This window comes from Cetorhinus maximus, chromosome 17 (genome assembly GCF_964194155.1).
Source record: "Cetorhinus maximus chromosome 17, sCetMax3.hap1.1, whole genome shotgun sequence".
Lineage (NCBI taxonomy): Eukaryota > Metazoa > Chordata > Chondrichthyes > Lamniformes > Cetorhinidae > Cetorhinus > Cetorhinus maximus.
Genome location: NC_135895.1, coordinates 58,440,100 through 58,583,631, shown reverse-complemented (window position 1 = coordinate 58,583,631; position 143,532 = coordinate 58,440,100). Strand labels below are relative to the sequence as shown.

General features: G+C 42.9%; 1 protein-coding gene across 1 annotated transcript; it reads left to right on the top strand.

Annotated features, from left to right (window-relative positions):
- Nucleotides 1–71,709: 71,709 nt before the first annotated feature.
- LOC144692427 (biotin-dependent 3-methylcrotonyl-coenzyme A carboxylase beta1 subunit) lies at nt 71,710–141,197 on the top strand. Its single transcript, XM_078561261.1, has 13 exons — nt 71,710–71,856; nt 79,733–80,086; nt 83,136–83,332; nt 86,261–86,439; nt 93,751–93,831; nt 94,719–94,897; nt 97,961–98,153; nt 105,188–105,279; nt 125,791–125,947; nt 128,382–128,504; nt 130,605–130,747; nt 136,446–136,527; nt 139,319–141,197. Exons 1-13 carry the CDS (start codon nt 71,837–71,839, stop codon nt 139,400–139,402), a joined length of 1,884 nt encoding a protein of 627 aa, XP_078417387.1. The 5' UTR covers nt 71,710–71,836; the 3' UTR covers nt 139,403–141,197.
- Nucleotides 141,198–143,532: the final 2,335 nt, after the last annotated feature.

The window sequence follows — 143,532 nt, the reverse complement described above, 5'->3', positions numbered from 1 at the left end:
CTATAAAATGCACATTTGATGGCATTGCTTGAGGGTAGAGGGAGCAAGTTACCAATCCTCACAGTTGAATTACCTGCCCTCACGCAGTAAGGTGTCGCATGAGCATAGGGCAGTCACCTAGAGAAAAATTGCAAACATTTGAAATTAAGGCAGTACTTTCAGGAGAAGAGAGAAAAAAATGATAGAAACATCGCTTAAAAAAAACTCATTGTTTACCCTGCCTTTTAGCAGTACCCGTGACTGTTAGTAGAAGATAAATTATTTCAATCCCCGGACATTACTGCAGGAGTTCCCCAGGATAGTGTCCTAGGCCTGACCATCTTCAGCTGCTTCATCAATGACCTTCCTTGACCTTCCAATGACCATCATAAGGTCAGAAGTGGGGATGTTCGCTGATGATTGCACAATGTTCAGCATCATTCACAACTCCTCAGATACTGAAGCAGTACATGTCCAAATGCTGCAATGTCCAGGCTTGGGCTGTTAAGTAACATTTGTGCCACACAAGTGGCAGACAATGACTTTCTCCAACAAAAGAGAATCTAACCATCTCCCCTTGACATTCAATGGCATTACCATCACTGACTCCCCCACTATCAACGTCCTGAGGGGTTGTCATTGACCAGAAACTGAACTAGACCAGCCATATAACTCGCCACCTAACTCCCCAAAGCCTGTCCGCCATCTGCAAAGCACAAGTCAGGAGTGTGACTTATGGTCAGAATTCCAAAAAGAAAAGAAAGACTTGCATTTATAAAGTGTTATTGTATAATGTTTATCACAGCAACTGGCTATCCTAAAGCACTCTACTGTCAACAAAGTACTTTTTTAAAAGTGTAGTCACCATTTGTAATGTAGCCAATATGCAAACTCCCCCAAACAGTGATGTTAAACTGACCAAGTAATCTGTTTTTGTGATGTTGAGTAAGGAATAAATATTGACCAGGACACCAGGGGTAACTCTCCTACCATTCTTCCTGCTTTAAGGGTGACCAACCATCCTGGATTTTCTAGGACTGTCCCATAATTCAGCTTTTTGTCCCCTGTCCTGGGTCAGGCAATCCCAGGATGCATTTTGTCCTAGATTTCTTCTTTCCCTGCAGGGTGTGTGTCTGCACATGCGTTAGCTGCAGCAGGCTGATGGTTTGTATGCAGGACTGTCCAGCAGGTTTCCCCTGCCCCACTCCTACAGGTTCCTCAGCCCCATACCTCCACCCACACTCCCTTGGGTGTCTACCCCACACTCCCACAGCCTTGCCACAACCCCCAACTGTTCTCATGGTCTTCCCCACCTTGTTCCCATGGCCTCAGCAGATCCCCCCCCCACAACCCCCAACCCCCAGCTCCCACAGTATTGCTAACAACCCCCCCCTCCCCCACCATTATGAAGTGTACCTTTTTTTTCCGCCCGCAATTAGATACCCTGAGAGCCATGGGATCTTTTACATCCACTAGAGCAGGCAAATGGGGCCTCAGTTTAGCACCTCATCTGAATGACAGCACCTCCAATAGTGCAGTGCTCCCTCAATACTGCACTGGAGCATCAGGCTTGATTTTTGTGCCCAAGCGCTGAAGTGAGACTTGAACCCAGAACCTGGTGACACAGAGCCACTGAGCCATGGCTGACACATACCAGGGAAACATTTCCTGCTCCTCTACGAAATAGTGCCATGGAATCTCTTATGTCCACCTGAGAAGTCAGCAATGAGATATTAACCAGATCTGCTTTTTAGATCATTACCAATAATTATGGGTAGGATACCAAAAAGAAAAGAAAGACAGACTTGCATTTATATAGCACTTTTCACTACAACCTGACATCTCAAAACCCTTTACAACTAATGAAATACTTTGAAGTGGGGTCATTGCTGTAATGAAGGAAACACAGCAGCCAATTTGTGCTCAGCAAGCTCCCACAAACAGCAATGTGATAATAACCAACCAGTCAGGTTGATTGAGGGATAAATATTGGCCAGGACACCGGGGATAACTCTCCTACTCTTCTTTGAAATAGTGCCATGGGATCTTTTACATTCAACCAAGCAGTAGACGAGGTCTGTGTTAAATATCTCATCCAATGGAGCAACTCTGACTGAACAGTGCTGCCTCACTGGAGTGTCAGACTACAAACTGTGCTCAAATCCCTAGAATGGAAGTTGAACCTATGACTCTGAGGTGAGAGTCCTACCACTGGACCCAGATAACTGCTTATTCCTTAATTACTTTGTGACGATTTTAATTTACTACATGATGGCACCCATTTTGAAGATGCAGACTGAGAATTCTCATCATGTGAGTAAATTGTAAGAGTAAAGTACTGAGCCATATACACCAGAATAATTCAAGATTCACTTATTACTCTAATTGAGGTAACTCATCTTTGACAGGAGAACAGTGCGGTACAATTGGCATCAGTACACTTGAGCTAGAAAGGAGAAAATTCAAGTGGGGATACGTTCTTAATTTCTATCCAGTGACCTTTGCTGAAAAGTGAACGTGGGTGGATGTCTGCGAGTTGGGAGAACACAAGATCAGGCTCACCCACGACGTCCTCCACAGCTGGGCAATACTCACTGTATGAGATCACATATAAATAACTATGGCTACAAACAGACTACTGTCATATAAACATTGTTTCCCAGCATGATTCATCATCTTTAGGAATTGAGAAGAGAAAATTAGGAAAAGAGGATGTGAAATAAGCAGCATATTATTTTAGGCCAATATAATACAGCACAGCATACTATCCTTTACGGTCCTTTAACATGATGCCATACTGCAGGAGTTGTAAAGCTTCTGTCATCACATCTTTACTGATGATCACATGGAACCTAAAGGACTACACATAATGCTTACATCCAAGCTCTTCATGGAGCTCAGTTTCCTGATAACTAACTTTTTTTTAATTCATCATGGGATGTGGGCTTCACTGGCTGAGCCAGCATTTATTGCCCATCCCTAATTGCCCTTGAGAAGGTGGTAGTGAGCTGTCTTTTTGAACCGCTGCAGCCCATGTGATGTCAGTACACCCACAGCGCTGTTAGGAAGGGAGTTCCAGGATTTTGACTCAGTGATAGTGAAGGAACGGCAATATATTTCCAAGTCAGGATGGTGAATGACTTAGAGGGGAACTTCCAGTTGGTGGTGTTCCCATCTATCTGCTGCCCTTGTCCTTCTTGATGGTACTGGTCGTGGGTTTGGAAGATGTTGCTGAAGGAGTCTTGGTGAATGGTACACACTGCTGCTACCGTGCTTCGGTGATGGAGGGAGTGAATGTTTGTGGATGTGGTGCCAATCAAGCAGGCTGCTTTGTCCTGAACGGTGTCAAACTTCTTGAGTGTTGTGGGAGCTGCACTTGTCCAAGTAAGTGGGGAGTATTCCATCACACTCCTGACTTGTGCTTTGTAGATGATGGACAGGCTTTGGAGAGTCAGGAGGTGAGTTACTCCCTGCAGGATTCCTAGTCTCTGACCTGCTCTTGTAGCCACACAATTTATATGGCTAGTCCAGTTCAGTTTATGGTCAATGGTAACCCCCAGGATGTTGATAGTGGGGGATTCAGTGTTGGTAATGCCATTGAACATCAAGGGGTGATGGTTGGATTCTCTGTTGTTGGAGATGGTCATTGCCTGACACTTGTGTGACGCAAATGTTACTTGCCACTAGTCAGCCCAAGTCTGGATATTATACATGTCTTGCTGCATTTGAACATGGACTGCTTCAGTATCTGAGGAGTTGCGAATGGTGCTGAACATTGTGCAATCATCAGCGAACATCCCCACTTCTGACCTTATGATTGAAGGAAGGTCATTGATGAAGCAGCTAAAGATGATTGGGGCTAGGACACTACCCTGAGGAACTCCTGCAGTGATGTCCTGGAGCTGAGATGATTGACCTCCAACAACCACAACCATTTTCCTTTGCGCTAGGTATGACTCCAACCAGTGGAGAGTTTTCCCCCTGGTTCCCATTAACTCCAGTTTTGCTAGGGCTCCTTGATGCCACACTCAGTCAAATGCTGCCTTGATATCAAGGGCAGTCACTCTCTTCTCACCTCAGGAGTTCAGCTCTTTTGTCCATGTTTGAACCAGGGCTGTAATGAGGTCAGGAGCTGAATGGCCCTGGCGGAACCCAAACTGGGCATCAGTGAGCAGGTTATTGCAAAGCAAGTGCCGCTTGATAACACTGTTGATGATCCCTTCCATTACTTTACTGATGATCGAGAGTAGGCTGATGGGGCGGTAATTGGCTGGGTTGGATTTGTCCTGCTTTTTGTGTATGGGACATACTTGGGCAATTTTCCACATAGCTGGGTAGATGCCAGTGTTGTAGCTGTACTGGAACAGCTTGGTTAGAGGTGTTTGGTGATATTGGTGCTCTGATTTTGGATTTATCCACCAATGAAGTAACGCATTAAAACCAGCCCCATCCAAAACTCTGGGAACACAAAATCCAAATAAGAAAAAAAGCAAAAAATTAAATATAAGAACAAATAAAATTGTGTTGTATGGCTTCAAGGATCAGAGGTTGGATTTGCATGTGGCATTTTGATATCCAGCCATGCAGTATGTTATGGACAGGGGAGAGATGATGGGATGGTTCCCCCTTTTTCCATGTCTTGACTAACTGCAGCAAGATCTGTTTTAAAGAAGAAGTGGTTTAACCGCTTGAGTGCTGTGATTCTCAAGAACAGACACAAGACTAGGTTTCTCATAAGTTTAATAAAAAGAAAGTCCACACCCACTCATGCACGTACATAAGACACAGACACAGACAAGAGAAGGTTATTACAAAAGAGGTAGCATGCACTTAGGTTTTTGGTTAAGTCCAAAAAATCACTATTATTCTTGTCTTCTGAAATGGAAGCTGGAAATGTTGCAGGCTTGATGATTTCCTTTTGATTCACTGAAGAAAAGGGAGTTTGAAAGTTTTTGGTATTGAATTCACAGTGGCTTACACCTGGCAACAGTAGATTTCTAGCTTTGCTCTAGCCGAAGTTGTAGTCGAGCCCCTGTGGCCAAGATCTGGTGTGGTTCTGCAAATTTGTATGTAAAAGGCTAGCCCAACTTCTCTGCCTGGTAAGGCATTCTAAGTATGGTTCTTGCTTAGCTGGGCAGAATTGCTTCCCTCTGTGCTCTCCTTGTGTGCCAAACTAACTGACTGGAGGTTGCTCACAAGATGTGTATTGATAAATATTTTTATCATAAGCTGGTTTCTGTCAGGTGACCATAGTATTTGTGTTCCCATTGTTCACACAAATGGTTCCTGATGATATTAGCATTGACACACAATGGGGTTTGAATCTCGGCCATTTGAATCTCTGTGATGGAATGTTTTTTCCTCAGACTCATTCTGTGGAATTTCATTCTGCAGCTACTAAAATCTGTGTGGTCATTTTGCAGCAGTTTCTGTGGATATTTGGACAATAGTAGCTGAGTTCGCAAAGGAACGTTCTAATAGGTTGCTTACATTTTATTGTCCTGACCAGTCAAGCAGGCTATTTCCAGCCTTGGGCAGTTTCCTGTGTGTTAGCAGACAAGGAGTAAGGTCACCTGAAACCCCCCTTGACTCCATCTTGTTACAACACAGATTGTCCATCCTCCATGTTGTTTTAAAGAAAATAAAGTGTTCATTTTTCATACATCCACAGGTACACTTGCATGAGCATGACAAGTATAACACACTTTTCTGCATAAATGTGCTGCTGCAATGTAACAGACTGTTCAAGATCAATGGTTCACTGCATTTTGTATTGTTCCAGATCAGTGAGGCACAGCATACTGTTGACATACTGTTTTAGATCAAAAAGTAAAACTTTTTAATCTCAGCCCATAGTCAGTACTCATGGCCTATTTGACCACTGATGCCATCACAGCCAAGCTGATTATATCCTCATTTATCCCCATGAACACATTGCAATCATTGAATTGGAAGTAGGCCTTCCCTCCCTAGCCTGGAGGAGCTAAGACCAGTTGTGCCATCCCAGCTGGCTGAGATCAATTAATTCAGTAAAGATTGATGCTCAAATCTAGGACTTTTATCCTCTGTATGTCTTGGCACTACACCAGAGGTATCTGTATGCACTGGGTCATTGGGAGAGTATGATGGTACAATAAAGTATAACATGCCACATGGTACCTCAAATAATAGAAGCATAGATCAAAGACATGTGAATGGCAAAGAAAGCTTGAATTTATGCATTAATGATTATTCAGTAGTTAAATTATTAAAGGGGAGTAATACACTGACTTTGTTGTAATTTAAATATAAATAATATTTTTTTTTAGTACTACTGAACCTGCTATATTAAAATGCTGTAACCACTAACAACCCTAACTTCAATGGCAGTGACACAACATAAATTAAGTGATGCTGCTTTCTCTGGATGTGAACAACATTCACCAATAGTAAAAGGGGGCATCTGCCAGCAGTGTTGAAACTGTACAACTGTTACTGGGGGTAGCGTGGAGATGATGTGTAGTGATGAATTTCCCAATCATTCATGAAGTGCCTGAATTCTTCACTCGTGAACTGAGGGCCAATGTCACTCAACAGCAAAGAAGAATGTCAGGAATGCCATGATGATTGAAGTGTGCTTTCAGGTATTCTATGATCTCACTGACAGTTGTTGATGTCAACTTGTCTAACTTCCAGTAGTCTGAGTAGTAGTGACGAGATAGTCAATTCCAAAGAGAGTGAAGAGGTCCACTCCAAGCTTCATCCATGATCTGTCTAGGACGTCATGAGTCATGAGTGAATCTTTAGCTTGCTCAACTTAGTGTTCACTGCACTGGTCAATGTGATCCTTAATCTCATTGCTCAGCTTTGGACAGTAGAGCACTTCTCTTGCTTTCCTCAGACTGGACTCAATTCCTTGATGGCTTGCATGGATGCACTCCAGCATCTCTTTTCTCATCTCCTTAGGGATAATGATTCAATTCCTTTGTACAAGATGCCATCTAGGACAATCACTTCATCCCTGTATGCCCAATATTTTCTTATAGCAACAGGTGTGTCCTTGATGCTTTCAGGCCATTCTTTCATCACTACTTCTTGCAGCACTTGGAGAGTTGGATCTGGTTGCATTGATCGCTTGATTTGAGCAAGACACTTGCTTGTTAGATTCAATGTCTCTGCTGGTTTGATGAATTCTAGAGCATGGTGTACTGTTGTTTCTCATTGAATCTGGAAGATATCACACTCTCTACTCATGTCATCAACTTCCTTCAAAGGGAATGCATGTAGGCGAAATACATCTGCTTCCCTGCTTATACTTTACTTCCAAATGATATGTCTGCAAACAAAGTTACATCCTTTACAGATGTTTTGGAGCTGATAAAAGCTGTTTGAGAAAGATGCTTTAAAGTGGCTCATGATCAGGATCTGCCATCACTTTGTCTCTCCCAAACCGGTATTGATTAAAATGTCCACAAGCAAAGGCAATAGCCAGGCACTCTTTCTCAATCTGTGCGTAGTGCCATTCATTTTGCGTTAACGCTCTGGATGCAAATGCAACCCTCTTGTGCCACGAGGGTTGCTGCAAGCCCTGTTTCACTGGCATCACACTGCAGTACCTCAACACAGGCGTTGGCATCATTAGTTCTTTGGTGCGAGTAAAATCTGCTTCTTGTTCTGTGCCCCAATACCACTGAACATCCTCTGCAGTGAGCTTGTGTAGAAGTTGATCATGTTTCACAAGCATTTTAATCTCCTGGCTTTAGCAGGGTAGCTCTAAATTTTATGTTTCACTCTGCACTTACTTTCATTTGGTCCTTCTGTTCTTGATCGCGTTCATATATATGTTGATCATTAGCTCTATAGGGTAGTAGCTCAGGAAGACATGTTAGCATAGGATGTGCAAAGATGAGTGTAGCTGGAGGTTTTCCAGTAGTCAAGTGAAGAGTCGCTCCGCAATTATGAAGAAAGCGATACGACCCTTGCTTCCATGACTTGTTCTCAGCTGTAGTTCTTATGTTCTTTTTCAAGGTACGCATAAACCCCTTGACCTATCCATTAGCTCTTAGCCAACGGGCTGTGATTTTTTGATGAGTGAAGACCAGGTAGTTTGCAAACTTACTGAAATCATTGCTGTTGAATGGGGTTCTTTGTTATTTCTCACCATTTGAGGGATTCCAAGCACAGCAAAAATCTAATTAAGCTTTGGGATGACTGCTTATGTCAAAGTAACTATTTCCACATCTGGGAATTTCCTGTAATCATCAGTGACAACAAGTATGTGTTCACCAGTTGGCAAATCTGTGAAATCAATGCTAACTTCAATCCATGGTCCTGGAGATAGTGCAGACATCTTAGTGGATCACAAAGGTTTGACATTGTGGTTGCTTGACATGGCACACGCTGACTGATTTTATGCTCTACCATGTGGGCAATTCTTGGGAACCATACCTTTTCCCAAAAGAGTTGTTCGGTTTTGACAATTCCTTAGTGACCTTCATGTGTTATATCAACAGTATATTCCCTCAGTTAGTGTAGAATGATAATACAGTTGCTGCTCAACACGAGATCGTTTGTGGTTGCAACGGTGAGTTCAATTTGAACATTGTGAAGACATCGTAGCATGTGAGCGATTTTGTTTGTAAATGCTGTCTTGATCATGTCTTTCCAGTTTTGTAATTCCATACCTGTCATGCATGGTTGCCATGGCTCATCTTGTTCTGTTGTTGCTCTGATGTCAGTTAATTTAGTGGCTTTGGCACCAAATTTAGGCTTATGCAGTTAAAGTGTTGTTGGGCAATCTTATCCTTGTGACTAATAGGGCTGACTGGCAACAATGGATGTTGCGAAAGATAGTGTGCTGAATTGAATTTGCCTGGCTGATTCTCAACATGGAAGTCATATTCTTGTAGTTCATGTATCCAACACTCTATTCGAGTGGATGGTTTGCTATGTGGGTTGTTGAACAAGCTTACTAGGGGTCTATGATCTGTTATTACTTCAAACTCACTTCCATACAAGTTGAGATGAAAGTGTAAGATACCTCAGGTGATTAAAAGCGCTTCTCTCTCTGCTTGTGAATAACGTTTGTTAAGAAATGGGAACTTACCTGGTTCCAGGGAGAGGTTGCGTACTCCATTTTACGCAGGCCCAAGAGTTCTGGGCATGCGTGGAGCACAGCAGGCAGTGCATATTCCATTCTAGCTTTCTTTCGTTAAAGGGCTTGGCCGTCCGGACATCGGGAATGCACCTGCCGGGCACGAAAACAATGACCATGGGACCCAGGTCTGGCACCATAACTAGAGGAGTCTTAGGGAGAGAGAACCCAGTGGGGATAACCCAGGGAGAAGACCCAGAGAGCGAGACCACCAGTGAAGGAGGAACGAGGAGAAAGAAATCACCGGGGAGAGGAGCAAAAGAAGAAGCTCCAAAAAGCAAAAGTGCTGCTGTTGGCAGGCTCCAGGGCCCAGGAGAAGCCCCAGAGAGCTGAAAAGGCAGTGGAAGGTTGGTGACTCCATGCTGCGGGCCGTTGGGGCCAGGTAACCCTTTGGAGATGTTCTGCTTGATGTGGCTGAAGAGCTGGAGCAGTCCCTGTGAGTTAGTGTTGGAGTGCAGCTTCAGGGAGCCAGTGGAATGTAGTCTCAGGAGAAGAGATTAAACCATCAGGAGGTGAGCAGTCATTGAGGCAGTCCGAGTTGGACCCACTTTTGGAGGGAATTCAGAGGCTAGATCTTCAAAAGTGAAGACGCGAACTCCCTTGTGAGGGAGACAGAGTTTTAATGAGATTGTGTAACTTGCAGTAGACGCTGATACCTGGGCAGATTGCTGAGAAACCTGTGGGATCTATCTTGGTCGCATCTGCTATTTATTGTGTGTTCAACCACAATTTGCCCATTAATTCACATGTACCTAATGTTAATTCTGAAAGTTAGAGTATAAGATAGATATTGTAGATTGTTTTACTTTTCTGACTTTGTATAATAAAGTTTATTTTGCTTGTTTAAAATTGTGGAATCCTGTAGCTTTATTCTTTTCGTAAGTACCTGGGATCTCAAACTTTTGACTATAAACAAGAAGTTACTGGTCCCTAACCAGATCATAATGTGTTGCTTTACGGATGTTAGTGATCTCTATGCCATTGCAACAATTGATAGGTTGCTTGCCTTGTCGTTCTACATGAGAACTGCATCTAAGCCAACTGGGCTTGCATCCATGACTAGCTGAATGGTTTTCTCAGGGTCGAAAGAAATATTTGTGTAACTTACTGACAACCATCATTTGATCTGGTGTACAGTCTGTTTTAATGATGTAGTCCACTCCCACTTGGTGGTCTCTTTAGTCAGATTATGTAGCGGGGGCAGATAAGGTAGCAAGGTGAGGAATGAAGGACTACAGTACATGATGAGCCCTAACAGACCCTGGATTTCTTGCATGTTTGTAGGATCTGCAAGTTTACAATAGCTTCAACTTTCCATGGATCAGGCAATACTCCTTTATCGCTGAGCACATGACTGAATATTTCAATACTGCTTTCACTGAACAAGAACTTGTCTTTGTTCAATATGAGGTTACATTTTCTAAGACATTATAGGCATGCATGTAGGTGTGAATCGAGATCACTTTCAGTGCAACCATAGATGAGAATGTTATCATTGACAATCGGTGTGCCTTCAAGTGTATGAAATGCGGACTGAGTCAAGTGCTGAAATACCTCATCTGCTGAATTCACTCCAAAGTTGATCCTCTTATATTGAAAAAGATCTATGTGAATGGAGAATATTGTAAGATACTTAAATTTTTCTGCAAGCTCAATCTGATGATAACCTGCATTGAGGTCAAGTTTAGCAAAGTGTTTAGTATCATTTACTTTCTCTATGATATCATAGATTGTCAGTTTGAAGTGTTCTTCTCGTTGTAAGGTTTGGTTTGGCCATTGCATATCAACAGCAATTCTAACTTGGTTCTTGCTCTTGGGTTTCTTGACAACTTGTATGGGTGAGACGCAAGGGGTCAGCTCATCCCCAACTTTCTCATTAACGTCATGGTCAAGTAGGCACTGAAGTTCCTTCTTTCTCTGGTTTCTGACATGAAATTGTATTCATTGCAGTTAATGCATTGGGGCACATTAGGGTCCACATGCAGCTTGCATGCAACACCTTTCAGTTTGCTGATACCAGTGAAGCGGTCAGTACATAATTCAAGAATGTTGTTGGTATGCATAGGCATGATGTATATGACTGCAATCATGTGCAGATCTGTTGCTGTATATAAACTGATAAGTGTGTCAAATTCTCCAGCTATGACATAAAACATTGTTGTGAATATCTAGTTCATAATTCATATGTTTTAGAAAATAACTTTTAGTTTTAGGAATTAAAGTTTAACTGCAGAAAATGAGGGCATTTGGTTAAGAAACTGATAAACAACTCTGAAGTAAATGCAATTCAAACAAGCTTGGAGTTTATTACATTTAAAAGGTTGGGCCGTACTGACTTAGGAAGTTAATGGCTAGAAGGGTAGGATCATAAAATGGCAGGTAGGATTACATGGTTAAAGAACTGGATACAAGACATCTGGAGTTATTCCAGTAAGAGATATGTTATTCATGTGGTTTCCCAGAATTAAGAAAGGCTTTTGAATTGAAAGTTAGTTAATTTGCATTTCTACCCAGGAACACATTGTTGGTGCCACATTGCCATGGAAATGGGCGGAGCTTAGTGAGATTCTTTATTTTGAGTTATCTCTGTGTGTCAGTTAGTGTATAGCCAGCAGGCAAGACTGGTTGATGTTTGAAAAAGTAGCTAAGAGACTGTGTCAGCTTTGGTCTTATTAAGCTTGTAGCTCCTTGGAAGTTGGGAGAAAAAGCCAGATCTGCACCTGAAGTAGAGTAAATGCTAGATCTATTGTCCATGACACAACCTGTCATTGGGAGCTGGGATTTGGTATAAGACAAAGTTGATAGAGGGAAAAACAACTGAAGATTTGCTGAGCTGGAAGGAAGAAATCTCCAGGTATCCGCTCAATAAATGGCAGTTAACCTCGTTGCAGTTGGAGTTCTGGAAGTAATCAGCTTGGTTGCAATTTGAAACCATAGCAACAGGTTATTGGAAACCAAGGGTATTTTCTGAAGTTTCAAGCCACTGCATAAGAGTTGCAGGGAGGCCCATCCTTGAGGTGTGGAATCCAGAGTTGTGAGGTTTTAAAAGAAATTGGTGGGCTGCTTAGCCAAAAACTAATGGAAGGACTCCCACGAAATCTTGCACCCTGGAGAATAGCTGGAACACTGTAGAGAAATCAGAATAAATTCCAGGGAGCCATGATACACCTTTGGTTTGGTCCCAGAGAAGAAGTGAATTAAACTTCAATAACTTGCAAAATGTAAAAGGGAACTCTTGGGGGAAGTAAATAGTAGACCTGAGTTTATAGCATAAGTCTTTATAAGGTAAGGTGTTAGTTCAGTAGTGATTGTTTAGTTTAGTAGTGATTGTTCTCTTTATATATACATTAAAGTTTGTTTCATTAAAAAAATGAAATCTTGAGGCATAGTTCTATCGATAATTGTTGGGAGTTCAGATTTTTTCTTTAAATGTTAACAGTCCCTAACCGGATCACAACAACCAGGGTCTGGGAGAGGGAGGTACACAATGTAAAACACAAGGGTCCGGGTACTAGGGAGTTCCAGACTCGGTGTTGTAAACAGAGTTCTCATCGTCCAGCTCGAGCAGCCAGAGCTGCAGACTGTTCCAATTTTTTCAGTCTGACAGTTTCAATTCTTTTTTAAAGCCGATCTTGCAGGTCAATTTTTAAGATCATTCTGGAGGATGAGATGAGCTGGGTTAGATGACCTTTGTCATGCATAATTATTCTGCAAACAGAGGGTGGAATCATGGCTGGAGTTCTGTTTATTTTGTAGCTAATGGAAGGCTTTGTCGGGTCAAATTGCCAGGAGTGTATAATAGGCTCAATGAATCAGTAACCTGTTTTACACTGCATATGATTCTCAAGAGTCTTTTCCATTGACTTCAATCTTGTCCTATTTGTCTACTTACCTATTATCCCACTTTATCTTGGCGCTTTTATGTGTCTTGAGGTATTGAAATATGATGAATTTGTGTTGCATAGCAGCTATTGAAAATTTTTGTAGTGAGAAGCAGAAATCAGCAGAGTCCTTAGGCTTGCTGATCAAGGAAATACAGATACAATGGTGAACCATTCTCTCTTTGTCCTCTGGGCTCTTAAAAGTTGTATTTCACAGAGATACCTGAGGGCTCCAATGCTTCTCACTGACAGTGAAGGCCTATATTATTCAATCATTCTGCTTTGCTCCTCAGGAGTCATTTGATCTTTCTACCCTGTGAGATTACTGATAAAATAGAATCCAATTACAACCCTTGTTTGAAGTAATTATATTAAGTATCATGCACCCAGGCAGGAGAAAGCCTTCTACTTCTTCTACAGAATGGAAAAGATCTTGTACAGTTTAATTAGTCTTCACAAGCACAGGTCACCCCGAAGCACTATTTAGCCAATCACCTCCTCTTGAAGTCTAGTCACTGCAGTGAAACTGACAGTTATTTCCTTTAAAGCCAGTCAACCAAGAAGCTACCCAAAAATCTTTCCCACTCTCAGCAATGACAGATATTTTTTAAAAAATCGTTAGCTGTCAGCTAAATTGTCAGTTTCCAAGTGTGGGAACAGGAATGGGAAAGACAAAATTGCTCCTCCAATCACAGATTCTGTCTCTCTGATGCTGGATATATGCAAGTTCTTCTGTTCGTTCTTTGATTTCTTGAGTACTGCTGAAAAAGACATTTTGTCGAAGCTTTTCATCTTGTACTCATCAGGACAATCGCAAGAATACTGATGTTAGGGGAAGCAACAACTTTATACTCTAGGAGGAGAGAGTGCTGATTGGTTGGCAAGTGTGCTAAAATTTATGCTGACAACCAATTTAAGATTGTCAGTCAGCTCTCACAGTGCGGCAAATTTGCATGTACTGTAAGCTACATATATTAATACACAGGGCCCTATTCTTTGCAGATGGAAAAAGCATGCACACACATTGCGCCTGTTTCAGCTAAACAAAATAAGTGACAGCCCATTCATTGGTTCATTCCTCAGGGCAATGCCTTGACCTGGGACAAGTTGCCTGGTTTAAATTTCAAAAAATGCTTGGCTGTTAACTGTCAGTCACCATTAACTGTTGCATTCTCCATGGCAACACGTCTACCAGTCAGAATCCACTTGCCAACCAATCAGCACTCTCTTCTCATACTGTATAAAGTTGTTGCTTCCCTGACATTGGCATTCTTGCGATTGTTCTGATGAGTGCAAGACGAAAGGCTTCGACAAAATGTCTTTTTTCAGCAATACTCAAGTTCTGTACTACCAATCAACTCTTTGATATCTGTGATTTGTTTGCCAAGCTTGTTTTCCAGTGGTTCTGCATGGTGCTGTGTGTTCCTCTCTCCCTCATGCTGATTGGCATGCAAATGTTGTCTATCAATGCACTTCATTTTAGGTATGAAAAAAAATTAACAGGTTATAATGTACAAACAGATCTGCAGGCGTGAGTGTACTGCTGAGGGCTTTCTATTGAAGCTCCCATGTTATCTCCCCTTGAACTTGCTAAGACCCGTTGAATGCAATCTATTGGCTAAACCAATGAGACAAGACAAGACTGTGCATTCATTACTCAGGTTAGTCATTGCTCCAGCTCCTCCAATCATGGGTTCCCTCCCTCCCATGGGAGGGAATTTCCCTGCTCTTGCCTTCCAGAGAAAGAATCTATCATTGGAGGAGCAGCAAGGGCTTTAGAAGGGAACCAATGATTGGAGGAACTAGAGAAGTTATTCTCACCATTCCCGCTGGCCACCATGCAGGAGTCAGTAATGAGGCCAGAGCAGGCCCAGGGGAGTTGTCACTCAGCTTCATGCCAGGCCGGACCCGGCTGTCATCTGCATCTGCAGCACAAGCCACTCTCAGGGAACTGGAACTTTGCTTATAGTGATACTGAGTTACCTTGAGTGAAATGTGTGAACGCTGTGTCAGGGTGCCCAGGAAGGGAGGATGGAGCTTAGATAGCAGCAAGTGAATGGACCGCCCCCTCTCCTCCTCCCTCCCTTTCTCCCTTCTACAACTCTCCAGTCATGAAACAATGCAAGCTGCAGCATGGAGGTGGTCTTTCTTTTCTATACACAACAGGTAATTGAAATATATAAAACAAAATCTGAAAGCTTTTCTTGCAACGTGGGTTGCAAATATTAAATCTTTCCTCCAAAATATGAATTTACTGTTACCATGTACATTTGGTGCAATCTGCAGAACATGTTAATGAAAGCTTATAGGCAGTCATTGAAATTAGGAGTGGGGGGGAGAAGGGGGCCAGAAACAGGAGAAGCACCAGGGCACATGGTTTCTTTCCCTGGCCTTGGTAACAATTCAGTAACCATTCTAGTGTCTTTGAATGAGACTGGTGTTTCAAAAGTCCTGAGATCTTTTGGTGGTTTTTTACTGTTGTAAGGGAAAATTTTCATTTCCCTGACTTGCAGAGAGTGGGGCAATCCTGAAGTCTGTTGAACATATTGTCTTCCATGACATTGACAGATGCTCCTTTATCTATGACAGCACCTACATCCGAGCAGCCAATGATCACTGTCACTTATGGTTGGTTGCTGTGTCAAAAGAGAGCACAAAAATATATTCACGGTCATCTGGCTCTCAATTGGCTACACTCTCTTACTCTTTTGTTGTAATATGCATGCATGGCATACTTCTGTTGGTCTTAGTAGTTGATTTTGCTGTTGAGGAACAACCACGAGCAAAGTAGTTGGGTTTTCCACAAGCTTTACATTGTTTGCTAGTAGCAGGACACACTATCTGATGTGGGTAAATACTGCCAAGTTACAATTCTGTGAGACTTCTGTTGTTGCTTTGCAGGTGGGTCTTCTGGCACGTGAGCAATCAATAGTGTTCAAAGGAATTGAACTTGAAGTATGGTGGTTTACTGTTGGCCTGAACCTCAGTAGCTCTGGACTCTGAAAGCGATCTTGCTAACTCCAACCAGTCTAACAGCTTTCTGTCTTTCTCAAGTGCTTTTTGGCATGGTTGACTAGAGAGACAACCTTTGATTATCTGTGTTTTTGGGTTCCCATTCAACATGTTCAACATCACCGAGGTCACACTTGTTTGCTAGTTGTCTCAATTGCGTGCAATTTTGGTCAATTATCTTGTTTCATTCTTGCTTAATGCATTGGAAGTCAATTGTTTTGCATATTGTGTTTTTCTTGGCGTGAAATAGGTTGTTGGTGCAATGTTGCTGCATTGTCGTTATTTTGCTCAGGCGTAAGTGTCTCAAAAATATCTTCCAATGCTTCACCTCCGCAGTGAAAATGGCCTTTTTTCTTTGTCATCTGTGATTGCAAAACCTGCCATCACGCCTTCGAAATGTTGCAGCCACTTCTGCCAACATAGGAATGCAGATGATGGCTCCAAATGCACATCAAAAGGTAGTAGATTGAGCATAGACAATGCCATATTCTTCAGCATCACAATGATAGTGTGTGATCAAGGATTTAGGATTGCATTCCTTTCAAAGAAAACTTTTTTGTAATGATCCAAGATTATTATTTTTTTGATTGCTTGTTTTTTTTGGCGAGATCAGTGGGTGTGTTTATGTGTACACTATGTGTGTCTAATGCAGCCTCTCTTCAGCTTAAAGTGGTGTCTGCAGAAAGTAAACAAATACCTTCAAAAAGTTTCATATCTAAAAGTGATGTTTCCTATTTTTCACTATCCTCATTGCCTTCGTTACATTCTTGGGTAGAAACAGTAAAATTCAGCCATGTTCAGTAAGTAACAGAACTTCTGCACGTGCTGTTAAAACACGGATCCTTTTTAAAAAATTATATCTTCCTACTAGACTCCCTCTGCTGGTATATGTGTGTATGGTAGCCACAAGTGACAAATGCACATTACAATTTTCAATACACTACACCCACTTAACTATAGTTCCACAACCCTGGTACGGTTATAAATGTGGCTATAGGAATTTATAATATAAAAAGTTGACTGGACATACACAGAGATGCAAGATTTTTTAATAGACCATTCCAGTGGCTGAAGGCACTCTTCAGTGTATTACCATGCCAATGCAGACCTGAAGATCCCAGGTTCAAATCCTGGACTGCCAGCAACCAAGGAACCAGACCTCAGCAAGAATTAGCACCTTCAGTGAGGGAATGAAAAGAATGGGGAAACAAAACCATTTAAGAGTCGACTTGATTTTTCATAAAATAATATTAAAACCTAAGTGTAAAATAAGTTGAAGTTCTCAAATTACCGTATATGTATCTGCAACACCAAAAAGCAAATCAAAACTGCAGTATTTTAGTAATCTTAAATATATGTTTACTTTGTACTGCTTTCATTGCTTCTCCACGTGCGCTCACCAACTTTATCTTGGCAGCAGCATGAGCTCCCCAAAAAAACCCCACCTCTGAACATTGGCTAACTCCAACTTACCTGGAACTATTCCCATTGGCCTTGAAGTACTTTCCTTGAAGCTTACGAGGATCTGCAGTTTACTTTCACAACACCTGACACTGATTGGCCAGGCGCCAGGATCAGTTATGCATGCACACTCAGCTCATACTTTGTCCGCCAGCACACCTTGTGTGCTTTCCCTGATGCAGCCAAAGGCCAAATTAAAAGCCTCAAGGGACCGGATGTGACTTATAAGCCGTAGTCTGTCCAGGCCTGCGCTACACAGTAAAATAAACTGTTGCCCTCCTTGTCTAATCTCAAGCATGCGATTGAGTGCTGTAACAAGCTATTGGAGGGCTGTGGATCTGTATTACAACAAACATCAGGAGCTACAAGAGAGGAGAAAATTGGAAATTTTTTAAAAGAGTGAATATTGATACCACTGTATCAGCTGATGAGTTGGATGTGGCATGGGATTTGTGGACTTTAATTTAGTGAGCTAATGACTAAAACTATAGCAAAAAGAGTCTCCTGGGTACAACAGGATTATTTCTCCAGCAAAATACAGTAAAAAACTGATAACTACACACAAATTATGTGTGTAAAATCAATCCAAGTTATTTACAGCAATAAGGTGTCCAGGACTGATTAATGTCAAATGACCCTATTATCTCCATTCTGATTGGGGCTTGTGTTGGTACTATATATAGCCTTTCAAAAAAAAGCAAAAGAAAAATTACAGATCCATCTCACAGCTTTAGACATATGCTCAATGCCTTTGTTGTCTTTCAAACTATGGCATGCCTTTCAATTTCAAGATCTTAATGCATAACTTCCTCCATCTTAAATACAGCGTGCAAAAGGTTTGTGATGCAGGCTCATTTAAAATTAAATACATTATCAATTTTTAAATTTTACTGGAGGCAGCTTGGTTTGTACTTAGGCTGAGTGGTTGGCAGTTTGGCACCTGCCAAAGTCCAGCTCCATCAAAGGGTTCAGTTTAATCTGATTTCAGAACAACAATGTGATTAAAGTTAAATTAACTACACTGGGAAAGCTGCCAGATCAAGATATACCCAATGATGTTAAATGGCTCAGAATTTTTCATTTAAATTCAGTACTGAATTAGCATCATGCAAAACATATGCTGATTTAATAATCATGTTGTTAACTGTTATCATTTGATCGTCCTAGCCATTAAGAGACCGAATACCTTTCTCTGTTTTTAATGAAAAGAAATATTTGTTGCTGCCCTTTTAGCTGAGTTCTCGGATTATGCAGCAATTGTGTTTGTAAGTCATTAACAGAAAAAGACAGCACTTCAAAATGTTTAACACAACGCCACTGTGATGCTTTTAATTGGTGGTATAAGGCCATGCAGACCAGGAAAGTTCCATGTTTAATCTTTAATCTGTGCTGAGTTTCATGTTGTGGATGGTGTTGTGAATTGGATCTGGAGGAACTGAGCACCTTTGTGCACTGGGTGGGCTTTGAATGTAGGACAGTGACTATGAGATAAGTTTCCTGGGAGCAATAGTCTGTTGAAAATTCAAGCATCACTTTATCTTTCTTTTTTAGGTTAAAATTGTATCAAATGAAAAAAGTAAAATCACATGCATCATTTTTATTCTAAAGTTCTTGTACTGATTGTAGGTATAACCTTTCCTACTGTCTTTAGGAGTCACGTGATTAAACTGACGAATGAGCCCTAAGCATGGGTAATCTTGGGGGCGGAGCTTCGTAGTCGTGAACCTGGCTCAAGCACATAGCTTCTAAAACAGTTCTGTAGTAAAGTTACCTGTTTCAAATAAGATACCTGTCTGGTACGTTAAATTCAGTACATTTGGCGATGAGGATAAATAGCTCCGACGCTGCAGCTCACCCTGTGAATGTGAGTACATCAGTTCTTAAGGAAAGAAAGAAAAGTATACTCACCAATCAAGCCACTCTTCAGCAGAATCGACCATTATGACTCGTCCATGGAAGACTGGAGACAGTACATAGAGCGCCTTGGTTCTTACTTTGTGGCGAATGAAATAACAGTGGAGGAGAGGCAGAAAGCAATTCTTTTAAGTGTCTGTGGTAGCAAGACATATACCTCATCCGCAATCTGACGGCCATGAGCGCGCCCAATTCTAAATCTTTTAACAAATTGGTAGACCTTGTGAAGACACATTTTCAGTCGAAGCCATCGGTAATTATGCAGAGGTTTAAGTTTAACTCCAGAGTAAGGACCCCGGGAGAGTCCATCACAACTTATATAGTGAAGTTGAAGCAGTTGACTGAGCACTACAACTTCGGAGATACACTCAACGACATGTTGCGGGACTGGTTGGTTTGTGGTTTTCACGACGATGCCATTCAGCGCTGTTTACTTGCAAAAGTTAACAATGATTTGAAGCGCGCCATGGAAATAGTGCTAGTAATGGAGAGTGCTGAGAGGGACTCACAGGCTTTACAGAGTGTACAACATGGCGTTGTTTTTCAGTTGGGGCAGGAACCTACTGCTGGGCGTGGCGTGAAAACCAGAGAGACAGCAGCAAAGTGGGAGACAGTCTCTGCTGCTCTAAAAACAAAAAGGCTAGTGGAAGCATTACAGCAGCAATTCAGAAATTAATCTGTTACCGATGTGGGGTGTAACCATGTACCGTAAACCTGCAGATTTAAGGAGGCCGTATGCCGTTACTGCCACAAAAAAGGGCACATAAAAAAACAATGCAGAGCGAAGTCGAGACAGCCAATCCGATAGCAGACCAAAATGATTGACATGCACAATATGACAGAACCAGAAGCTGCTGATACTGATATCCATTCCCTCTATGGTGTAAAAGCAGTAAAAACCAAGCTGATAATCGTCACCCTTCAAGTGAATGGGAAGTCATGGAGGTAGACAGAGAAACCTCAACCACAGTGGTGGGAGAACACATATATAAATACCGAGGTGAAGGTTCCCAGCCACTGAATCTGGAGCAAACCACGGCTCAACTGAAGACATACACTGGAGAGTTAATACAGGTAAAAGGCATCGCCACAGTACCTGTGTCCTAAAAGCAACAGACAGCCCAGCTTCTAGTAATCATAGTCACAGGTGAAGGACCTAATCTTCTGGGCTGCAATTGGTTACAAACAAATAAGCTCAACTGGTCATAAGTATTTCAAGTGAGAACAGGAGGAATTCCTGGGCTGTTAAGGAAGTACGACAGTATATTTAGTGATGAATTGGGAAAGATAAAAGGCTTACAAGCAAAACTATATATAGAGTCAGAGGCCACACCCCAGTTCTGGAGAAGGTGGATGCAGAATTGTGCTGCTTAGAGAAGGTAGGCATAATCCAGCCAGTCCAATTTTCAGAATGGGCAGCACCCATCGTCCCTGTGATGAAACGAGATCCAACTATTCACATTTTCGGAGACTATAAATTAACTGTGAACAAGGCAGCTAAATTAGATGAATATCCTATCTCGAGGATAGGAGATCTGTTTGCTAAGCTAGCTGGAGGAAAATCCTACACCAAACTGGACATGAGCCATGCATACCAATAGCTAGAGCTGGACAGCATGTCTAGAGAGTATGTAACCATCAACACGCACAAGGGCCTGTATCAATATACACACCTACCCTTTGGTGTATCATCTGCATGTGCAATCTTCCAAAGGACCATGGAAAGATTACTGCAAGGACTTCCCCAAGTGGTAGTGTACCTGGATGATGTCCTAATCACAGGATCAACAGAAGCCGAACATTTGGCCAACCTAGAATAGGTTTTAAGAAGATTTTTGGAAGCTGGTATATGATTGAAGAAAGAGAAATGTACTTTCCAAGCAATCATAGTCACTTACTTGGGTCACCGAGTGGATGCCAAAGGGTTGCAGCTAGCAGAGGAGAAAGTCAGAGGCGCTCCCTCCTACCAGTGTCACCGAATTCAAGTGTTTTTTTGGGTATTATAAATTATTATAGTCGCTTCTTGCCAAACTTATCAACAGTGTTAGCACTCTACATTTATTATTGAAAAAGAACCATAGATAGTCATGGAAGGCGCAACAAGAAAAAGCCATCATAAAAGTCAAGAAGCTTCTATACTCATTGGGCAGAATTTTGGCCTCTTCGGGCACGGGCGGGCAGGAGCGGTCAGGAAGCCAGCCACCACCCGTGATCAGGGTCGGACTGCAATTTCACACTGGCGGACCAATTAAGGCCCGCCCAGCATGAAACGCGTGCTTCAGCATTGCCTGTGTGGGGAGAAGCGGGGCGAGAACACAAGTTCACACATGCGCGCGGATGCATGCAGGAAAAGTTCCCTGAGACACAGAGCTGCCTCAGGGAGATGAAGATATAAAAAATTTAAAATAAAACATTTTAAGATGTTAAAAAACATGTCCCCTCGGTGACCTTGTCACATGAGCAGGGACATGTGACTCTGTCACATGAGCAGAGACATGTTAGAAATTAATATGAAAAACTTTTTTCTAATGACGGATCAAAACCTCATCCCGTCTGTGGATGAGGGTTCACAATAAAATGCGAAGGTCGTTTGGCCTGTTCACCTGCCCGCCAACCATAAGGTTGGATGGGCAGCGAAAAATTTAATTCAATTAGATTGTAGGCCTTAATGGGCCTTAATAGGCCTTTTAATTGTTGGCTGGTGCACTGCCAACTCCCGCGCATGCCTGCCGACCAAAATATCGTGTAAGTGCGCGATGGCATCGGGACACTCACCTGACGTCATTTTATGCTTGTGCAGGTCGGGCACGCGCCCACCCAACGAGCTACAAATTATGCCCATCGTGTCTGCTAGTACATTATGACCCATCAAAAAAATTAATATTAACTTGTGATGCATCTCCTTACGGGGTGGGGGCTGTGTTGTCACACAGGATGGAAGATGTTTCCAAAAGGCCAATAGACTATATCTCCAGAACCCTCTCTGCAGCCGAGAAGGATTATTCACAACTTCACAACTTATCAGTAATATCTGAAGCAAAGAAAATCCATCAGTATCTGCATGGATGACATTTCACCATAGTGTCGGACCATAAACCACTAATGGGTTTATTTAGTGAGGATAAAGCTATTCTGCCAATAGCCTCAGCAAGAATTCAACATTGGGCTTTGATTTTATCAGCGTATGAGTGCACCTTCATGCACTGTCCTGGTGTGCATATTGCAAATGCAGGGGCACTCAGTCATCTTCCATTGCCAGATGGAATTTCAGAGATTCATGAGTACATGCTCCAGTGCTTGTGTTAATTTTCTTGGACTCTTCACCGGTCTGTGGGAAGCAAATAAGAAATTGGATAAAGAGGGATCCAATTTTGTCAAAAGTCTGAGATCAGGTATTGCATGGATGGTCGAATTTGCCAGTGTCTGAAGAGATAAGACCATTCCATGCCCATAAAACAGAGTTAAGTTGTCAAGATGGATTCTTGTTATGGGGATCAAGAGTCACCGTCCCTTTGCAAGGAGGAGAATTACTCTTGACAGAGCTTCACAGTGCACATCCAGGCATATCGAAGATGAAGATGCTTGCATGAAGCTATATCTAGTGGCCAGGCATAAACAGTGACATTGAAAGCATGATCAAGCACTATCCCCAGTGTCAGCAACAACAGAAGTTGCCTGTTTCAGCTCCACTGTATCCGTGCAAGTGGCCTAGGATTAGACTACATATAGACTGTCTGGGTCCATTTTTAGGTACCATGTTTTTATTGATCATCGCTGCGCATTCTAAGTGGATGGATGTGTATGAAGTTAGATCACAGACATCGTGTTCAACTATTGAAAAGTTGCGCCAGTGTTTTAGTGTACATGGCCTACCAGAAGTCATTGTTTTGGATAATGGCACTGTCTTCACTGGTATGGAATTTCAGAGATTCATGAGTTTAAATGGAATTAAGCATATCAAAACAGCACCATATCATTCTTCATCAAATGGTTTAGCTGAAAGAGCAGTGCCATCTCTCAAATCAGGAATGAAGAAGTTATCCAAAGATATTTTAGAAACTTGACTTTCATGTTTTCTTCTCAATTATCATACGACTCCTCATACAACTACAGGTTCAACACCGTCTGAATTACTGATGAAATGCCAACTTCGTACAAGGTTAAGTCTGGTGTTTCCAAACTTAGAGGGGAAGGCAGAGAAGAATCTGAGTAATCAGAAATTGAATCATGAAATTCATAGCAAAGCTTGAAGATTTACTGTGGGAGATACAGTTTTCGAGTGGAGTTTTGGAAATGGACCTAGTTGGGTTCCTGGTATAATTGTCTCTGAAACTAGATCCTTGCCATTCCAAGTGGAAGCGGAAGACTGGATTGTTCGAAAACATGTGGATCATCTAAGGAGCAGAGAGACATTCCAGCATCCAGCTATTCTGCCTGTAATTGATGTCGAACCTTTAATCCCTGAGGTGACAGATAAACTGAGAATAAACATACCTGATGTCTCTGTTGAATTACCTAATCCTGAACTGCCATTGCCAAAGGATATCCCTGATGCTGCAGTTCCTGATCATGTCGATCCAGTGGGAGAATCTCAAGTAGGAGAGCTACCCCAATCTAACTGAATTAGAAAACCACTTCAGAGATTTAATCTTTAATCACATGGCCTTTGTATATATGTATATGTTCTGGATTAAAATAGTCTTTGTAAATAGGAAATGTAAAAATACTAAAGGGGAGGAAGTGTGATTGTAGGTATAATCTTTCCTACTGCCTTTAGAGGTCACGTGATTGTACTGACGAATGAGCCCTAACTGCATGTAACCTTGGGGGGCAGAGCTTTCTACTCACAGACCTGGTTCAAGCATGTAACTTCCAAAAGAACTCTGTAATAAAGTTATCTGTTCCAAGTAAGAAACCTGTCTAGTACATCAAGTTCATTACAGTTTGTCCCTTTTTTAATCCAGTCATCATCTGGATTTCCCCTGCAAACTTTCATGTACTTAGGTTTCTTCCTTCAATAATAAGTGAAGGAATGTTAGTTATATCCAAAGCTTAAGTTACAAAATCAACCAAACTACCCGTGGTTCCACATCTATTCGGACGTTGGATGAAAATGAACTTGAACCACATAGTCAACTAGATTCACTGTTGTATTCAGAAATGAAGGAAGACCATTTGGGAAGAGTATGGAAAGCCAGCAGGCAACTATGTGTCATAAGCTCATAGTTGCGGGTGTTATTGTGCTGTCAGACATTAGGGGACGGTGTCAGATTTTTTGAAAGAACAGGAAATGCTAGTCAGAAAAAAACAAGGTTCATCCAGTTCACCTTCTACCATCCTGGTAGTCACATGATATGACAATAATGGAGTTTTTGACTAATCAGGGCAAGCCATCTCTGTTGATTAGTTTACAGGAGATCCAGACATGAGTCAAGGAAACCCTACTCCCCACCCTATGACCTCCCCGCCCCATGGTGGAATATTTTGGAAACCCTGCCTGTGAATTGGGCTTCATAGCGATGCTGGCGCTACAAGAAGTGACAAAGTCAGAAAGTGACACGAAATGTGCTTCTGGCCTCTTCTGCTGTGGCCTGCATGCTGGAAAAGGTGCTAGAGCAGGGGGTGTCTTGTGCACATGCCAGAAGCTTTCAACACGAACAGATCAGAACATTAAACAGCTGTTCCGGCTGGCTTAACAAACATTTTTGAAAGTTGGATTATGCAAGCCTGAATATATGTTCAATTCCACGAGGTACCCCCGACTAACACTATTTAAAGGGCCAGCCATTCAACGTTCAGGTGAGGTGCTTTGGCTTACTTCTGGAGTATTTTTTGGAGATGTTGTGGTGAGTTTCTGGATTTGGCAGGGAGTGTTTCTTAATCCTTACAGGGAGGGCTAAGGATTTTGTATCCACCCAGACAAAGGCTGCAAGAGCTATGGTGGCTGTATACTTGCAGTGCCTCTGGGTCTGCAACATGACAGACAACTGGAGCAGAGGCTGCAGAGAGAGGAGGAACTTCACAGAGGCAGGAGGAGGAGGACTCTCCACAGAAGATCCGACCCACCACAGATTTTCAGGGAGCACTTCTCCTAACCACAACCAGGAACAATGCCTGAGGCATCAGCATTTCACCAAGGAGATGGTCTCGAAACTTTGCCATCTCCATCAACAGAACCTGCAGGCACATACCAGGGCATAGGTGGCAGTGCCAGTGTCGCAGGTTTACCGTCATTCTAAACATCCACATGACTGGGTCATTCGAGGCATTGATGCGGGAGGAGCCAGCAGCATCAGGAATCCAGAGGCCACCTTGGGAGGAGGAGGAAGAGGAAAAGGCAGGGAGGAGACATCCAGGACCCCTTCACTCTGGATGGCTGTTCATGATAACCTACTCAGACTCCAGTTACCTTAGGAGATCCATTTTTCACAACCATTGCTCCACTATCTCCATCTTCCCATCCATCTGTGATGCCCCATCACAGAATCCTCTTGGACAAAATCCTGCAATAAAAGCCACTAACGAAGACTTTGCCATAACATCTTTGTCCAACAGTACATCCAATTGTACTTACAAAAATGAATTATTCGCCCTTGTGAATTCCCTTAATAAGTTCTGCAGGTGCCTTTGCCTGGCCTAGTCATCCAGCACTGAGCTACCCCAGCGGGGTAGCAGCATGGCTGGTAGTAGGCCACTGCTGCTGACTTTCACAGGGGAGACTGCAGATGGCCTTCCAGGGCAATCTCATGCAGCTCTTGCCATGGTGGTCCAGTGTCAGATTGCATCACCTCAGTCTTGGCTGGTTGGCTGGCACACAACAGCAAGGGCACTGGTGGAGTGGCAGTGGTAGGAGCATGAATGCTGTCGTCCTGAAAGCGCTGCACAGTGTCACTGCACAGTGTCACTGCACAGTGTCACTGCACAGTGTCACTGCACAGTGTCACTGCACTCCCCCAGGCTGCACCTTAGCAATCCTAGTAATTTGTTGGAGGAGAGATTGCAGGACTGCTGTAAGAGCTTTCATGCCCCTTCCAACACTGAGATCCGCAGCCACGATAGCAGCCTGCATGACAGCAAGCATGGATCTCATGGCCTCCACCTGAGCTTCCACTGCAGCATTCAGACTTTGGATAGCTTCTACCTGTGCTGCACTGGAAGCAGAGACAGCAGCCACTAGGCACTACATCACGGCTGGGTCCACAAGTGCTGTCATGGAGTTGGCCACCGCTTGTACACTAGAAAGGATGGGCTCCAAGCCCTGCACAAAAACCTGTCTGGACCTTGATAATGACAATGACAACAGGCTCTCTGGTAGGCCTGCCAATGCATCATGCATTTCGGTGTGCATGCTCATCAACGTCTCCTGTATGCCAGCCCATCAATGTCCACATCTGAGACCTCTATAGCAAAACTCACCTGGGACCTAGCCCTCTGGTGAGTTGGCACATGAATTATCCTTTTCCCCATGGCCTAGCTGCAGCCCACTCATGTCTAATGACTCACCACATGCAGATCCCAACTCTATACTACCCTGTAATGTTCACACCAGGCCAAAATCTGAGCTAGTGGCAGCGAATGCCAGCTCAAATGACAGCTCTTTTTTACCAGTGGTGCAGTGTTGCTCTTTCTCTTCCTCTTGAGGTTACTGTGGTTGGGCAGGTGCAATTTTGAGTTTCTAAAAGGAGAAAATCAGAAGGGGAGGGTTGGGTTGAGGAAAGGGGAGTGGATTGGAAAGGATGAGGCTCATGATCACACAACCTGTAGCTTGCACTTCCTGCCAGATAGCAGGATGAAGGTGAAGTGGGAGTTTAGAAGGGTGTAAGGCAAGACCATACGACCTTCAATGTTCTCAGTGATACTGGATGCAACAGGGTCTGTCGCATGATACCGAGCACCATCTCTACTGTAGGCATCAGAGGATGTAAGCGTGCCTGTCGCCCTCCAGTTCTGCTCTGTTCCCTGAGGTTGTGTGCATGCTTGTCCTGCAAGAGAGAGGGAAGAATGTCAGCGATTGTGTTGCAATGAGTTTGAGTAATGTGTCTGCTGTAACCGAATAGCTGGAGATATGTATAGACTGCAAGACATGGGCCTGAGACTGACACCATTGGAAGATTTGTGAGGGTGAGGCGGATCGTCTGAAGGTTGGGCCTGTGTCCTGACTGCTAGGGGCTTGCGATGGGTGAGTGATGGGGCTGTGGTGCATTGAGCAGTGTGAGATGTTCATGGTGCTGAGGGTAAGAGATATCATGTGAAGATGTGTTCACTGACCTTGGCCACCCGTTTGAAGTCATTGAACCTCTTGCAGACTGCTATCATGTCCTTGGGGCCAGACGCCAGAAGTTGACCCTCTTGTCACCTGCTGCCATTCTCTTCAGAGAGTACCTTTACGGTCTTCTGGCCCCCTATGGAAATATGGCCTCTCTTTTCCCATTGACCTCCATCACTAAGGCCTCACTGTTGCATCCATGAATCTGGGAGTGCTGTCTGCCTCTTCTCCAGTGCTCCATTTGTTTAGCTTTGAATTGTATCCAATTGCACTACTGATAATCAGCGGCAGCTTCCTTCTATTGAGTGCAGCTCCCCTTGATAGGGGCAGGCTGTTTTTAAGAGGTGCAGGCTCACTGGAACTTGCGTTAGCTGTGCATATTGCTGGGCCTCCATTGAGTGTTTAGCCAGCCAGCTGCACACGTCACACTCAGCTGAACTTGCTACAATATTTCAAATAAGGAGGCAACACAAAGTTTAAGTTCTGCAAGGATCAATTGGTTCCAGAACTTCTTACAGCTTTGGTCCAAAAATGGACTAAAGAGCTGAATTCAAAAGATGAGATAAGAGTGACTAACTTGGAAATCAAGGAAGCATTTGACCAAGTATAGCAACAAGGAGCCTTAATAAAACTGAAGTCAATGGGAATCGGGGAAAACTTTCTACTGGCTGGAATTATCCCTAGTACACAGGAAAATTATTGTGATTATTGGAGGCCAATCATCTTAGCCCCCCCGATTTGCTGAAGGAGTTCCTCAGGGTAGTGTCTGAAGCCCAGTCATCTTCTGCTGCTTCGTCAATAGGTCTATTATTAGGTCAGAAATAGGGATGTGCGTTGATGATTGCACAGTGTTCAGGCCCATTCACAACTCCTCAGATACTGAAGCAGTATGTGCCCACATGCAGCAAGGCTTGGACAATATTTAAGCTTAGGCTGATAAGCAGCAAGTAACATTTGTACCACATAAGTGCCAGGTAATGACCGTTAACAAAAAGAGAGTCTAACCATCCTGAGTCTCAACATCCTGAGGGTCACCATTGATCAGAAACTGAACTGTACTAGTTATATAAACACAGCAGTTACAAGAGGAGGTCAGAGACTGGGAAATCTGTGGTAAGTAACTCACTTCCTGACTCCCCAAAGCCTGCCCATTATCTACAGGGCACAAGTCAGGAGTGTGATGGAATGCTTCTCCACTTTCCTGGCTGAGAACAGTTCTAACAACATTCAAGAAGCTCAACATCACCTAGGGCAAAGCACCCTGCTTGATCAGCACCCCTTTCACCATCTTAAACGTTCACTTCCTCCATTACCAACATACAGTAGCAGTGTGTACCGCATACATGATGCACTGCAACAACTCACCAAGCTTCCTTCAACAGCACTTTCCACCACCTGCAAGTTTCCTTCCAAGCCATAAACCATCCAGACTTCGAACTATATCACCGTTCCTTCACTGTTCCTTCACTGTCGCTGTGTCAAAATCCTGGAACTTGCTCCCTGACAGCAATGTTGGTATACCTACACCACACACACCACAGTGGTTTAAGAAGGCAGCTCACCACCACATTTTCAAGGGCAATTAGGGATTTGAAACAAATGCTGGTCCTGTCAGTGTCGCACCCATCCCATGAAAGAATAAATAAAGAAATAAAAGTTCAAAGTTACCCTCACAGCCACTAGCAATGCTATTCTCACCCTGGTCTGAGGCTGCAGGCCTGGATGCACCAGTTGGCTGTTTTCAGTGCGTACCTCCTTGGTGAAGCCAAGATGTCTGACACACTGTCCTACGCTTAGGTTGAAGTAAGCAAATTGTTCCCTGAAGACTGTTTGTTTATGGTGTCTTGTTGAGAACCCTTCTCCCCCTCATCCTCCTCCATTTTTGAGCAGCTTGTCCACCTCTGTGGTGCCTCTACTCATTCTCATTGTTATGCTGCAGGCCAAGGGGGATACAAACTACTGCACCTGTGACTGGGAGCAAGTGATCCAAGCAGAATCCTCAGGGAGAACCAAGGGCTTCACCATTACCACGCCACTTCCTGTAGATTTCAATAACTTTAAACAACTGTACCAAACACTTCTACAAACTCAGCAACAGCCAAAAGAAATGAATCAGCAAGTAACCTCAGGGTAGTTAATTATCCCTATTAATAATGCTGGTGGAGACCGGGGGTTGGTGGTTGGGGGTGGGGTCCTTCCAGCTGCTGAACACATGTTCATCACGATCTGCCTGCTCTGTATACTTCCAACACACATTCCCTGTACCCACGCTAACAAACTCACTAACATGGCCAGCACTTACATACATACCACGGGGACCATTTTGGTACTGAAACTGCTCCCATAATGCTGATAATACGGGCACTACACAACCATATTTCATGGCCTTTGTCTTATGTTGTAGTTTGGTTTCAAACTGCAGTTGCTCTCAAGTAACTTGTCAAAGCTCTTCACCTACAGGTCTAGATAATGGCGAGGAGGTTCCTCAAAGCTGCTCACATATCACTGACGTTTTGGTGGAAAGCCAATTTATGCACAGCTTCCACCACTGCAATTCTGGTAAAGTTATAGTAACAGGCTAGAAGAAGCTCCAAGGAATTTCCAAGAGAATAAATATTTAACTGTTAGAGGAATCACAGCCAAGTTTGATCCTGTTCTTGCCTGATATCCACATATCAGCTCCTACAACAAGCACCACTATTATTACTTAATGCATTAAAGGAACTATATACATGCAGAGAAATGCGCCAAGGTGCTTAATTAGCAAGTGTGAGAAAGATGTGCGATGAACAAGGAGGAAGCTGGCTCTCTGCAAAAGCAATTCGCCTATTTCCGCTCTTTCATCTTTTCCCTGTAACCCTGCAACTTTTTTCTCTTCAATTCTCTTTTGAAAACCATGAGTGAGTCTGCCTCCACTACATTCTCAGGAAGTGCATTCCAGATCGTAATCAGTCACTGCATAAAAAATAAAAATTTCTTCATGCTGCCATTGCTTCTTTTGCCAATCACCTTAAATTGGTGTCCTCTGGTTCTTGATCCTTCCGCCAACTGGAACAGCTTCTCCCTTTCTACTCTGTCAAGACCCCTTAAGATTTTCAATACTTCTTTCAAATCTCCTCTTAATCTTCTCTAAGGAGAACAGTCCTAGCTTCTCCAATCTATCTACATAATTGAAGTTCCTTGTACCTTGTACCTGGAACCATTCTCCTAAATCTTTTCTGCACCCGCTCGAAAACCTTCACATCCTTCCTAAAGTATGGCACCCAGAACTGGACACAATACTCCAGTTGAAGCCAAGCCAGTGTTTTTACAGGTTTTCATAACTTGGTTGCTTTTGTACCTATGCCCCTACTTATAAAGCCCAGGATCTCTATACTTTATTAATCGCCTTCTCAATCTGCCCTGCCGCCTACAATGATTTGTGCACATATAACCCCAGGTCTCACTGCTCCTGCACCCCCTTTAGAATTGTACCCTTTACTTTATATTACTTCCCCTTGTTCTTCCTACCAAAATGAACCACTTCATAATTCTTTGCATTAAATTTCATCTGCCACTTTCCCTCATCAACATTGTCCTTATCAACCTGCTCCATTACCTTATCAAAAAACTCAAGCAAGTCGGTTAAATATGATTTTCCCTTAACAAATCCACGCTGGCTTTCCTTAATTAATCTACATTTGTCCAAGTGACTGTTAATTTTGTCCTGAATTAAAGTTGCTAAAAGTTTTCCTATTCCTATCACTGAGGTTAAACTGATTGGCCTATGGTTACTGAATTTATTCTTACACCCTTTCTTGAACAAGGGTGTAACATTTGTAATTCTCCAGTGCTCTTGCAGCACCTCTATATCCAAGTAAAATTGGAAGATTATGGCCAGTGCCTCCACAATTTCCATCCTTGCTTCATTCAGTATCCTTGGATGTCACTCATCTGGTCCAGGTAACTTACCAACTTTAAGTATAGCCAGCCTATCCAATGCCTTTTCTTTATCCCATTCAGTGTCTCAATTACCCCTCTTTTGCTATGACTTGGGTAGCATCTTCTTCCTTGGTAAAGAGAAATGCAAAGTACTCATTTAATACCTCAGCCATGTCGCCTGCCTCTGTGTTTAAATTCTCTTTCAGGTCACTAATCGACCACCCTCTTCCTTTTCCACACTTTTACTATTTATATGTCTATAGAAGACTTTCGGATTCCCTTTTATGTTTACTGCCAGTCTTTTCTCATACTCTCTCTTTGCTTCTCTAATTTGTTTTTTTACTTCCCCTCTGAGCCTTCTAAATTCAGTCTGGTTCTCAATTGTATTATCCACATTACATCTTTCATGTGCACACTTTTTCTGCTTCATCTTACTCTCTATCTCTTTAATCATCCAGGGAGCTCAGATTTTGTCTGCCCCACCTTATCCCCTCATGGGAATGTACCTTGACTGTACCTGAACTGTCTCCTTTTTAAAGGCAACCCATTGTTTTGATACAAATAAAATATTTTAAGTAATGAACACTTACAAGCGTCTTCACAAAGTTTAATGTTAAAAGGAATCAACATGTACCAGGAGAATGCTTCCTCCCCTTGGAAATTTGTTCAACTATTTATATATGATTTGCTCTGTAAATGTTGTAAACATCACTACAGAAAGAGGATAGCAGCAGTGATCTGCCCAAATCGGTAATGACTTTGTCATGCAAGAACTACAGTCAGTCCATGTTTATGTTTCCATTTTATTCAATTTCACCATAATTTTGGAACTCAACTTTCAAGTTAGTTATTGGGTTTAATCAGGTTTACCCTCAAATCTTAAGTATGACTAAACAAGGGAGCTGCTTCCAGCAGCAAAGTAACTAAATGAGGCCATTGAACGTCTGGAATGTGGCAATGCAACTAATAGTGATTGATGCTGACAGCGGTGCTTTCATGTGGCAATATCCCTTGGCACCAGCTGTGAGGAAAGTGGGGTGGGGGGGGGAGGCGGTGGGAGGGTGGGTGGGGGGTGGTGGTGGGAGGGTGGGTGGGGGCGGGGTTGGGCGGGTTGATGCAGGGGAGTGCTGTGTGAAAAAGAAGCTTGTATTTACAACATTCACTTTATTTTTTTCCGTTTTCCTGCTGTGTGTACATTAATTGTGTTTGGTATTTACAGGTTTGCTCAGGGGTCAATTTACTGATTTCCATGAAGCCCTTAGGGGCACATGGAATGAGTATCCACCACATGACCACATATAGATTTGTAGTGAGCAGAGATGGCTGTGGGCTTTAAGACTTGAAAAGAATTCAGCTTCTTATTACCATTCATTCATTATTTGCAGAATTTCCTTTCTTCCAATGGTAGATTATCATTAGTGCTTGTAAGAATTGGAGTTTAACTCTTTCTGGCTCCATAATAAATGGCTGGGAAAGACATTAGTGCATAATATGCAATATCAAAATCATAACTGTGAAATCTGAGAATTCCTAAATATTGTAAACTACTGCTGTAACTTGAAATCAGTTGGTAAAAGCAGCTGAAACTGAGCTACACAGAGCAGAAAGGTTTGGTACCTAATCAGTGTTGAGGCAGCTGATCTCAGAAAGGGGGGCAGAAGGGAGCAATACAGAGGGAGTCAACCCCCTAGTTCAGGGAGAAGAAAATCCTGCCAGGATTCTGGCTTCTGATCATTATCCAGTAACTACTGTTGATAGTTTGTGTGTTGGTGATCATCAGCAGAGGATATAGTCAGGCTAGGACTTGGGTGTGACATTCCAATGGTCTAACAACATGGCAATACTCACTGTTTAGGCTCAGTCATGAAGAATGACTATTTGGGCAAAGATTATTGGTGCTTATGGAAACAATACCCTAGCAAGAGTCACTTCAGGAAAACAGTAGTGAACACTGGACGAAAAGGAAGACAAATCACATTAATTATGTTGTTCCTTTGAATATGACCTTCTTCAGCCTATTCTAGTGGCTCAATAGTACCTTTTGAGAAGGTGCAGTCCTGGTTTTCCCCAGGGACCAGAGGGGAAGTGAGGAAACTAATAAGAAAAGCAATGACAGAGCATGAAAAGAGGCTGGCAGCGAACATAAAAGGGAATCCCAAGATCTTCTATAACATGTAAATAATAAAAGGGTGGTAAAAGAAAGAGTAGAAACAAAAAGGAGACTTGCATATAGAGGCTGGAGAAATAGCGCAGGTGTTGAATGAGCTCTTTGCATCTGTCTTTCTAAAGGAAGAGGATCCTACAAGGCTGAGGTGGGACAGGAGGTAACTGTTACACTAGAAGAACTTACAATTGAGAGGAAGGAGGTGCTGGAAAGGCCCTCTTTACTTAAAATAGATAAGGTGCCAGGACTGGATGAGATGCATCCAAGGGTACTTAGGGATGTGAGAGTGGAAATTGCAGAGGCACTAGTGATAATCTTCCAGTCTTCCTTAGACTCAGGGGAGCTGCCAGAGGCCTGGAGAATTGCAAATGTTACATCCTTGTTCGAAAAGAGGTGTGAGGATAAAGCTGGCAACTACAGACCAGTCAGTTTGACCTCAGTGATAGGGAAACTTGTGGAAACTATAATACAGGATAAAATCAATAGTCACTTAGACAAGTGCAGGATAATTAAGGCAAACCAGCATGGATTCATTAAGGGAAAATCATGTTTAACTAACTTGCTGGAATCTTTTGAGGAGGTAACAGAGAATGTTAAGGGGAACATTGTTGATGTGGTGTATATGGATTTTCAAAAGGCATTTGATACAATGCCACACAACAGACTTGTGAGCAAAATTCTAGGTCATGGAATAAAAGGGAAAGTAGGCACTTGGACAAGAAATTGGCTGAGTGATAGAAAACAGAGAGTAATGATAAGTGAAAAAAAAACCTGGAAAAACTCAGCAGGTCTGGCAGCATCTGCGGAGAGGAACACAGTTAATGTTTCGAGTCCGTATGATTCTTCAACAGAACTAAGTAAAAATAGAAAAGAGGTGAAATATAAGTAGTGATAAGTGGTTGTTTTTCAGATTGGAGGAAGGTTTGTAGTGGAGTTCCCCAGTGGTCAGTGTTGGGACCCTTGCTCTCCCTGATATATATTAATGACCTAGACTGTAGTGTGCAGGGCATGATTTCAAGATTTGCAGATGATACAAAGATTGGAAATGTTGTCACCTGCAATGGGGATAGTCATGAACTTCAAAAGGACATACACATGGTGGTGGATTTGGCAGACAAGTGGAAGTTCAATGCAGAGAGGTGTGAGGTGATTCATTTTGGCAGGAAAAATATGGTGAGACAGTATAAAATAGAGAGCCTCTAAAGGAAGTGCAGGAACAGACGAACCTCAGTGTGTACGTACACAGGTCATTGAAAATGGCAGGGCATGTTGGGAGAGCAATTAATAAAGCATATAGTATCTTAGGCTTTATTAATAGGGGCATTGAGTACAAGAGTAAGGAGGTCATGTTGAACTTGTATAAGACACTTAGTTGGGCCTCATCTGGAGTACTGCATCCAGTTCTGAGCGCCATACTTGAGGAAGGATGTGAAGGCATTGGAGACAGTGCAGAGGAGATTCACAAGAATGATTCCAGGGATAAAGAACTATAGCTATGAGGTTATGTTGAAGAGTCATACAGACTCAAAACGTTAACTGTGTTCCTCTCCGCAGATGCTGCCAGACTTGCTGAGTTTTTCCAGGTATTTTTATTTTTATTTTTATAGCTATGAGGATAGTTTGAAGGTTTGGGACTCTTTTCCTTGGAGAAAAGAAGGCTGAGAGGAGACTTGATAGAGATATTCAAGTTCCTGAGGGGTATGGACAAGGTAAATAGTGAGAAACTGTTCCCCCTCAAGAGCACATCAAGAACTAGAGGGCACAGATTCAAAATAATTGACAAAAGGAGTGAATGTGACATGAGGAAAAGTTATTTCACACAGAGGGTGGTTGGAGTCTGGAACAAACTTTCTGAAAGGGTGGTGGAGGTAAGTTCGATCGAGGTATTCAACAGGGAATTGGATTGCTACCTGAAAAGAGAGAATGTACAAGGTTACAGAGATAAGGCAAGGGAGAGGGACTAGGTGAAATGCTCTTTCAGAGAGTCAGTGCAGACCCGATGGGCCGAATAGCCTCCTTCTGCACTGTGAAGATACTGTGATAGATCAGAGTTAGCTGATCCTCACCATAGCTAGCTAAGAAATTATATTGACATCAGATATAAATGCTTTTGCTTCATTCCTATAAATGTCATATTACATAAGGACACATTAAAAACATTACACCTAACACATGTTTACTGTTCTCAAGTATTACTGCAAACCTCTCATTGGAATAAAGCATTAAGAGACAAAAGCAATCAGTTGAAATACATTAAACTGACATGGGAGTTGAAAGTCTGTAACTCCTAGCAAACATTCCTAAAGGCAAGAATTTTAACACGCAACTTGATGAACAATTGAACATTGATCTTACCCAGTATTTATTTAACAGCAATTAGACAATAAAAAGACACATTCGCACATTAGCAGCTGAATAATGCATTGTATTTTAAATGGTGTGCCACTCCTATATGTTAAGAACATACAATATATGAAATATATTGAACTAACAAATAGATTAGGCACTTGAACAATAACAACCAGTTTTACTGAACTGCAGGATAATGTTATCTTGTTTGCCCACCCCACACAGCTGCCTAAAGTTGCTGACTCATATAGCATTTTTGTCTTCCATATTCTTCATGCGAGCTTTGACAGGATATTTGACCATGGTTCACAATCAGTGACTATAAAGCAGGAGATAAAAACAAAAAACTGCGGATGCTGGAAATCCAAAACAAAAACAGAAACAGAAATACCTGGAAAAACTCAGCAGGTCTGGCAGCATCAGCGGAGAAGAGTACAGTTGACCTTTCGAGTCCTCATGACCCTTCAACAGAACGTTCTGTTGAAGGGTTATGAGGACTCGAAACGTCAACTGTATTCTTCTCCACCGATGCTGCCAGACCTGCTGAGTTTATCCAGGTATTTCTGTTTCTGTTTTTGTTTACTATAAAGCAGGAAACTTCCCTAGCCCTGAAGTATTGAAATCAATTTTGATTGCAGCACCTCGATAAGCAGCCAGCTGAGATCAGTTAACTTAGCAGTTAACAAGGAAGTGAATGTTGAATCTTTTCTGATCTGTGTGACGTAGCAGCACATTGAAGTTACCCACCAGGCCATCAGCAGAGTTACAGTCGCATCACATTAGTCACCTAGTCAGCCTTGTTAAAAATAATTCCCAACCTAGGCAGACTCAGTTCGGCCATTCAGGTTCCAATGATAAATGAGTCCATCACTATTTTAACATTTAGCATTTATTTAAAGAGACATACTAATCTTGTAAAACAATTGCCTTCCTATTTGTATAAAGGGTATTGTTGTGTTTTAAGCCTTGGAGATATGCAGAGATGATACACCAGATTCTAAAGAGAAGAGTCAACAGATACATATAATCAAACACTGAATATTTGAATACTACAGGCATAGTTTTGTATTGTTTATGATACAGGCATGTCCCTGTTCATTATTGGACTCATGAGTTTAAATACCATCATGGTAAATTGTGAAATCTAACCTAATAATGCTAGGAATTTGTGGGTTAGTGCTGGTTCACTCATTTACATCAGAGAAGGGAACCTGCCACACCTACCTCATCTGGTCTACATGTGACTCCTGTTTATTCTATGAGGTTGACTCTAAATGTCCTTAGATGTGGCCTAGCAAGCTGTAAATAATTACTGCAAAGATCAAAAATAAGCAAAAAATGGAGCATATCAACCAGAAACAACCCAGGCATTATATCAAGACAAGACATAGGCAATGTCAGCTCAGTCAATCTGCAAAGTCACCCTCTTTAACATCTGGGAACTTATGCCTAGGTTGGGAGAAGAGTTCCATAGATTAGTTAAGCAATAGCTTGATATAATTGCACTCACAAAATAGTATCTGCAACATCCCAAATTCTTTTATTACCATCCTTAGTTAAGCCATGCTTCTCTGTCTCTGTGGTCTCACTGCTCTTGGTCCTTGTGTTTCACTCTCATTGCTCCTCATTACTCTTCTGATTGATTGGATCCATCTGTGTGCACCATTGACACCTGGGGTCACTGGGCACTTCTGCAGGATCGCAGAATTAATATCTTTTGGCTCATGATTGACTCTTTACTTTTCTTTGACCTTTTAATTCCACTGGACAACACCCATGACTGTCTCAATTGATACTCTGCCCCTCAACTGGCTCCCAAATTCTACATCTTTGTATAATAGACTCTTCAACTGGTTATTGGTTTGTGATGTTGCAAGGGTGTGCTTTTTGAGGAAACAATTTCTATTTTTTCTTTTTCTGGCTGGATTTTAAAAAAACTGACACCGCTGTGCAGATAATGGGAAAACTGCCCGGACTGCTGTGTGAGGGACTAAGACCTCACCCTGTATTTTTTAAAAATAAAATATATAGTTATATAGTCATTGCTATCTCTAAAAATTTCAAATTGGATAAAGACTTAAGATGGCTGAGTCTATGTCTGACAGTGACCTTGAACAAAGGAAGCTACCTGGCAGTATTGGAGAAACTCACACCTTGTTATCCCTGAAGAGCTACTAATGACCCCCCTGTGGGCTGCACAGACCAAATTCAAAGAGACTTTTCTAAAGCTCATCTGAATTTCATAGACCAGGCTGGCCAACAGGAGTCTGCTCATCTGCTAAGACAAAGGGCCCCGTAACCTTCCTTTCAATTCTCAATGGTTGAGACATTCAACAGTCTCAGGGACCCAGATAAGGGATACACATCCTGTCGAAGACATTGTGGAGAGGTGGGAGTCATGTGACATAGACCTCTGGCCGGTGGAACCAGTAATTTCGCCTTGCTGGACTGAAAAGTCTCAGTCTGCTTTTTTTATCTGACTAGTAGTCTCACAGACAGGAGCTTTGGCCCAGGTTGGACACCTGGTCTCATCTACACTGCTTCCGCTGGAAATTCTGTACCGTCACCTACGAGACTGATTCATCTCTGCATGCCTATCTCATCGTGTAAATTCAACACCACCGGAAAAGTGAATTATACTGCATCTGTTTTCAACCTGCCGACCTATGTGAAGGAATACCTCACTGGACTTTGACTTTGATTCTGAACTCTGGAATCCACGTGAAACAATATTTCTTTTCTCTGTGGTTTCTGCAATGTAAATCTTTCTTTTCTCTATCCCTCTTTTCTCTATCTCTCTTTAATTCCATGAATGCAAAGGAGGCAATGTTGTGACCCACATCCCACTTTTTGAGTGTGTACAAATAAACTAACCTTTTGAGTTCATCCTATCCTGAGTTTGTTGTGGGGTTATTAATAGAAATTGGATCACTCCAAACCCAAGGGGTTGGGAAATATGCCACAGCTTATAAAGGGGGAAGCAGCTCAAAAGACCTTTCTGTTTACAGATGGGCAGTGAGAGGAGAAATTAGTGCTGTTTAAATTAACTCCCCTCCTGTCTGTAACAGAAATCGGGAGTTCAAATCCAGGATCACCCATTTGAATTTGACCAGAGTTCAAGTTAAGACATGAGCCAGATCTGATATAAAGAGTCAATTGGAAGCTGAGAGAAAAGCTTGGTGGCTGGAACAAATTTTAAAATACAGTAACTTACCACAGCAAATTCCTTTTCCCTAACACAAAGAAAATGACAACTTTTGATGCCCAGATGTGGGTCAAGCAAGAAAATTTGAATGGTGAAACATTTGCTGCCTTCAGCACAGAGCAACTGAAAGCTGCAGCTAGGGAGGTATAGTTAAAATTGCCCAATAAAGTGAAGAGAAGTGAACTGATCTAGTTGTTGGTAGAACATTTGGATCTCATATTACCGATAGAGCAGTTAGATGTAGAGCTCAACCATGACTCTGAATCTCCTCCCCAATTTGAGCTGGAAAATCTCAGAATACAATTAAAGTTTAAGGAGAAAGAGAAAGGGAAGTTCAGGTGAGAGAAAGTAAAGTAGAGGAGAGGGAAAGAGAGAGACAAAAAGGGAGAGAGAAGAATCCCATCTCCAAAAATTGGGAATGGGGCTAGCAGCTCAAAGGGAGAGAGAGAGCAGACAGCTGAAAGTTGCAAGGGAAAAATCTCTCTCCACCTGATGGCACACCATGTCTCCCTAACCCAGAACCACTCTCTGAGGCTCTCAAGTACGCTAGATTCATTCCCAAATTCAAAGAGAGTGACGTGGAGTAATTTTTTTGCCACTTTTGAGAAAGTAGCAGGACAGCTAAAATGGCCATCGGATACCTGGACATTTTAATTCAAGGGCAGCTATCAGTGAGAGCCCAAGAGATCTACTCCACGCTGACTCTTGATGTGTCCATGAATTATGAGCAGACCAAGGCTGCCACCCCAATTGCCTACGAGTTAGTCCTGGAGGCATATCGCCAGCAATTCCGGAACACTCATAAGAAACTCACATAAACCTACATTGAGTTTGGACAGCTGAAGCAAATCACATTCGACTGATAGGTAATGTCCCTAAGGATCCCACGCACCTATGAGGGGTTGCATGAGTTGGTATTGTTGGAGAGATTCAAAAATTGCTGACCCTCCAACCTGCGGATGCACTTAGAGAAACAGAGAATCCTCACAGCCAGGGATGTTGCCATCACATCAGACAGCTATGATCTCAGCCATAGGCCTGGACACTCAGGCAGACCTCTTCAAACTATTCCCATGAGCATTGGAAAGATAAGCAAAGTGATCTAGATAGGAAAGGCCTCCCCGCCAGTAAAGAAAGCACACAGGATGGTGTGAGAAGCTTCCCTGCAGCTTGAAAGGGGAACCTCTGGAGACCGGTGTGTTCTCATTGCAATAAAACAGGCCATTCCAGACCTGAGTGCTGGAGACTGCGAGGGAAGCCTATTGGTCTAATAGGACTCCACACAAGTAGCCCCCCAAAGGATGCCCCAATGGGCAGTGCAGCAGAGCAGGCAGAGACTCTCACTACCGAAGCTTACCCCTTGGAGGGCATGGCACTATGTGTGTCCAAGCTGGACAAACCCCAGAGAGCTTCCAGAGTTTTGTCCTTTCAGGAACAGTATCCCCCATACCCATCCCAGAATGTGAGCAAGTCCTGCTCCGGGACACAGGGGCAATTCAGCCCTTAATGTTGAAGGAAACCTAAACCCCCTCCCTGAAAGTCAAAGCCCTGATCAGTGGAGTGGTAGGAGGATCTGTGTTTGCACACCTCCATAAGATCCATCTAGAGTTGTTTCAGGCCTTATTGCAGTAGGAATTGTCCCTGAACTACCAGTAATAGGAATGGATTTCCTCCTTGGAAACGATTTGGCTAGGAGCAAGATGTTAATCAGTGAAAGAAAGAGCCAATGTCAGCCAGCAAAAAACTGCAGGCGAGCAGGAAGCTGGGGAAGGCCCAGAGGCCCAAAGGGGTGAAATAGCACCCATATCATTGAGTGAGGGCTGCTCAAATGTAGCAAGGCTGAAGCCCGGCCAGTAAAGTTAAAAGAGGAAACAGCCTCACCGCGTATCCCCCAATTAAATAGGGACCAAAGAGGTCCTGGAGCAGGGAAAGAAATTGTGAGGGAGTGCCTCATGTAGTCGAAGAGCCTGAAGGAAGGCAGCTATTAAACCAGGAAAGGCAAAAATTAAGGAATTGCCAGAAGTATGGCTGGCAGAAACCTTCTCTCCGCTATTAAATAGGGACAAAGTGAATTCCCAAACTAATGAGCAGATAGGGAATGAGATGCCTTCCTCAGTGGAAAAGCCACAAGGGAGTGCAGCCGGAGCTGTACCTCCACTTAAGGGCAGTGGTGTTCCAGGGTACATGGAACAAGTTAGGAGAGCAACCCTTCCTAATCCAGCAGCTTCATGGTGAATTTAAATGGGAACCAGGAAAGTTCCCAAATTGGTCCAGAAATTGAGAGGGTGATGCCTCACTTAGTTGAAAAGCCACCTAGCAGTACAGCAAGAGCTGACCATCCACCAGAGGGCAATTGTGTTCCAAAAGACACGAAGCCTACTGCCCAACTGACCAGCAGAGGGATCCCAGCCAGATTGGACCCCATGCTCACTCACTTTAATGCAGAATGGCGAGGCAACCTGACAGGGTTGCCTCTGCAGTTAAAATGACCCAGAACAACTCACCAGGCTACAGCACTGTACCCCTACCTGGTATGGATGCTGGAGACGACCCTTCCAGAAGGCACTCTTCCTATCATTTGGGTCCATAAAGGCTGGCCCAAGTTCAGGAGCAGACTGCCCGCTTGTTGCTGTGCCAACCTAAAATACCGAGCAACAGAAACTGGAACACCGCAGTTGTACTAGCGCCTGAGCTGGACACTGAACTGAAATCCTCGAAAGAGGCCAAAGTCCTACTAAAACACCTCAATCTCCTGACAATCAGCCTAACCACAGTCCCTGGGTTTGAACAGCTGAACACATAGGTTACCAAGGTGGACAGGGAGGAGCTAAGCAGGACAAGAGCAGCTTAGCCCTATGATCAAAGGGCCTAGCACTCACAGAATGAGATACCCAGCATTCCCCTGCAGATGGCCCAGAGCACTCATCCCTTTGAGTGCTAGCCACTCTGTAAAACACCCAGACCATTTTGGGGATTCTTACTCAGGAGTTGGACAGGCAGAGTTCTGAAACCAATGGCTTTGCTTATGCCTGATCCACAACAGAGGAATAGACTTCTCCATAAGGACAAATTTGAATCTTCCCAGGCCACCCAAATCTTCCACATCCCAGGACAGGACAATATTTTTGTTGATGCACTATCCCAGATTGAAACCTCAAAAAAGGAAAATGCAACAGGGAACTGCCATTGCCCCTGCTAGGTGTGTGTGTGACACGCTGATGGGAATGAGAAAATGAATGCTTACTTCCTACTCTTGCTTCATAAGACCACATATGTATTTTTAAAAATGAAATAGAATTCATTTTTTCCCTGAGGCTGCAAGGACTGTGAGGAACTAAGACATCACGCTGTATATTTTAAAAATAAAATATAAAGAGATATTCTATCTCTAAAAAATTCAAACTGGACAAAGAGCTAAGATGGCTGAATCTATGCCTGTCTGTGACCTCAAACAAAAGAAGCTACCCGGCACTATTGGAGAAATTGGCACCTTGTTATCCCTGAAGAGCCATTAAAGACATGCCTGTGGACTGCACAGACCAAATTGAAAGAGAGCTATACAAAGTTCATCTGCATTTCATAACCCAGGCTGGCCAACAGGAGTTTGCTAAGACAAAAGGCCTCACAACATTCCTTTCAATTCTCAATGGTTGAGACAATCAACAATCTTGGAGACCCAGATGAAGGACACACATCCCTTGTCAAAGGCAGTGTGGAGAGGTGGTAGTCATGTGATATGGACCTCTGGCTGGTGGAACCAGTAATTTTGCCTTTCTGGACTGCAAAGTCTCAGTCTGCTTTTTTTTACCATCTGACTAGCAGTCTAACAGACAAGGAGCTCTGGCCCAGGTCCCATCTACCTGGTCCCATTTACACTGCTTCTGCTGGAAATTCTGTACCATTATTTACAAGACTGATTCATCTCTACATGCCCATCTCATCATGTAAAGTCAACACCAACGGTAAAATGAAATATACAGCATCAGTTTTGAGCCCACTGACCTCCGTGAAGGAATGCCTTATTGGACTTTGATTCTGGACTCTGGAACCCATGAAACAATGGCATTTTACCCTTGGTGGGCACGCGCGTTTGGCGAGCCCGGCAGTGGCTGGGAAACGGACCCTCGATGACAATTGGCCCCCGACCGCGATTTCACACTGACTGGCCAATTAACAGCCAGCTAGCGTGGAACGTGCAGAAAAGCTCGGCACTGCCGGAGTGGGGGTGGGAAGAGGGCAAGTGATGACATCACCAGGGGCGCGGGTGAGCGCTGCAAGAGAGCTCCCTGAAGGCAGACAGCAGCCTCAGCGAGGTGCGGACCTGCAAATAAAAGCGTAAAAAGCAGAAAAAAAATATCCATGCATCATAATCAAGCACCTGAAAGCATACCTCATAAAAATGCTGTCCAAGGATATTTTTTTTTTTTATTCCATAGCGGAGATTTCATCCCGCCTTTGGGTGAGGTTTGATGAAAAATTTAAAGCCGCCCGGCCGATGTGCCGGTCTACGAACTGTAAGGTTGGACGGGCCATTAAAATTTGGAGACAATTATGCCATTAATGGGCTTAATTGCCCGTTTAATTGTCGGCGGGCACACTTCTGACTTTTGCACGCGCCCACCGAGCGAAAGAACGTGTGAAATAACATCATCTCACGTGAATTTACGCCCGATTGGGTCGGGCGCACACCCACCTGTAGGACGTAAAATTTTGTCCAATATTTCTTTTCTCTGTGGTTTCTGCACTGTAAATCTTCCTTTTCTCTATCCCTCTTTATGCAAAGGACGCAACATTGTGACCCTCCTCCCGCATTTTGAGTGTGTGCAAATAAACTATCCCTTTGTGTTCATCCTGTCTCGGGTTTGCTGTGAGGTTATTAATAGAATTTGGATCACTCCAAACCCAAGGGGTTGAGAAATATGGCACCGCTTCTAAAGGGGGTAGCAAATTAAAACGCCTTTTTGAGATCAGAAATTAGTGCTGTTTAAATTAACCCCCCTCCTGTCTGTAGCAGCTGAAATACACACAATTTTGCTTTCCACCAAGTGGGATGAAGATAGACACTCAACCCCCTGGAGAGCTTGAAAGACCTCATCCCCTATCGATTCACATTATCCTGAGACTTTTCAAATGTTTCTGAGATGAGATATCAAATTGCAATTACTTGTTAAGAAACAATACCTGCAGCAGACATGAACTAATAGAATTTCTCTGGAATATACACTGAGCAAGATACTTTAAGGACCCTTTACCAAGCAGGAGAGAGAGAACAAAAGACAATGCTGCACTGAACAGGCTGATTGAAGCTGTGTGCCCTCTCTGTCTCCCTCTCTCTTGGAAGCGCTGTAACCGTCCTGAGAAGAGAAACCAACTGTGAACCGCGATCTTTTCGGGAAAAAAAGTGGAAATCTGCTCCAAACACTGATCCAATTAACGGCCAGCCAGCGTGAAAGGCGCGCTGAAAAGCTCAGCGCTTCCGAGGTGAGAGTGGGAGGAGGGCAAGTGTGGAAGTTAGCACAGGCACAGGGGAGCATGGAAGGAAAGCTCTCTGAAGGCAGAGAGCTGCCTCAGGGAGCTGACGAATTTAAAATCAATAAGAACAGAATGTGAAATCCTGAAAATATGTCCATGCGTCAGAATGAGTCACCTCAATATGCGGATGCTGAAAATTCTGTCCAAACATTTTAATCTTTTTAAAATTAATCTCAGAAACCTCATCCTGACATCGGATGAGGTTTCCTCAAAAAGGCAAAGGTCGCCTGGCCAATTTGCCGCCAACTGTAACGTTGGACAGGCAGTGAAAAATCGCCATCAATTGCTACTTTAATGACCTTAATGGGTCTCTTAATTGTCGGTGGGCGCACTGCTGACTCTCGCGTGCGCCCGCTAACCGAAATATCGCGCGAGTGCACAATGACGTTTGGGACGCTCGCCTGATGTCATTGCTTGCTATTTCATGCTCGAGCGTGTAGGGCTTGCGCCCGCATGCCAAGCGAAAAATTCTACCCAATGGGTCTTTTACAGAATTGGAAAAGCACATCCTCTCTAAATTCACAAAAAAAAACCCTGTTACAGTCAAACCAGGAGTGGGAGAATAGGCGAGTAATTTCACCCCTCCTCATGAACAGTGGACATTTCATGCTGACTCCTAAATTGACTTTATCCTTGAAAGCCTAAGCCTTTAACTTTGGACTGTAGTCTCCTCCCTGTCCTCTGTTAAGGACCGTAACATGTCCTGCCTAATTTCCAACGTGTGAATACAACCAGAATTTCCTATGTGTCCATTTGCCTCGCCATTTTAACTGCCATTCAAGACTGAAGGCAACATTATATCTTGCTTTTTCTCAACCCTTCTCCAGTTTGTCCCTCCTCTTTCCTCCCCTTCCAGTCACCCAGCCATGCCAGCTCTTATTTATCCCTCTCAGGTGCTTTCTCCACCCTCCCAATCTCTATCTGAATCTATAAACTGCTCTGCCTTTCCACTCTTTTGCTATCATTCAAACCTTGAAACTCTGTTGCAAAATGTGTGATGACTCATTCCAGGGCTTTGGAGAGGAAAGGAAGGAGATAGGCTGATAATTTACAAAGACAGAAAGGTCAAGGATTTTTTTTTTAAATTAAGTGAGTAATGATGGTGGTGACATGTATCTCCACATTCAGTTGCTCCTGGCCAGCCTCCCATCTATTAATTTCTGTTTAAGACAATCCTTAAAACCTTTATCTAAGGTTTATTAAAAAATAAAATAAAAATGAAATTCCCATTCCAAACTAAGCTTTTGGTCATATGTCCTAATGTCTCCTTTTGTGATTTGGTGTCAAATTTCATTTGATAATGCTCCTATGATTCACCCTGGGATGTGTTACTAAGTTAAAGGAATAAGTTCTATAAATTTCAGCTCATGTGTGCAATGCTCAAATCCCACTCGTTCATTCCCTCTAACACCCAATAGGAATGCAGTAAATAATAAAAAGAAAAGGTCGTTGACAGGGCCCTCAACCGTGTCCGGCCCATATCCCGCGCATCCTCCCTCACGCCTTCTCCTCCTTCCCAGAAACATGATAGGGTCCCCCTTGTCCTCACTTATCACCCCACCAGCCTCCGCATTCAAAGGATCATCCTCCGCCATTTCCGCCAACTCCAGCATGATGCCACCACCAAACACATCTTCCCTTCACCCCCCTTGACGGCATTCCGTAGGGATCGTTCCCTCCAGGACACCCTGGTCCACTCCTCCATCACCCCCTACTCCTCAACCCCCACTTATGGCACCTCCCCATGCCCACGCAGAAGATGCAACATCTGCCCCTTCACTTCCTCTCTCCTCACCGTCCAAGGGCCCAAACACTCCTTTCAAGTGAAGCAGCATTTCACTTGCATTTCCCCTAACTTAGTCTACTGCATTCGTTGCTCCCAATGCGGTCTCCTCTACATTGGAGAGACCAAACGCAAACTGGGCGACCGTTTTGCGGAACACCTGCGGTCTGTCCGCAAGAAAGACCCAAACCTCCCTGTCGCTTGCCATTTTAACACTCCACCCTGTTCTCTTGCCCACATGTCTGTCCTTGGCTTGCTGCATTGTTCCAGTGAAGCCCAACGCAAACTGGAGGAACAGCACCTCATCTTCCGACTAGGCACTTTACAGCCTTCTGGGCTGAATATTGAATTCAACAACTTTAGATCTTAAACCCCCCTCCCCCCATCCCCACCCCGTTTCTTTTCCCCCCCCACCCGCCTTTTTTTTCAATAATTTATATAGATTCTTCTTTCCCCACCTATTTCCATTATTTTTAAATCTAAAACTAAAACCTTTAGTCTTTCCACCCCACCCCCACTAGAGCTGTACTTTGAATATCCTGTCTTGCATTCTTAATTAGCACTTTTCTCAGACAAAGACCACCACCTTCAACACCTCTTTGACCCTTTTGTCTCTGACATCTTTTGATTATCTGCTCACACCACACCCTCAATGTGTCTCTTCCCCCCCACCCACCTTAAACCAATTTATATTTCTCCCTTGTTGAAACTATGCTTCAGTTCTGCTGAAGGGCCATGAGGGCACGAAACGTTGACTGATTTCTTCTCCGCCGATGCTGCCAGACTTGCTGAGTTTTTCCAGGTAATTCTGTTTTTATTTTGTTTTGGATTTCCAGCATCCGCAGTAGCTTTTAGCTTTTTGTTTTTAAAAGAAAAGGTTTCATCATTTTGTGATTATGAAATGGCCAAACAGCTGGAACGGTTTTACAAACTGTTCCAAACACATGAAAATACCACAACCAGAAGATCCATATTAAACTGGTACAGCAGCAACCTGCATGCAGTAATCTGAGGAAAATAGGTGAAGTGGTTTTTAAATTGAGTTGGACTAGCATGGAAGTATACATAAGAATTCTTTAACGCAATACTTACAATTAAAGGAGCACTGCCATGATTGTTGAGTTTTAATACAAGTCACAGAAGGTGGGTGTGTCTGTTAATTTGATTTATTCAATGAATATTCTCTGCCTATTAACAAGCCTGAGAGTTCAATCTGTCCAATCTATGCTTGAAGTAGAAAACCAACAAATAAGAAAACATGAACAGGTATTTGCCACTCCAATTTTCTCCAAATGACAAGTCATGGCTAAAGTGCTACTAAGATGCATGAAAACATTGATAAGCACAAATTAAACTTTGACCTTCTGGTCTATATGGCTCAGTTCCACACCAAGTATTGCATTAATCACCTGACCTCGCAAGGAAAGATCTTTTTTCTCCCTTGCCCATTTCTCCTCTTTTCTTGAAGGCATTGACTCTTTGATGATGTCTGATTTTTGGTTGGCATTGGCCACCCTCCTTTATCTCAGCTGAATGACTGTTATTGATGTTAGTCTTGACACTCAGTGTCATTGGCATGTTACTAGACATTGAAGCCATCAGAACTGGCTGCAGTCCTATCTTCACCTGCCTTCAAACAAATACACTTTCATTAGGGGTTGCTGGTTAATGGGCAGTAATGTGAACACTGACTGATTCTTTGCTCCCTATCCCATGAATGCTGAGGCCATCTACGTTGAAGACTAAGCTTGAACATGCTCTGCTTTAACAATTAAAAAGTATGAACCACTAAAAATACAAAGAACTTGCATTTATATGATGTCTATCACATTCTCAGGATGTGTCAAAATTCATAGCCCATGAATTATTTTCAAGTGCTGTCACTGTTATTATGTAAGCAAAACCAGGAGTAATCTTTTAATTTGTTTCTTTTTAATTAATTCATGGGATGTGGGTGTCGCTGGCTAGGCCAGCATTTATTCCCCATCCCTCATTGCCTTGAGAAGCTAAAATGCCCTTGGGATGTGGATTGTCCTTGCCCATCTCTAATTGTATTGACAGTGAGAATTTTACAACTGACAGGCCTCTCAGACAGCATTAAGAGTCTACTATGTGGTCGAGAATTGGCATCAAATATAAGCCAAAAAGGACAAAGGTGGAAGCTCTTTTGTCCATATATGAACCAAAGTTATAATGAGGTCAGGAACTGAGTGGTCCTGGCAGAAGACAAACTGAACATCAGTGAACAGGTTATTGCTGTTAAGTGTCGCTTGATAGCACTATTGACAACTCCTTCCATAATTTTACTGATGATTTATAGAGATTGATAGGGTAGTATTTGGCTGAATTGGATTTGTCCTGCATGTTGTGGATAGGACATACCTGGGCAATTTTCCACATTGTCAGGAAAATGCCTGCATTGTAGCTGTACAGCTTGACTAAGGACGCAGCTAGTTCTGGAGCAGAAGCCTTCTGTATTACAGCTGCAATGTTGTCAGGGCCCATAGTTTTTGCTGTATCCACTGCCTTCAGCCACTTGTTAATATGAAGTGGAATGAATCAAATCGTCTGAACACTGGCATGTTGCAGACCCAGAGGCATTCCAACCACAGATCCCGTACCTCATGCAATGTTGGGTCATCATATTCTTTGATCCCCCTGAATATATGCAGCAGCTCACTAGAAAACCTCCAAAACCATGTCACAGCAGTTCCATTAACTTTACTACAGCAGGTGTACCTCACCTGCAACTTGGATGCCTCGCCCTTTAAATAACGCTAGTCAGGGGCCCTCATGTTACTGAACACATGATCAACTGACACTGATTAGTACAAGTCTTTAGTGCACATGTGCCAAACAAGTTTGTGAAGCTTGTGTAAAATCAGCAAGAACGGCTGATTGACATTATAAACAGACCTCTCCCAACCCTGCTGACAAAGGCATCACATGCTCCTGCTAGCATCTTGTCCAACATAGAGCACCACTTTATTGCTTCGGGTCTTTTGTAGCTCTGTTACTAGTGGCACAACACTACCAAAATCACACCTGGAGTCACCATTGATTATCCTGACCCTATTGTCACTTGACAATCAAGTTCATGTACATGCACATTCTGGAAGAGGACATCAGATTGCTGTGAAGAATGGGAGCCCTTTATAATTGTGCAGCGAGAATGACCACTTGGCTGAAGTGCCACAGTATGGCAGGCAGCCATGGAACTCCAGGAAGAGTTGATGTATCAAGGGAGCAAAAGGAGTAAAGTAAAATAATGACAGATTCTTATTGACACTTAGGCTGACAGTTTTCATAATTCACATACGCATATGGCTGGTTTTGGAGTTTTTTTTAACACACCTAATTCCATTCTGGATCTGTCTGACCGATTAGCAGACAGATGTAAATAATGAAAAAGCCACAATGTCTGCTTTTAGATAATGTGATTTAATCCAAATGTTGCAATACAGACACTCCTTCTATCTGTCATATAGCTCTGCTACAGTGTTTGAGTTCCTGCTGTAGTATGGTCATTGCTAATACACTTGATTACAAAATTTTAAGTTAGTAATCTTAGTGGTTTAGGAAATTATTTGCAAGTGAGCCTGTACTGACTCAGTGGATAAATGGAGCATCTGGTATGTTCCTGAGTCATACAGACCACAAAGGTCCTAGATTCTAACCCTGGGTTAGCTCAATTTCATAAATTTCAGCTTCAGCTAGAGATGTTTAAAATATCAGCTTGAGTTCCAGTTCCCAATTGCCATCCAATGACCTCTACTGGAAAGTTTGTGAAAATCAGGTAAGAAAAAGATCAGAGCTCACTGTCATACCTCCCCACCCCACACTCAAGTAAATTGCAAACATTTATGTCAGTAATTTCTATAGGGGTTCTCCCAATCTCCCAGAAACTGGCAAAAATAAGCGGAAATTGCAGAGATTCACTATAAGTAGCTGTTTACACTATGTCTCTGGGCCTTCCATTGATCTTCTGCTAAAGTTATAGGACAGAATTTTGCCGTCGGCGAGCAGGGGGCAGGGCCCGCTTGCTGACGCATAAAATGACGTGGGATGATGTCAGGTGGAACCCCCGATGTCATCCCGCCCCATTTAAATTTTCAGGAAGGCGGGGGCGCAACAAAATCAGCTGTGCGCCCGCTGACCTGTCAATGGCCAATTGAGGCCATTGACAGGATCATTGAAACAATTAAAGGACCTGCCCGTCCAACCTTAAGGTTGGTGGGCAGGCCAGGAGCCCCGGCAGCAAATAGAGAAAACATGAAACCTCATCCACTGGCAGGATGAGGTTTCATGCAGGGTTTTAAAATTTTTAATAAAGTTATTGTGTAAATTATGAACATGTCCCATCTCATGGGACATGTTAGGGAATTTTTTTTTCTTATTATTAATATTTTTCAAAGTGGAAGCAATCTCCCGGAGGCTGCACTTAGCCTCAGGGAGATGTGCGCTCTTTTGTGCGCATGCGCGAAAGAGCGCACTCTCGATTTAGGGAATTCCCCCCACCCGTACAAGGAGCGCATAGCACTTCCCACCAGACGTCACGCTGGGCGGACCTTAATTGGCCCGTCCAAGTAAAATGGCGGTGCTGCCTGCTTCGCTGGCCGGCATCGGCTCCCTGCCTGCCGGAGATTGGGTCGGGCCCGCCCACCCAACAGGCAGAAAATTCTGCCCATAGTGTGAGATCAGGAAAGCCCCCTGAAAGTTCTATCCCTTACTGTGCACACTCACTCATTGCATCGTCATCTGTTCCTCAGTTTGAGGATGCCGTCTACACAGGGTTGCAAGTTTCTGCCATGGGTCTTCATGTGACTAAACAGGCTAATTCTTGACCGCAGATCTTTGGGCACATGGAGCAGGACATCCCATGAGGCAGTGGGATCCAGAGTGCAGGATTTGCTTTCTTTCCTTCTCTGCTGCCGCTCTGCCTTATCATTAAGGCTTTGGGACCCAAAGCATGTTGCAGCTTTATGGACAAGTTGTTGCTGTTCTAAATGATTGGTAGCAAACTCCACCCTGGCCTTAATGTCAATTCTACCACACCTCAAGGAGAGCTCCAGAATGAAGTGATTTCTTTGTCCTCCCTTGGGACGTTGGCTATTTGAGAGATGGGAAAACAGGACTAGCAGGCAAGATGTTTTCTGGCCATCTGGACACAATGTCCAATCCATCATAGTTGATTTTGCGGGAGCTTTGTCTGAATGTTTGTAGAGTTGACTTCAAGAAGGACGCCAGTGTTTGTTCGACTGTCCTCCCATGAATCCAGAGAATATGGTGAAGGCATTGCTGACAGAATTTCTCTAGCATTCTTATGTATTGCTGAAAAACAGTCCAGGTCTCATTGCAGTACAGGATTATGTTGACGACAACTACTCTGGTCTTTTGTTGACTTGTGGAGGTATTTGTTGTCAAACACTTGCTGCCACAATTTGTAAAAGGCTGATCCAGTGTTGGATCTCCTCATCAATGGTGGCCTTTTGAGAGAGGGGGCTCCCAAGTTATGGGAAGTGCTCAACATATTCCAGAGATTCTCCTTCAACATATATGGGAGGTGAAATATTTGGCTGACCAGGCCTGGGTTGATATATGAGTTTTGTTTTGGCAACATTCAAGGACAGGCCAAATTTCTACAGAATTGAAGCCATCAGGAGTGGATTACTAATCTAGTGCAGAATGAGCAATGTCACTGCTGTCATCCGCAAACTATAGATCATGTATATTTACAGTGGTTAGTTTAGTTTTGGCACAGAGGCAACTGAGGTTAAAGAGTTTTCCATTGAGGTGCTATTTAATACTGACACCAGAGGGCAGTTTATCTTTGATGAAATGAATAGCCAGTGTTAGGTAGATTGTATGTAATATGGGGCCATCACACAGCCTTGCTTGATCCCAGTCTGGATTTTGAAGGTGTCTGTTTCAGATCTCCCATTCAAGACAGTTGCAGTCACATTGTTTTGAAGCAATTTCAGGATTGTAATGATGATTTTAATAACGGGTGTAATTCTTGGCCATCCAAATCTTTGGAGCACAATCCACAGAGCCTCGTGATTTGCTGAGTCAAATGCTTTGGTTAAGTCGATGAATGCAATGATGACTTCCTGGTGTTGTTCTTGATATTTTTCTTGGATTTGTCTGGCAACAAAGAGCATGTTGGAGATTCCTCCGGAACATCGAAAGCCACATTCTGTCTCTTGGCAGATTTCCTCAGCTACAGGAAGTAGGTGATTCCGGAAAATGTGTGTTAGGACTTTTCCTGCTTTGGAAAAGAGGGAAAAACCTTGATGGCTTCCACAGCATGATTTATCTCCCTTCTTGAAGATAGTTACAATTGTTGCATTCTTGAAGTTGGAGAGGGTTTGTTTTCCTCCCAAATCCGGAGGATGAGTGCATGGAATCCTGATGTCAGAATCAGCCCACTAGCTTTGAAGAGCTCAGCTGGAATACCATCCAGGCTCCAGGCTTTGATGTTTCTCTTCCGTTTGATAGTTTGTTGCAGCTCTCCCATCAATGGTGGTTCACTCATGGATTTTACCACAGGTGGGGGATAGCCTGGAAAGTATCAACTGCTGTTCACAGCTGAGGAGTTGTCGAAAATGTTCTTTGCAATGCTGATGGAACTGGGTACAAGTATTTTGGTCACCAGGATTGGTTCATCAAAAATGATGCTCAAATATGTGACCTTCTGGAACAAAAACAAGCAACCTTCATTGCCTGATAGAACAACCCAAGGTCACAGGTCAAGAAGACAGCATTCAAACCATTCAAAGCTGGTGCCCAAAGACAAATTGGAAAGATATAGGACAGGCAGCGGGAAGAGAAAGCCTGAGAGATCCAACAATATGCTGACTATCATCGCATGCGAAGATTTTTTGAAGCCAACAGGGCAACCTGTAGACCGAGGTCAAAAGGACAAAATCCCCTTCATTCACAGGGTGGAGTTCTTAAGGATGAAAATGCCAGACTCATACATATTAAATGGTTATTTGGGTGATTCCCAGGATGATAATTGGCACCCTTGGAACTATACCCCATTATGAGTCAGCAACTTCAGGAGTGGGGAAGAGAAAATATTGCAGGGGAAGAACTAGTTCTGGGAATTCAAAGTCTGCTGGGCCAATGCAGCTATATCAACAACCAGGCAACTAACAGAGCAAGCTATTCACTGAAAGCTGTCAGCTCTCATCTAAAGGAGTCGGTCCCACGTGCATGTCACTGGAGAAATGATGTCAGATTAATTACTTGTTCCATTACCCAACAAAAAATTGATATGTAGTTTCTGACAAATGCAAACAACTGATCAAGCTTGAAGTCAAGATTCATCAATATTGCATCATGCTTTTTGTGGTAATATGTTATCAATTTCTGCTGAAAGAATTTCATCGTTGAAGTACTCTGTACAGAAAGTATTTTAAGAGTCAGTTTAATATGTTGAAAAGCATCAAAAATGCAGAAAACTTTCACCTTCTAGATCCATACAGTAAAATACCGATGCTTAAATCAACCCTACTGCAAACGCTGACAGTGTCCTGATCTGTAGTTTCATTCTATGTTTGAGTTTTCAGTCAGACATACTAAAAGCTGGTAAATTACCTGTATGCCTGTTTAGATTTTCTTTCCCTTGGGAGATCTAGGTAGAGGTTGTAGATCAAAGAATGAAAAGAGTAGAGGTTCAGCTAAATCAAGGTAGATTATGTCAATCTAAGGTTTTGAAAATTTGTAGAAAAAAGCAATTAAGTTTGAGAGCTGTAAGGAGTCTCACAGTCTTAAGTCCTGAAAAAGAATGAGATTGAATTGGGAACTGGCAGAGATTGCTCCTGCAGGCCTCTGGAGCTGACCCCAATAGAATATGATGGCAACTGATTTACATAGAGTCAGAGGGTGCCTGCACCAGTATGGCAAAACGTTAGCTTCATCCCCTGCTCAATGCAGCTGGAAACACCAGTGACCACCTGTTACCTAGAAGGTTGTCCCTGGTCCCCCATTCCCCCAATGTTAGAGACACGATTAACAGCCCTCTTTCGCCCCTTTACAAAGCGGATGGATGCGAGCATTTTTTTCATTTTGTAATCTTTGATGTTCAGGCCTCTTCTGTGACCTGGTCACTCCTCACTGCATCCTTTTGGAAGCTGGTATACTTCATCTCACTATGAGCTGTCGCGCTCACGCAATACGAATGTCTTAACTATAAGAATAAGCTAATGAAGTATAAATGTGAAATAAACACTTTCCTGTAAAACAAAATGGAGTTGAAAGGCCAGGTGACCTTTCCAGTCCAATACACAAAGCTATAAGAGCATTGAGCTAGCATGTCTGAACAAGCCTTGACAAAATCATGAAAATGCACATGACTTTTCTGGACATATCTTTGACAAGTCATTAAAATGCAAATGACCCTTCATGTGGTTAGTGGCTGCACTTCTCCAACTAATTTTTAAAAATTGGATTCACAGTACTGTTGCAGACTCTTCGACTCCAAACTTGAAATCCAGAAAATGGGTATGAAAAGCTTTACTTTATCAAGGTGGAATGTGGATAACTGACACTCGAACTCCATTGTTTGACAATGGCCTAACCATCAGAAATTATGAAGACAATGGAAAAAGATGCTCTGGTCACATGATGAAACTGTTTCTGAGAAGGAATTTTAATAAGGCATATTTGATTTAGACAGAGACATCTATGCCAGCGAAGGAAAAAGACCCTGCCTAGGAAACACCAATAGGCAGAGATTCAAATTGGCCTTGAACTCTCCACCTGAGGAAACGGACCAGGGCTTCGCTATTAAACCTTGACTGGGGTGAAGTAAGAGAAATCTGCCCCTGCAAACATAAATCAACAGTGAATCCATCCTTCTAAAACTAGCAGATCATTTCTCTTCCATGAACAAAAATGGATTACAGGCCAGCATTGTTTTAAGTCTTCATCCAAGGGAAAAGCAAGTGTAACTTGAAATCATAATATCTAAACGCAAGCTACTTTTATAATTTCTAATCTTTTCTTGAGTGTGTGTGCATGTGTGTGTGTGTGTGTGTGCATGTGTGTATGTGTGTGTGTGTGTGCATGTGTGTGTGTGTCTTTAGAAGTGTGAGAGTGGGTGTGGTGGCATACATTCAGGTGTTAAACAATAAGCATTTGTCTTTCTTTTAAAACTTACGAGGAAACCTGTCATTTATCTGTTCCTTACAGTTACACAGTTACAGCACTCAACGGTTAAAACATTTTTTTAAAACATGCTGTCCTTGGTCAGTCGAGAAGTGAAAAGCATAGCCATCCCTATCATCTCTTCCCTGTCTGTAACAGCGTACTAATCTCAAGGCATATGCGAAGTTCCATATGAGCCACAGAAGTGTAAACTCCTAAAGTGGGGTATCCCTGCTCATGAAGTGACCCCCTTTACATCACTGTTACAGAAGACCAGCATATCAGATAGAACATTTGAATTTAAGTGGAACAAGATTTTAGTGAAGAAATTATAAAGTATTGATAAGTATTTCCAGCATAGAAACAGGCCATTCAACCCAACAGATCCATGCCGGAGATCATGCTTCACACACGCTTCCTCCCATCCATCTTAATTTAACCCAGGCTTGTCCAATTGGCAGCCCGTGGGCCACAGTCCAGCCAACGAAGTCGCTTTGTGTGGCCCTGGAGTCACTGTTCAAAATGCCGATCAGGCAGGTAAGTAAAAATTAAGATTTTGCAAGGAGCTGCTCCAACCAGTCACAGACTGTTCCTTTTCCATGTTTGAGAGAGGGAATGAGGGAGAGAAACAGTCGCTGATTGGAGGAACAGCAAATACCAGCAGTGGTGAGTGTGCTGAGGGCTGCTGGGGCCCAGGGGAGCAAAGGTGCCGCGGGCTTCTGGGAGTAGAGGGAAGGTGTGGCAGGCCTGGGGGTGGGGGAGAAGGTGCGGTAGGCCAGGGGGTGGAGAGAAGGTACGGTGGGGGTGGAGAGGGGAGAAGGAGTGGCGGGCCCAAGGGTGGGGAGGAGATGGTCTTGTTTTTGTTTCAATGATGCACACAGGCTGTCGACAATGTAGATGAGCTAACTTTATTGATAACATATTTTCCTAACATAAACAAATATCTTCAGTAACTGAATTCTATCAAGACAGGCTCCAACATATGCTATCTGACCTTCAATCCCCAGGTCAGGTGACCCCCTGCCTAGTACAGAGTACCGTATAGTATCTAATGCTGGAGTCCACTACCACAATCAACTATTATCATGGCATTTCCCTTTTTTTTAAAAAAAACAAACTTTCATACAACTCAAACACAAAATCTTTTATCTATTCTTTCTCACTTAGTTTTGATCAGTCTGTTTTGTCTTTTACTCATCTCTGTATCTCTGTGGTTTTTTCACAATTCTTCCACTGGATGTTCTGAATGGTGACAGAGGTGATTTTGAAGGTCAAGGGGCCTTCTCCAGCTCTGTGTCACTATCACCCCTTGGATTGTTTTCAGGACTCTCGGGCGCCGTCAGGCTATCTGTTGCTTCACTGGTGCATTCTGGTTTTTGATCTTCAGCGACACTTCCTGGTTCAGTGCAGAGCTGCATTTAATTTGTTTTCCATACAAAATTCTGGTTTCTCCTGTGCTGTTGTCCATTTGGAGTCTGCACTATGTAGGACCTTGGTTCTCCAGTGATTCCTGTGACAACAGCAGGATTCCAGATCCCCTCATGCTGAATCCTCACTGTCTCTCCCACATTCAGGTCAGGCAGAGGTCAGGTGCCTTGGTCAAAGTACTGTTTCTCCTTCTCGCAGTCTCAGTTTGAGCAGGTCCTGCATGCTGCAGCTCACTGGCTGTGGAAATAACAGTTGGGGCGCAGTTGGAAGCTTAGTTCTTAGTCTTCTCTCCATCAGAAGCTGTGCTGGAGATGATCCAATGCCCTCTAATGGAGTATTCCTGAAATCCAGCAGAGCCAGGTAGGGGTCTCTTCCAACCGCCTTTGCCTTCTTCAGCAGGTGTTTTAAGGTCTGTATGGTACGTTCCACCATTCTGTTGGATTGTGGATATTTGGGACTTGACATGTGTGGCAAAACCCCCAGTCCTGTGCAAATTTGTGAAACAAAGTGCATGAGAATTGTGGGCTGTTATCTGAGATGAGCACTTCAGGTATGTCGTGGCGAGCAAAAATTTAAATGATTTATTACAGTGATGCTCTTACCATCAATTCTCAGCAGCACAGACTCAAAAAACTTTGAGTAATAATCTACTGCTAGTAAGTACTCACTGTTGTCAAATGTGAACAAGTCCACTCCAATTTTCTGCCAGGGCCTCTCTGGAACGCTTTGTGGTTGAAGTGGTTCTTTTTGTTGTGATTTACTGTACTTTTGGCACATTGCACACCCATTCACCATTTCCCCGATTTGTGCTCCCATTCCAGGCTGATACATTACATCTTGAGCTCTTCTCCTGCATGTTTCCATGCCGAGGTGACTTTCATATATGTGCTGCAGCATTTCTTTCCTCAGCGTTGCAAGAATTATGATCTTTTCTCCCTTGAAAAGTATTCTTTCTGCTACATGAAGTTCCTCACAAAAGTTCCAGCACTCTTGTACAGCTGAAGGGGCCAGTTTGCACAATCTGCTGCAGTTTTCTCAGAGTGGTGTCATTCTTGGTTGCTTCCCTGATCTCATCCAGTTTGGTTATTGCTGCAGGCAAGTTCTTTGTCAGCATGTAAACCTGTGCTTTCGTTTCTTTATCCTCTTCCTCCGTGAAGGGTAGGTATACACATGACAGAGTGTCTGCGATGTACATTTCCTTGCCTGGTTTGAATTTAACTCTGACCTGGTACTTCTGTAAATGCATTGGTAATCTTTGGATTCTTGGTGGTACACTCTTGAATACCTCGATTGAACCTGCCTCCACCACACTTTCAGGCAGTGCATTCCAGACCTGAACCACTGCTGTGTGGAAAAGTTTTTTCTCACGCCACACTTGCTTCTTTTGAAAATCATTTTAAATCTGTGCCCTCTCGTTCTTGATCCTTTTACGAGTGGGGGCAGCTTCTCCATATCCCCCTCATGTCCAGCCCCCTCATGATTTTGAACATCTCTATCAAATCTCCTCTCAGCCTTCTTCTCTCCAGGGAGTCCCAATCCTTCCAATCTATATATACATCAGGAACAGCAAGGGTCCCAATACCGACCCCTGGGGAACTTCACTACAAACCTTCTAACAGCTCGAAAAATATCCATTGACCATTACTCTCTGCTTTCTATTTTTCAGCCAGTTTTGTATCCATGTTGCTACTGACCCTTTTATTCCATGAGCAATAACTTTTCTCACAAGTCAGTTGTGTGGTACTGTACCAAATGCCTTTTCACAGTCCATGTGCACCACATCAACAGCATTACCAATATTAAGTATAGCTTCCAAAGGCTTATGATCAGATTCTACTTCTACATCTTTTCCATAGATAAACTGATGGAAACGTTCTAGGCCAAATACAATTGCTAGCATTTGTTTTGCTATTTGGCCATACTGCTGCTGTGTTTCAGTCATTGCCTTTGAAGGGTATGCCACTGGTGCCTCATTTTGCAAGAGGACAGCTCTCAGGCCGGTCTTTGAAGCGTGCACTGAGATCTTGACCAGCACACTGATGCCTGGTCAGTGTTCTCTTCAGAATGGTCAAATCTTCCTGGTGACTTTGTTCCCAGTGCCATTGCACATCATTTTGTAGAAATTCTCTGAGAGGTGCTGTCAGATCTGACATATTCAGAATGAATTTCCCAAGATAGGTCACCATTCCCTAAAACCTCTCCAAGTCTCTTACATTCTGGAAGTGGCATTTTCACAACTGCTTTGATTTTACTCGAGTCCGTCTTCAGTCCCTCACTTGTTAGCACATGTCCCAAGTACTTGATTTCATGAAGACCTATTTTGCACTTTTCCTTCTTCAACTTGAGGTTCCTTTCTCTAGCTCTGGCCAGCACCTGCCTCAGCCTGTGGTTGTGTTCTTCTAGTGAGGCTCTCCAGACCAGCACATCGTCCATATAGGTTTCCACATCCTTTAACGCTTCAAACAGCTGCTTCACTGTTCTGTGGAACACCTCCGGAGCTGAATTAATACCAAAGGGTAAGTGTAAAACCAAGTATCGACTGTATAGTGTGTTGAAGGCACAGATATAGGAGCTGCGTTCATCCAGGTTGACCTGCCAGAAGCCTGAACTTGCATCCAAGACTGAACAGTATTTAGCAGTAGCTGGCTTACACGTGATCTCTTCTACTGTGGGCAGCTGGTAATGCTCTCTTTGTACTGCCTGGTTTAGGTCTCTGGGATCCAGACAGACTCACAGATTCCCATCTGATTTTTCTACAAGTACAATTGGATTAACCCACTTTGTCGGTTCTTCAATTTTCTTGATGATGTGAAGTTTCTCCATTCTGTCCAACTCTGCTTTCAGTTGGTTCTCACAGCATTACTGGTATTTTCCTGGGCAGGTGTATTTTGGGTGTCACAGTTTCATCAATCTTGATGGTGTGTTCTCCTTTTAGGCAATCTTGATACTCACTCAGGATGTCATCAGTGGTGACAGTCATTATTCTCTTGATTAACTTCAGATTTTCACAAGCTTTGATTCCAAGAATGGGTTTTGCATCAGTTTTGAACACTATGAATGGAAGTGCTTGAGACTGTTTTTTGTCGTTTGCTTTAAGAGTGCGCTTGCCTTCAACTGCAATTTTTTCACTTGTATAAGTAGACAGCTTCACTTTTGGTTTAGTTAGCTGTTTTTCTTTGCTTATCTTCCAATACAGCTTATGGGAATGACATTTGCTTGTGCACCTGTGTCAAGCTTGAAATTTACCATCATGTTGGCAATTGATAAATCAATCTTCCATTCATCTGCTTTGGAATTTGTTGTTTCTGCACCAACAAAAAGTTCTGTTTCAATGTCTGTGTCATCATCTGCAATCGTGTGCACTTTCTTCGATTTACACATCTTAGTGAAGTGATTTAGTTTATCACAGTTCTTACACTGCTTTCCGTAGGCTGGACAACTATGTGCTAAATGCTCTGTTCCACATCTGCTGCATTTAAATGTTTTAATAGCAGTTTAGTTCTTTTTACATTCAGATTGTCTATTTGTTCTTTCCCGGGGCTGTTTCTGTTTAACTGCATCCAACTGCTTGACCGTGTCTGGCTTATCATCTTCTGTCATCTATTTAATCTGGCATTTTGTTGTCTCTGTCATTCTGCAGATATTTATTGCTTTCTCTAGCATGAGCTCAACTTCTCTCAAAAGCAGTTCTCTCAGAGAGTTATTTGCGATTCCACTAATTAATCTATCTTGGATAAGTGATTCTTCAAGCTCTCCAAATTCACATGATTTATCTCGTTTTCTCAACTCAGTTATGTATTGACTAATGTTGTCACTGTCTTGTGTGCATGTAAAAAATCGGTATATTTCATACGTGATGTTTTTCTCAGGGTTGCAGTTTTTCCATTATTTCTTTCAAGTCATTTAGTTTCTCATCACTTTCAAACGTGAATGTATTATAGACTTTTAAGCTGCTTCCCCTGCTACCTGAAGAAAGATGGAAGACTGTACCTGAAGGTCTTTGTTATCACTGCCCATCGCTGTGAGGTACAGCTCGAATCACTGCTGGAATCTCCTCCGGTTTTCAGCAAGGTTTCTCTCCAAACTGAGCTCTGTCGGTGGTTTCAGAACCTCCATTGTTGCATCTAGTTTACTTCTGACACCATGTCTTGTTTTTTGTCTCAATGATGCACACAAGCTGTCGACGTAGTAGCTGAGCTAACTTTATTGATAACACATTTTCCTGACATAAACACATATCTTCAGTAACTGAATTCTATCAAGACAGACTTCAACATGTGCTATCTAACCTTCAAGCCCCAGGTCAGGTAACCCCCTATCTAGTACAAAGTACTGTATAGTATCTAATACTGGAGTCCACTACCACAATCAACTATTATCATGACAGCAGGCCCGGGGGAGAGGTACAAGGGGAGAATGTGTGGTGGGCCGGAGTGGATAGTGGGTGCAGGGAGAAGGTGTGGCGGGCCTGGGGTAAGGGAGAATGTGCCACAGGATCCAGGGAGGTGGAGAGGCTGTGGGACTTGGGGAGAAAAGGTGCCATGGTGAGAGCGTGAGTGAGTGTGTGTGTGGGAAAGAGTGAGTGAATGTGTGTGTGTGGCGGGGGGAGTGTGAGTTAGTATGAGTGTGTTTGTGGGAATGAGTGAGTATCTGTGTATGTGCGGAAGAGTGAGTGAGCGTGTGTGTGGGGGTGAGTGAGTGAGTGTGTGTGGGAGCGAGTGAGTGTTTGTGTGGGAGAGAGCGAGTGTGTGTGTGGGATAGAGTGAATGAGAGAGTGAGCGTGTGTGTTTGTGTGGAAGAGAGTGAGTGTTTGTGTGTGGGACAGAGAGAGTGAGTGTGTGTGTGTTTTGGGGGGACAGAGAGGACGAATGAATGTGTGTGGGAGTGAGTGTGCGTGAGAGACGGAGAGAGTGTAGGAGAGAGTGTGGATGTATGTGTGTGTGAGAGGGAGAGAGTGAGCATGTCTGGCTCACTCCCAGATTCAGGGTTCTCAGTCACCCTCACCCCCGCACACCAACACATACTCTCAACAACTCTCACATTGTGTGAGGGTGAGTGAGTAAACACTCAGACTGGGAGTGAGCGAGCCACATGCACTCTCAACCTCTTACAACCTAATGGTCATTTTTATTAATTACTATTTTTTTTAAATTATCAATTTATTGTTTTGACATTGCTTTATTTTTGGTCAGCAATTTGTTTCTTTTCTTCATACTCAACTTTATTTTGAAATTCATGTATCTTTAAAATCTGCTCATCAGCCCTTTTGCAGAATCACAGAATTTTAACAGCAAAGAAGGGGGCCATTCACCCCATGGTGTCTGCACCAGCTCTCCAAGTGAGCATTATGACCTAGTGCCACTGCCCTGCCTTTTCCTGATACCCCTGCACATTGTTTCTATTCAAATAATCAGCGAATGCCCTCTTGAAAGCCTCAATTTAACCTGCCTCCACCAAACTTCCAGGTAGTGCATTCCAGATCCGAACCACTGCTGTGTGAAAATTTTTATTCTCATGTCACATTTACTTCTTTAGCAAATCACTTTAAACCTGTGCCCCCTCGTTTTTGATCCTTTTACGAGCGGGAACAGCTTCTCCCTCTCTACTCTGTCCAGCCCCCTCATGATTTTGAACATCTCTTTCAAATCTCCTCTTAGCCTTCTTTTCTCCAAGAAGAACAGTCCCAATCTCTCCAATCTATCCTCATAGCTGAAGTTTCTCATCCCTGGAACCATTCTTGAGAGAGAAAAAAATTAAAATGTGATGCCCCTTATGTGCAAAAAGGCTGGATAAGCCTAACTTAACCTCTTTAATATATCCTTCTATTATTTTTTTCTCTCTCGTGCTTACATAACTTCTCCTTAAATGCCTCTATACTATTTGCTTCAAATCTCCTTGTGATGACTTATTGTTCTGGCCTTCTGCACAATTGGAAACATTTTCTCTTCAACTACCCTATCAAACCCTTTCATAATCTTAAAGATCTCTATTAGGTCACCCCTGTCTTCCCTTTTATAGTTGTCCCCCCGCAACCGACCCCTGCCCCCACTGACTGCTGACCCAATTGCTTCAATTCATGTTCTTCTCCCTTCGCGATTATTCCAGTTCCCAATCATTCCCTTTCTTGAGCACTTCTTAGTTGCCTTCTTCTTAGTTGCCTTCAGATATTTTTCAGATGGCTGCATCTATTGCAGTCATCTGATCTTCCATTCCTCTTCTCTGGTGACTGCCTGGAGATGCCTAGTAGATATCTGCAGCTTAGCAGCTCAATGATGGTGAGGCCCTAGGCCTAAAATCCAGTACACCTCAGGCCAATTCATTCAGGCACTGAAACTGAGCTATGAAAAATAGATGCACTCTAATTAGTGACTGCATAAAAATGTTTTCTGCAACATTAGTGCAATTTGCTAAAGCGGTGTCACAGTAGCAGCACATGTGACTAGTCAGCAGCTTTTATTGAGCAATACGGGTGTAAATATCTCGCCAAAACATTGGCGGGTGCATCTCATTTTCCAATGTTTTAAAAGAGGTGAAACTTTCTGCATGAAATTTCTAGACTAATACATTCATTGTTCTGCTAGGTTATTATAAAATTTGATATTTAACATCTGCCGTCAAGACTTTGCATGGTCCAGATGTGAAAACTCAGATATGATTGTTGCTGGTTACAACTACTGGTGTCACTGGATAGGAACCAGGTTTAATTTCTTAGTTCATTGACAATGAAGCTAATGCTAGTCTCCAAACCAGCTCCCAGTTGAAATTAGTTACTCAGAACTCTTGGAAATCAAACCTGGGACTTTACCTGCATTAAGTACACTTATTAATTTTTCTTTTATTTGTTCATGGGATGTGAGCATCAACATTTATCACTCATCCCCAATTGCCCTTGAGAAGGTGTGGTGGGCTGCAGTCTGTGTGATCTAGATACACTGAAAATGCTATTTAGTCAGGTGTTCCAGGATTCTGACCCAGCTATGCTGAAGAAATCAGGATAATGTGTGGCTCAGAGGGGAACTTGCAGCTGGTGCTGTTCTCATGCGTCTGCTGCCATTGCCTTTCTAGGCTGTAGAAGTCACGGGTTTGGAAGGTGAATTCAGCTATTAGGTGAACTCACGTAATGTCAAGATTAAAAGCCAAAACAGATTAATTTTAAATCTCAGATGATTCATTGGTAAATGAATGCAGTATAGTACTAAACTCATAAAGTCTAAGGAGTCCCAGTTTGGACTCTGCTGACCTCAATGTCCCCTGATTGTTATGCAGTGATTCCTATTGAAAGTGTGTGTGTTTTGATATCAGGTTGACACAGGATCAAGGACAGTGGTAAAAACAAGAAACTACTGCGGATGCTGGAAATGTTTTTGTTATCAAGGACAGTGGTGCAACTTCAATGGTTGAATGATCTGCACATACATGAAGCATCCAGTAAACCTATTGGAGGGTTGGCAACATCCATGAAGAGATACAGGGAGAAAACTGGATGAAGGAAATAAAAAAAGATTGCAGTGAATGTATTCAACTCGGTTCCTAATCTTGACAAATGGTGTTTCTTTTTTAAAAAAAATAAACAAACAGCACCCCCTAAAGGTCATACAGGCTTCTGTTAAAGCCACACATAAGAGTCAATTTTAAATTGCTAAAGTTGATTTTCGAGGGGCAGCGATCGCCTCAAAATGGGACAGGTAGACTGATCACCCCATTAATGATGATTATCAGCCCACTGCCACTTTTCTGTATGAAATTTCTAGACTAAAATACATATTTGCTTTGATTCTTCATTGTTCTGCTAGGTTATTATAACGTTTGATACTTAACATCTGCCATCAATACTCTGCTTGGTCCAGATGTGAAAACTCAGATATGCTTGTTGCTGGTTATAACTACTGGTGTACCACACAGGCAGAAACCCCCCTGCCAAACACTCCATGCAAACATAAAAAATTTCCTAATTATACTTTCTCACTAACATTCCTCAGTGTACTGCATATTTATCACAAGAAACAAACTCTTTCCCCTTCAATTTTCTACTTTATTTCCTTGAAGGGCTGGCACCTCTTAGGCTACAGTACCCGATCACTCATATGTGAGCCAAGACAGTGAATGATGGTAAACTATTCAACTGTGAATGTCATCATAGTTGAACCTGCTCATCTGGCATTCAGATTTTCCAGCAAGAGTCACTGGTTAATCTCCTTGGTTCATTGGCAGTGAGGCTAATGCTAGTCTCTGGGGTTGAGATGGTGTGGTTGTCATTTTCAGCTGGAAGGCTCCCTTTAACATGAAAATTGGGATCTTATATATTTCATTGCCATTTTAGGATAGGGCAGGTTGAAGGGTGTGCCGTGCTTTGTCAATCAATTTCATTGGTGATAAAGGGCCTTGAAAGGTTTGGTTTAAATTTTTTGGTGGGGTTGAGGAATGAACAGTCATGTTGCTCAGGCCTCACTGCAGTCTTGGCCTTCTTCTTTTGCAATCTTGAACCACACTAACATCCCCCCAACCCCCCCTCCTGGATTGCTTGCGGCTGCATAAAGCTGTGCATAGACCCTCAGTACGCAAACCGTGTCCTGCTATTACCACATTCTGCTTTCTGGCCTTAATGTCACCATCAGCACCTCCTTTAGCCAGTACCATTAACACCCCTTTGTCCTTTTGTTTATGACATCTTTGTCAATCTCTCCTTTGCCTTCTCCTATCGCTGGCCTTCTATCCAGCTTCACCTCCTCCGCCCCCCCTTAAACAGTATAAATTTCATCATATTTTTACTTCTCTTTAGCTCTGAAGAAGAGCCATACAGACTTGAAACGTTAACTCTATCTTTCTCTCCACAGATGCTGTTAGACCTGCTGAGCTTTTCCAGCATTTTCTGTTTTTGTTTCAGATTTCCAGCAGCATTTTGCTTTTATGTCAGATCAGTGGCTTCTGTGCCACAATATTGGACTGGCCTCTGCCCCCTAAACAGGCGGGCTGCTCACACACTTTGCCCAAAAGCTAAAATCAACTCAAAGGGTAGAATTTTCAACTTCTGTGTAAAATAGACAGTCTTGGATTGGCCATCAGTTATACATCCGCTCCAGTTTTCCTTTCTCTTCGAAGGGTGAAAGTTAGGTTTTGTAAATATTATAGAACATCAAGTTAAAAACTTACTGAATTATTATTATACAAAATCTTCATCAATTGTAAAGTTTCAGTTCCAGATCGCAGACTTTGACCGATTTTATGGCAGAAACACAAATAATGCAATCATTTATTAGAGAAAGGCCCAAAGGACCTATCATGTATGTAAAGATACTCACTTTATTTGACATTTTTTAATAGGCGAGTAATTGTTTGATAAACTTGCCACTTTATTCATCTGGCTAGTTTGACAGCTCTGCAGCTGGGAGTAAAGGTTCAACGCCTCCTCCCTGGCTGCTGCCTTTGTGACGTATTGCTAGCTTCTAGAAAGCACTGTAAACCACTTGGGGACGATCTTTTTCTCCATATTTCTAAGACATCTCAGTCTTTGCTCAGTCAACTGTAAATGACATCTAAACTGAACAAAATTTACATCCAGAGTCAACACTGATCATTTCTGCAGGCCATGAAAAACCTTTCAAGGAATGACCCCAGGAACCTAACCTTCACCGGATTTGGGACAGTAGACGGGCAAATTCCCAGCTGTCTGCTGCATACTAATATCCAGCATAGAGATTCCATATGTGCAGACGGTAACAGTCAGCGATGACATGAAGTTTGGCTGCATCTACATGCATTCATGCTATTGTGCTAACCTATAGGATAATAGCACAGAGGGCAACCCTCCTTGCAAACATCATTTGTATCATCACTGTGAACTCTGCAACCATCAAAGAGGCTGGGTGCTTGACTTCACTTGTTTGTAGATTTAACTTTGCACTTAGTGGTTTCTTTTCCTTCATCTTGCTCTCTTCCTTACAGCTTTATTTCCTTCTTTGTGACACCCCTTTTAATTGTCCCAATCCCTTTAAATTTGACATTAAAAATTTTTTTTCCCTCTAGATTCATCTGAGTGGTGAATAATTATGCATATTAGATTAGTCTAGAATATTTGGTGCTACTTACATTTGGAGATTCAAGTGGTCTTAAAGCAACTAAATTAGAACTAATTTAAACCTGAAGACAAAAATCACCCCCATTGCATATACCTACAGTTTAAGAATAACTGCCTATTTTCATGTAACATGGTCAATTTTGAGCTGTGTTTTTATGCATTTTGGGGGGATATATCAGCTTGTGCTAATTCAAGGTTATCATGCATTTGTAGTGCTCACATACTACAATTTCCCTACAAAATTGATTACACTCCAAAAAAGCACTATATTGGCAGTAAAGCACTTTGTGACACTGAGGTCATCAAAAGCACTGGACAAATGGAAATATATTCTTAAACTAACACAGCATTGAATATAATTAAATCTGTGGCATACCTGGTGTTTGGCTCAGTACCAGTGAATCATTGGTAATCTTTATTTTAAAACTAAAATGCTTGACTATCACACCCAATGAGTAATACTTAATAATAAGCAAAAATTTGCAAATGCTGGAAGCCCAAAGCAAAAACAGAAAATGCTGCAATTAGCTAGCACCTGGGGAAAGAACAGACCTATTAACATTTCAGAAATACACCCTGTTGCTTTCTTGATCCTTTCATACATCTGTCTAGAATCCCCAGATTCAGCAGCAGATTGTATGCTGTTGCAGAGTTTCAACCAGCATTGATTGGCACAGTGCCATACGGTCTGTTGAGACTCGATTCTAGCAGCTCTGAGGACATCTAGATTTTGTTGGCTGGGTTTGTAGTTCACAAGGGCTCTCCTTTTCAGTCCAAACCAACCAACTGTCTCCATTTCAGTCCAAACCAACCAGCATTTCTCTGATCTCTTTTCCCATTCACAATGAGTGCAGAGTTATATAGATGATGTTGCACAGATGAGCACAATTTAGCCTTAGGCGTTATTGTCCAAAACAACATGATCAAGGATATTGAGGAATTCTTGGGTCTTTTCTGGGTCAGTGGTACATCAAGTGTTGATCCAAGGACAATCTTTCTTCTTGGAGTGGTATAGTTTCCTTGGCTGAAGCCTGACCTTCCTACACACCAAGGAGTGGTCAATGTCACAGTCAGCACTGTGGTAGCTATGAATGATGAAGACACTAATGAGCTCCATGTGTACCAGGCTAGTGTTCTCAGCACCCTTCTTTACACTAGCGAGGCATGGACAAATTATGCAAGCCAAGAAAAGCTGCTGAACAGCTTCCACCTCTACTGCCTCAGACAAATATTGGGCTTCTCATAGCAAGACAGAGTGCCGAATATGGAAGTACACCAACATGCACGCATCCCCAGCATTTTGCCCTCAAGTCAGCAGTGACTGTGTTGGCTGGGTCACGTGAACCAAATCGATGATGGTCGCATCCACAAAGATATGTTCTATGGCAAACTTGCTATTGGCATGAGACCTCAGGTCACCCACATCTGCAATAGAAGGACGTCTGCAAGTGAGACTTCAAGTTGACCAGGATCAGAGTCGATGCATGGGGAGTCCTCGCTGCTGACCGGAGTACCTGGAGACAAGAGTCAGGAAGGGCATGGAAAAAGCAGAGAACAAAAGAAATGACGGAAAAGAGAGCCTGCCAGAAAGAAAAAAACATCAATCGACCTCAGACCAATGCTATTCATCTGTGCCAGCTGCAGGAGGGACAGCCACTCACAAATCGGCCTGAACAGACACAACAGACAATGTTCAATAAAGAACTGACAAGATGGTTGAGCCTAGGACACTACCCTGAGAAACCTCTGAGTACAGCAAAGGGCCCTGACAACATCCTGGCTGAAGTACTAAAGACTTGCATTCCAGAACTAACTCCAACCAGCTCCAACACTGGCATCTACCTGACAAAGTGGAAAATCGCACAGGTATGTCTTATCGACAAAAAGCAGGACAAATGTAATCTGGACAATTATTTCCCCATCAGTCTACTTTCATTCATCAGCAAAGTAATGGAAGATGTCACTTTCAGTGCTATCAAGTGACACTTGCTCATGAATAACCTGCTCCCTAATGCTTGGTTTTGGTGCCATCATGCTCAGCTGCAAACATCATAACAGCTTTGGTCCAAATATAGACAAAAGAGCTGAATTCGAGAGGTGAGGTGAGAGTGACACCCTTGTCACCATGGCAGCATTTGACCAAGTGGGGCATCAATGGCCTGCAGTAAAATTGAGGTCAATGGTAATCAGGAGAAAAACTCTCCACTAGTTGGAGCCATGCCCAGCACAAAGGATGTGGTTGTTGGAGGTCAATCATCTCAACCCCAGAACATTATTGAAGAAGTTTCTCAGGGTAGTGTCCTCGGCTCCACGATCTTCAGCTGCTTTGAACATACAAAATAGGAGCAGAAGTAGGCCATTTGGCCCCTCAAGCCTGCTCCGCCATTCAATAAAATCATAGCTGATGTTTGTGTTTCAAGTTCCACATTCCCATCTACCCCTGATAAACTTTGATTCCCTTGCCTAACAAGAATCTATTTACCTCTGTACTCAGTGCACTCAGGTATTTATTGATATTATGTGGAGTGACTTAAATTGGTTGAACACTGTGATGGTGGCGACCTCAGGAGGAGGCTGAGATGGATCACCCACTCTGTACATCTGACTGAAGATGGTTGCAAATGCCTTGCCTTTTGCACTGATGTGCTAGGCTCCACCATAATTGAGGATGGGGATATTAATGGAGCATCCTCAATCCCTTAGGTGTTTACAGTAATTGTCAACTGCTGGATGTGGCAGGGCTGCAGATGTATAACTCAAGACATTTAAGAGACACAAGGAATTTTTTTTTGGGGGAGGTTGTAAGGGATGTTAAGGATGGTTTAAAATGGGAGCAGGGTCTCACGGACCATCAGTTTGTTCCTGTTCTGACAATTTGTCTGGTCTCTGCACAGATGCTGAGACTTTACATATCATTAGTGTATCAATTGTTTTATTCGTTCATGGGGTGAGGGTGTCGTCTGGCTCAAAAGGCGGCGGAAGCGGGGTCGTTGAATATTTTTAAGGCAGAGGTAGATTGATTCCCTTGCCTAACAAGAATCTAAGATTTTTGGGGGTAGATGGGAATGTGGAACTCAAAACACAGATCAGTCATGATTTTATTGAATGGCGGAGCAGGCTTGAGGGGCCAAATGGCCTACTTATACTCCTATTTCATATATTCAAAGCAGATGTATGTATATTCAGAGCCTCGGACACCACCCTGAAAAACTTTAACAATGTTCTGGGGTTGAGATGATTGACCTCCAACAACCCATGGCTCTAACTAGTGGAGAGTTTTCTCCCGATTACCATGACTTCAATTTTCAACATGGTTGACTCTTAGAGTCACATGTAGGCCAGACCAGGTAAGGATGGCAGATTTCCTTCCCTAAAGGATATTAGTGAACCAGTTGGGTTTTTACAACAATCGGCAATGGTTTCATGATCATCAGACTTTTCAAATTCCACCATCTTCCCTGGTGGGATTTGAACCCATAGCATTACCCTCAGTCTCTAGATTACTAGTCCAGTGACAATACCCCTATTCCGCCAGCTCCCCTTTATGTACAACAGAGACATCCACCGGGAATGACCAGCGGAAGGAGGCCCCCCGCCCCCCGGGTCGGGGTCCCGCTCTGGGCCGGGGAGGAGCCCCCGGGTCGGGGTCCCGCTCTGGGCCGGGGAGGAGCCCCCGGGTCGGGGTCCCGCTCTGGGCCGGGGAGGAGCCCCCTGGTCGGGGTCCCGCTCTGGGCCGGGGAGGAGCCCCCGGATCGGGGTCCCGCTCTGGGCCGGGGAGGAGCCCCCGGGTCCGGGCCGTGCTCTGGGCCGGGGAGGAGCCCCCGGTTCGGGGTCCCGCTCTGGGCCGGGGAGGAGCCCCCGGGTCGGGGTCCCGCTCTGGGCCGGGGAGGAGCCCCCGGGTCGGGGTCCCGCTCTGGGCCGGGGAGGAGCCCCCGGGTCGGGGTCCCGCTCTGGGCCGGGGAGGAGCCCCCGGGTCGGGGTCCCGCTCTGGGCCGGGGAGGAGCCCCCGGGTCGGGGTCCCGCTCTGGGCCGGGGAGGAGCCCCCGGGTCGGGGTCCCGCTCTGGGCCGGGGAGGAGCCCCCGGGTCGGGGTCCCGCTCTGGGCCGGGGAGGAGCCCCCGGGTCGGGGTCCCGCTCTGGGCCGGGGAGGAGCCCCCGGGTCCGGGCTGTGCTCTGGGCCGGGGAGGGGTCCCGCTCCGGGCCGGGGAGGAACCCCCGGGTCGGGGTCCCGCACTGCCGGGGAGGAGCCCCCAGGTCCGGGCTGTGCTCTGGGCCGGGGAGGGGTCCCGCTCCGGGGAGGAGCCCCCGGGTCGGGGTCCCGCACTGCCGGGGAGGAGCCCCCGGGTCCGGGCCGTGCTCTGGGCCGGGGAGGAACCGCCGGGGAGGAACCCCCGGGTCGGGGTCCCGCTCTGGGCCAGGGAGGAGCCCCCGGGTCGGGGTCCCGCTCTGGGCCGGGGAGGAGCCCCCGGGTCGGGGTCCCGCTCTGGGCCGGGGAGGAGCCCCCGGGTCCGACTTCCGGCTACACTCTGGCTGCTCCGGTTAGACTTCCGGCGGGAGGAGTGGCGGAAATCTGGCGGAGAAATGTACCGGGAATTGGCAGCGTAAGTGGCGGACGGAGGGACGGGCGTTGAGTAAGCGGGTGCCCGGGTTGAAGCGCGGTCTCTCTGGTCCTGCGGCTGAGTTTTCGCTAGGCTCCAGAGGCCTCGGGCCTGAGTAATTGTGTCTCGGAGATTGAGCTCCCACTGAGCAGACTGGCGGATTGTAAACACCTCCAGCCAAGGCTGATTTTACAACAGCCCAGAATCTCTCACACAAATATTACTTACTTTAATTGGATTTTATTTTGAAACCTCACTATTTCATTTTTTCTACTTTTTCATCATTGCCTCTCCCAACTGGTTGACAGCATAATCTGGGCGTTAAAATCTGCTTTGTGAAGTGAAGGAATTGTCTGTCAGATTGGGCCTTTCCTTAGAAATCGGAATTGTTCTGGAGGTTTAAGTTTTTTTCTCCACTTGTTCATCTGTATTAGACATACTATACAACATACATTTACTTCGGTGATTATAGAATGATGCAGCATAGAAGGAGACTATATATTCAGCTCATAGTGTTTGTGCTGACTTTTTAGTGGAGCTATCCAATTAATCAAATTCCCTGCTCCCTCCCCAAAGCCCTGATTTTCCTTTCAAATATTTATCCAGTTTGAATGTTATTATTCAATTTACTCGCATCACCCTTTCAGGCAGTGGATCCCTGATCACAACAACTCACTGCAAGAAAAAAATCCCTTCTGGTTTTAGTCAGTCTCTAAACTGTGTCCTTTTTGTTACCAACTCTTCTGCCACTGGAAACAGTTTCTTCTTATTTAGTCTTTCAAAACCATTCATGGCTTTGAATATCTCTGTCAATTCTCCTCTTAACAACCCCAGCCTTACCCAGTTTTTCCACTTAACCAAAGTCTCTTATTCCTCGCACCACTCCAGTTTACCTCTTCTGCAACTTTTCCCAGGCCTTGACATCTTTCCTGAAGTGTGGTGCCCAGAATTAAACTCAATACTCCAACTGAGACCTAACAAAAACATTTAGTATAACTTCCTTAGTTTTACATTCTATTCTTCAATTAAAGCCAAGGGTTTCATTTTTGAACAGCCTTCTTAACTTGTCCCGTCACATTCCAGGATTTGTGTACCTATAACCCCAGGTCCCTGTTCCTGCATTCCCTTTAAGATCATACTCTTCAGTTCATATTGTCTCCTCATTCTTTCTACTAAAATGTAACATTTCACAGTTCACTATGTTAAATTTCACCTGCAGCGTGTTTGCTCATTTTACTCATCTTTATGTCTTCCTGAAGTCTGTTACTAACCTTCTTGTTTTCTACATTTCTGAGTTTTGTATCACCAAATTTTGAAATTACACCCTGTATATCCAAGTCCAGGACATTAATATATATGAAAAAGAGCAGTCATCCTAATATTGATCCTTGTGAAACACTTATGAATACCACCATTCATCACTACTCCCTGCTTTCTAACCCTTAACCAATTTTATATCCATGCTGCCACAGTCCCTTTAATGCCGTGGGCTTTAATTTTGCCAATAATTCCATTGCATGATACTTTGTCAAATGCTTACTGAATGTCCATAAATGCAAGAGTGATGGCGTAGTGGTATTGCTTGACTAGTTTGGACGAGTAATCCAGAGACCCCAGGGTTCGAATCCCGCCATGGCAGATGGTGGAATTCGAACTCAATAAAAAAAATCTGGAATTAAAAGTCTAATGATGACCATGAAACCGTTGCCGATTGTTGTAAAAACCCATCTGGTTCACTGATGTTCTTTAGGGAAGGAAATCTGCCGTCCTTACCTGGTCTGGCCTACATGTGACTCTGAAATGGCCCAGCAAGCCATTCAGTTGTATCAAACCACTACAAAGTCTCAAAAAAGGAATGAAACTGGACAACATTGACCTAGGCACCGAAAACGACAACGGCAAACTCAGCCCTGTCGACCCTGCAAATTCCTCCTTACCAACATCTGGGGGCTAGTCCCACCTTTACATTGAGAGTACCCTCCATTGTGTTGTGTGGCACTATCACCGTGCTAAATGGCATAGATTTTGAACAGGTCTCAAGATTCAAGACTGGGAATCCATGAGGCGCTGTGGGCCATCAGCAGCAGCAGAATTGTACTCAAACACAGTCTGTAACCTCATGGCCCAGCATATCCCCCACTCTACCGTTACCATCACGCCAGAGGATGAACTCTGGTTCAATGAAAAGTGCAGGAGGACATGCCAGGAGCAGCACCAGGCATAGCTAAAAATGAGGTGTCAACCTGGTGAAGCTACAACACAAGTCTACTTGCGTACCAAACAGCATAAGCAGCAAGTGATCGAACTAAGCGATCCCACAACCAATGGATCAGATCTAAGCTCTGCAGCCTTGCCACATTCAGTTGTGAATGGTGATGGACAATTAAACAACTCACTGGGGGAGGAGGCTCCACAAATATCCCCATCCTCAATGATGGGGGAGCCCAGCATATCAGTGCAAAAGATAAGTCTGAAGCATTGGCTACAATCTTCAGCCAGAAGTGCCGAGTGGACGATCCATCTCTGCTTCCTCCAAAGGACCCCAGCATCACAGATGCCAGTCTTCAGCCAAGTCGATTCACTCCACGTGATATCAAGAAACTGCTGAAGGCACTGGATACTGCAAAGGCTATGGGCCCTGACAACATACCAGCAATAGTACTGAAGACTTGTGCTCCAGAACTTGCCGTGTCCCTAGCCATGCTGTTCCAGTACAGCTACAACACTGGCATTGACCCGGCTATATGGAAAATTGCCCAGGTATGTCCTGCACACAAAAAGCAGAACAAATCCAACCCGGCCAATTACTGACCCATCAGTCTACTCTCGGTCATCAGTAAAGTAATGGAAGGGGTCACCAACAGTGCTATCAAGCGACACTTGCTTAGAAATAATCTGCTCACTGATGCCCAGTTTGGGTTCCACCAGGGCCACTGCTGCTGACCTCATTACAGCCTTGGTTCAAACATGGACAAAGGAGCTGAACTCCCGAGGTGAGGTGAGAGTGACTACCCTTGACATCAAGGCCGCATTTGACCGAGTGTGGCATCAAGGAGCCCTAGCAAAACTGGAGTCAATGGGAATCGGTGAAAACTCTCCACTGGTTGGAGTCATACAGCACAAAGGAAGATGGTTGTGGTTGTCGGAGGTCAGTCATCACAACTCCAGGACATCACTGCAGGGATCCCTCAGGGTAGTGTCCTTGGCCCAACCATCTTCAGCTGCTTCATCAATAACCTTCCTTCCATCATAAGGTCAGAAGTGGGGATGTTTGCTGATGATTGCACAATGTTCAGCACCATTTGTGACTCCTCAGATACTGAAGTAGTCCATGTCCAAACGTAGCAAGACCTGAACAATATCCAGGCTTGGGCTGACAAGTGGCAAGTAACATTCATGCCACACAAGTGCCAGGCAATGACCATCTCCAACAAGCGAGAATCTAACCATTGCTCCTTGACATTTAATGAGATTTCCATCACTGAATCTCCCACTATTAACATCCTGAGGGTTACCATTGACCATAAACTGAACTGGATTAGCCATATAAATACTGTAACTACAAGAGCAGGTCAGAGGCTAGGAATCGTGCGATGAGTAACTCACCTCCTGACTTCCCAAAGCCTGTTCACCATCTGCAAGGCACAAATCAGGAGTGTGATGGAATACTTCCCACTTGCTTGGATGAGTGCAGCTCCCACAGCACTCAAGAAGCTTACACTGTTCAGAACAAAGCAGCCTGCTTGATTGGCACCACACCCACAAACATTGACTCCCCCCATCACCAACGCACAGTAGCAGCAGTGTGTACTATCTACAAGATGCACTGCAGGAATTCAGCAAGGCTCGTTAGACAGCACCTTCCAAACCCACGACCACTACCATCTAGAAGGACAAGAGCAGCAGATAAATGGGAACACCACCACCTGGAAGTTCCCCTCCAAGTCACTCACCATCCTGACTTGGAAATATATCACCGTTCCTTTACTGTCGCTGGGTCAAAATCCTGGGACCCCCTCCCTAACAGCCCTGTGGGTATACCTACACCACATGGGCTGCAGCGTTTCAAGAAGGCAGCTCACCACCATGTTCTCAAGGGCAACTAGGGATGGGCAATAAATGCTGGCCCAGCCACCAAAGCCCACATCCCGTGAATGAATAAAAAAAGTAACTTCAAATAACAATCAAGTTAGCCAAACACAATTTGTCTTTAACAAATTCTTCCTGACTTTCATTTATTCGCTTCCGCTTTTCCAAATGACAGTTTATTTTCTCCCAGAATATTATTTCTAAAAGTTTCCCCACCACTTATGTTAGACTAGTTGGCCTGTAGTTGGTGGGTTCATCCGTCTCCCCCTTTTTTTAAAAAAAATTGTATCATTTGCAAGCCTTCAGTAACTGCGGCACCACCCCCATATCCAAGGAGGAGTGGAAGATTGCAGCCAGGGCCTCTGCAGTTTCCACCCTCACTTCCTTCAGTAATTTAGAATGCATCCCATCCTGATGAGTGAGTTTTCTACTTTGAGTACTGCCATCCTTTTACAGACAGTCTCTTTATTTTTATCCTATCCTATATTGCTGCTGCCTTCTTTCCTTTTACACTGCCTCTTGTAGTGAAAACAGATACAAAGTTTACATTTAGTACCTCTGTCTGTTCCACAAGAAGATCTCCTTTTGGACCCTAATTGGTTCCACCCTGCCTTTAACTACCCGTTTTACTATTTATATATTTACTATTTTTGTGATGATTCTGTTGGTTTAATGCAAATCTTTACTATTACACAGGAAGACAAAAATGTGTTATTTTCTCCACCTACATTTTGGGAAAGGAAAGTGACCGGAAAAGCTGTTTGTTACATTGATGTCACATGCAATTGGTGATGTTTGCACTTTACAAAGGTCTCACATGTACAGTGTTTATAAGGAGAGAATGAAAAACAGACTTAATTGTGGGAGTGTGACTGGAAAGATGTTTTATACGCGCGCACACACACACACACACACACACAGGTTAGGCTAGGTAGCTGCTTACTGTTAACCTGATTGTTTTTTAAACTTTCCTATAAGATTTTCTTGTGATTGGATGGTTAAATCAGTTCGTAGTTGAGCCATACAGATAAGGAAGGTGCTGGTTTGAGCAACAGTGAGTCAGTTGATCTCAGCCAGAATGCTAGCTCATTACTACAATTGATTGTAGTAACTCTGGATTTGGAAGTGGAAAATTGCCAGAATTCCTGCTCTCGGTTGCCTTACAGTGAGTACTGCTCAGAAAGTAGATGTGTGATGGGATATGCTGCCTCCAAAATAGCTTTAAACACTCACCTTCTAGACTGACACATGAAGACTGCTTGGTTGCTTGGGTGAGTTTAGAAGGGTGACAGTCACTAATCCTAGAATGAGTCAGTGCCTTCAGGAGAGGGAGAAAAGAAGGGAGAAAGCTAGCAGAAAAAAAATTAAGTAGTGAGAAAAAGGATTCTAGAATTATTCTGTGCAGCCAAAGAAGAACTAAAGAATTATGTGTGTGTGTGTATTATATACTATGATATGGTATGTGTGCTCTGCCTGAAAGCAGGTCCTTGGCTCATTGTCTGCCGATGCTTCATCCTGAGCTGATTTCTTGGCAGTTTTAGTGGTGGTTTGCCAATGCCTTCCACTTTCAGGGACAGGATGACCAACTCTCATAAAATATAGTAAGGGACACCTTGACCAGGGCTCAACGAAAGGGGAGGGGAAGGACATTGGTGCTGATGACCATAAGACTGGGGGCTGAGTGGTGATCATAACTCCCTCGGTTTCTGACGGCCTTAGTGCACATGCTCACAAAAGAAACAGAGGCAAGGCAAGAGGAGACTCTCAGTCTTGGTCTTGGTCACTCTACTCAGGGGCAAGGAGGCAGGTCCCAAGTCTACCTCAGCCAGAACAGGAATCAAACCCTCACTGTTGGTGTTTTCTGAACCACATGCTAGCCGCTAGCCAACTGAGCCAACCAGACCTGAAAATAACGTTCAAACATTTTGTATCACAATCACTGTATCCCTAACTGCTGGTTTTGTGACTAGCAGCAATTGGGATGTCACAAAAATCTGCAACATTTTAAATAATGGAAATAAGATAACTTCTCCACTCATTGTTTCTATAGGTTAATTCTCTGTGTAGTGGGAAAGGGAAAAAATTGATGCCTGAAAAACATGTTACTACTTGAGCCGTATGAGAACCAGAGCCAATGCTTTGTATACAAATCTCCTCTGCTACTGACATAAAAAAACATTATCTTCATCAGTTATATTATTGAGGTTTTTCAGAAATATAATTTTCATTTTGTGAAAATTAGGTTTTCTTTGAATTTACCCCAATTACAGGAAAAAAGTAACTGGAATGCCACAAATTTGAAGTCTCATTTTATAGTTAATTATACTTTTTGGAGATGTCTGTTTTGCTCATTAAGGAGAAGGATATTAGAGCTGGAAAATAAAACAACTTTCCATTTTTGTCTCCTGTATTGAGAATTTCCTGATTGGGTATAGTCATAGGCTAGTACAGAGAAAAGCTCCCTCTATCCTGCCTCAGTAAACTAGAATAAATTGATGTGGTCACTGTAGGATTATCACAGGCACGCTCTTTTTAAATGCGTTGATCGTATCTCTACACTTGCAACCAGAACTGTAGTTCTCCCACTGTGCCTTAGTATAGCCTCAGAAGTTCACCAGCATAGACTCAGTGGGCTTTTAGCCTCCTTCTATGCCTTAATGACTCCATGTGGGACACATTATTTTTCACACTAACCATCTTAATGATCTCCCCCTTGCTATTTACTCCAACTTAATGTTAATTTTACACTTTTGGGCCACCCCAGCTCTGAATTGGGTAAAAGTAATAAGACTTATTTAAGATAGGACCATTAGAGCTAGCAAAGGTGCTTTTATCCCCGGAGCTTGGGCAAGATTTAAAGACAAACTTTAATTAAAAAATCATGCATTCCTAATTTCTTTTAATTGTTAATTTGTGCATCCAGTAGTTAAGCATTTACAGTGAAGTAATAACCCCAGTCTAAACTTCCGATAAACTAGCAGCTGATTCCTGAGCAATTAATACACTCACTCACTCTTCCAGAGCTGCTTTATCCAATTCACGGTTGTAGGGAGTCAGAGCCTATCCCGACAGGCAATGGGTGCTTAGCGGCATACACCCAGGATAGGGCACCATTCCATCATAGGGCACACGCACTAAGGGATAATTTAACCATAGCCAATACGTCTTTGAATGGTGGGAAGAAACCAGAGCACCCAGCAGAAACCCACACGGACACGGGGAGAACATGCAAACTCCAAATAAACAGATCAGAATCGAACCCAGGTCCCTGGAGCTATGAGGCAGCAGCACTAACCACTGCGCCACCATGCTGACAGCAATTAATACATTTCAGTGCAAAATTTTCAATGCTAAGCATTACAGCAGTGAAACAAATCTCAAAAGGAAGAATACTAGCAGGTGTTGGCAGCAATCAATTAGAACCTTTAGCAGAGAAGGTTTTTTTAAAAATTATTTTAGAAAGTACTTTTCTGATGGTGAAAAATAATGTTCAATGTTGTTTATTCTGTGTCAACTTCTTACTGTCTAGAATCTCACAGTTTCTCACTGAGTGAGAAGGCATAAATCATCCTTTCAGCAGCAGATGCAAAATGGTGAGGCCGGGTGACTAGCAGTGAAACAAAAGAAAACACAAAAATGAAAAGTCTATAAAAAGACATTAGAAGCATTAATTGTAACAGATTATGTTTGTTTATAAATACAATGATTTATCATTTTAATTTCTTGAACAGTTACTTTTACAATTGAAAATAGAAGCATTGGTTATTAAAACTTATCTACTTGTCAGTAGGTCCAAATGGGTTGCTGGTCGACTGGGTTTTGGAGCTAGGCTAAACCCCAGCTTCAGATTCCAAGAATATCTGGAGAGACAGCAAAAACCGTGCACCTACAACAAAAGAAAACAGCCCAATTGTGTTCATACTCTGAGAACATTATGGACAGACCACGACTGTCTCAAGAGACGAATTTTTGGGAGGACAACTCCATGGAAGAACGTACCTCGCTTACCTCTCTGTTTAATGTGCAACAGTTTGGTAAGAACTTACCTCACAAAATCATATCCGGTTTTAAATGGAAATCTTCAGCCAATTCACCAACATGTTTTTGAATCTAATTTACTCAACAGTATGGTCTATGGTAAGAGGTAAGGTTGTGTTTTGTTAAACATGGGTTTTATTGAAAATATCAAAAAATGGGCTGTGGGTGAATATACCATGATATTGAACCATTAAGACCCCAAGATCCCAGGGTTGTACATTGAACAGTGCCAAATTGGTAGACTTCAAGAAAAGCACCAATGGCCTCACTACATTTGGTTTTACATTTCTTGGTGAGAGAAACTCCTGATCTTTAACCATTTATCCCTTCTAGGAGTGAGTGAGGTAATGAAGCTTTGCAGTGCTGATCTTATAGTCAAGTATATTATTTAATCTTACACATGATCATTTGTATAAAGTTTGGCAGTGCCTGTGCAATTTTACCTCAAATTTAGACTTTGGTCCTTCTAGTTTTCTCAGTTTAGACAAAATTAGTCACTGCCTGTAGGAGAAGCATAGAGAAAATGAATTGACAAGGGAGGAATTGGTTTATTTGATTATAAATCAATAATAAATTGATCCTTTATCAGAGAATATCAAATTTTACCTTTGTTATTTTGGGAAGTACCTTTCTAAATGATAAAACATATGCTTAATTTTCAATAATAATTAGTCGATCTCCTATAGCACTGTACATGGTAAGTTAGATAATGTGGTCTCTGATGTCTTTAAGTTGCTTTTGTCCCAGTCTCCTCTTTGCTTTTCTGCTTTTATCTTGTCTGCCTCTTTCTCCATTGCTTCTTTTTGCTTTAATCTTCTCTTTGCTCTTGCCTCTGTCAGGTGGAAGATGTGTGGAATTGTATGGTGTGGTGCTGAAATGGGCCGCCAGTGGTTGCAGGACCACAATATGTACTGGAGTTTGCGGGGAAAATATGACGCTCACTTCCTCTCCCCTTCCCAATTACTCATGCTCCTCCCATCCTTCACTCCAACTCTCCCTGCCAATTCACCTCCCCATTACGTATTACATTCTACTACCTCCTACTGCTATCAGCACCCCAACCTTTCCCCTTTAAACTACCCACCTAATCCCCTTATCTTCCTCTCTTTCTCAAATGTCGCTCACATTATCCACACCACTTAATTCAATTCCCTCACTCAGACTCACACATATGCTATTGTGCTTTCTCCCGTTGTCAGCCCCATCTCATCTCTGTCTTACAGGTATCACGGTTAGCATTGACATTCACTAACTGTCAGCATAACACAGGTGCTTTAGTTGTCTTCAAAATTCAATTGATTTTTTTTTCAATTTAAGTATTGAAAATGGAGAAAAATTTACTTCCTCAAAGCTTATACACTTTTTAAGCTTTACAGAACACAAGACAAAAGCAATGACAGGCACATTATTAGAATGCTGTTATTTTTTTCACCTACAGATAAATGTAACCTCTTTTTTTCAAACAAAATTTTAAAATTTGTCCTTTTTTGGACATATGGCGCTAAAAGAGCTAAAAAAAAAAGTATTTCAGTAGTAGAGTTCACTGAGCAGCATTGATTCGTCCTGTGAAATTCAGTACACTCTACATATTCAGATGCACAATCCTGATTCAATTAATAGATTTCAGTGCAAAAATATTAAATCTAAGCTCATACTTTGGGAGAGGCCATGAACATCATGTAAAAACTAGAATAAAAGCATTTAAAGATACCAAAAGCATTATGTTGTGAAATCTGTACTTTTTTAGGTTTGTCATTTTGTTCAAACACTTATGCTAATCCCTTATATATTTCAATTACTGAATTACTGGTGAATGCAAGAAGATTGCACAACTCACCAAGGCTCCTTAAGCAGCACCTTCCAAACCATCTCCGCTACCATCTAGAAGGACGAGGGCAGCAGATATGTTTGACCACGAGCATCTGAAAGTTCCCCTCCAAGCCACTCACCATCCTGACTTGGAAATATATCGCCGTTCCTTCACTGTTGCTGGGTCAAAATCCTGGAACTCCCTCCCTAAGAGCACTGTGGGCGTACCTACACCACATGGACTGCAGTGGTTCGAGAAGGCAGCTCGCCACCGCCTCCTGAAGAGCAATTGGGGATGGGCAATAAATGCTGGCCTAGCCAGCGATGCTCACATTCCATAAATGAATTTTAAAAAACAAGCAGACAATAATATACTCTTACCATAAAACGGCAGCAATTGTGTCACACAATATGACATCCTTAACATTTAAAATATCTTTTCTGATACCACCTACAGAAATAACAGGCAAATCATAAACTTATATTAAATTTAGAATGGATCTATTATAAAACTAGTAGATATTTTAGATATACTTTGGCTCAGTCAGTCAAAAGTTTAATAAGATCAGGAGTGTTATGGAAGGTACTATTACCAGCAACACTGAAGAAACTACCTCCTAAAGTTGGTTTTAAAATTTAATAATATTTTTATTGCATGTAATCTAGTTTTAAAAGTTTCTGTGAACATGCAAAGAATAATAATTTAATTTTAGTTGTTTATTTGTCCATTGGGACCATTAGAGGCCTCCAGCCAAACAGCATATTGTTACTGAAACTATTCCATACTGTTCAGATAGTATCCTCTGCATATTACTGAGGTAGGCTGGCATTGGACCACATTCTTACTAGCATTGGGAGGGGGGGGGGTGGTGTGGTGGCGGTGGGGGGGAAGGAAGGAAAAAAAGGGAGCTTACGATGTGAGGATGTCATGATATTCATGATGCTCTTTTTGACCATTTCTGCTCTTATGCAGCATATAAGACCCACTTGGGTCTTTATGTTGCTTTGGCCTGCCAGCAGAAGGGTATGCATTTAATTGTCATTGTCGTCTTAGTTTCATCATCCAAACAAGTTTCATTCTTCTCATATTCTTCTTCACCTCCGATATAAAAGGAAATCTTCTTCTGCCTCTGTCATTTGCCAGTTCAAATGTTTAATTTAATTCCAAATAAAAAAATCATTAACAATGTGAGCTACTGGGTGAAATGCTTCAGATAGCCATTATCATTTCTCAAAAAGCATGACATGAGTATCTGTAACGTTTACTTGAATTTTCCTCTTGCAACAGGCGTCCAGTCTGAAATTTTGTCTGAATCCCTGTATCTTTAATATGTTTCTTGAAATAGGTATTTGGAGCTGATGGAGCAGGTAACAAAGGGTGGAGGTGAAAAAGCAATTCTGAGGCACACCCAGAGGAATAAAAAACTGCTGGTCCGTGAGCGTTTGCAGTTGCTTCTGGACAATGAGGAGATCCTGGAACTGTCTCCCTTTGCTGGTCTGGGATTGCCATATGGAGATATTCCTGCTGCAGGCTGCTTAACTGGTATAATATACAGGTTTATTTTATTTCAAAAGATAATGTAAAAAAAAAGATTAGGCTGAAATTCACTTCTCTTGGAAGCCATTTTGTCCTGGGATCTTAAAACAACATTGGCTTCTCCACCAGAAATGGTATCAAACCATAACCAAGCATCTACAGCAATGGCTTCTCTTTCTGCCCTTGCACCATAAACTCTCACAAAGATCTATTCTGAGTCCCTTCTTCCTCATGTACATCCTGCACCCTGTCGACATCATCAACATGGGGTCAAGTTTTGCACGTACGCTGCTGACAACCAGCTTTTCCTTTTCATCACTCCTGTCAACCCCTTCAAAGTTGCTTAGCTATCAGATCCTTTCTCCAGCATCCAATCCTGGATAAGCCATAAGTTCCCCCAGTTAAACATTGGGAAGATAGATGTTATGGTCTCCGCCCTTCACCACAAGCTCTGCAATCTCGCCACCGATTCCACCCCACCCCCACGCCATCTCTTGTGATTTTATATTGGTTCATGGTCCCCAACACCTCAAAGTTAAAATTCTCATTTTTAATTAATTTCATGGTCTCACCTCTCCCTATCTCTATAATCATTTTCAGCCCGAATCCCTCTGAAAACTCTTGAGTTCTTCCAGCGCTTGCCTATTGTGCATTTCCCCTTTCTCTTACCCCTCATTGGCGAATCCTCAATCTTATACTCTTTAAAATCCCCACCTCTTTGATCAAGTTTTTGTCATTCATCCTAGTATCTTCTCCTTTTGACTTGGCACTATTTGTTTTCTGATTATTCTCCACGAAGAACCTTGGACCTTTTCTATGTTAATGGCACTATATAAATTTAAGTTGTTGTTATTTTGAGTCACACGATTCAGTTATAGAGAATAATAAAGAGGAACACTTTCATTTCCCCCTACCCATTTTTGTTTAATAGTGATTTTTTAGTTCCGGCCTGACGAGGTTATTGAGCCTTCATGGTGTGAGGGAATTGAATCATTTCTGGGTTTATGATTGCAGTTCACAGGGGTTAACTCCTTGCATAATAGACAATCTCAGTGCCACCTTCAAACCAGTAAAAATAAAAAAAACTTATTTTTCTATAGTGACTTTCGCAACCTCTTTGTAATCTAAAGTGCAATGTTGTAATGTTGAAACGTGGCAGCCACACTGCGAGCTCCCACAAACAACAATGTAATAAATGACCAGATGGTCCGTTTTTAGTTATGTTGGTTGAGGGATAAAAACTAGCCAGGACACCGGGGAGAAATCCACTGTTTTTTCGAAATAGAGCTATGGAATTATTTACATCCACCTGAGAGGGCAGATGGGGCCTCGGTTTTACATCCCATCCTAAAGATAACTATCAATCTGTTGCTGAATAAAATAAATAAATAGAAAAAAACAGCTAACCAGATGATATTATTTAAACAGAAAATAATTAAATATTGTTGGGCCAAATCAAAGAATATTATATTTGTAATCCTTTGTAACTGTTGATATTTGAAAAACGTTAGTGATGTGTCTTTTCCAGTGGTTTAATGGGAATTGTTTACTGTATTCAGTTTTACAGACCAAGAAGACCCATCCCCCTGTTCAGTTCCTGGCCTGTGCTGAGCTAACCAATCTTAGGCAGGCCATGATAAAGATAAGAACACAAATAGGGGCAGGAGCAGGCCTTATAGCCCCATGAGGTTGCTTCACCTTTCAATAACTCTTCCCTGTCCTTTTCACCATCCCTTAATGCCCAAAAATGTGTCAGTGCTACAGTTGATCTTTGCACTTTCAGAATAAAGAGAGGAAAAATTCTTCAGTTTGCTATCCAGTGATCTTTGCTGGCAAGTGTGTATCAATGAACAAAAGACAATGATACTTTCTTATGGTTCTGAGACTCCCTAATTAGATAGAGATTTAGTGAAAGATAGTAAGAGTAATGCATTTATTTTATAATGCTGAAAATGAAATGGAATTTTGAAGATCTGAATGTCAAAGTAAGGTTGAGACAATTCAAACCAGATCAACAAACAATTAAAAAAACAGCAATTTTTGGTGTAGCCACAAACCATTCAGTATTGGCGATATCAGCACAAGATATATGTTTTGATAAAGCACCAGACATTTACAAAATAAACAATATTGTAGATTGTAGGCAATATTTTAGATTCTTGAACATCAGAAACACATGAAAAAAAGAAATGAGTAAGTGAATGAGCTGGACTGAACTAACATATCAGCTGCTTCCGGGATCAAAGTGCAAAGTCTGGCAATTTAAAGAGGAGAAGCTCCTGAGTGTCCTTGCTGAGCTATGAACAATCAATATCTATCAGAGTCGTCATGAGAGCAACTGTTGTGCCCTGTGTGAAACGATAAGTAGGCTTCACTCTTTAAAATAAAAATGTTCTTGCTGTTTAGTCTGTGAAGCTCAAACCAAAAAATGCTGCCCTTTTACTAAGACATGTACTACATGTACAGACAAGATCGATGATTGTAACAAAATGATTCACTGTGATTGTTGAACTGAACTTTCTTAATTCTGAGCTCTGCAGTAGTGAGATCAAACATGAACATAAATTGGAGGACTTTTATTTCTCAATTTTCTGATCTGAAGGTGCCGTTTCATGGTAAATGCAGCTGGTAGCTCATCTAAAGGAATATTGCACATTGTGTGAACCTGATAGTGGGCAGCAGCAAACTATTGGACGAGATTAGGCCTTTATTCACATTCACACACTTGCATTTGTACTGGGGTCACTGGTTAACAAACAGCTCTGGGTGTGTGGCTAATTTTATTTTCTCTTTGTTTAGCCCTTTGTTAGGGTCTAATTATTGCAAATTGATTTTAGAATTAATCTAGGGGATAATTTAGAATAATGAATGTGATTTAACCTCACCACCTAATTATGGATTATTTGTTATCTTTACACTATCTACTTCATCTAGGAATAGGGAAAGTCAATGGAGTTTGGTGCGTATTCATTGCTAATGATGCAACAATCAAAGGAGGGACAGCTTACCCAATTACAGTGAAGAAGCAGCTGAGAGCTCAGAACATTGCAATTCAAAATGGACTGCCTTGCATATACTTGGTGGATAGTGGGGGAGCATTTTTACCACTTCAGGTAATAGTAGTGCGCTTCACGGATAGCACATTGTCAGGAACCTTTACAAGGCAGTAATAAGATTAATATGATACCTCATGTACTTTACTGAAGTCACCAAATACTTATTAATTCTTTGTAAAGCACTCTGAAGAACTACCTTTTTGTGACAGGTTGCAGTCTCTTGCTTTAGGTCACTGCACCATAGAGTGCTAGGATGTGATTCTGCATCCACAAGTCTCAAATGACAGTTAACAAATGGACACCAGACAATTCTCCACAGTTAACCATAGTGTCAATGTTGGTGAAAAAGTGAGTGCATTCTGCAGAGAAAAGGTACCTTTGCAGAACTGATTAAAATTACAGATAATCAAGTCTGAGCAGAGTACTTACACTTGCTAGTGGAAGTAGCTTTGCTCCTAATGATATTCCCTTGCTTTTCCTCAATAGCAGCATGAGAAAAGGGAACCGTGTTGAATTCTAGCAATGTTGTTCATCCTTTGAGGCAAAGATGACCATGTCCATCATCTGGATGTTTGGTAACGTTCTGTGGATACATAGGTGTCTGCTTTGGCTGATCTGAACCTGGAAGGTTCTGCTGCAAATAGGACAAGATACCTGAGATGATTAGGTTTTGTAGCAGCTACTGGCTCGGGATTTCCTCTCCATGCATTTTCTCTCTGCCTCTGATAAGTGCTTGCTTTCGAAGGAGGCAATTTGGTTGCGCCAGGTGCAGCTTTCCTGGGCTACCTTCTCCCAGAACCCGAAGTCAATATCAAAACTCTTAAGTAAAGCCTTCAGTGTATCGTTGTAGTGCTTTCTTTGATCACCATGAGAGCGCACTCCAGACTCAAGCTGTCCATAGCAGATTCGCTTTGGTAAATAAATGTCAGGCATTCTGACTACATGACTAGCCCAACTCAGTTGTGACTGTCTCAATATGGTGTGGATGCTTGACATGCCAGCTAAGGTGAGCACCTTAGTGTCTGGCATTTGTCCTGCCAGCTGATCTTCAGGAGTTTCTGAAGGCAGCTCAAGTGAAAGTGGTTGAGCTTTTTGGCATGATACTGATATAGAGTCCAAGTGTTGCATGCATAGAGCAGAGTAGGCAGGGCTTTTGCTCTAAAGACTTTCAGATTGGTAGGTAGACTTACTCCTTTTTGTTCCCAGACTGATGTTTGAAGTCTGCTGAAGGCTACGTTTGCTTTGGCAATTCTTGCATATCTCATCATCGATATAGATAGCTCAAGAGAGTGTGCTGCTGAGATAAATGAACATATCTGCTGCTGACAGGTTCAGGTCATGGATTGAAAACTCGAGATAGGGTTTTCCTGGAGCAGATTGGCACATTACTTCATTTTGCTTTGCGCTGATCATAAGGCCGAAGTTGTCACATGCATTGGAGAACAAGTCCATGCTACACTGCAACTCCAGCTCTGATCTGGCAGCTAGTGCACAGTTATCGGCAAACATGAAATTGTGAATTATGCCCTCTGAGACCTTGGTCTTAGCCCGGAGTCATCTTAGATTGAGCAGCTTCCTGTCCATTCGATATCCATGGACAAAAGAGCTGAACTCACAAGGTGAGGTGAGACTGACTGCCCTTGACATCAAGGAAGCATTTGACCAAAAGTGGCATCAAGGAATCCCAGCAAAACTGGAATCAATGGAAATTTGCGGGAAAGCTCTCCACTGGTTGGAGTCATACCTAGCACAAAGGAAGATGGTTGTGGTTGTGGAGATCAATCATCTCAGTCTCAGAGCATCGCTGCAGGAGTTCTTCAGGGTAGTGCATTAGGCTCAACCATCTTCAACTGCTTCATCAATAATCTAATGACAGAGGAGAGGCAAACCGAACTTCTTTATCGTGTTACAATCTGTCTATAAGCAGAGGCATTTTTGAATTATTTTTAAAGTAGGCTGTGGCATGTTTTCCCAAACCCTCAGTTTGTGTGGTCTAATTTAATAATCACTCACAGCAAACTATCTTTATGATTAACTCAGAAGGTTAGTTTATTTCACATTCAAACCCAGGCAGGGGAGGATGTTCGCAACCTCACACATACGCACACACACATGCACACATATACATGTACAGTAAGGGTGATAGAAAAGAGAGAGTTTTTACAAGTATGGATAACAACAGCAAAGAACCACAAAAATGATTATTAATTCAGGTGATTTCCAAAGTCCAGAAAGTTAAAATCCAGAGGGTGTTTCCTTCATGATGGAATTTAGTTCAGTTGAAGACAGCAACATGAAATTCCTTAAAATTAATGATGATGGGGCTTCTATGCTTAGACTGCTTGGCAGGTGATGCTTAGAGACTTTTAAAGTCAAACAGACTTCAAGCAGTTGAAAGAAGGTGCCGGCTGCTTAGTCAGCCAGGAGATCTGCTGGAGTTCTTTCCGATCGGTGTTAAATCATCAGAGTGAGCTGTGAGGCTAGAAATGTAATATTAAAATGATCCAAAAAGCTAGAAACATGTCACGTGCTATGGCCCATTAATGAGTTAATTGTAGCCTTACAAGCAGTTTCTGTGCTTCTGGCCAAAATCCATTATTTCCGTTAGGAGCAAAATGGTGGCTGTTAACACTTCCTCAGGTATAACGAGTTTCAATGATTCTGTCTTTGTTATTGCTTAGTTAGTCGTCTCATTTTGTGATTATAATATGGCCTTACAATGAGGTGTGAGATTTCACAGGGATGAGAGTGGAACTCTTTTATTCTTGTAATCTCTGTTGGAAGCTTCCAGAACAGATGGCCAATAGAAGCCATCTTGTGGTTCAGCAAAAGTCCATTTTAAAATAGCAAAAAAGAACAAACTTTTGATATACACAGTTTTGATTTCTTTTCATGTCTTGTTGACATGGCAATATCCTTCCCTTCATCATAAAGTCAGAAGTAGAGATGTTCGCTGATGATTGCACAATATTCAGCATCATTCACGACTCCTCAGATACTGAAGCAGTCTGTGTCCATATGCAGCAGGACCTGCACAGCATTAAGGCTTGTGCTGATGAGGGGCAAGTAACATTTGTGCCACACAAGTGACAGGCAATGACCGTCTCCAACAAGAGAGAATCTAACCTTAACATCTCCCCTTAACATTCACTGGCTTTACCATCGCTGAATGCCCCACTATCAACATTCTGAGAGTTACCATTGACCAGAAACTGAACTGGACCAGCCATATAAATACTGTGGCTACAAGAGCCGGCCAGAGGTTGGGAATACCCTGGCGAGTAACTCATCTCCTGACGCCCCAAAGCCTGTCCAGCATCTACAAGGCACAAGTCAGGAGTACGATGAAATACTCTCTGCCATCTGGATGAATGCAGCTACAACATCCAAGACAAAGTCTGCTTGATTGGTACCCCATTCACCACATTAAACATTCACTTCCTCCACCACCAACGCACAATGGCAGCAGTGTGTACCATCTACAAGATGCACTGCAGCAACTCACCAAGGCTCCTTCAACAGCACTTTCCAACCCTGCGACCTCTACCATCAAGAAGGACAGATGGGAACATCACTGCCTGCAAGATCACCTCCAAGACACGCACCACCTGTCATGGAACTATATTGCCAGTCCTTCACTGTCGCTGGGTCAAAATCCTGGAACTACCTCCCTAACAGCACTCTGGATGTATCTACAACACATGGACTGCAGTGGATCAAGAAGGCTGCTCGCTACCACCTTCTCAAGGGTAGTTAGGGATAGGCAATAAATGTTGGCCTAGTTGGCGATGCTCATATCCCATGAAAGAATAAATTTTAAAAATCTGATTTCAATGTGCATGGAAGGTAACGAAGAACATGGTGGAGAAAAACATGTTGAAGAGGGTTGGCGGTACCACGCAGCCCTGCTTAACTCCATCAGTGACTGGGAATGGGTCAGAAAGCTCACCATCATCTAGGGCATGCACGAGTTAGCCATCATGGAATTGTTGAATCATTGGGATGAATTTCTCCATTACCTTCCAGGAGGCCATCACAGCTGACTATCAAAAACCTTGGTCAGGTCTACAAACATGGTGTGGAGGTCCATGGATTGTTCTTGTCATTTGTCCAGGAGCTATCTAACTGTAAACATCATGGGAAGAATTTTACATCCCGCAGGCGGGCTTGCGCCCAACCCAATCGCACTTGTGCGATATTTCGCTCGGCGGGCACACACAAAAGTCAGAAGTGCACCTACGGACAATTAAGCAGATAATTAAGCTCATTAACGGTGCAATTTTCTATGATTTTCTTTTGTGGCCCGTCCAACCTTACACTTGGCGGATGGGCAAATTGGCCAGGCTACCTTTACACTTTTCATGAAACCTTATTCAAGGACGGGATGAAATCTCCGTTAGAAAATAAAATTAAAATAAATATTTGGGGACAGCATTTTTATGAGATATGCTTTCAGGTGCTTGATTGTGATGCATGGACATTTTTTTGCAGGTTTTAAGAGCTTTATTTCATTATTTGTAGGTCTGCAGCTCCCTGAGGCTGCTGTCTGCCTTCAGGGGTCTCTCTCGCAGCGCTCACCTGCGCCCGCGGTGACATCATCACCCGCCCTCTACCCGCCCCCACCCCGGCAGCGCTGAGCTTTTCAGCACGCGTTTCACGCTGGCTGGCCATTAATTGGCCAGCCAGCGTGAAATGGCGGTCAGGGGTCCATTTCCCAGCCACTCCTAGGCCCGCCAATCGCGCGCACCTGACGACTGAAGAATTCAGGCCTATATATTTTCTGAAACCACACTGACTCTTTGGGAGCACATCCTGGTTGAGACCTTGCAATAAATGCTTCAGAAAGATTCTGGCAAAGATTTTGCCAGTGATGGAGAGGAGATTCCTCAATGATTACCACAAGATTGGTGAGTCCCTTTCCACTTCTACAGGTGGACAATGGAGGCATGTTTGTATTTTTGCTGGATGGTTCCTTGCTCCCACAAAGACTGACAGAGTTCAGTGAGCTTCTTGACCAGGCATTGGCCTCCAGGCTTGTGGACCTGAGCTAGGATAGCATCATCTGCTGGAGCTTTGCTGCTGGTCAGGAGTTTGATAGCTTTCATCGTTTCTAACAGCCTGGGAGGGTCATCAAGAGAACAGTTGATGTCAACCTGTGGCAGCCTGTTGATTACTTCTTAATTGATGGGTGAAGGCCAATTAAGGATGGGGTTAAAGTGCTGTCTGTCCATCTACCTGGAATTTGGGATTTTTCTGTGAACAGTGTTGACCCGTCGGCACTGAGGATCAGTGGTGAACCAGTAAACTGGGGCCAGTAGACATATTTCAGGGCATTGTCAGATCTCTTCCAGTCTTTGTGATCAGCATATGACTGAAGTTCACCTGCTTTCTGATTCAGCCAAGTGTCTTGCATTTCTCTGAGCTTGCATTGGACAGTCCTGCGTATGTTTCAATAGACATCGTGCTTGCATAGTGATGACTTGTCACTGAGGTAATTCCTGGTATCTTCTGGGTCACCTCATTGGTTCGAACCTTGAGGCATTGAGATGCTTGTGGACCTCCATGCCCTGGGGGCGTCTGGGGGGATGGATCTTGATGTTTAGCTTTGAAATGATAAGATCGTGGTCAGTCCAACAGTGCTACACATTGCTTTCGTTACATGCACATCCTGCCTGTCCGTCTGCCTAGTGATGACATAGTCGCTTCGGTATTAATGCGTAGGATAGGGGGGTGCATCTTGTTGCGATTAGGTAGGCAGAATACTGTGTTAGTGATTAAGAGTTCATGCTCAGCACACATCATCAGCGAGAGGAGACCATTGCTGTTGTAACTACCAACCCAATTTTTTTCCCATTGACCCTTTCCCAAGCCAGGTGATCTGCACTTACCCTTGCGTTGAAATCACCAAGAATGATAAATTTGTCTGACTTTGGTACAGCAGTCAAGGAGTGGAGGTATTCATAGAATTTATCCTTGACTTTACCAGGGTTGGCCATGGCAGGGCAAACGCACTAATGAGAGTTGCTTGCCTGCTGTCATGGCGTTTAAGCACCATTAGATGATCATTAATACTATTGGGAAGGTAAGTCAACTTGCTGACGAGATGGCTCATGACAGTAAAGCCTTTGTCAGCTTCATGGCATTCTTCTTTTCCATGGCCACACCAAAAGAATGTGTAACCTGCCCCAGTTTCTTTCAGCTAACCCTCCTCAGGTAGGCCAGTCTCATTGATGGCAGTGACCTGAATATTGTACCTGGCCAGCTCTACCAACAAGAGCAGTTCTTCTTTCAGGTCTGTTAACCTGATTGTGTTGGTGGTATCTCCACCAGCTGCTGTCTGCTGACTGGTAGCTGAAGCAGACAATGTGGCGATTGGCAGAAGAAATGGGTGCCTTGTTACACACATTTTCCTGCCTGACTCAAGTTTTAGTCAGGCCTTTAAATGGGCATTCAACAATCTTACCCAAAACCTACAGTGGAGTGTATAATATACAAATAAGGATCATGATTGCTGTTTTCATGGAGGAATGGACAGAGCGAGCAAAAGCATCCTATTTCACTTTCTGCAGGTGTTGACGAGGCTTAATGTGGCCCTTGAAGGGACCGCTGGAGGGAGGTCCAAAAATGCATGATTTTCTAAGATTTTTGCAGTGCCAGGAGAATCCAACCTGTTCTTACCTACCCCTCCTCAGGATCCACTTTGATTCACAGGACTTGCCTTCCAACCAACTCAATGCAGAAGCTGACCAAATTTCCAAGGTCCACCTTTTCTAGTCCCTTCCTTATACTGGGGATGTGAGTAGTGTGGTCCTGAAACGGCTGCTCAGTTGCTCAGGAGACTGAATATTTCTACTTCTGCTCCATTCCAGTGAAAAACGACCCTAGATTGGTCTCATCCTCACAATCTGCTAGAATCAGTCTTTGCATGTCAGGGTAGACAAATTCCTAAATTGCCAAGAGTAGGAAACCCGACGGCTATCATCATCTGGTTTGGGCCACCCATCAAAGCGATTTACTGGGGTGTGGCCACTGTCACATGCTAACAGCTACTTGGGGCCACAGGTGAGAACTGGGTGAAGATGAGGACCAATACAGGATGAGCCCCTCCAAAGAGTGCGGCAAGCCTGGTTGTGCGAGGTGCTGCCCGTCCCTCACACCCCTTCCATCCCATTTGAACAATACCCCAGAGCTGGGTGAAGCCCAGAACAGCATGCCTGTTGGGACCATAGTTGAATCAGATGACAAATAGTCTTTGGGTTGCTATTGTTCTGGAGTGTCTTTATAATGCATTGAGAGTGTGATAACATTTTATTCAAACTGCGTTGGAGCATGTATATACTCAAAAGATTGTACCTGTGCCTCTTTCAGGGAGAGATATTTCCTGATAAGAACCATGGAGGTAGAATGTTCTACAATGAAGCGGTGATGTCTGCGTTGGGCATCCCTCAGGTAACTGATTTTTCACCCTGTTCTTCTTTACAGAAGGTTGGTCCCTTGCTGATCTATGATTTATGGATCGCTGATTGATTGGTGGGGGCAGAAGGACAGCAGTGGTGTTCCTTTGAGATCGGGTATCAGGAAGCTTTCTTTAAAATAGGTGCTTGGGGATCCCTTGAAATTAGGGGGAGGCTGGAGTTGGACAAACCCAAGCACCCGTTGAGGGACCTGGGGACCCTGTGCACTTCATCTCTTCGTAGTCTAAAAGAAGTTTAAGCAGAAGGAAAATTTCTTATACTTACCATGGCCTCTTCTGGCCAATTGGCTTTTCCCACTATGGGTCTTCTGCCGAGCAGCAAGCAGTACATAGCTCCCCCGGCTTGATATTAATATTACATTGCAGCACTGATGATGCCTTTAGGCAACTACTTTTGTATATTAAATAGGCACCTCCAGCTGCTTTTAGCAGGAACGTTGTTGATGGGCTACATCGCTGCGATTAATGTTACAGTGACTGAGAACGGGCCAGGATCCAGATTTTCAAGATTTTAACCTGTTGCCTGACACTTCACTTCCTGATCGGAGGGAGTTAAAGTTGAGGCTATTGGCGTGAACTTGGTCCTTGGCAGTTGTGCAAAGCAGATGATAACAATTTACTAGCCCATTTTATAATCTCTCCAATTTTCCTTCCCATTCTATGATAACTTTAGTGGTAGCTTTGCCAAATCACTAACACCATAAATCAGTTTCACCCCCTGTTTCTTCAGGGAATCATGGAAGAAAACATTCAAAAAATAAATAAAAGGGGAAAAGCTGAGAAGTATTATTTACTGTATTAGGTGTTTACTGAATGCATTGAGCTCAGTGCTGAAATTTCAGTGTCTCAATGTATCATATAGGTGGCAGTTGTGTGTGGTTCATGCACAGCTGGTGGGGCGTACATCCCAACAATGGCAGAAGAAACGGTGATGGTGGACAGGATTGGGACAATATTCCTTGCTGGACCCCCACTTGTTAAAGCAGCAACAGGGGAAGATGTTAGCCCTGAAGAACTGGGAGGTGCAACTCTACATGCAAAGTAAGTACTGGAAATGTATTTTATCACGATGGGATGGGATGAGATTATTTATTCTAATTCGCATCCAAATTGAATAATTATTTGAGTCTGCAGGCATTCTTGAAGATTTAGTTTGATAGCTCTAATTGTTGATTCAAGTGTTTACTATACACCAATTTCCAAATATTAGTTTTTTGTCAGAATCATAAGATCATAAGAAATAGGAGCAATTGTAGGCTATTCAGCCCATCAAGCTTACCTGCCCCCTTATAAATCAAAAATCTATCTAACTCAACCTTGGATATATTCGATTACCCAGCCTCCAGTGTTCTCTGTGGAAGAGATTTCCAGTTCCTCCTTAGCACCATCTTAAATGGGCAAAAATATGGCAGATGGCGTATAATGTAGAAAAACGTGAGATTGCCCACTTTAACAGGAAGAGTAGAAAAGCGGAATATTATTTAAATGGAGAGAGCCTGCAGAATGTTGCAGCACAGAGGGATCTGGATGTCCTTGTACACAAATCACAAAAAGTTAGCATGCACGTACAGCAAGTAATTAGGAAGGCAAATGGAAAGTTGACCTTTATTGCAAGGGGAATAGAGTTTGAAAGTAGGGAAGTCTTCCTGCAGCTGTACAGGGCAGGACACACCTAGAGGCCAGTGTGTAGTTTTGGTCTTAAAGAGGGATAGATATACTTGCATTGGAAGCAGTTCAGAGAAGGTTCACTAGAAGGCCAGTGATAGGTGGGGGCAAAGGAGAGATTGACAAAGATGTCATGAACAAAAGGGCAAAGGAAGTACTAATGGTAGTGGCAAGGGTAAAAAAAGGTGCTGATAGTGGCAAAGGTAAGAAAGCAGAATGTGATAATAACAGAACAAGGGTAAGCACTCTGAAAAGAACAACGTGAACAAGTAACGGATGATGACCCTTTTGGGGGTGGGATGAGGGAAGGAGGCGGTGGTGGGGAATAAAGGATTGAGAATGGGATAAAAAGGGGATAAAACAATGAATAAAAATAAATAAATGATTTTAAAAATAAAAATGTTGGTGTTAGGAAAAATAATGAAACCCTTACTCAAAGATATAATAGAAACTGAAAATATAATAACTAATAGTCAGAATATATTTAAAAAAGGAAGGTCATGTTTGACCAACCTTACTGAATTCTTTGAAGAAGTAACACAAAGTGCAGATAAGTATGATGTTGCACAAAAAACCTTCAATAAGGTACCACACAGTAGACACATGACAACTAAGGTCAGAACACATGGTGGTGGGGACAAGTAGCAGAATGGATAGCAAGCTGGCTACAAAACCAGAAAATAGAGAGTAGAAGTTAAAGGATAGAAGTAGAGATGTTTCCACTTGTGAGGGAGATCAGAACTAGGGACCATGGCCCAGATCTTCAAATCTCCGGATAGTCAGAGACCACACGTAACCCAGAAGATGCGCAACGGGACCCCATGGAAGTCCTGACATACTGACTCCAAGGGCATTGCCTGGGAAGTTTGAACTTCCAATGGGCAGTTCCCCTGCTCCCTGGGGCCCTCCGATAAATGTCTCCAACTCTGAGTTAGAATCAGAGGCATCAGACAGTTCCGACTTACTTACCTTTATAGTTACCCAGGAAATGTTAGACAGAAAAATCCTAGTCTAACACCTGGGTAACTGCAGAATTGACCTCCCCAACCACAAACTGACCCCGACTTGATCCCACCCCAACCACCCCCCACAAACTGACCTGTCAAGCCCCCACCACCAGACTCCCCTCCTCTAACTTCCCTCCCCGACATCCCCCTCTGACCTGACCCAACCCAACCATCGACTCCCCAACACCCCAACCCGACATGACTAGCCCCCACCACCTTACTCAACCCTCCAACCTAACCTGACTAGCCCCCACCACCTAACCCCGCTCCCTCCTATCCGACCTGACTAGCGCCCCCCACCTAACCACGCTCCCTCCCATCCAACCTGACTAGCCCCAACCTGACCTGACTACCCCCCCCACCTGATTTCCCCCCCGACCTGACCTGACTAGCCCCTGACCTGACAACCCCTCTCGACTCGACCCACCTGCGACCTTACCCACCCACCACCCTATCCACCTACTACCTCACCCAGCTGCCACCCTGCCCACCTGCTGCCCTATCCACATGCCATACTGCCAACCTAGCCACCTGCTACTTTTCCACCCTACCGACCTACCATGCTTCCCAGCTCCCACCCTACCCAGCTGCCACCTTCCCCATTGCCCACGTACCTCACCCCCTATACCCTTACCCACTCTACCCCTACACATTAACCTTCTCTGTAGCTTTTCAAAAAGCTTTGGGACATTTAAACATACTTAACAGAATAAGGCAGCTCGTGCCGTAAGAAGGGGACCAGGCATGTCTTCCCCCAATGCGCCAGCGCTACAGTGAAGCTCTTTGAGGAACTGTATGCTCTGCATTTCTGGAGAAGCTGGGATCGGAAGTCCCGGCCAGAAATGCAAAGCTCCAGCATGGTGGAGAAAAGTAGGAGTGGAGTGGCAATCCAACAGTGATTCAGGCCCATATATGTAAGATAGTCACCAATAAACTCAAAAGAGAATTCAGGGGAAACATCTTTACCCAGTGAATGTTTAGAATGTGGAACTCGCCACGACAAGGAGTATTAGCGGCGACTAATATAGATGCATTTAAGGCGAAGCTAGATACACATTTCAGGAAGGAAGGAATAAAAAGGATATGTTGATGGAGTTAGGCATGGAAGAGTGGGCAAAGCGCATGTGGAACACAAACACTGACAGGGACCTATTGGGCTGGAAATAGTATATACTACATAATACCATGTGTTTATTTTTTGTACCTCCTTCCCATTCGTTCAAAATCACTTCTAAGAATGCAAGAAATGCTTTCTCAGTTTTTTCAGCGTTTTCTCTGTTCTTGTTTAAACTTTTAAAGGACCAAGCATCTCCTCACCACCCTTTGCAGTGCAGGTACTTTGGATTCAAGTATTCTCTTTTCCCCCCTCCACCCCTGACATTCTGATTTTTAAACAGCATATTTTAAGTCTGCTGATTTTTCTGTTTTTCAGGGTTAGCGGATGCATTGATCATTTTGCAGCTACGGAGGAAGAAGCGTATGAATGTGTCAGGAATATCATAGCCACTTTAAATTTTGATCTTCCACCACACAAGATAACTGACTTTGAAGAGCCTCTCTACGCAACTGAAGAACTGAATGGTCTTGCCCCAAAGGATTATGCACATACCTTAAATATCAAACTGGTTAGTTTTAAAATACCTGTAACCTCCAATTGCTTAGTCACATAAGTCTTCGAAACTCAGTGGAAGAGGGGAGTGTCTCCCCCTTCTATCACAGCTATACTGCATTACATAATGTCTGCTGAGACGCAAGCACCAGAGAATCCTGGTATGGAGGTAATTGAACTAGGCTGGATTAGCAGTTGGAACATTTCAATTGGCCTTGGGCTAGGAAGTGGAAAAATCAGCTCACGTTCCTGCTCCTGAATATTATTTAGTGACCTGCTGATGACAAGTATGTGTGCAACTGGCTGGTGGAACAGAACTGGGCATGATAGCAATCCTCTCTGCAGTGAAGTAGCCTGTTGACATGAGAGAGGATTTCCATAGGGTTTGTCCAGCTGTAACTTCAGCAAGAGAGTGGCAGAAATCCCTGAAAAATGGAGGAGCAATGGGATAACACTGTGGAAGCTCACCCCTTTGTTGTCTTTTACTCAAAAAGGCTACCATTGTCTAAAAAACAGTAACTTAGCAGGAATCACCAACTTTAGGAGGGGAGGGAGGCGATAACAAAAAAATCTTCTATCAGCTTGGGAAAACTGTACAATAAGATAAATTAATTGTTTGGTGTTTGGATTTTTTTTAAAAATATTCCAATAATGTCTTCACTGCAAATGAGCGCAGTTCATCACTTTCCCTAGCTGTTGCCTTCACTTGACTTATGGATTTTAAAAATAAACTGGAAACATATGCAGAAAAACAGTATCAATAGGGTGAGTTGCAAAGCCTTCCTATGAGGGATCACTTTAATAGTCAACCTGTTTGAAAGAATTAAGATTAACCTTAATACCATCTTCTTTCATTTGTTGCTTCTTCACAACTGGAGAAAAACCAGTAAACTATGCTTCATTTTTACCACAACTGGTGGGGGGGGGCGGAGCAAGGTAGTAAAGAAAGACAAGCAAAGGGAAGAGAAAAGTGACTTGCATTTGTAAATTGCCTTTTACAGCCTCAAGAGATCCCAAAGCACTTGCAGCCAATGAAGTACCTTTTGAGATGTGCAGTCACTGCTGCAATGTAGGATATACTCATTAATCATGGTTACCAACAGTTCACATTCAGAGGGAACAATCAGAAGCAACCTGTTTACATTTATGCTGTTTTTGTAGTGACTGGAAGACAAACTGATTTCATCATTTTAATATCCTTTTGCTCATCATCGTGTTTGCAGACAGGTAGTGAGGCTTATGCTCAAGACCAAAAACTGTGACAAGGGGGTACGAATCCATGTCCTACCTGTATCATGTCTGGTATCCATTCTTCTTGCTCACCTTCAACAAGCGACTCGTCCCCCATTGCACATAGGAGTTGAGGAGCAGGACTTTGAGTAGCAATGGCGGGTTTGAATCAGTTGATCACTGAGCATAGCTAACTGGCGACCAGGCTTCCTGGGGAGATAGGCTGCTTCTACATTGCTTGATGTAGTCATAGACTTGCTGTAGTCATTGACACTCTTTTACTGCATGAGTCCTGTTTCTTTGGTCAACCGTTAATGTTAAGCAAGTTGGTGGAGATTCTTACCATACTCTTACCATACATTAGAGTAAAAAAGCAAGAAGCTTTTTTACTCTACTTATGTACATGTCTTATGTCATTTAGTGTTCCTCCATGTTGACTGTTTCTACTTCTGATACATTGCTCCTTAGAATGAGGCATAATGGCCCAGATCTTCTGAACAGTGTCGGGGAGGGTATGTCCGATGCTCACTGCAATTTGATCTGCCCGCTTACCATTTTGCGCTAGAGGTTTTGCACTTTAGGATGCCGGCTCCAGCAGGGATGCAGGAGCGAGCAGAGTCGGGCGTCCAATTGTCAAGCGTAATTCCAGAGCAGCCACACCATCTTCTCATCATGAACTGAAGACATGCCCCTTAATGTCTGTTTTTAGTCCATTAACTTACATTGTTTAAGTGGAGCTGTCAACCCCAGAACTGCACAACCTCCCCCCACTGATTGTGCTAACATCCCGCACCCCACCCCCGACAATGCCCAAACCCATGCTTCATCCACACAACAGTATTCACCACCCCCTTCTCCTCTGACAGGTGTTCGCCTCCCGCCACCCCTCGACTGTTCAAAACCCACACCCAACTCCCCGACAATGCTGACTGTTTTGACATTGACTGGACAGGAGCCAGGGATTCTGGAATATGAGTCAGGAAAGGGGCGGCAGGAGGGGGTGAATACTGTCTGTGGGGGAGGAGGTGAGTACTGTCAGGGAGCTGGAGGTGAACATGAATACTGTACGAAGGTGGGTGAACATTGCCTGGGGAGGGGAGAGGTTGATCATTGCCTGGTGGGGGTGGTGAACGTTGCTGGGACGGGGGCTGAATGTTGCTGGGAAAGAGGTGAGCTTGCCAGGAGGGAAGGGCAAACATTGCCGGGGTTGGGGGGATGGTGGGTGAACATTGCTGGGATGGGCAGGGGGGAGTGAACATTCCTGGAACTTCCTGCATAAGTACCATGGATGTGCCCATGTCAGGACTTCCTCAGGGTCCCGACACGTATCAATGACATTTGAGTCGGAGGCCTCTCCTCATGTCGGAAAATTTGGGACATTATTACACATTAAGGAACCTAAAGCAGGTGGTAATATTTTGCTTCTAACCAAAATGCAAACAGTCCCCAATGAGAATAGCAGCTTCTGCACAATGCTCAAACTTAAATTTATAAACAGAATCCCAGGGCTTTAACTCTATTGCTGGACCTACCATTAACTGAACTCACCTACACCATGGACGATGTTACAGTCAGTCAGCTTACAGTCCTAATATTGTAATGTACAGCTGGAAGGAAAACAAAGTACTTGTGGAGAAAGTTAGTTTAATCATCAATTTGGGTACAAGAATGAGGCAGATGGAAAATCCTGTCAAATGTGTAGAGCTGACAAAAAGTGAGTATGCAGTATCAGGCAGGTTGAGGAGTGTCGGAGTGAGGGATTGAATTGGTACAGGAAAACTGAGAAGCGAAACTACCAGTTTTGGCGTCAATACCTTCAATTTCTAGACAATGTCGGGAAATATTTACAAAAGCAAATAGAATATTTGGTATATAAATTCACCTATATAAATGGCTGCCAAATACAAAAAAGTGAAAAAGAACTCTTTTGAAATGTTTTTCTCAGATTGCTAGAGGCAGGAATGCTGGGAAAATTGGAAGAAAAAGCCACCGGGCTGATACCGCGATGTACTTCTGCCCCTTCTGTCTTTCTCAGGGTGTCTTGTCAACTTGTGCAATGGTGGCAGGAAGACTGTTAAAGTATTTAAGAAGGCAATTGAGAGAAATTTTGTGCCTGCTAGGGCTATTTGCCAACAGTGGACAGCTCATACGTAGCACCTGGAATAGGGCAGCTTAGAGGAGGCGAGTGCACATTGGGATGTCATTGAGGTCTGCAACTGACATGCATTCAGTACTACAGTAGGGGGAGCAGCATGGCTGAGGTCAGCCATAGGCAGAGCTTTGTAATGATAGGAGCAGGTCATTTAGGCTAATATTAATGATAGTGGTGATTGTTAGAAAATTGCTGGCAGTTCCTGTACAAGACTTTCACAACTCAATGAGGCAACAGATCTCCCCATCTCCCTTCCATTTTCTTCACAAGTAGCACTTCAAAGTCACCATGGGCTGCATCTTCCGGTCGGTGAGCAGGGGGCTGGGCTGCGCGCCTGCTGACCTGTCAACGGCCTATTAAGACCATTAAAAAAGTAATTGAAATAATTAATGGACCTGCCCATCCAACCTTAAGGTTGGCGGGCAGGCCAGGAGCCCTAGCGGGCTTCTGAAAAAACATGAAACCTCATCCACAGGTGGGATGAGGTTTCATGAGGGATTTAAAAATTTCAGAATATTTTAAAATAAAAGTTATGGACATGTCCCAACTCATGACAGTGTCACATGGCAGCGAAATTTTTTTCTCATCTTTATTTAATGTTTCAAACCTGAGCCGATCTCCCTGAGGCAGCACTTTGCCTCAGGGAGATCTGTGCGTTCTTCCGCGTGCATGTGTGAAAGAGCACATTCCTAGCTCAGGGAATCCTCCCCCGCCCCAAGGTGAGCGCATAGCGCTTCCTGGCAAATGTCACGTAAAATGTCGATGCACCCCCAACTGGGGGCGCCAATCGGAAACCTGCCCGCCCACACCCACTCCCACACATCCCCCCCGGACGGGGGAAAAACGTTGCCCCATTTCTCTGTGCAGCTACTGTGAAGGCTGCCAGTGGCCCATTAAATCCTGCATGCTCAATCGTGATCCCGAGTCGTTTTCCCGCCTGGCTTCCCTAATTGGACGGTGATCCTGGAGGCGAGTTCCTAAGTGGAAGCCTTCCAGAAATTTTAACCAGAAGGTCTACTACTTGTGTTTGTGTTCCCAGATCGAAAATCTCGCCTTTCATCCAAAAGTTAAAGTGGCAAGATTATGCCCAGTAGGTCTACTAGATAAAGCCAAGTCTCTTGTATAGACAGAACAAGAGAGGCAGTGGGAGGGTCACGGGAAGGAGGTGCCCAATCTGCAGTCCCAAGCCCTGACAATCTGACTCTCAAAGTTGAATCGACTCAGAATAGTTTAGTATCTTACCTAGTGCTCATTCTTTGTGTGCGCCTAGAAATTGAGTGTTAGTAGGCTTTTTGACCAAGGAATTCATCATAGCTGAGGTTGACCTCATCTGCATCTGATGTTCACAAATACACACTTTATCCAGCAGGGGTCAGTAATTTCTTTTTAAGAACAGTGATAGGGCTTTATGGCTATTAAATTTATCTCTTGTTGATTGTCAGAACAGCTATTGTGTTGCAGAAAATTTCACATTCACTTTCCTGTAATAAACCGTATCACACCATCACTAACGTTAATGGTGCCATCAAGCTCCTAATATTTTTTACATGGTAGTTAAAAAATGTTTTGATGAAGGCAGCAAATCAAACAGTATGGGGGAATTTTTGTAAGAAAGTGGGTGGGTTTTAACTCCAGAAACGGAAAATGCAGACACAACATGCAGAGGCCTGTGGACAAACCAAGCAGGTAGGCCGGAAAGATGGATGCCAGTTGCAAAGGCAGGGAATTCACAGAAACAGTGATCCACATTATTCTTGTGGAGGCCAGAGGAGGACAAATGTTTCTCCTGGCCCCAGAAAAATAATTATTTACTTTCAATTTTCTCTGCCTAGTGCAAATGGACAGAGTGTGTACAGTGCACATTCCGCCCAGCTGTCCCTCTAAATTTCTTTGAGGCAATAAGTTTGTCACAGGGCCCCAATTTACTGAGTTGCTGTAAGCTGGTTACTATATTTCATGAGGCATTTTCTTTAGTCCTGTTTCAGTTCCCTGAAAGGTTTTTTTTCATGTTTTTGTAATGTTAGCACTCCAGAATGATTAGAGGGATTCAGGAGGGTACCTGGGCTTTCCAGTAAGGTGCCAGTAAATATGCCCACAGAGCAGGAACAGGACAATGAGTAGTGAACAGCAATTTTAACTCCTCTATTGCCCTGGTTTCACCAAGTGTGTCAAGTTAAAATCACTTTCTGTGTTTATTTTCTGCACTTTCTCTTTAACAGATCATTAATTTTCTAATAACTTATGGAGTTTTTTTGTTACCCAATTTCAGAGACAGATAGAAAGCTGTAGGAGATGTTTGAAATCAGCTGCACTCACGAGCCTATCATTGCTCCACTTATTTCTGTACCTATCTGGAATGGTTATTGTGCAATGGATTTTACTTTTCCTTTGTGTTGCACAGCTACACATCATATGCCAGTTAAGATGGCAAGTAGCTAATCTGTACTTCGTCTGTGTATCTTAGAAATCTATAAGATATGACTAGATGTTATGATTGAGTTTTGCTGTTGTGATTTTATATCGTAAATTGCAGAGCAGTACATATTAGTCCTCCAGCATGATTTGGGGGCATCATTGCTTGCCATTCAATCATTGCAAATTATACAGTTAAAGATTGAGCTAGTGGTGCTGGTTATTACACTTAATGAAGCATTTCTTCAGTTCCATTTGTACAAGTTTATTTTTTCATATTTTGCACTGCTTGGCACACTAGAATGATTAGAGACAGTCATAGGCTGATGTTTCTATGGTTACAGAAATCACACACTAACTTTATCCATACTTACTACTATAAACCTTCAGTCACTAATTATTTTTGGAGTGACTTGATTAGCATACTTTTTTGGGCCTCTTCTTGGGAGTGGTGGTAAATTTCTTTATTGTTTCAAATGATTCTTGTTCATTTTGTACCCATGTTTTGCAGTCAGTGGTTGTGGATTAGATTTTCTATGTCTCAGTTATTTTCCTTTCCATTCTCTGTGCCCATAAAAACTAGCAATCATGCTGTGACATGGCCCCACAGACATGCAAGCCTTCTAGTGTCTTCTACAAATAGTCATCTTTCATAAGTGAATCCAGATGGTTCATGTTAGAGCGCTATTTGGTCATGGAGAATATCACAACCAAATTGAATCATTTGTCCACATGACAAAGATCATTGGCTAATGGCCAGGAGCAGAACTTAACAGCTGCCTTATAGAGATTAACTAACTGTGCAACTGAATGTAGATTTTCTTGTTTTAAATAGCAAAGGAATAGACTAGGCTGTTTAACTACTCAGACAATCTGAGAAGCATGTGTCACAATATTCTGCTCCAGATGCACAATTTGATTTTTAAGACCTTCTGCAAACTTTTACTATGCTGGTATTCTAATGTACCAGAACTAAATATTACACCTTGAAGCAGTGTGGCCATTCTGTTTTTTTTAACTCGTAGAGATTTTTAAAAAATTATAGATTGACAATTGCTGAAATTTTGGCAATTAAGTATTGCCTCCACTTTTGATATGCTTCCTGCACCTTAAAGATAATGAAGACAATAAAAAAGCTTAATTTTCCATTATTAATTTTGATCAGTTAAAGCCTAGCTCATTGTACTATCAACTTAGCCATCCTGTGTCTTTCAAGAATTAACCCTTACATCTTAAAAATATTTAATATTTTACAGGTTCTGAGTCGTTTGACAGATGGAAGTAGATTCCTGGAGTTTAAAGCTTTGTATGGGACCACACTGGTAACTGGCTTTGCTCAGATTAAAAGGTGAGAAATAATAAGTTTCATAAATTCTGAACTTTTTAAGAAGAATCTAACTAAATAAGTTTACTTATATACTAATCAATGACATTGAAACTTGATAAACGCTGTGGGCGGAATTTTCCGTGCCCGCTGGTGTCGGGCGTGTTCGGCGGCATGAGCGGGCAGTATGGTGAGAAGGCCAAAAATTGGTTTCACAACGTCATGAAACCAGTTTGCAATCATCTGCCCGTCAATGGCGGGCCACGTATCCCGACTTCAGGAACCTCAGTGTAATACATCTGAATATTATAAGGCCAGCGCACTGGAATTATCCCCCTGCTCTGGATCACCGCCCACGTTGACGGAAAAACATGCCTGTGCAGAACACGTCTTGACAAGTGTGACGTGCAGAATTCGGGACTTACCCATCACAGACGTCTGAGGAGCAGAAGATGCTGTGGCCCAACAGCAATGTCCATGGCTTGCTGGGTGGAGTCTCATGGACATGGCTCTGCTGCAAAGCAGCTCATGGGAAGTTGGAAAGTCACGGTTGAGGGTCTGCTCACGAATGGGTGATAGTCAAGGAGGTGGAGAGGAAGGTCCAGTTGTATTTGGAAGATGTACCGGAAGGGGGGAGGTGCGTGGGTGAGGAAGGTCTAGAATCAACTGGGAAAGGAAGAGGTGTCATGAGGGGTGAGGTTGGGAGAGGAGGAACGAAGGTGTCAGGGAGGGATTGAGGTTGGGGGGGGAGGGACAACAGGAGGAGCAGGGGGTAATGGAGGAGAAGATGGCAGCTGTGGAGGTAGGTGTAAGGGAAGGAATTCGGAGGGTGCAAGGCGTGCGGAGAGTGGAAAGAGTCCAGGGGTGGGAGTCCAGGGAAGGAAGGAGCCTGGGGGTGGAAGCAGATCAGAGAGGGGAGGGAGTAAGGGTGGGTTAAGAAGCAAGGGTGGAGGAAGGAGTTGGGAAAAAGGAAGGAGTAAGGGTGGAGGAAGAAGTAAGGGTGTCTGGGTGACTGAAGGAATCAGGAAGGGGGAAGGGCTAAGGGGATGTCAGGGTTGGGGGTGGGGGGAGGTGGGGTGGCAGGAGGGAGGGATCCGGAGTGGGGAAGGAGTTCCTAGGGGGAAGGTTTCCAGAGTGGGACTGTCCAGGTCAACATGCAAGGGAGGGCTCTGATGAGTCCATGACTGCCTCCTTGGGTGCGAACTGAGAGTGGGTGTAGTACGAGGGAATGGTGAGAATGACCGAGGGCCGAGTGAGGCAGTAGGCTGGGAGGGTGAGGATTCATCGGTAGGAGTGATGATGAGGACAGTTGGTGGGGACTTGGAGGCAGCCATGGACTCTGGGAGTACAAAGGAGGAGGCCAGGGAGTTTAATGCGGATGGGGGTGGGATTTTCAGGAAGGAAGGGAACATGCACATTCACCTGGACATCCCTGAAAGAAAAGGGTTGTGGCTGGTAAGTCACGGAGGGGAGGTGGCAGGTGATGCCGGCGGGGGTGGGGGGAGGGGGGTGGTGTCGACGGTGATGGCGGAAAGGAAATGGGTGACTGGGGGAGGGGAAACGACGGGGGAGCAGAAGAAAAACTGTCGCACTACCATGCTGGCTAAATCAAAAGTTAAACGAGAGTCGTGGTGGGCGAGATCAGGTGCTGCATGGAAGTGTGATCAGTGGGTGGGCGGAGATGCAGGTCAGCTCAGATGGTCAACTGAAAACGAATCCCAGCAGGCAGCATTGAAAATGCTAAGGACATTTGAGATGAGTGTGATGGAGGAAGGATCCGCATGCCTGGGAGAATGCTTGCATGAGGCTCTGAAAGGCCCTACCACACACACACTGCTCCCTCCAGAATCACTCATGGGCCAGCTGCATACAGCTGAACTGCTAGTGGCAGGGGGATGCAGTAAGAGGATTTGCAAAGCCTGTCAATGAAGCTGAAAGATACTATTACACATTATTCAGTGAAAGTGAATACATTTCCAGATTGTAAAGTGACAAAATGTGTTCACTCATGCAACCAACTGTGATCTGAAGTTCTTAACTTTTAAATGCCTTAGACTTCCAGTTGCTGCCCTGAAATCCTGAACAGGGGTGGAGACAGCCTCTGCAATGGTTGGCCCTGTTGCCTTTGGTGTGGGTCCTCTGGAGAACCAAGGCCTTAGGCGCCCCGGTGTGCTTTGGCTGTCCTCCTGTGGGCCAGCTGCTCCCTCTGCGATGACAGAGGACCAGGTTGAGGGGGGTCACAGGCAAAGAGGGCTCAGAGGGAGTGGACAGCCTCTGAGATTCCTGAATGGATGACCCAGGGGTGTCCAGCTGCTGCTCCTCCTCGCCTTTGGGTGCCCAAGAACCCCAGCCTCCTTGAGGGAAAGGAGCATCTGGGGTGACATCAAGGGGCCCCGTTTCCTTCTCGCGTCGCCATTGCAGGAACTCACCCATGGTTACTGCCATGGAGTGCAGGTCTGCACATATCTTCGCGTCCTGCTGGACCGGAGTCTCCATGACATCCACCATCCTCCTCATGGAGACCTCCATATGTGCACATGTGGGTACCACTTCATCAGAGAGCAGGTGGATGCACTCCTCTGATTCTCATGCCACTCTACTGAGGGCTTCCAGCAGCTCTGCATGATGTTCTCCTGCCTTCTGCTGACTCTGCAGGATGGGTTGGAAGGCCAAATCCAGAGGTTCGTCATTTGACTTAGACCTCACAGATGCCCCTTCCCCAGCAGTCCCCCGAGTGCCCGGGAGCTCGAATGAACGTGCCTCCTCCTGCTGCGGACACGTGTCCGTGGGGTGATCACCAGATTTAGGTCCCACCGAGGTGTGTGCCTCTGCGCTGGTGGAAACTATGAGTAAGCGCTGTCTTCTAGTGGCTGAATCGAGAGCAAAATTGGTGGACAGCGAGGAGCTGAATGTCTACTCGTGTTCTCAGCTGCAATGGTGGTTTCTCCACAATTGGTCCATGTGCCTATAATGAAATTTGCTTTCTGTCTCCCTCGGCTGGCAATTATGAGATTGGGAACTCAGCTGCATCTCTCTACCTCTTAGCACAAGACTCTTATCTGTTACCATATACAGATGTTAGTTTACTCAACTTATTTTCATGAATTCCTGCTTTAATTTTTCTAATGCCGACATTTTTTATAAATAGGAGCATGGAGTACAAAAGCAAGGAAGTTATAATAAAGTGTGTAAAACATTGGGTCGGCCTCAACTGGATTATTGGGTCCAGTTCTGGGCACCCGCTCTCTAAGAAGGATGTGAAGGCATAACAGAGGTTTCAGAAAAGATTCATGAGAATGGTTCAAGGAATGAGGAACTTCAGTTATGTGGTTAGAATGGAGAAGCTGGGGCTGCTTCCTTGGAGATAAGAAGATTAAGAAAAGATTTGATAGAGATATTCAAAATCATGAGAGGCCTGCACTGCTTTTTTAGGGAGAAATTGTTCCTTTTGGTGGAAGGATTGAGAACCTGAGGACACCGATTGAAGGTGATGGACAAAAGAAGCAACAGCGACATGAGGAAAAATAATTTTATGCAGTGAGAGTGGTTAGAATCTGGATTGCACTGCCTGAGAGTATGGTGGAGGTAGATGCAGTTAAGACCTTCAAAAAAGATAGGCAGGTTGGCAGAGGGGGTAGGGTTGCTTTGTTAGTAAGAAATGAAATTAAGTCGATAGCAAGAAACGATGTAGGGTCAGATGATGTAGAATCTGTGTGGGTAGAGTTGAGGAATCACAAAGGTTAAAAAAACCATAATGGGAGTTATGTACAGGCCTCCGAACAGTAGTCAGGATGTGGGGCACAAGATACACCAGGAGATAGAAAAGGCGTGTAAGAAAGGCAAGGTTACAGTGATCATGGGGGATTTCAAAATGCAGGTAGACTGGGAAAATCAGGTTGGTAGTGGATCCCAAGAAAAGGAATTTGTGGAATGTCTACGAGATGGCTTTTTGGAGCAGCTTGTGGTGGAGCCCACTAGGGAACAGGCAATTCTAGATTTAGTGATGTGTAATGAGGCAGATTTGATAAGGGAGCGTAAGGTGAAGGAACCCTTAGGAGGAAGTGACCATAATATGATAGAATTTACCCTGCAATTTGAAAGGAAAAAGCTGGAATCAGATGTAACGGTATTACAGTTGAATAAAGGCAACTACAGAGGCATGAGGGAGGAGCTGGCCAGAATTGACTGAGAGATGAGCCTAGCAGGAAAGACAGTGGAACAGCAATGGCAGGAGTTTCTGGGAGTAATTTGGGAGACACAGCAAAAATTCATCCCTAGGAAGAAGAAGCATACTAAAGGGAGGACGAGGCAACCACAGCTGACAAGGGAAGTCAGGGACAGCATAAAAGCTAAAGAGAAAGCATACAATGCGGCGAAGAGCAGTGGGAAACCAGGGGATTGGGAAGCCTACAAAGACCAACAGAGGACAACTAAAAAAGAAATAAGGAGGGAGAAGATTAAATATGAGGGTAAACTAGCCAGTAATATAAAAGAAGATTGCAAGAGTTTTTTTAGATATATAAAGGGTAAGAGAGAGGCAAAAGTGGACATTGGGCCACTGGAAAATGACGCTGGAGAAGTAAGGGAAATGACGCTGGGAACAAAGAAATGGCGGAGGAACTGAATAGGTACTTTGCATCAGTCTTTACGGTGGAAGACACGAGTAACATCCCCAAAGTTCAAGAGAGTCGGGGGCAGAGGTGAGTATGGTGGCCATTACCAAGGAGAAGGTGCTAGGAAAACTGAAAGGTCTGAAGGTGGATAAATCACCTGGACCAGATGGATTACACCCCAGAGTTCCGAAGGAGATAGCTGAAGGGATAGTGGAGGCGTTAGTGGTGATCTTTCAGGAATCACTCGAGTCAGGGAGGGTCCCAGAGGACTGGAAAATCGCTAATGTAACCCCCCTGTTTAAGAAGGGAGTGAGGCAAAAGACGGTAAATTACAGGCCGATTAGCCTGATCTCGGTCGTTGGTAAGATTTTAGAGTCCATTATTAAGGATGAGATTTCAGAATACTTGGAAATGCATGGTAAAATCGGGCAAAGTCAGCATTGTTTCATCAAGGGGAGGTCATGCCTGACAAATCTGTTAGAATTCTTTGAGGAAGTAACGAGTAGGTTAGACAAAGGAGAGCCAATGGATGTTATCTACTTGGACTTCCAGAAGGCCTTTGACAAGGTGCCGCACAGTAGGCTGCTCAGTAAGATAAGAGCCCATGGTGTTAGAGGCAAGGTACTAGCATGGATAGAAGATTGGCTGTCTGGCAGGAGGCAGAGAGTGGGGATAAGGGGGTCCTTCTCAGGATGGCGGCCAGTGACTAGTGAAGTTCCGCAGGGGTCAGTGTTGGGACCACAACTTTTCACTTTATACATTAATGATCTAGATGAAGGAACTGAGGGCATTCTAGCTAAGTTTGCAGATGATACAAAGATAAGTGGAGGGACAGGTAGTATTGAGGAGGCGGGGAGGCTGCAGAAGGATTTGGACAGGTTAGGAGAATGGGCATAGAAGTGGCAGATGGAATACAACGTAGGGAAGTGTGAGGTCATGCACTTTGGTAGGAAGAATAGAGGCATAGACTATTTTCTAAATGGGGAGAGAATTCAGAAATCTGGAGTGCAAAGGGACTTGGAAGTCCTAGTCCAGGATTCTCTTATGGTTAACTTGCAGGTTGAGTCAGTAGTTAGGAAGGCAAATGCAATGTTGGTGTTTATTTCGAGAGAGCAGGGATGTGCTTCTGAGGCTTTATAAGGCTCTGGTCAGACCACATTTAGAATATTATGAGCAATTTTGGGCCCCGTATCTCAGGAAGGATGTGCTGGCCCTGGAGAGGGTCCAGAGGAGGTTCACGAGAACGATCCCAGGAATGAAAGGCTTAACATATGAGGAACGTTTGAGGACTCTGGGTCTATACTCGATGGAGTTTAGAAGGATGAGGGGGGATCTGATTGAAACTTACAGAATACTGAAAGGCCTGGATAGAGTGGATGTGGGGAAGATGTTTCCATTAGTAGGAGAGACTAGGACCCGAGGGCACAGCCTCAGAGTAAAGGGAAGACCTTTTAGAACAGAGATGAGGAGAAACTTCTTTAGCCAGAGAATGGTGAATCTATGGAATTCATTGTCACAGAAGGCTGTGGAGGCCAGGTCATTGAGTGTATTTAAGACTGATTCTAAGAAAGATTCTAGTTTAGCCCATGATTGTCATTATGGTTTTCAGCATCAGCATTCCACTGGAAATCCCTGTTGCCTATGTCATGCACCACTGCAGTGAAACTCTTTAATGATTTACTGCATCATCTGTCATTGCCTTGGACATCCCCAAAGCTTTTGACCATCAGTGAGGCACCATCAAATAGGCTGACACAAAGCTATGTTCATGTTTATCTACCTTCAATCGTCACTACTGAGTGCACCACTGGTGTATTTGCTGTGGCCTTCTGCTGGACAGTGCAGGCATCCACCTGAATCAGGCAGGAGCCTCATTACCGTATGCAACTCAGGGTCCAAAAACGTACCTGTGCAATTTAGAGGGACAACTGGGCAGGGCATACACCATGAGCATGTGCCATGCAGGCTCTGCTCAGGCGAACCAGGTGGGGAAGAGGAAGAAAATGATGTCCAAAAAATGTAAGTAAGTTGTTGTTGTGGGGGCAGGAGGCACCATAGTGGCACAAGAATAATGTGGGTGATTGCCCCCTCGGTATCGCTTCCCTCCATGATCAATCACACCTGACCTACCGTACTGCCACCTGGCTCAGTCTCTGGCCTGTCTGATGTTGTGCTAGCTCGGAGCTAACAAGGTGTGATGGGGCATCTACTTGGAGGCTGTAGTTCACTGTTGGCATTGTAGTGAGTCCTGACCCTCAAAATGGACTGGGCCTTTTGTTGGTAGGATCGGGTGAGTGTTCTGCCTGCTTATTGGAGTTAAAATCTACATCATTGTTTCTTCATGTCTTTTGCAAGTATAAGCTATGACTATCACATCTTATCTTTAATTGCTTCTGTTATAGTCTCTCTTCACCTGTTGATATTCTTGATCTCATTACCTTCTCTGTGCTCAGCTGGAGGAAGCATATACAATGCAGCAAGCATGAGCCAATGTTTCCTTCAGTGCCAAGCATGTAGTTTCCATCCACAACTTGAATATTATTGCCATACCTGCAACGCTCTTACGCTCTCTCTCACTCTTTTTGACAGGATGAGGATGCAAAAAAATGTTGTGGAAAAATTGTCTCTCTCCACCTCCTGCTTTCTTTTGCAGTTGTTCTTGTCTTTCTCTTTTCTATCAATATTACTATAGTCACTGCTCCTTTGAACATTCCTATCTTGCTTCTGTAAGTTCATAACACACCATGCAATACTTCCTGCTTCCTTCTATCCCACTGCGTTGAATTTGCGACTCGTTACACAGACTCATACTGCTACTCATCCTTTTCCCCCAGGATTTCAAAACTGGAACTCCTGAAATTCTTATTTCTCTTTTCAATTCTCAGTGTTTTAAAACTCAAATTTGGTCCTAGTCTTTATTTTCTGTTTGCCTTGTCTTTTTTTATGCTTTTCAACCTGCAGTATAAGTCCTGGCCCTTAACCTTGATTTGACAATAAATTATGGATTATGTAATAGTTAGGATTATGTGTTCCATACGAAGAAAATGTATCCTAAGGCAATGGACCTTTGCTAATCAGCAGAGGATCTAACCAGCAGAATTAAGTGCCAAACTCTATGAACCTTATATAATTAGTTTAAACTGATTATGGTTTCTGGTTGCAAAAAAGGACAGATTGAAACAAATCTAAAGTAGATTAATAGGATTATGCCCAAACAATATGTTTCTTCTAATGTTGCAATATCTTTTCATCGTGGTGTCTTTTAACAGCAAAGTGAAGCATGTACAATGCTTGCTTTGGGAAAAACAAATTGAGCTGATGTAATTTTTAACATTGCCGTTACCTAATTCAAATTAATTTCCAGTGATTAATGTCATTCACATCTTTATGGAGAGTATTCCTTAAAAGGTATTGATGGTATAATTAATAACCATAAACTGTCACAATTTTTAAATATTTGTCACGAAAAGTATTTTTCCCACAAGCAAATTTGTCCTCTCCCTTAAGGTGTTGACTTCTTGCTATGGGATGGTTTCACAGGTGCCCTTTTAACACCATTATTCACATGTGACTCTTGGCAGATCATTCTGTCATGGGGAGGTGGGGAGTAGTGGTACCACAGCTGAGTCAAATCCTGTCTTCAGGCACTGGCCACATTTTCCCATGTTTATGTGGAATCAATGTCTACTGATCAGGAGTAGAAGCACCAGCTAGTTTCCTCCTCCTTAACTTCTTGTTGTACACCTACTACTGTGCAGTCTAGATCGTATAATTCAGAACAGGCTGAGGATCAAGCCTGAGACCACCCTTACCTATATGGACCAGCAAGCAGTGATGTCTGATTTGTAATTTTATTCTTTTTATCGTAGCGTTTTTTATGTGCAAGTTGCTAATTATACAATTTTATTGTTACTGTACTGATGAGAACATACAATATCCCTTGCCTCCTCATATAAGAAGGATGCATTATGCTCAAAAACTAGCACAACGATTTTGCTACTTTCTTCCATGCTCCCCTGACAATGCTGAATCTTGCTGGAGCACAGTCCAATAACTGTTCTCAAGTACCTAACCATGTGTGAGATAGTGAGTATCTGGAGGCTATTCCATTGGAGAGGGCATTACAGGAGAATCTGTTTACACCTTCACTCTGCATCATTATACACTCACTTTTCAGCTTGAGTCATTGTATAGCTGCCAGGAGAGGGGTCCCTGGTTCATTTTGCACTTCCCGAGTTCTGAAGCACCAAGGTAATTACAATGGCCATGCTGCCACTCCATATGAGGGGATCAATTGCCTGTGAAGCACTTAAGGATGGCCTTAAGTGAAAGCCACTACATAAATGCAAGTTTTTTCTTTACAAATGCAAGATATTACATTTGGCAAGCATATAACAATACAATGAGGGGAAAAAAAGCAAATGTTTAGTGAACTGAGATTTTAGTACTAAAGATTTCAATATCAGTGGGATATCCTCAGTCTATATATTGGAGGGAACTATGGAATCAGCATGTATTTGCAATGCATCCTACCCAGAATAAACAGAGTCCCCAGAGAGGTACAAAATATATTCCCATATTTAAAAGTCAAATTTACGTATAAATATGTGAAGAGGCCAAATAATCTTTGACAAATTCAAATTTAAAGGGTGATTTTCAGGTGTATGAAAATGTGGTAAACAAAATGAGAAGGATAGTAACAGTCTTAAAGTGTGCATAAACTGATAGGTAAATGGGCAGACAAATGGCAGATGCAGTTTAATGCAGCAGTGATGATAAATTTCCGTTTGGTGGATTTCCGATTTTTCAAATATGGAATTCCACCCTTGGAAATGATTTTCCGACTTCTGCCTCTGCATGGTTCTTGGTGCATTCATCCTTATCTCATCACAGCTCCAGCCCAGACCCAAACCCCAACTGCCACTACTCAGATTCGCGCCAGTCCAGACCCATCTGCCGCCATTCATCCCACCAGGAGGGTGAGCTCTGCCACTGGCTGCTTGGTGGATCCATGGAATTCGCTAGGCCCAGTGTGGGGGGAGGAGGGAAGAGCGGAACCTGAATCTCCACAGAGTTCACCAGGCCCAGGAGGTGGGGAGCAGCAAAGCCCAAAGTCTCCACAGGATTTGACAGTCCTGGGGGCAATGGGGATGGGAGGGAGCATTGGAACCAAATCTTCATGGAATTTGGCAGGCTCAGACGTGGGGTGGCGGGGATGAGAGGGGACAGCGGAGCTCATGTCTCCATGAAGTTCGGCAGGCGTGGGCACCAGAGCCCTAGTCTCTGCAGGGTTGAATTGACTACAATTTTCGGTCACAGTGGCCAGGCAAAATATATGTTACCTTCCAACAAATAGAAATCAACTGTAAAAGCTTCAAGGAAAACATGATCCCAGAGCCAATGCTTGTCGCAAAGATTTTATCCTTACAGGCCCAGACCTAACTGGAGAGTTTATCATCGGCATAACAGGATCAGTTCTGATGGCAAATACTTTACATTTAACAATAACAGATTTTCTCTTTTTTGAAGAATACACATCATTTTATTTAGAAGACTTTTTGAAGGGTGTCGATTGTCAGTGAAGGATAGGGCCAAGTAGCAAAATAGGAGAGAAGATCAGCAGCTGCTAAGCGTATGATAAGGGAAGGTTTGCAAAGGATACTGTTATGACCACGTGAGGAGGGATAAAAATGACTCCGCAATTCTACGGTATGACCATAACAGGGTTTTTTTTTTGTGAATTTAGAGAGGATGTGCTTTGCTAATACTGCAGGAGTTCCAATATGTACATTTTCAGATTATGAAGAATTATCCAGATAAGTTTCCTGAGTTTATAATAAGAGCAAGATAAAGTTTATTGACATTACTTCCCAAATTAAAATAATTGGTAAATTATGACCATCATTCATACATCACACACATTCCATGGGCCCACACACATACTAGTACAGATGGTAGAATAAGAGGATAGGCTTAAAGATTTTTTTACAGTTTGTGAAGAAGATAAACAAAGGAATATACAATTAACTGTTCTTTGGTTGATCTCAATGCAATGATTCCACGTTGCTGCCATTTTGTTTAGTTGCCTTCCTCGATGTAGTTGTATGGAGCAGATTTGCACGCTTTATTCCCAAAAGATCTCAGTTTGCAATAGATTTCTCAGGATGGTTACTTTGAAATTCCTGGCACAATAGTTTAGAGAGAGAAAAACAGCTTTTTTGCAATCTTTCAGTACAGCATTCTGATGTCTGATCTCCCTGACTTGGTAAACAGTTCTTAAAGTCCTGCTGGCTGTATATTCCAGAGGAATTCTGCTGAAATCATTGTTTTTTTAGAACAGGTAATTGCATTTTGATGTCTTATCTCAGAAACTTTTGAAACCTGCCAAATTCCATGAAGAGTTTCAGGATAGTGTGAAAACCAACAGGAGATGGAGTCTTTCACACTCCCCAGGGGGTATTGGGTGTCTCCTCCCTTTTCATCCAACTTGGGTGGCATGCAAGTTGTATATTGTGGCTTGCTGGCAGTCCTCCATTGTCTTAATAGGATTACAGTTTATTGGTTTTTAAAATTCAGCCAGAAAAAGAATTAGAAAGTATATTTTTTTCTTTTTTTTAAAATAAAGCACATTCTCATAACAACATAAAGTGGGCTTTCCCCATTTTGTACTCCCCAGGATTGTGAACCCTCCAGGAATTGAAGGTGAATCTTCAGGAATGCTGCCAGTAAAGCCAGGAGCATAATTGTAGGAGCATTGTTTTTAGTTTTCATTTGCTTTGCTTATTAGTTATGAAAAAATTGGGATGGGAGAATGGTGCGGTGAAAGCTGTTTGACCGACAATCAATCGGATTGATGGAGAATCATTTCATTTTCCAATTCGGCATGAGAAGACGGTGCACATGATGATGGGTGGCTCGGTATAGCTGCAAGACTATTGGAAAGGCCAGGCAGCTGAGTGAGTGGGTGGGTGGGTGCGGGGGGAGGTTGGGAAGAGGTGCTGCTGAGTGAGTCATTGAGCAGGGAGAAGGGATTTGAGAAGAGGGGCTGCTAGGGTGTGGACATTGCTGGCAAGACCAGTATTTATTGCCCATCACTAATTGCTCTTAAGAAGGTGGTGTGAGTTAAAATGGGGTTAGATTGGAAAATAGCTTGTGAAGCACTGCTGTCACCCTTTGCTTCACTTCGCATGTATGTAATCCAACAAGGTCATTTTCAGTTGTTAATATGGACTTCATCCTGTATTCCATACCCTAACTGCATTCAATGCTGAAATGCAGTGGTCACTTTGGTGATTTGATACAAATGCATTGATCCACAATCTTGACAGTAATGGAAGATAAAGGGAAAACTGAAGTTTCTACCCACTTGAAGTCTAATAATTCCACCCATTTGAAGTGGCCTAAAAGCACTTGCATTTCATACATGTCATAAAAGTGCTATAATTACGTGATTCCTTGTCACAAAAAATTTCAGACCTTTTTTGTCTTCGGTCACTCTCATCACTGAATGCAGAGAAGTGTGAAGTGATACATTTTGGAAGAATGAGGAGCGGCAATATAAAGGCATTTCTTCACTCAGAGGGTAGTGAATCTTTGGAATTCTCTACCCCAGAGGGCTGTGGAAGCTCAATCATTGAGCATGTTCAATAGATTTCTGGATACTAATGAGAACAGGGGATATGGGGATAGCCCAGGAAAGGGGCATTGAGATAGATGATCAGCCATGATCTAATTGAATGGTGGAGCAGGTTTGATGGGCCAAATGGCCTATTCCTGTGCCTATCTTCCTATGTTTCTATGGTACAATGTTAACAAGGATGCAGGAAGAGAGAGATCTGAAATGTGCAAATCTTTGAAGGTAGCAAGACAAGTTCAGAAGGCTGAAGATAGAGTATAAAAGCAATTTGGCTGCTGTGTTACATTGTAACATTAACTACACATCAAAAAAAGTTCTTAATTGGCTATAGAGCACTTTGGGACATCCCGATGCCGTGAAATCTTTATTACACCCTTTGTAAGTCACATTTTGGGCCTCAGCTGGAGAACTGTATGCAATTCTAAGCACCACACTTTGAGAAGAATGTTAAGTCTGTGGAGAAGAGATTTACTAGAATAGTGCCAGGAATGTAGTACTGCAATTACATGGGGAGACTAGGGAAGCTCTTTAGAGCAGGTTTTGGGAAATTTAATAGAGGTGTTCAAAATCATAGAAGGTTTTGCTAGAGTAAATAAACAGAAACTGTAACCTGTGTCAGAAAGGTCGGTAACCCCAGGACAAAGATTTAAGGTTATTGGCAAAAGAACCAGAGGAATTTTTTCTTTACGCAACAGTTTGTTGTACTCTGGATGCACAACTGTAAGAGTGGTGGAAGCAGATTCAATAAGAACTTTCAAAAGGGAATTGGATAAATACTTGAACGGGAAAGATTTGCAGGGCAATGGGGAAAGGGCATAGGAGTGGTACTAATTGGATATTTATTTCAAAGAGCAGGCACAAGCAAGTTGGGCCAGATGACCTTCTTCTATGTTGTATCATTCTATAAGGCCACAATATAAGGATTAAGAAAGCTGATATTTCAATTCGATCTTGCAACCGGTGCTCCAAAAGTCAGCTATTGGGCTTCACCTCAGTTTATGTCACTCTTTAAATTTTGACAGAACACACTGTTTTTGAAAGCATATCATTCAAAAATGCAATAATACAAGCACCATGTTTTGTATAGATGTAACAGCCCTGGAATTATTTTGTGGGTGAAAATTTTACAGTGTAGAACAGCCACTTATTGCAGTTAAATCTGTATTTTCTGACTGAAGCTTTGTTTAATCACTTTGGAATTCTTTGTATTAGTAGACATGTAAATACAATGGTGTTGCTTTGTTGAGTAATACTGAGCTTTTTGCATAACCATTTTGCTGACTGGATTAAGATTAATGTGACTACTATAATCAAAGTAAAGAGTTATATCATTTTCAGTAAAGATTATTTAGCACTATTGAAGTGTCAGCCTTGGCTCAGTGATATCACTCTCACTACTGGATCAGAAGGTCGTGGATTCAAGCCACATTCCAGAGACTTGAGCACTTAATGTAGGCTGACACTTCAATGCAGTGCTCGAGGCACTGTCAGAAGTGCAGTTTTTTGGATGAGATGATAAACCAGGGTCATAGCTGCCATTTCAGTTGGATGGAAAAGATCCTGTGACACCATTTGAAGAAAAGCAGGGGAGTTCTTCTGGAGTCCTGAACAATATTTATTTATCCTCAACCAACATCATTAAAACAATTTATCTGGTGTCTAATTGTTGTTGGTGGGACGTCACTTTGTGCAAACTGACTGCCACAATTTCCCTACACAACAACATTGACTGCATTTCAGAAGTACTTCATTGGCTATAACTTGTTTTGGGACGTCACAAGTGTAATGCTAGTCCATTTATTCATTCATTCATGTTGATATACTTTTTCTCCCAACAATTTTCTCCCCATCTCTCTTGATTGTGTTTGACCTTGGTGGGGTGCAATTCCATGGGTCCATGGGTGGCAGCAACTATAAGTACTTCGACTGTGATTCTGCTGTATGGTCTGTGTCTGTGGGATCTCATGGTTAACCTCAGTCACATTATCGTTTGACATCCAAATGCATATTCTAGTAGGGGGGGTCAATGGAAAGTAATCAGGACTGGGACCAACAATCTGTCTTTATTTAGAGTGTGCGTGGGTGATTTATTTTAAGTTTTAAATATTTTAAATATTTTTGTGTGGCTGTGTACGCATGGCAATTTAAAGGAGCCTACTAGTGCCTACTATGTCCTGTCCCACTGGCAGGACAGACCCAGCAGAGGTGGCAACACAGTGGTATACAGTTGAGAGGGAGTTGCCCTGGGAGTACTTAACACTGACTCCAGACTCCATGAAGTCTCATGGCATCAGGTCAAACATGGGTAGCAAACCTCCTGTTGATTACCACATACCACCACCACCCCGCCTCCCCAGCTGATGAATCAGTACTCCTCTATGTTGAACACCACTTGGAGGAAGCACTGAGGATGATAAAGGCGCAGAATGTATTCTGGGTGGGGGACTTCAATATCCATCATCAAGAGTGGCTTGGTAGCACCACTACAGATCGAGCTGGCTGAGTCCTAAACGACATAGCTGCTAGACAGGGTCTGCGACAGGTGGTAAGGGAACCAACAAGAGGGAAAAACATACTTGACCTCGTCCTCACCAAACTGCCTGTTGCAGAAACATTTGTCCATGATAGTATTGGTAGGAGTGACCAACGCACAGAACTTGTGGAGACAATGTCCCATCTTCACATTGAGGATACCCTCCATCATATTTTGTGGCACTACCACCATGCTAATTGGGATAGATATTGAACAGACTGAGCAACTCAAGACTGAGCATCCAAGAGGCGCTATGGGCCATCAGCAGCAGCAGAATTGCACTCATCCACAATCTGTAACCTGATGGCCCAGCATATGCCCCACTCTATCATTACCACCAGGATCAACCCTGGTGATCCTGCTAGGAACAGCACCAGGCATACCTAAAAATGAGGTGTCAGTCTGGTGAAGCTATAACACAGGACTATTTGTGTGCCAAGCAACATAAGCAGTAAGCATTAGACAGAGCCACACAATTCCATAACTAACGAGTCAGATCTAAGCTCTGCAGTTCTGCCACATCCAGTCATGAATGGTGGTGGACAATTAAGCTACTCACTGGAGGAGGAGGCTCCACAAATATCCCCGTCCTCAATGATGGGGCAGCCCAGCACATCCATGCAAAAGATAAGGCTGAAGCATTTGCTACAATCTTCAGCCAGAAGTGCCGACTAGGTGATCCATCTCGGCCTCCTACAGAGCTCCCCAGCATCACAGATGCCAGTCTGCAACCAATTTGATTCATGATCCAAAAATATTGGATTTTGAAAATGCAAAATAGTGAGAAAAATACCACATAGACACACTAAATCGTGGGGTAGCTCTGACTAAATATAACAAAGGGATTCAAATCTCCTGGCACCTTTATAGCACTTGGATGTTATACTTTCAGAGGGTAAGCATCAATATAAAAGTATCTGCAGTGCTGAGTTGCATTTGAAAATCTATCCCCACAAAGAAAAAAATACCTGTCTTCTCATCTGGATGAGAATGGATGAAAGATCTCTCAATTGTGGCTACTGCCACATTAAATAAAGGGTGTAACAGCAGGTTATCATGCTTTTTTTTACAACATCCCGGCCAAAGCAGCCTGCATCCACAAACATTCACGCCCTCCACCACTGATGCACAGTGGCAGCAGTGTGTACCATCTACAAGATGCACTGCAGGAACTCAGCAAGGCCCCTTAAGCACCATCTGGCAGTTCCTCTCTAAGCCATTCACCATCCTGACTTGGAAATATATCGCCATTCCTTCACTGTCCCTTGGTCAAAATCCTGGAACTCCCTCCCTAACAGCACTATGGATGTACCTACACTACCTACACCACAAGAGGGCAGCTCACCCCCACCTTCTGAAGAGCAATTAGGGATGCACAATAAATGCTGGCCTAGCCAGCAATGCCCACATCCCATGAACAAATAAAAAAAAGCATGATAACCTGCTGTTACACCCTTTATTTAATGTGGCAGTAGCCACAATTGAGGGATCTTTCTTCCATTCTCATCCAGATGAGAAGACAGGTATTTTTTTCTTTGTGGGGATAGATTTTCAAATGCAACTCAGCACTGCAGATACTTTTATATTGATGCTTACCCTCTGAAAGTATAACATCCAAGTGCTATAAAGGTGCCAGGAGATTTGAATCCCTTTGTTATATTTAGTCAGAGCTACCCCACGATTTAGTGTGTCTGTGTGGTATTTTTCTCACTATTTTGCATTTTCAAAATCCAATATTTTTGGATGGAAGTGTTTTACTAGAGTTTCTTTAATAGCTGTAAAAGTTTTTTCTGCATACCTAGACTCTTCCTCAAAAATGAACACAGGTGAACATGCTTCCTTGTTTCAGGATCCACATGATTTAGTGAAACTTAATTCTTGATGTGTAGCATCATTTTGCTCAGTTGTTGGGTGAGCTAATTACCACTGTAACTCCTGCCAAGATGGGTGCCAATGACATCATTCCACTGCGCCCAGCTGCCAGTATACTTCTGTGCATGCATGTAAAGCTTTTATATCTGTATGAACTCACTGCCTGCAATGAATATGGTTGGAAGTTTAGGTTAAACGTGAAGAACAATAAAGCTATCCATTTATTAATTAGGGATAGGGGCAGGAATCCTTCCAAATTCCAATGTTGAGCCAGCCAAACTCAGTAACAATAGAGTGCCCTGGCATACTGTGCGTATCTCTGGCCCATGTATCAAATTGTCGAGACTGTCAGAGAGGAAAGTCTGAACCCCAACCTTCCATGGTTAAAACTCACCCTAAGGAGACCCTGCCTACACAGAATTTTCATGACATCACAGGAAGCCAAATCAAGCAATAATAAATGATCAAGAACCATTAAAATACTTTGTGTGAAACACCCCTTATTTCAGACTGGACTTCAAACCTGTTATTAAATTTTGTGCTTAAATTACACTTCCATAAAATTACATGCCTAGTTTAAAAAAGGGGACGGCTTTGACTGTTGCCTAAACAGAGAGAAAACACAGCTGCAGTTATTTGAGGGGCGCCATTTTGATCCTGGCAGCTGTTGACACCATCGCTGATTATGACGCAAAGGAGCAACAGAATCAACTGCACATGCCCGCCGTTGGCTGCGGCATTGGCAGCAAACGCAGTCGCTAATTGCTGATAATTTGTTTGTATAATAATGCAGAGATACCCATCGAAAAAATCTAGTAAAATGGATGAAGTATTTAGTCCAAAAATCATCTAAGACAAATCCATTAATCTCAAAAAAAAACATTCGGAAATATTTTTATGCCAAGGTGGAACAAGCCAATTCTGTTGCTCACTATTTTATGCTACCGTGGTTGGCTCCATAGGTGGAAGGTAGTACAGAAACTATCTGATTTTATCTTGCTGCCATACACGTGATGTAAGAAATGTCTACATGGGCTGACTTGATCCATGACAGTGAAGGGAGTAGACAGTGTTGAAATGGTAATGTTGCTGGACTAATAACCCGGAGGCCCAGGGCTAATGTTCTGGGGACACAGGTTCAAATTCCACCACAGCAGCTGGTAGAATTTAAAGCCCTGTAGTCATGGTTGAGTGATTAAACTCCATTTGATCGCTCACCTTCAGGAAGAGCAGTCAGAGAGGCAGACCTGCAGGAGATACACGGAGCGGGGAGAAATAAATACAGCCTGGGGAGCGCGGCCTACATCACTCACCTTTGGGAAGAGCAGTCGGAGAGGTGGACCTGTCAGCTGCTCGGAACCAGCGCGTGCTGATTTCAAAAGGGGAGTGAAAAAAACACATTGTGACATCACAGGGAAAAAGCAATTTGATTGGTTGAAGAAGAAGCTAGTTGTTTGGTGAGTATCTGGTGAGTATCTAGTAAGTGTTTAAGGTTTATTCTATTCCTAAGGTTTAGAATAAAGATTGAAAAGGCTGTTACGATCAGTATCAGTGACAGACCAGTCAGTTTAACTTTGGTGGTGGGGAAACATCTAGAAACAATTATTCAGGATAGAATTAATAGTTGCATGGAAAAATTTGGATTGATTCGGAAGAGTCAGCATGGCTTTGTTAAAGAAAAACCGTGTCTAACTAATTTGCTGAAGTTTTTTGAAGAGGTATTAGAGATGGTTGATGAGGGCAAGGCCGTTGATGTGGTGTATATGGATTACCAAAAGACATTTGATACAGTGCCACACAACAGACTTGTGAGGAAAGTTATAGGTCATGGAATAAAAGGGACAGTAGCAACATGGATACAAAATTGGCTGAGGGATAGGAAACAGAGAGTAATGGTTAATGGGTATTTTTCGGGTTGGAAGAAGGTTTGTAGTGGAGTTCCCCAGGGGTCAGTATTGGGACCCTTGCTCTTCCTGATATATATAAATGATCTAGATCTTGGTGTGCAGGAGACAAGTTTGCGGATGACACAGAACTTAGGAGAATTGTAAACTGTGAGGACAGTGTAGAACTTCAAAAGGACATTGACACATTGGTGGAGTGGGCAGTTTAGGTGGCAGATGAAGTTCAATGCGGAGAAGTGTGAGGTGATACACTTTAGTACAAAGAATATGGAGAGACAGTATAAAATAAAGGATACTATTCTAAAGGGTGTGCAGGAGCAGAGGGACCTGGGTGTATATGTACATAAGTCATTAAAGGTGGTAGGACAGATAGAGAGCTGTTTCTAAAGCATACAGTATTCTAGGCTTCATTAATAGTTGCATAGGGTACAAAAGCAGGGAGGTTATGATGAACTTATATAGGACACTGGTTAGACCTCAGCTGGAGTATTGTGTACAGTTCTGGGTGCCACACTATAGGAAGGATGTGAACCCATTGGAGAGAGTGCAAAAGAGCTTTACGAGAATGGTTCCAGGGATGAGACACTTCAGTTATGAGGAAAGATTGGAGAAGTTGGGACTGTTTTCCTTGGAGAGGAGAAGGCTGAGAGGAGACTTGATAGAAGTTTTCAAAATAATGAGAGGCCTGGACAGAGTAGATAAGGAGAAACTGTTCCCACTCATAAACGGATCGAAAACCCGAGGGCACAGTTTTAAAGTGTTTTGCAAAAGAAGCAAATGAGAGGTGAGAAAATCTTTTTCGCATAGCAAGTAGTTAGGGTTTGGAATGCACTGCCTGGAAGTGCGGTGGAGGCAGGTTCCATTGAGGCATTCAAGAGGGCATTGGATGATTATCTAAATAGAAACAAAGCACAGGGTTACGGGGAAAAGGCAGAGATTGGCATTAAGTTAAAATGCTCAGAGAGCCGGTGCAGACACAATGGGCTGAATGGCCTCCTTCTACACCGTAACAATTCTGTGATTCTGTGAATTCTGATTCCATCTTTCAAAATAGTTTGATCAGGTGAGTGCACAACCTCGTAATGGGTCAGGTATTAATTCCATTATAGTAATGTGATATTAATTCGATGTGGAAAATTATATAAAAAGCAATAAATGGATCCATATATTCTGGTAGGAAGTCAGTTTTGGATAAACAAAAGAGCTGGATTAGATCTGTGCTCTAATTTTCATCTGCTCTCAAGTAAAGCTGTACAGAGCTTTTGGAGACGTTTTCCTTGCCATAACTTCGGTTTTGTGAGCTTAAAGGATTTAGAATTTTTGTGATTGCTGTAGTACATTCTGTACAGTTATGGGCCTTGTGGCATTGTTATTTCTTGATAGAGACCCTTCTAGGAATCCTATTCTGGGAGAAGAATGAGTACTGCATGGCATGTTACTAAACCACACAGACCAGAGCTTTGATCCTTCATCAGTCTGTACTGAGTTAACTGATCTCAGCTGGTGATAGGTTGAGGCTTTATAATTTGCCCTTAACACATTTGGTCTAAAAAGGGGAGAAAAGTCACCCAGGGCTCCACTCCTGATTGATGTATAGTGACGCTGACTGGAAAATATTTGTGTGGGCATTATTTTCTTCCGATGCATTACACAGTGAAATAAGTTGCTAAACTCACTAGGGACATGCATGAATAATAGCCACATCGGGTCAGTGCTGCCACACATTTAATCACAACTAAGAAAGAGACAGCTTGCAGGATAGATGGGGAGACTATGAGATTATATTGAGTAGGAGGAAAGAAATCAGCTAATAATGCATATGAAGAAGTACTATATCACTGAATATTTTTGTTCTGTGTAATTATGTCACAAATTAAGTTCAATATTTTTACAACCTGGTGTTACTAATTATGCTGGTTACTTGTACATGTTGTGACGATAGGCTATGAATACAGTTGCTAACTTTTTTCTTTTCAGTCATCTTGTTGGAATTGTGGCTAACAATGGAGAACTCACTCATAATGCCTCACTAAAAGGCAGCCATTTTGTGCAGCTTTGTGACCAGAGAGACATTCCTATCATATTTCTTCAAAACACAAGACCAAATGTAACCATGGCAGGAACATTATCCAAGGTAATAGAGAGACGTTTGATGGAACGGTACTGTAGTTCAATTTTGTCACTGAATTAAATCCTAAATAATGTGCTCCAGTAACTCAAATGAACAATCCAGTGTAGAATTGAACCATACAGACAAGAAAGCCCAGATTGATCATTGGTTTGTAGTGACTTAGCTAATCTCAGGTAGGATGGTATTAAAACACTAGAATTGGTCTCTGGACTGGGTAGAGTTTTCTCATATGAATTGCTGTTCAGGGATTCCTGCTGGAAATTGAACTTGTGTAGGTATGTGGGGTTCCTTCCACAGTTGAATAATCTGACAATCTACCGTCTATACTCTCGATTGAACGTTAGCACTTGGGCAAAGTATCAAAAATGTGTCACTGTTAGGTCAGATGATCAAAAGCTTTGTCAAAGAGGTAGGTTTTTAAAGAGTGACTTTAAGCAGGAAATTGAGGCAGAGAGGTGTAGGGAGGTAAATCCAGAACTTGAGGTCTAGGCAACTGAAGGCACAGTCACCAATGGTGGAGCAATTATAATTGGGAATGAGGCCAGAATTAGAGGAGCGCTGATATCTCGGAGGGCTATGGGGCTGGAGGTGATAACAGAGATAGGGAGGGGCAAGACAATGGAGGGGTTTGAAAACAAGAATGATAATTTTAAAGTCAAGATATTGCTTGACTCTGAGCCAGTGTAGATTGGTGAGCACAGGGTGGTAGGGGAACAGGACTTACCTCAAGTTAAGATACAGGCAGCAAGAGGTTTAGGTGACCTCAGGTTTATGGAGGGTAGAACGAGACCAGCAAGGGGTGCATTGGTACAGCCAAGTCTAAAGGTAACGAAGACATAAATGAGGATTTCAGCAGCAGATGAGCTGAGATGGGCAAAGTCAATCAATGTTATGGAGGTGAAAATAGCCGGTCTTAGTGGTGGCACAAATATGAAGTCGGAAGCTCATTTCAGGATCAAATGTGACACCAAGATTGCGAACAGACTGACTTAATTTCAGTCTGTTGCTAGGGAGAGGGCTGAAGTCGATAGTTAGGAAATGGAGTTTGGAGCAGGGACCAGAAAGAATGGCTTCAGTCTTTCTTATATTTAATTGGATAAAATTCCTACTTACCATTACCGGACGTCAGACAAACAATCTGATAATTTAGCAACAGTGGCAGTGAAGTAGAGCTGAGTGTCATCAGCGTACGTGAAAACTAGTGCTATACCTTCAGATGATGTGACTGAGCGACAACATGTAGATGAGAAATAGGAGGGACTAAGGGTAAATCCTTTTAGAATATTTATCATATTCTTTCTTGTTGAACATGGCTCACACAGAATTATGGTTAGTTTCTTAGCTATGAATTCCTGTGTAGCATTAACACTCCTTCAGTGTTAATTAGTATCCCCAGAGAGTGCAAGATAGCACTCTATTCAACAGTGGAATGTATCACATATGAACAAGATGCTGCTCACATTTGCACTTTCCAGCAAGCATCAGTATAGGGAAAATTTTAACTGGGGGTGGGATTCCATGTGGTCAGGCAAGGGACAAACACTAACCTCGGCAGTGAAATGGGTAGAGAACAGCGGTTGGCTAGTGGGCGGGATCATATGTTTGGACAGCAGGAAGCTGCAGGCAAAGAAAGCCTCACCAATTTGCACAGAGGTCACAGGAAGGGAATTTCAGAGGATCTCACAAGAGAAGCCTATATATTTATATATACACGCACAAGAGTGGAAATAGTGGTTGATTTTGTTCACCTCCTTAGCCCAGGTAGGTTTAGGCCTGTTTAGAATAAACAGTACAATCTAATTCTCCCACCTCATCACAAAAGCAGATTTGGGGAAAGATTTGGATTGCATGGTTTGATAACTGCCATTGGGCGTAATGGGGATCTGACTTTCAGAGCATTCAGAAAATATGGTGCAAATCAAAGAGTCAAAAGAGACATTCACCCCATTAAGTTTGAGCATTTTATGTGATTAATGGCCTGGAGATCTGTTAGGGATTGGCCATTGTGTCAGAGGTGAAACCTTGGGTCAGAAAGGGGGAAGGCCGTTATGTTTTTTCTAGTCCTTTTGATGGACAGCTCTGTGACCAGCAACTTCTGATTCTGAGCTTCTGGTCAGTCTGAAACCTGTGCTGGTTAATCACTGGTGGTAGCATTTAATGTAAGTAATGAATGGCTATGTTTCAAGCATCAACTTTGTGTAGAGGGTAGAAGCATTTTTATCACAATTTCAAAGCTTGTTTTCCTTTGAGTTGAGGTGTTTAAACTGATGAAGGATTCCAACCTATTCACAGTAATGAAAATATACATGTTCTTGGTGTACAAATGGAGGCTCAGGAAGAATTATAATCATTAAAACATAGTGTTTCCCATTTAAGAATGTTGTTGATTCCTGTGCACTATATAATTCTGCAAATCTCCTTATGGTTTTCTTTGTAGGCTGAAGACGTTACAAATCAACTTAAGGCCCAAGGCTCCATGATATCGACTGTAGCATGTGCCACTGTTCCCAAGATAACCATTATAATTGGAGGTTGCTATGGTGCTGAAAGTTTTCCTATGGTACATACTAGAAATGTCATTGTTTGCCCTTGTACCGTTGAAGATAATTATTGTTTGAAAGTCATTTTTTTGGGGGGAGTTGTTTTATCTTGTGGAAACACAGACATTTCACAATCTAATTAGTTTAATACGTTAATTCTGTTTCTACGTGATCAGATAGGGGCTAGAACCCCAGTAGCTCAGCTGATGTTAGGCATTGCATAATGTACAGCTCAACTGAACTATACTGAGCTATAGCTTCAATGCCTGATCTATATTCAGTTAGCTGCTCTTTGGTGAGGATAGGAATGATTGAGTTGACTTCAGTTGCCCAAAGCTAGGAGGGTAAAAATGAGCCCTTGCTCCCGATTTCTATTCAGTGACTCCTGCTGGAAAGTGTGCACATATTTATGTCAGGCAAAATGATTGGGCTTGCCTGTAATGCCTCTCTTTTGGTGGTCCAATACAGGGAAAGAACTTTCACTTCTGGGAAGAGTAACAATGAGGTGAAATTTCTGCCTGTTGTTCTTGTCCTACTATAACACATCCATTGTTCTGGATCAGAAATCACTGGTTTACAGGAAAAGGTCTAGCAGGATCCTGCAAACCAGTGAATTTTTTTTTAGAGGCAGATGGCCATATAAAGAGGTCAGTAGAGTCCCAAAGAAGAAATCAACATTCCCAGTATGCCGCTGACACCCAACTTTCCTTTCTAGCCCCAGTGCTACCTTACATCCAAAATAAAACTAGATGCTTATTCCTACTTGTGCTGGTTTTGTGCTTGTGAACCTGGTACCACTGGAACTGTACCACAGTACACAAGTAGTAGTGCCAGGCTGCTTACTTGCCACACCATGTAGTGATACATCCAGTGAATGTATTTGACACCATAATTTTCAGTTGTAACATTTTCAGACCTGCTGAGGTGAAGTCTCTTACTTTTTTTCCTGTTTTCTCACTAACCATGTTGCTCACCCTCCTCTCCTCTTGGCATCCTTATCTATTGAGCAATTCATAGAGTTAGCAGAGTTAGATTGGAGAGAGGGTAGTTGATGCAGCATATTGGAGTGCCAACACATGATGCCATAAGGTGATGAAATGTGCACTTACATGTGCAATCCCTCACTCTGATGAGATAATAATCTTATTCTTGTCAGTATGGGAAACACTGTCCACTGGACAGGCACCTGTATATAAAGAGAAAGAGACAGAGCTATAGGACGAACCCAGTTGAGCTGATGTGATGAACTTCCTGGTGGAGAGATCAGAACACCATTGGCGGTTGGCGGATGCAATTGCCAATTTGCTTTCTTGGCTAAATTTCTCATGCAGTCCAGGAAATGAAGAAAAAGTAGAGCTTTATTTTTCAATTTAAAGTACACAGTCAGCTTTTGACCATGCTTCCTGTAGTTGGGTCTCTTTTTATTTTCTGATTTTCTTCTGGGCAGGTTGGCCCTACACTTCTGCCAATGCGGCCTTTTGGTGAAGAGGTAAGACATGTAAGGTACTGCCCAGGTAGGATATCCCCAGTGGATTTTCCTTCCATCTTGAGGGTAGATCCATCAGCCTTTGACTGGCATTTTTCCACCGGTGCACCTCAAATTAGGAGGTTAAAATAGAAGCTACAATATTCATGTTATAATGACTGTAATGTGAAACAGTACTGTAGCAGCCATATACACTGGGATATTTTAAAAGGGCTTCCAAGTGCCTTGGCTAATTCTCATTGCTAAATATATTTACAGAAAATTTCCACTAGGATTCTCCCAATCTCCCACTGTAAATTCAATGGAAACCCAGGAGAAATGGTGTAAATGATCATCTATGCCAATTCTCTGGAGGTTCTGCTGAAACAGTTGACTGAGAGAATCCCTGCAGAAACTTCAGGTAATTATTTCAATGCTAAAAATTTCCCAATGTTATTGTATCTGCCTCAGGGTTCCACACTAAAGAAAGATCTTTTTGCTTTACAACTTCATTTGTGGCAACGTAACTTGAAGGTTAACAAATGGAAAGTTACAATTGAGAAAATGGTACTGGTGGTCATCAACTAATTGTTGCACATTATGTACACTTGGATACATGTGGATAATGTTTAAGTGAAGTTTATTTATGTTTCAGTGTGGTAGATCATTTGATCCGAACTTCCTTTTTCTATGGCCCAATGCCAGGATTGGACTAGTTGCTCCAAATTACTGCCCAGGGATCCAGGAAGCTGATGGAGAAATCCAAGACGAGGCACAACTGAAGATCATGAAAGAAACGTTAGTATTGTGCTGTTTGAGTAAAGAAAAAATTATTCCTTAGTCATCAAGAGGATGAAATTGCTGTGACTGGTAGTTATACTGGAAAGCTGATGTGAATAGAAAATAATTAAGTGTTACTTGTATGTAAATAACACATTGGGGCTAAATTTGCTAACCGTTGAAAACTGGTGGGGAATTGTGATATGCAATTAATCAGTAGCCATTGATTGCAATGTAGGCAGCACGCCACCTTCACACTGCCTGCTCATTCCAATGATTTCAGCATTCAGACAGGCCTAAGCTTGCTGCTGATTGGCTAAACCCTTTAGCAGGGAGCCAACATCGTGAGTGTCTAACATCACTCATAGCTAGCCAGGACCTCTGAAAAAGATCAGAGTCTGTGGCTGGAGCAGGTGAGTTGTTGTGTTGGAAGTGACTCTGACCTGGGAAGCATTGAATAACAGCACAAGGGAGATTATGTGCTCCACTGTTTCCAGATGCACTGGAGACCTTGGTGGAAAGGAAGAGAGATGTCCTGTATGCATAAGGGGAAAAGAGGTCCTCTAGGCACATGCGCAAAAGGCACAGATAACCATGGAGGTCAATGCTTGAAGTCGAACCCTGTGGACTTGGATGCATTACCATAAAAAGTGGTACTCACATAAGTGGTCAGTGGATGCATCTTCAAAAAACCATATTCTACCAGCTGCACCACTAGCCTCAGACAGTGTTCAATTCACCCATCATTCACCTCCAAAGTGTTGATCAATCAGGACTCACACCTAACATTCATACACTGCACTGCACCCTCACACACTTAGCCCTAATGCATGCCTCATAGAATCATTATTGCACAGAAGGAAGCCGTTCAGCCCATCAAACCATTCCAACTCAGTGTAGAGCACTCAAGTCAGTAAGTCAGTCCCATTCCCCTGCTCTATCCCCACAGCTTTGCAAGTTTATTGCTCTCAAGTACCCATCCAATTTCCTTTGAAATTATTAATCATCCATGCTTCCACCACTCTCGTAGGCAGCGAGTTCAAGATTATTACCATTCGCTGCCTACGCTTGGATGCACTGCCAACTATTCAACCATAACAGTCACATCACACAAACAGATTGTACAACACTCACGGATGCAATTCCCTCTCTTGTAGGACAAGGAGACGCACTACTAGAAACACAGGAGATAACTGGATGGGGGGCCAGGTACACCTGCAGGCCCAGATTTCCACAGAGGAGTTGGTGCTGGCTGTGATTGGTACAGCCATGACTAGAGGTGTAACTGAAACTATTGACAATACATAACCCTCCTTCTCACATCCCATTTCTCCCTCATCCCACACACCTTTCTGATTTAAAAGCTACAAGTAGTGTAATTGTGTACCTTTTACTACCCCTCCTTTCATCGCCACCTCCCGCAACCACATCACAACTTTATCTTAGTGTCTCTCTCAGTTAACCCAAGAAGTGCAGCCTGATCAGGCAGTGAAGGACACCAAGAAGATAGTGATGATGAAGACACACTGTCTCTTGATTTAACAATCGCAGCTACAACTCAGATACTGATACTGCATGTAATTTAAAAGATAACATCAAGGTGCAATCTGCACTTAATGATTCACCAAGGATGAGTGACTGGCTGCAAGGGCAGAAATCAAGGATAGCACAGATGTCAGCTCAGTGAAGAGCAGAGAACGTGGATAAGCACTTTGGTAGGCAGCCTACAGAAGGCTGATGGGCGTGCACAACAAAATGCTTAGTGCATTGGGAAGCCTGCCAGAAAGCCTGTGGTCAATGTCAAGAAACGTGGAAGAGCCCTTAGAGCTGGCAACATAAGAAATAATAACAGGAGTAGACCATATGGCCCACTGAGCCTGCTCCACCATTCAATAAAATCATGGCTGATCTTTGACTTCAACTCCACTTTTCCTCCAGCTCCTCAAATGGGACATGGGATTTTTTTACACAGCTTGGACCAAACCATCTTCAACGTAGAAGTGGTGGCTAGCTCCATGAGAACACTTGTTGACACAACCTAATGTAACATTAGGACCAATATCTCTGCTTCCATTGCAGCATAAGGAGCAACCACTCAACGTCTGAGTGTTGCAGTGGAAGCTCAGACTACTGTGATGAAAAGTCAGCTTGCTGCCATGCGAACAGACTTCTGTCATCATGGCTGTTGATTGCAGTAGCTAAAGGGGCTTGCAGACCTTCACAGCAGTCGAACAATCTGTCCTCCAGCAGATCACTTGGATTGCTGAGGCACTGCCTGAGGGAATGGCAGTGGCTCCATGGAGCATGAACCTGTTGTATTCTCTAAGTAAGAAGCACTTGTCCACTCACCCCTGCCATTCCACCGGTGCCCCTACTGCTACCTATCAGCCAGCCTGTGGTGTCATTTTGGAGCTAAACACTTCATCTAAAACCCACTTTTAACCTTGCACAGCTGAGCATACATTCAGCAGCAAGAAGGGTCCCTACTAACACTATTTAAAGTGATCATCAACTACTTACAGGCTAGATGCTGGTTGTTTTCTTCTGGCTGTTGCTACAATTGTAGAAGTGTTTTGTTTCTGAAGCCTACAGGGGGTGGTGTGGCACTTGCCTATAGGATTTTGTCCTGACTTTAAGAATTCTGCAAAGACTACTTGCCCCCAGACATGGATGCAGTAGTATGCATTTCCTTGGCCTATAGCATATCTAGGAGAATGAGCAGAGGTGACACAGAGCAGGACAAGCTACTGTATGAAGGAGGACATGGATGGGGAGAAGGACTCTCAGCAGGAGGCCAACTACACCCAGGGTGTTCAGGGGGCAATTCTCCTACCTGGAGCTCAACAAGGAACAGTCCGACATTTCTACTTCACTAAGGACATCTTCACTGAAATCTTCCACCTGCTGCAACCATAACTGCAGCTTCAGATCAGGGCGAGGAGGCCATTGCCAGTGACTGTGGCCATGAAATTTTATGCATCGGGCTCCTTCTAGGCTGGAGCAGAACTGTTGTAGAGGGAGACCATTGAGACTCAGTATATCAAGAATGAATACATCTCATTCTCTTTTGCCAGTGAAAAGCAGGCAGAGCAAGCATGTGACTTCATGGGGATTGTAGGCTTCCCCGCAGTGAAGGTGTCGTTGACGGTGTGTGTGACACTTTGTGGACACTGCATATCAGTTCTGAGATTTTTGTAGCTGAAAGGAATTCTACTCCCTCAATGGCCGGCCAACAGATGTGTGACACACTGAGTATCATGCAGGTCACATTGCACACTAATACCCTTGTGTATTCCCTTGCTGCCTGTCTTTTATGCACCTTTGCCTGTCCTAGTGCTCTTATGAATTGTCATCCCAGTGTCTGCTGCATGGCTGGTGGAAAACTACTGACTTTTAGTAAGGCCCAGATTCAGACTGCGCCATCTAGGTATGGGTGGCAGCAGCCTGAGTTGATTTGCTGACAGGCAACAGCAAGGGCACTGGCAGATGGAAGGTGGGAGGACAACAGGTTTGTACTCCCCTAGGTGGCACCGCAGCAACCCTAGCAATGCATTGGAGGATGGATTGCTGTGATACACTGCAAGCCCCTTTGAAAACTGGCATTCACAGCTAGGCTGGCAGCAGTCTGAGCTTGCATGGCAGTAAGATTAGCTTGCAAGACTTCAGTCTGGCCTTCCATGACAGTACCCCCACATTGGTTGGCTTCTGCTTGTGCTGCAATGAAATCTGAGACATCAGCCATCAGATGCTGCATCATGGTTGGGTCTACAAGCATACTAATGAAGTTGACCACCACTTCCAAGCTATGCACAAACTCCTGTGCCAAGTTGATCCGGAGTCCTCCATGCCCCCTGACATTGACCACAGGATTTCTGGCAGCCTTCCCTATGCACCAAGCATTTCATTGTGCATACCCATCAAAGTTTTTCTGTAGGCCACCCCATCAAAGTCCTTTTCTGAATCTTCTGCACCGCAGCAGCACAGCTGTGCAACCTCATTTGTTGGCACCTGTGATACCCTTGCCCCTGACCTGGCTGCAGGCCACTCTCACCACATGCATATCCCACCTCTTGAGCTATCCTCTGAAGAATGCACAGTGTCAATATGAGCTGGTGGCTGCAAGTGTGAAAGCAAGTGAATATTTCTTCTTCTTCAGAGTAGTGGTGCAGTTGATGGGATTTGGGATTTGAAGATACATTCACTGACCTTGACCACTTGACCTTGTGTGAGGCCATTGATCTTGCACAAAACATCCCAATTTTCGGGGCTTGATTCCTGGCATTGACCCCTGATTCAAATTTGCAAAGTTTGTCTGCAGGGTTTCCACTTTCCTGGTCAACAATCCTGGAACTCCCTAACAACACTGTGGGTGTACCTACACCGCATGGACTGCAGCAGTTCAAGAAGGCAGTTCACCACCACCTTCTCAAGGGCAATTAGGGATGGGCAGTAAATGCTGGCCCAGCCAGTGACACCCGCATCCCGTGAGCGAATAATGAATAAAGAAAAATAAATAAATAGAGACATAGAGTATAAAAGCCAGGAGGCTATGCTAAACCTATATAAAACATTATTCTGGCCCCAATTGGAGTATTATGTCCTGTTTGAGGCACCACACTTTAGGAAGGATGTGAAGGCTTTGGAGAGGAAAGAAATTTAGTCGACTATTTCCAGGGATGAGGGATTGCACTTGTGTGAATAGACTGGAGAAGCTGGGTTGTTCTACTCCTTAGACCAGAGGCTGCAAAGAGGATATTTGATAGAATTGTTTAAAATCACGAAGGATTTAGATAAATAAAGAAAAAGTTTCCAGTAGCTGACAATAACCAGAGGGTGCAGATTTAAGGTGATTGGTAAAGAAACCAGAGGTGACATGAAGAAAAAACCTTTTTATGCAATGAGAGATAAGGATTTGGAATGCATTGCTTGCTAGGATGATGGATACATATTAAATAGTAGCTTTCAAAAGGAAATTAGATACACAATTGAAGGAGAAAAAATTGCAGGGATATGGGAAAGAAGTGTGAGTGTGGCACTTTGGAAGAGACAGCACTGATTTGGCCTAAATGGCCTACTATATTTTAATATTTTATTATTACTGTGCTCTTACCATTGATATAGTTGATCAACTAGCACCGTACAGAGCAGTGATAAAACAGGAGGCCCAACCGTGTCTATTACAGCTGGTCACTGGATAAACTTACTAATTCATCAAGGGAACCTAATTTTTTTATCCTAAAGCTAACATCAGGAGTTAATTGCCAGTTTATTGATAAATTCTTTATGAATGTGTCAAACAAAAAATGGTTCATTAGGTTTACACAATGTCAGTGGAACCTGAAAATTTATTGATGAATTCAATTTGTCAATACATTTTGTCATCAAAAACAATAGCAGACAGATTTCACAATTACATGTAAACAAACTAGTCTTACAATTTTAATATTAGTCAACTAAATTTAATGCGATCAACAAGCCTTATTTTAGTTTCATGTAAATAGTTTTAATTACTGAACTACGAGGAATATCTGTTAGTTGCAAGTTAATAGAAAAAAGAAAGATATAATCTTCTGTTGCGTTTATACATTTTAGAAATAGTAGTTCAACCCTCAATAGATGCGATAAAAATATTCCCTCTGCACTGTGCTCAAACTAATATAGAAACTCCTGATTTAAATGCTTGTGCAGTTATAAACCAAAACCTTTTTCTCTTTAGGCTGGCGAAAGAGAGCTCTGCTTTTCATTCCTCTTCCAGGGTTTGGGATGACGGTGTAATACTGCCTAAGGACACTCGGATGGTAAACTCACATTTCAATTCGCTGTAGTTTGCATTACATTTGTCCAGTTAAGTTTTTATTTCTTGAATATTGCTGAAAAAGGACATGTTGTCGAAGCTTTTCGTTTTGCACTCATCAGGACAATTTGCAAAAATGCCAAATATAAAGGGAACCACAATTTATACTTCATGAGAAGTACTACCAAATGACTATTTTTATTTCTTAATGATTTTTCCCCAGTTCTTTCCCTTCTATTCCTGATACATTTCCATGGGTGCTAGGATCCTCTGTATATCTCATCCTAGAAGTAATTTTTTACTGTGGCTATATTTGTAAGTACCAAGTAATAAAATGGGGTACAGTCCTCATATATAACAGTTTCCAAAGGCCAAAAGATGCCTGGTTAATAATTCCTGATCTCGAATCTGTTCCTATGAGTCTTTATTAAGATAGTGTCTGCTGAGATGCTTTCCTTTAGAGACCATTTTTCTAAACTGAATTTTTTCATTCTAATGTAACTTCATCCATGTCACAGATGTAAAAATATACATCAGTGAACTGGAGTAAATCTCTTTTTGTGCTCTCTTTTTGGGAAGAAATCAATGTGGAATTTTACAAAATGTGTACTGACTTTGTTTCCTCCTCTATTCTGAAGGCACTGAGTTATGCTTGGGTATGATTCCATGGGTACTAGCAGCCTTCCTGCATACAAATAGCCATTCATTATATGTCAGCCAAGATAGAGCAAGTCATCAAGTTATTCAACCATGAGAAGTATCAAAGTTGAGTCTGATCCTCTTGCCTAACACCCATATGTGCACTTACTCAGGAGCTGATTTTTTTCCCCCTGCCTTATTCAGAAGCAGTGGGAGCCATTTGTAGCAATATTGCTCTTCTTTTGTTTCAATCAGTGGCTGTCAAACTGGCACCAGACTTTCCGTGCAGTCCAACATGCACAACCATCCTTACAGGTGGGCGATGTGGGTGACTGCCCAGAGTGCTGTGGTCAAGAAAATGTGAATGAGCAGAGGTTGGAGGCATGTTCTGTTCCCTGGAGCTCCTACTTTGTCCCTGCTCCTCTAGTGCTCTCCCCAAGCACTATACCCTCTGTGTTGCTGCTTTCTGCATGCTCCAGCTCTCTCCATGCTCCTGCTCTCTGCATGCTCATTTCCCTTTGCAGCTTTCTGCTTTCTCTGTTCTCTGCTCTCAGTAGTCCTGCTGCTCTCCCTTTGCTCCTAGTGCTTTCTCCCTGCTTTGCACTCTCCATACTCTGCCCTCCCGCCCTCTCCAGGCTTTGTTTTCTCATGCGCCTGCTCTGACTGTGCTGTGCTTCCCCAGTGACCTTGATCCCCTAATGTTCTCTCCATGCTCTGCTCTCTCTGTGCTTCTGCCAAGGATAGACAAACTCTGTAGTGAGAAACTGGCACATCCATCTCTCAGATATCTGTAAGATCATACCTGCTTTCTTAAAAGCATTATTAAAATACTCTTTGCATGCAGCACTCTTGTATTATAAGTGTTGTATAGCATTATAATTTAGTTTTGTGGGGCTCTGTGATTACATGTCCATTTGAAAAGGGTTCCTTCATTCAAACAAGTTTTGAGAACCACTGTTTAGATCAACTATCTGTGCTCAGAACAGAGCTTTAACTTGATTTTTACTGGACTATATGAATTAGCATCATCCAGGGTAAAGGCCCACCCATTTAGGCATTGAGTGAGAGTCCTAGTTCACTCATGTTTCATAGATGCAAAATGAATAAGATGTTTAAAAAGGAAACAAATAAGCACTGAGATGTGCCCCCCCACCCTGCCAAAAAAAAATGGTTCCAGATTCTTACTTTTCTCTCCTGATTATGACTTTGATATTTCTGCTGACTTTCTCCACAACCATATTGCTTCCACCTTTGAATTCCACATCCCCTTAAGATCCTGCCTTCACTGTTCTTCTACTTTCCGTGGCAAGACAGCTATTCCCACAGTCTCAAATCCAAAAGTTGTAAGTTTAAATACACATGATGATTGACTGGTTTGGTGACTGCATGCCCTCTCTTTCTCCATAGTCAAATTGTTTACTATTTTAGTGCTATCATGGAGAGCAGAAACAATTCCAAATTCCTTTTCTCCATTGTAAATTGCTTCCTCCTTCCCCCTCTACAATCCATCTTCACCTGGGACTCAATAGACTTTTTGCCAAAATAGAAATCATTTGCAAAGCTGCCTTTTCTCAGTCTCCCTCAACTCCCATCTCAGCCTAATCTTCCTCAAGAATTGCATTCTTGACATGACTGTACATTAAATCCCATGCCATAGATTTTTTTGTGAGTTTTTGCTTTCTGTGTCTTCTTTGTTTCTGGTGAACCCTATTCTCCTTTTCCTTTTTCAATAAGAGATGCAATGATCTGAAAACTTCATTCTATTCACTTGTCAGTGCTCAGGTGATGCTTCAAAATCTTGGTCTTCATTCAGCTGCACAGGACTAGTTCTACATGGAGTTCAGGATTTACTTTTTGAACACCCACAGGAGTGCTGAATCTGATGTAGATCATGTGTCATAGCACTTGTCAGATGTTGTGTATTTCCTGCATTGGCAGATTTTTCGTTTTAACTCTAGTTAAATAATACATGGTTTTTTAGATATTGCATATATTTGAAAAAAGAATATCGCAAAGCCTAGACTCCAATTGCAGGACACTGCCAATTTTGACAGGAGTAGTTTCTTAACTAAATAACCAAATAGAGAGCTTCAAAACAAATGTAAAAATGTGTTGGTGAGCATTGAATCTAACTGTGAGCTGTCTGTATATTCCAGGTAATAGGTCAGTGTTTAAATATCATCAAACAGAAACCTCGGCTTCATTCACAACCAGAAAGACATTCTGTTCTGAGAATGTAAACTCAGAAATTGGTGCAATCTATCAACTCAACCTCTAAATTTAAGCAGCTGCTGTAAAAAGAACAAAAAGAATGGACTCAAAATTTATTCAAATCATCTTGATCTACAGAGTTTCTGTTTCTCTACTGGGAAAGATGTGCCTGACTTGCAGCAACAACTGAAGTACTGGGTAGTCCAAACTATTCAAGGTTTCAGTATTGGGGAATGGAGTCATGTTTAACTTTCATGATGGCAGTGATTGGTGCAAATGGAATTCTCGCCTAAGAGGTGTCAGCTGTGGCTCAGTTCATAGCACCCTCACCTTTGAGTCAGAAGGTTGTGGGTTCATGTCCCACTCCAGGACTTTGAACAAAAAAAAAGTCAAGAACTGTGAATGTACTCGAAAGAGTTACCATAATGTCAGGTAGACCACAACTGCAATCAGCTGCAACACATTTGCATTAACAATAAGTGCTAATTCCAACCTCAAAAGAACAGCTCCTGCTGCACGGTGTGATCTAAATGAAGAAACCTTCAATAATCTGAGCGAGTTTAAACCCGAGGACAGTGGAATAACCCCAGTTTATAAATTGTCAGTCTGAATGTCTTCAAGCATTTGCCAAATGTTTCTCATCTCTGTTTATTCGTTTAATTATTTGTAATGATGCTGCAAACGTTGGAGATTCTAAAGCAAAAGTAATTGATATCACTGCCCTAGTAAAGTGCCTTACCAAGTATTCTAGGACAGATTTGAAGTAACCCTGCATTTTTCAATGCAAAAGTGAAAAGTCACTCTAGAATATTCACCATTAAGTTACTTCTTCCGTTATGGTTCAAAGCATGAAGAGCATTGAACTGAATAAGAAAGGAATTCTCAATGCCAGATCACATGATAGGCCATTATTCCCCTAAAAGATGAGTTGCTAATGCATTAATCATGTTATTTCCCCCATCCAATTGTCTCCCATTCTCTATTGAGGGCACTGTCTCAGAGTACCATTCCATGGCTGCTGTTATTCACACAACCTGGCTATTCTTTTTGAATTCATATTCTGAACATGGATAATCCATTCTTAGTTGCACTGACAACCCAGTGGCTTGTTAGGCCACTGCAGAGGGCATTAAGAGTCAATCGTGTAATGTAGGATTGGAGTCACATGTAGATCATACTGCATACTGTGGGATAATAGGTTCCTTCTTTGAACAATATTAGTGCATCAGTTGGGATTTTATGACAATCTGGAAATTTTCATGGTCACTTTTCCTAACGGCATCCCACTAAAATATCAGATATATTTAATTCAGTTTCACAACTTGCCACGGTAGAATTTGAATTCACTTCCTCTGGGTTGATACCACAAGCCCACTATGATATCCCTTATGTGTGATTCACAGTTGAATAGACAGCCAACACTCACTTGTCAGGTTCACAATTATAGAATGACAACATGGATGAAATACTGAAGGGTATCCAGCACATCTGGAAGGAAACGTCAGCCCAAGAGGAAAAAATTGTGTAGAAATAATTGTAAACATAACATAGTGAATCTTGTCCTAGTTAGTCACTTCTATATTGTTGTTGTCTCAGTCTGGAAATGCTGCTTAATTGCTAATTTTGCATCTTGTTTTCACTTTTGTGCAATATGGAATATTTGTTTTTGCTGAATTACTGCATGTACTGTCACTGAATGAAAATAAAGATCTTTAGCCTCATATTATGAGATATGAAAGAGCACTTATCTAAGTAAATAAGGTACATCAGTATTATGACAACAGAATGGCTTATGACAACAGAAATTAAAGCATCATTAAATACGTACATTGTGTGGGATGTGGATTTTTTTGAGATACACTACTGGCAGAAACTTCATGAGAGGCTAAAAAGAAAGTTGACCTGTTGGCAGGGCTACTTCAGCAACTATTTGAAACCACTATTGGCAGAGGTGTGGGAGCAGGTCACTTTCCTAACTTTGAATTTTGAATGTCATGGGAAACCAACAATTGCAGGGGAAATAAAGGCCATTTGAAACAACGCAATCAAAAACAGGCAGAAGTATGTGCTATACATAATCGATCAATGCGTAATAGATTGTGTGAGGTGCCTATTGAACATACTATTTGGCACATAGCATACACCAGTGCAATTCATAAAAAAATTTGGGCCTTGATTTATGGTGAAAAAATTATGAAAGGCATGGAAACTTTGTACCCATTTGCAGATTAAAATTTCCTTGATTTTGTAATTATGCAAAATCAAGTTGATGGCAAGCTTGTCTGTTCAGCTAAATCTAGCTTTATGTTTTCTAGGGCTCCTTTACACCTATTATGGACCAACTTATTTTCTCTATGCTCTGTAGCAAAGTATCTTGTGTCGCCAACTTCTCATATCCTGTAAAATCTCAAGTTATTATCCACTGATGTTATGTAGCAGAAGATTTCAAACATTAATCCAATTTTATAATTCAAATGACAGAGGCTATTGAGTTAAATATCACCTAAACCACTCAATTGTGCTTTGCTTCTAAATTATAATGTATTACCATCTTTATCTTCTAGAACCAAATCACACTAAGGTATAATCATTTCTTGTGCAAGGTGGCTTTGTGACATTGTTCAGATGTAATTTTGGTAACCGATAATGAAGTTCCAAGTCTTCACTCAATGATAGTGGGTAGCAGAAGATTACTAGCAATAATCCAATCTCATGGTTCAAATGGCATAGGTATCTCTTATTTATCCTTCACGGTAGTGTTAGTTCCTCAAATTGAGTGGACCTATATACCCTAATACTAACTTCTTGTCAAGATCAGTAAATCCAAGTGTGGACTAAAAACTAATTTACAGGATTGAATGATCATTAAATACTGAAAGTAAGCATCTTTTAAAAACATTTGCATTAGGTACATAGTGTAATGACAACAATTTACAGGCAGTTGAGGTATAAAAGGACTACAGATTTTTTTATTTTGGATTGTGCATTATAGGTTATAGGTCTACTCCCATCATCTGTAATCCACAGCACACTAAAGCACAGTTTTGTTGTGTCATACATTCTCTCCCTTTCTTCCCCTCCCCTAAAGGCATTAATATTTACTCAGGGGCAACAATTACATAGCTACTAGCAGAGGGCTATTCTTAATGTTTATCTGTGGAACCTGAGCAAAAAAAAAGCTATCAAATCAGGGTTGTCATATCTCCTCCGAATCATGTGTTCAACTAATATCCATGCATATACTTTTTCACTCACTAGCTAGCAATCAGAAAAGGAACCCCAGTTGGTTCTTTCCCCTAAATCAGGATCAATGAGGTGAATTGTAGCATTCCATGTATTCTCGTGGCTGGCGTGCACTAAAATTTAAATGTTATTTACTGGCATTTAAAGAATACAATTGAATGGATACAAGATATTAATTTTGTTTAAATTCTTACCAAGTATTCTTGATTAAGCTCATTACTAGCATCAATAGATTTAAAGGTGTTCATTCTCAAGATAAAATCTGAAAAATAATCCTGTATTCTGAACTTTATTTCATTTGCTTAGCTTTCTCACTTAAACGAAAGTCACGCTTTCAACAGATTTATTTTTAAGACAAAAAAAGTATCATCTTTTGTAAAGCCTCTTAAGAGTGCTGGGCCTTATGCAAGGAATAATTGTCCACCAAATTACAAAACAAGCAGCATTGTTCACCAATATAATAATACACACAAAAATGTAGGTCAGTAGAAACCAGCAGTACACCATCAGCATAAGAAGAGCCTAAACTTGATGATGTGCATCAATTAAAACTCTATACATAGTCAAAGGTCATTGGGCTCTTAATCAAAGCTGTATTTAGTAGAAATGTTTTTCTGGCACACTTCCGAGTTCCTAAAATCACATGCTTACTGTGTTTCTTTCATGCATTTATCCTCCTGACCTTTATCATTGAATGTACTGTTCACATTTATCCTCTTTGCAGAAAAAATGTTTCAACAACTGCCTTGTATTTATTTAATGCCTTTAGTGTAGAAAAACTTCCCAAGGTACTTCAATGAGGAAAGAAATGAACACTGCACAAAGGTATAGTTGAATTTGTAGATTCTGAGAAGGTATTGAAAAGCGGAAAGAGGGGAAGTGAGGGGTTTAGGGAGAGACTTCCACAAACCAGGGT

Bases quoted from the DNA above. Each gene is read 5' to 3' on its own strand.
- LOC144692427 (XM_078561261.1), top strand. From the start codon at position 71,837: ATGTACCGGGAATTGGCAGC. The intron at 98,154-105,187 runs GTTAGTTTTAAA...AATATTTTACAG, and splicing joins ATACCTTAAATATCAAACTG to GTTCTGAGTCGTTTGACAGA. The intron at 130,748-136,445 runs GTTAGTATTGTG...TTTTCTCTTTAG, and splicing joins CTGAAGATCATGAAAGAAAC to GCTGGCGAAAGAGAGCTCTG.